This window comes from Pelodiscus sinensis, chromosome 8 (assembly GCF_052426305.1).
Source record: "Pelodiscus sinensis isolate ZL-2025 chromosome 8, ASM5242630v1, whole genome shotgun sequence".
Lineage (NCBI taxonomy): Eukaryota > Metazoa > Chordata > Testudines > Trionychidae > Pelodiscus > Pelodiscus sinensis.
In genome coordinates this window covers 5,099,566-5,227,535 of record NC_143059.1, presented here as the reverse complement: position 1 = coordinate 5,227,535, position 127,970 = coordinate 5,099,566, and the positions used below count along the sequence as shown (strand labels likewise).

General features: G+C 45.1%; 1 protein-coding gene across 2 annotated transcripts; it reads left to right on the top strand.

Annotated features, from left to right (window-relative positions):
• Nucleotides 1-53,023: 53,023 nt before the first annotated feature.
• Nucleotides 53,024-119,641, top strand: ERCC6 (ERCC excision repair 6, chromatin remodeling factor). 2 transcript variants are annotated; one of them, XM_075934669.2, is made up of 20 exons: nucleotides 53,025-53,395; nucleotides 57,098-57,218; nucleotides 58,389-58,494; nucleotides 62,974-63,709; nucleotides 76,299-76,427; nucleotides 81,652-81,810; nucleotides 90,728-90,863; nucleotides 97,583-97,753; nucleotides 98,291-98,467; nucleotides 99,984-100,100; nucleotides 102,261-102,356; nucleotides 105,391-105,609; nucleotides 109,201-109,311; nucleotides 111,265-111,384; nucleotides 112,982-113,076; nucleotides 115,137-115,282; nucleotides 115,376-116,101; nucleotides 116,741-116,942; nucleotides 118,033-118,111; nucleotides 118,587-119,641. In XM_075934669.2, the coding sequence occupies exons 1-20, from the start codon at nucleotides 53,106-53,108 to the stop codon at nucleotides 119,013-119,015; spliced, it is 4,365 nt and encodes a 1,454-aa protein (XP_075790784.2). In that variant the 5' UTR covers nucleotides 53,025-53,105; the 3' UTR covers nucleotides 119,016-119,641. The 2 variants fall into 2 exon arrangements, with proteins under 2 accessions (XP_089636165.1, XP_075790784.2); XM_089780039.1 differs by lacking the exon at nucleotides 81,652-81,810 and having other exon boundaries at nucleotides 53,024-53,395.
• The last annotated feature ends 8,329 nt before the right edge of the window (nucleotides 119,642-127,970 follow it).

Sequence of the window (127,970 nt, the reverse complement as noted above, 5' to 3'; positions counted from 1 at the left end):
AAGCGGCATATATTTGTTAAAAAAAATCATTATATTTACTCACAGCATTTAAGAAAAGAATTTTCCAAATTCCGGAAGCAGAATTTCCTCCAACAAGGGAAGGAAATCATTACTTTTTAACCTTAAAAAACCAATGCATGTAATGTTTTAATACCAAGGGGAGAAAAACAATGAAGGAGTTTCTTTTTAAATGCATAAAGTAAGTGTTTATATTAAGAACGTGTGTATGTAGTTCTGAATCTTTGGGGCCAACAGCAAGTAAAAAAATATGGCGCCTAGCTATTCTATAATGCCCTTTATTAATAGATCTCAAAGCACTTTACAAAGGAGATAATTTTATAAGTGGGGAAACTGAGGCACAATGAAGGCAGTGACTTGCCTAATGTCACCCAGCATATCACAGGCAGAGGGAGGAAGAAATACCAGAATTCCTGTGCCCCAAATCCGATCAATCTCACACATCCCCTTGTTTTTCTTGTCTTTTTTCCTCTACTCGGCTCATCTGAGGACGTGGGTTTTGCCCGCGAAAGCTCATGATACTATCTATGTATTTTTGTTCATCCCTAAGGTGCCACGGAACTCCGCATTGTTTTTAAAGTCCCAGACTCACATGGCTCCCCCGCTGAGACTTTTTAAACATCTCTTGTGCCGTTCAAAGATCGTTCATTCAGATCCATTCGGGAGAACTGCGAGAAGATGGGTCACAAAGCAGAGTTTGAGTGAAACGGGCAAAATGTTGACCAACTCCATCTTCTATTTGTCTCTTTGGAGTTAAATAAACTCACCATCTCGCCACAGTCTTACCACCCTGCTTTGAGTCTCTGGGCATGTCTTCACTACGGGCTGAAGTGACGGACTGTGATTGACCCAGCGGGGGTCGATTTATTGCCTCTAGCCACGCACTCTCCTGTCGAGGACAGTACTCCACCAAAATGAGAAGAGTAGGTGGAGTCATAAGAACATAAGAACGGCCGTACTGGGTCAGACCAAAGGTCCATCTAGCCCAGTATCCTGTCTACCAACAGTGGCCAGCACCAGATGCCCCAGAGAGGGTGGACCGAAGACAATGATCAAGCGATTTGTCTCCTGCCATCCCTCTCCAGCCTCTGACAGACAGAGGCCAGGGACACCATTTTATCCCCTGGCTAACAGCCTTTTATGGACCTAACCTCCATCAAATTATCTAGCTTCTCTTTAAACTCTATTATAGTCCTAGCCTTCACAGCCTCCTCTGGCAAGGAGTTCCACAGGTTGACTACACGCTGTGTGAAGAAGAACTTCCTTTTATTCGTTTTAAACCTGCTCCCTGCGGAGTCGAGGGGAGCAATGCTGTTGTGCCCATCTTGGCGTTACAGAAGAGCTAGGTCTCAGGATCAGATGTAAACAAGGGACCTGCGCACCGGTCCTCCCCATGGCACATTTACAAGAAGGTTATTAACCGAGGAAACGTGGCCAAATTTCAACTTGGAAAGAAACTAGTCTGGCCTCCTAAACGCCAGCACAGTTTCAGTTCTTCGGGGCTTGCTCTGCATGATTGCGGCATTGCTCATAAACAGCTGCCCTGTTCCACCTCAGAGGTGGCTGCCTTTCAGTGATTCACGTGTGTGTTTCCATAACGCTTTGTTTAGTCTGCAAAACACTTTGGAATCCTGTGGAAGTGCATAATCATAAATAATAATGTAATTATGCATCACTAAAAGATTTACCCAGCATTGCCTGGGTCCTTCAGGGCAGGGACCTGGCAGTGGGGAGGGGGGAGTGCAGGAGTCAGGAAAGGGCCTTGAGGATGTGGGGGACTCCAGGCAGGGGGCTGGGAATGTGGGAGGGGGCGGGAGTCAGGGTTGGGGGGAGGAAGGGCGCAGGGAAGGGGATGGGGTGCAGGAGTTAGGGCAGGGGGTTGTTAGGAGGGGAATCTCAGGATAGGGGGTGGAGATGGCAACCAGCGTCTCCCTGAGGGTGGTGCACCCTGCTTACTGGCTTGTCCCCAAGCTGGAGGGGAGCTGTGCACCTCACCCTCTGGCTTCTCCCAGGGCTTGTTTTGGGGGGGCATGCATCCTTGCCGCTGGCTTTTCCCCAGGGCTGGCCAGGAGGTGAGGGTCATGCAGGCCTCTCGCCGGTGCTCCCCTAGTCCAAGGACTGGGGGATGGGTCTGTGTGACAGCCGGCAGCTGTTCTCCATGGCAGACCATGATGATGGGTGCTGTCAGTCAATGGCTTCTTGCTGGGGCAGCTGCTGCCCCCCTGTGGTTGTTCTATAGCATAACTGTTCCTCTAACCGGACCCCTCCCTTTCCATTGTATGAGAACCAATCCCATTCCGGGCACATCCCATTGTCCTGGCACAACCAACCCCTGACCTTGCTTTAAGTTAGGAGAAGAGGAAGCTGCCTACCGAATGTGGTGGTCCTTGCTCTTGCCATTTAGGAGGAGTTCTTGAACAAACGGACTCACAGACAGACAGATGCACCTTTCTAAAATATATCATTAGAGATGTTGAGCACCAGCCGGCAATGGGGCCGCATTGCTCCAGACATTAGAGCCAGGCGGAATACTAGATGGCCCCTGCCCCAAGGAAGCTACAATCTAAATAGCCAAGACAGAGGTAGGGAGGGGCAGGGTGTAACAGGCCAGCAGAGCAAATGATGGGATGGCAGCAAAAGGCATGTCAGGGCCAGATGCTCCGGAAGCAAAGGGAAGCGAAGGGGCCAGTGCAGGATGGGAGGGGCAGGTATGAAAGGCAGCTGCGGTGAGGAGGCAGCAGGGGCAGAGCGTTGGCTCCGGGCAGACACCGTCCAATCACAACTGCAGAAAGTTCTCTGCGGCCCCCGAGCTCCCGGCTTCTCCTGTTACTGGGTGGGGAGGGAGGCACTGCCTGGGTCCTAGTGCCTCCTGGCTCAGAGTGGTTTCCATTCAAGATGGCCGACGGAAGTGGGCGGGGCAAAAGGGGCAGTTGTCCCGGCAGCAGCCGCGACTGGAGCCCTGAGCCCTTTAAATGATTACTGGAGCCTAGCGTGGCGCAGTCCGGGTGGCCCTGAGGGCTGGGTGGGGGAGGCTAGCCTCCAGCCCCGCCCCTTTCACCTGAGGCTCCGCCCCTTCTGAGGGCCCAGAGCTGAGTCGCTGAGTCTCCCCTTGACACACACATTGCCCAAGGCCCAGCAAGGATTGTCACCAGCCCAGTTTCCAGTTTGGCTCAATGGCTCTCAGGCCACCCCCTCCCCCACTATAAAACTTGTTCTAGCTCCTCTGGAGGCAGGCAGGGCCCTGGCGAGGCTCCATGTTACTTCATGCATGTCCTCCAGAGCAGCAAGCCTCACATCGCTTGGTTCCACCCCTCCCCGCCACAGTATCTGGTTGCCCATTTGGCCAATGGCCAAACCTAGGGGTATCAAATTCACCGCTCGTTTGGAGTTTATTTTTCAACCATAAAAACTATTTGTCTGGAAGATTTCGCTCTGCTCTCCGGGCGACTCTTTCGCAACGGACGCCTGCCTGCAGCCTCCTTCCCTGCGAGCGTTACGGCCCGAGATCCCCGGCGGGGACTGGAGGCTGACTCAGCGCATGCCTCCGACCTCTTGGCCAGCACTGAATTCAAAAGAAATGTTGCCTGAAATCCACCTCATTCACAGCTTTCTGAGGTGAGAGGGAGTCCGGGGAGCAGATGCAGGAGAGGTCAAACGTCCATTCACACCGTGGTCATCAGGATGGCGGGGGCTGCTGAGCTATGTGGAGTTGTGAAAGATCGAGAATTCATGTCGACGCAGAAGGAAGTTGTTGGGGAGAGATTAATTCTGACCTACAATTTGTGCTGGGGAGGGAACAGGAGGGAGCTGCCAAATACTGTAGGGCAGTGATCACCCACCAGTCGATCGGGATCTACTGGTCGATCTTGGAGCCTTTGACAGGAGATACCAAGAGGCTATCAAGTGCCACCACTTCAGCTGCCTCTCCCTGCACTGCTGCGCATCTCCTGCCTTGGAGCTGTCCCCTCAGGAGCCTCCTGCTTGCTGGGCAGGGGAGGGAGAGGTGGGTGCTGATGTCAGGGTGCCCCCCCCCCGTATCCCATCTCCACAGCGCAGAGAGGGGAAACAACAGGGCTTGGGATGGAGGGAGTTTGCTGGCTGCTTTTGGGAGTGGGGCAGGGCCAGGGTAGGGGTGAGCCTGCCTTAGCCCCACTGCACCCTGAGGTCAGCAGGGCCCAGCCGGAGCCCACATCCTGAAACCCTACCCCAGTCATGAACCCCTCCTGTACCCCAAGTCCCTGCCGTAGCTCCGAGCACCTCTGCATCCCAACACCTTCCCAGAGCCTGCACCTAGAATTCCTCCTGCACCCCAAGTGCCTGCCCCAAGCTCAGAGCCCCTCTCACACTCCAAGACCAGGGTCTGCACCCCAACCCTCAACCCCAGCCTGGTGAAAGGGAGGGAGGCTGGATTGAGCATGGACGGGGCCTCGGAGAAGGGGCACATAGAAGGCAGGGCATGGGTATTTGGGAGGGAGGTAGATCTTCGATTGCACTTCAATTCAAAACATGCTCTCGTGCTTAAAAAGGTTGGAGACCCGCGCCGTAGTGGGATGTTGGGGAAGAGTTGCTATGCGGGCCGTGAGCGTTTTGTGCGTGTGCCATCGAAAGTGAAGCAGAGGGAGACAGACTCTCAGGGCAGCCTTCCTCCTGGCTGAGCCGATACACCGCACCCTGCTTTCTTGTGGGGGAGGGACCCGAGTTCGGGGTTCCTCCCGGAGGCGTGTGGAGGCCCCGTGTTTAGCAGAATATTCCCTTCCATACCAACAGCCTGGTCCAAGGCCCAGCAAAGCCACCGGACAGAGCCCCATTTGCTTCCATCAGAGTCAGATTGGGCCCTAAATCCCAAGAACGGATTTGGATTTTAAGACGTCAAGTAGGAAAGTGTGTGACACGGTTGTTAGGGCAAGAAAATTCAGGCTCCTGGGTTCTGGTGCTACCTCCCCACTAACTATGGGCAAGTTACTTCACCCCCCAGCACGCTGCACCCTGAAGAGAAAGTTTCCCTCCCTCCCAGGCGTTGCTAATGTCAGTAAAACGCTTCGAGAGTCTTGGCTAGAAGTGTGGTTGCGCGCTCAAGTCCAGATGACACCCACTCGGCCTCCCCGGAGCAGGCGATAGCCGCACATCTGTTTTGAATCCGGTATGAAGAAAAGATGCGAAGAGAGGGACAAGTCGGTAAGCAGAGCGGGCCTCAGGCACCCTGTCATGACGTCAGAGACGGCCTGGATGTCACCGAGGAAGAGTTAGGCCCACAACTAACACCTAAGGTATCTACAGGCTCCATCGCCGTGGTGCCTCACACGCTCTGTGAGATAGGCCAGTGCTACTCGCATGGACTGGGAACTGAGGCCTGGAGACGCTCCACAATTCCCCACAGGAAGGTCAGACAGGAAGTCCATGGCAGAGCAGAGAACGGAATCCATTTCTCTCAGGGCCCAGTCCTGCACACTGCAGCCTGTCACCCCCTGAAGGCAGCACGGCTGAGGTTTAGCAGCGTAATTCCCACAGCTACGCGTGGCATTCCAGCCATGTGTACAGCTCGTGATAGCAACTGCTGTCCCCGTCCCCAAGCAGGATCCAAAATGGATGCTGGCGGCTGGATTTCATACCTCAGGACAGCCGGGGAGTGAGCCCTGCGGCAGCAGAACAGAAGAGAGGGATGCACCACTCTTAGAGCTTCGCCAGCCTCCAGCTCTCGGCCTTGAACAAGGGGCAGCCAGTAAGGGAAAGTGGAAAAGGGACAAGGGGAGAATGAGAAACGGCAGCGTTTGCAAAAAAAGATCCTGTTTACATTAAAGATGGAAAAAGCTGCTCAGATCCAGTGGACCGTGACATTTCCCTCTAGATTTGGGATATTAAAAATAAGCCCCGCTGACCTTTGCCCACCTCTCTCACAGCATCGCGTGGCTGCTTAAAAAAGAAAGCAGCTTCTCTGAGGAGATAGAGCCGTGCTCTGTCACGTTGTATGGGCCGCCGGAGCAGGGGCGGGCCTAGACTCGCTGCCAGCAGCTGGCGCCCTAAGCAAACCATGCAATCGGCACCCCCGCCTCCAAAGCCCTCAGTGATATTGCGCCGCCATTTGGCGCCCCGTTTAACTTGGCGCCCTAAGCGACCGCCTAGTTCGCCTATATGGACGGGCCGCCCCTGCGCTGGAGATGACTCGGCCCTGAGAAGGAAAGAAACCGGGTCCTCAACGGGAGTATGCCCAGCGTCGCTCCGTTGTCTTCCACGCACCGGATCACACCAGCCGGGGACCTGAGGTAACGGATGGAACCTGGGGATGTACAAAAGGTGTAGCTAAGAGTGAAAAAAAACCCAGTTCTGGCCAGGTATTTCCCCCCTCCCGCCAGATCCCAACATGTCCCCCAGACACAACCGCCTCCCCCTCGCGTCTCTCTTAGGGGGTGCCTTTTATTTGAGGGAAAGCGGGGTGTTTTCCCCAACCTTCTTTGACCTAGACACCAGGGCGCCCACTATGGCTCAGAGCTTTCCACACAGTTCAGCCCGGCGAAGAGGCCCGTGGGACCGAAATGCAGCAGCGCTGGAGGAGGAGTGTGGAACACAGTTGGGGTTCATGCCGATAACCCGCTTTCCCTCCCTGCTCGCCCCTTCTGCTTTACTTCAGTGTCCCACATTTCTGTACTGAACCCTTCCTCCGGCTGCCTTTCCCTTTTGCTTTGCCTCACGTCCCATAACAAACCCAACCAAGCACACCCACTAGTGCTGCTAAGCAATGCATCCAGAGGTAGAACCCTGTTTGCTAACCATCCCTTCCAGCCCTCTTTCAGATGATGGATCCTGTTCTCCTCCGCTCCTTGCCTACTTCGTATACTTGGCTCTGTCATAGGGTTCCATGCTCCTACCCGTCACTATGGTAGACGGGCGCCTTCCATGTAAAATGGATAGCAGCGGCAAAATCCCCAGCGTTCTCCCTCGACTCTCCATCCTTCTCCCTTTTGGGGGATCAAAACTCAGCTCTGAGTAAGGATACGGGAGGGGGGCAGTTGAGAGGAGGGTGGGTGAATAGGAGGGGATGTCACATGTCTGCTGCGGTGGGGAAGGCCTGTAAGAAGAGGAGGCTTTTGTGGCATTTCCCCAAGACAGACAGACAGACAGTCTAGGCTGACCTACTCTCCTCTGGAACTTAGCTCTTCAGGGACAGTCTTTGACAAGGGGAGCGTGCAGTCCTACTCCTGATGCCGTAATGCCAATAGCGCTAATGAGCTGCCCTAACGGGCTGTTTCAGAGAGCAGTGAGGAGTTAGAAGGGCAGCCGTTCTGCAGTGGAGAGGGCAGGTCTGCTGGAGAGAGATAGCCCAGAGCTGCACAGTGGAGACCCAGGGCTGACTGTCCGCAGAGAGAGGGCCAGATCCGTAGGGGGAACGTGGAGGATTCGGTGGCTGGTCTTGCAAAGCCTTCCTCCTCTATGCAGTCCCTGTTCACTCAGGAAGTACCGTTACATTCAGTGGGATTACTCGCGTGAGTAAGATTTGTGGCAACAGGCCGGGATTAGAAACTCTGCCTGGCTCTGAAATGAAACCTTTCTCCCCTGAGTCACTAGGTCCCCCAGAGACAACAACTGACGGATAATAAATCACCCCATGCTGTGGTGGATTCCTGTTCTCCATCAGTTGTCCTCTTACCACCCCCCTCCCTTAGTCTAATGACCAGGATCACTTCCCCCCTTGAACTCTGCCAGTTCCTAACACTGGGCAGAAAAACCCAGGGGAGGCAAATTTGAGTGTCTCCAGCAGACTTGAAGGCTCTAGGAAGTGCGAATTTTTCAAGGTGTGAGCCTGGTTTTTGTGTTGTTGTTGGTTGTGGGTGGAAGCAAGTCCTAGGGCTATTCTACAGCAGGACTAAAGAGGCTGGGTGGGATTGTCAGCTACTTTTGGCTGGCCTGCACAATCCAAGGCACTTAGTAACAAATCCTTTGTTAATCTCTCACATATTTCCTGTTGTAACGTACAACGCTGGGTATTTCTCATGTAGAGGCAGCTACATGAGAAATAGGAATTCTATTGTAACGGAGCAATAGCCGGTGTCCCGGCATTGTAAGCCAACAATCCCTTTAGGGAAGGTTTCTTTGAAAAGACCTGGGCCAAAGTATTGTTTCTTTTTCTTCTAACTCAGCCCCACCGCCCATTAGCCAAACCGTCACTCCTCAGGCGAAACCTGAGACTCACCCTGAGCCCTTACCTCAATTTTTTATTCTGGCAAATTTGCATTAGGCAAATCTTGGCACTCTGTTCTCAGATCTGATTCAGGCAAGCCCTCGTTAGCCTGTAGCCTCTACTGTATTGTCTGTAAGGGTATGTCTACATTACCCCGCTAGTTCGAACTAGCGGGGTAGTGTAGTCATACCCTAACCTATTTAAAGCTGTCTGAATTTCTGTCCCAGTCCTAGCAAATAGTAGACTAGCCCAGGTTAGAAACATCCACCAGCTGGTGATAAAAGAACGCCAATGTACACCCAGTGGATGGAAAGAGGGAAACACACACACAGCGGGGCAAAATTTTTCAGGCAAAATTTCTCCATGCATCTGAGGAAGTGTATTTTTCCCCCCCGAAAGCTTATGCCCAGATAAATCTCTAAGGTGCCACAGGACTCTGCGATGTTCATGCACATCGGTTTTTTTCAGGGCACCAAAACTATTAGCAAGTTCAATTCAGAAACAATGTTCTGGCTGAAATCAGCTGGCCACAAAGAAATGTGGAAACACCAAAACAGGCAGCTTTAGCGTTTCGGTTCAAATCGACGTTTCTGCTTGGAAAGTATTTGAATCGACACTTTCTTTCAAAAGGCCGTTTCAAAGCGATGTTCAGAATGCTGCCTTTTGACCGGAACAAAGTGTTTGTGTGTGTTTTTGTGCCAATGAGAAAATGAAAAACCAAAAAACCAACAATGCATCAGTTTCCGTTTGAAACAAACCTATTTCCCCACCTCGACTTTTTCTCTTTAGATGTTCAGTGAAATTAATTATTTGCTGAGCTCAACATAGGACACAGCAGGGTATGAATAGGACACGTAGTCTCCTGGTGCCAGGAGGGGTGGTGCCAACGAAATGGAACAGGACAGAGAATCCACGAACGTGGGTGGGAGTTTCCCTGAGTAAGGATGGAGTTAAAAATTGGGAAAGGATAGCAGGGTTTGGCCCATTCAGAACTTGGCTCTCATGGTTGCTCCTTCACTGTCCACAGCAAAGTCTTTTGGGGGTGTGTGGAAGGGGTGGAATGGCCCCATGGGGGGAGACACACAGGACTGGGAAGAACCAGAGGAGGAGGGTCAGTTTGGCCCATACGGACAGGGCTTGGCAAGAGGTTCCCAAGACTTGGGAGAGGATGGAAGCCCACCTCCGAATATACTGGTGCTGTGTGAGGGGCTGGCAAGGGGCCACATGTCCCCTAAATGCTGTGGGCAAGAAAGACGGGGCCCAAACCTCTGGCAGCCTGGGGGTCTTGTGGGGGATCAGGCCCCCTGCTCTCACTGGCAGCGGTGGGGGGAAGTGGGGCAATGTGGCGCCCCTCCCCCCAGCCACATCGCCTGAGGGAGGGGTGGGGGCAGGGACAGGACTCCCCCCCCCCCATGTTCACTTGTGGGAAACAGAGTGCTGCTTCCCCCTGCTGCCACCGGAAAATACAGAGGGGCTGACCCCTGCTGCCAGCTTCAAGCCCCCCTCCAGTGCCCAGGCTTCATCACTGGGGGAAGAGGCGGGGCAGGGTGGGGCTAGGTGGAAGGGGTGTTGTCCTGGTGGCATGGGGAGCAGTCATGTGGGGCGGGGGTTGTGGTCAGGTGGCTGGTGCTGCCCCCTGCATCCTTCCTGAGCGGTCACCCCTGTCAGGCGAAGAATCATCACTAAAAATGGTTCCCTCAGCGCCCAAGCTGCACACACGTTTCCGAGCCTGGAGGCCCTGCCAGCTGTATTTTGATTTGACAAACTGTCAGGCTTTTCCACTATTACAGGCTTTTTTTTTTTTTTTTCTTCAAGGGTCGCTCGTTGTTTTCTTAGTCCTCGCTCGCAGGCCGTTGCTCCTTGCGCTGCGTGTTCGGGAGATGTTAAATAGCTGCAGGTTTCCTGCACGGGCCCAGTAGACGTCCTGAACCTAAACCAAACATACGCTGTACAGCAAGCCATGCCGCACGGGTGAAAAACGATTTTCACAGGAGCCGGCCTGGCAACCAGCGCTCCTCCAGAGAGCTCAATCACAGCGTTCCCAGTGAACTTGGAATTCCAACACTGATCATCCGGGCAGAATCTATTACATTTACCCTCATGCCCCATTCGCTTTTCCCAGCAGGTGGGCTGAAGAATGAAGCTATTTCCGCCAGCAGCAACGGAGGCTACTTTGCAATAATTAAATTACCAGACGTCTTCTCAGGGGGCAATTTTTTCATTGCATGTACCTATGGAAACATTGTTTTCACTCGCTCGGTACAGCGCCTTTCCCCGAAAACTAGTCTCTTCCAAACAGATTGTATATATTCCCTGGGTTTTAGTTACAGTTCTCCTAATCTGGATAAAACAAGAGTCCCTCATAATGTGCATCCAAGCAGGAAAATACTGTAGAAGAGTAAGATTAGGGTACGTCTAGACTACATGCCTCTGTCGCCAGAGGCATGTAGATTAGGTTACCAGGCATAGGAAAATGAAGCGGCGATTAAAATAATCGCCGCTTCATTTAAATTTACGTGGCTGCCGCACTGAGCCGACAAACAGTCTGGACGCACGGGGGTCGACATCAAAGGTATTTGTCGACCACCCAGGTAAACCTCATCTCAGGAGGCATACCTGGGTGATCGACAAATGCCTTTGATGTCGACCCCCGCGCGTCCAGACTACCGCGCTGAGCCGACAAACAGCTGATCAGCTGTTTGTCGGCTCAGCGCGGCAGCCATGTAAATTTAAATGAAGCGGCGATTATTTAAATCGCCGCTTCATTTTCCTATGCCTGGTAGCCTAATCTACATGCCTCTGGCGACAGAGGCATGTAGTCTAGACGTACCCTTAGATTGAGAAACTCCATCTGGGGATAGATAGATAGATAGATAGATAGATAGATAGATAGATAGATAGATTTTGAGGGGTTACAGAGAACCCACAACTGTCTTTGAGGTCAGTGGGTGTTACGGGTGCTCTTCCACAGCAAGATTAGGCCTATGGTCATTAAGTTATTTACTCACTTCTCACTGATGTCAAAACATGTGTGTGCTACCTACCCTTTAATATTCTCTAGACACTTTTGAGGAACTACACAGTTCATGGACCTGGGATGACTTCATTGCTCAGATAACATCGCCCTCAGTTGGTGAGGCAAAGGCACTGCAAGCTTCCCAATGTCTTCGCAAGCCTTCGAACGCACGACTGAATGCACTGTACAGATACATTATGGATGAGCGTGTTGAGTGTTCAGAAATTCCATGGGCACGACAGAATTTATTCCTGCCAGTAGCTCTTACAGATCAGAGCGATACCATTCTAGCTGATGCGGTCTGGATTTGGAAGCCACCATCTATTTATTCCTTCTGCCACTTGCTTCAAACGATGTTGATGTATCCAAGGCCCTAAATTATGCATTTGGTGTATTTTTTGGGCTCTCTTTCAAGGACTGGTCTTCATCTCAGTGACTTCAGAGAGCTCCAGGATTGCAGTAGTGCAAAGTGTGAGGAAAGCCAGTTTTTCTGCCAGCTCTACAAGCCTAAAAGGAGGGTTTTACAGATCCATAAAGGAAGCGTCTAGGACATAGTTGCCAAAAATCAAGCATGGACACTCATTTCACCTAATTTTGAACCCACTTTTAAATTGTAGGGATGAAAGTTCATCCCGAATTTAAGCGCTGTTGGGCTCGCATTCTGCTCTGAAGAGGTTGTGAGAGAGAAAAACCAATGATGAAAACTTAGAGCTGGTCAAAGAGATTCATTTAAAAATGTCAACAAAAAATCGGGGTTTTAACTAAGTGAAATGCTTCACCAAAAACACTTTTTTCCCCAGAAAAAGTTGCAAGTTTGTTAAAAAAAAAACTTTTGGTCAAAACTGAAAGCCAAAACCTTTTTGAGATGGCCAAATAATTTTCCTTTTTCTGAACATTCAAGTGTATCTATGGAAAAAAACAACATGCTTCAACCAGCGCTAAGAATGCAGATGTAAAATTAAACAGAAAGAGGGCAGCAAAACAAGTGCAGAGAAAGAGACAATAAAAAAGGGTCATAGAAGGAAGATAGTGTAGAATTAATGAAAGACTAGAGAGGTGGGTGTATATTTCATTTTAAAATGACATGAAAAGAACACTAAAGTTGCAAAGTTAGGCACCCTAAGGTTGCTATGTGACCTTAACTCTGCCCACTTATGCATCTGCATTCTAGTCTTTAATGACATGATCACATGCCATTGTCCTCATTAAGCATGGAAGCAACATGAGCTCATTGAATAACAGTTAGGCTTTATGATACTGAACAGTACCCGGCACATTTCTCGATTGCTCCCTGTGTGTTTTACAAAAAGACTCTTCTGTGATCAACTCTGACGGGTGTTACCAACTAGGCTGGGGGAAAGGGAGAGGACGTGTCTCTTTTTAAAGCAGCCTGAAGTGTTTAAGTATTTTAATATTCCAAATGACACATGGGAAATCCTAGTAGCTTATCACATTGTGTGGAAACATTCAGGCTGACGTTCTGGGTCCAATAGAGCAGGTCTGTTAAGTCAATGACGTTACACAGGTTTATACCACTGAAGATCTGACTTAAATGTGTTGCTTTCTTCCCTACAGTGTATCCATCATAATGCCAGTCATCACTCACAGACCTTGATAAAAGCTCTTTACTGGCTTTCCCATCACACCCACAGAGAGCAGTGAGGCTCCAAATCCAGAAATTGCTTTCTTTACCACTCCAAATCCCTCTCCAGCTGACCCTCTGCCCCTAACAGTTTTTAAAGCATCCCAAACCCAACAACCAACAACTATATTTAGGCAAGTGAAGAAGTGGAACATCTGGGAATAATAACAGCGCTCCTGCTTGAAAATGGCGATTATATGCCAACATCAAGCTTGCCTCACCGGGTGGAACACGTTGGAAAACACATTTTGTATCTTTCAGACTGGGAAATCAGCTGAGAGACAATTTGTGTATCACTAGGTGACACACAGGTCGATCGCATAGAGGAATAACAGGAGTATTCCAAGATCTTAGTCTGGGATTTTGATGGAATGCGGGTACAAAAGGGTTTGTAGAAAAAATAATAAAGGGGTGCCCAAAGCCCCATCCGATTATTTTCATGCTCCCCCCCAGATCTGTTCAACCCCCCGCCTGAGGCACGGGAAACCCAAAGCCAAGAACAACTGGCTAGTGCCTGAGAAACAGGAAGTGAAATGGACGAGGGTATCTTCACAGTCGGAGTGGAGTGACGTGAACAAAGCAGATCCAGAGCACTGATGGTCATCTGGAGCGGTATTGGGTTGTTTCCTCTTCGAGCTGGATTGCAAAGCTAAACGGAGCCCTGGCTCTATATTTGCAAGCTGTGCCGTCCGCCCACCCAGCGCCCATTGCGCCCGGTCTGGAACGAGGTGTTTTTGACACCGAGGCCTGCCGATGCAGTAGGCTAAAGGGGCAACTGCCCCGGGGCCCGGTGATTCAAAAAGCCCAGGGCTCCTGGACAGCAGTAGCAGCAGCACCAGCAGCCAGAGCCCTGCCTGGCCCACTGCAGAGACCTCGGCAGCGTGCTCCGGGGAGCGCTGAGGGCCAGCTGCCCCAGCCACACCCCTTCTGCCCAAGGTCCCGCCCCTTCCAGGAGCGCGGAGGGCTTGGGGGGTTCAGGGCAGGGGTTTGGGTGTGGGAGAGCTGGTGCCAAGGCAGGGGGTGGGGGGCTCAGGGCAGGGAGCTGGGAAACCAAAGGGGGGATTTACCGGGGCTGCCCGTAGCAACGAGGGTGGTGCTGCGCCCATGGCAAGAGGCCGGGACTGCTCCCCAGCTGGCGGCTCCTCCCAGGAATCAGCTCGGAGCTCCAGCTTGTCTAGGGATGGTGGGTTCCAGGGGCCATTCCAGGCTTCCAGCTGCCCCTTCCCACCTTGTAGCTGGTCCAGTGGGAGTGGGACTCTGGGGCATGGTCCCAGCCTGCAAGCACCCCCCTGGCCTGCAGCTGGCCCAGGGCTAAGCTGCGGTTTCCAGCCCTGGCATCTCCCAGAAGGGGGCCTCTCCTTGCGGATGGCCAGGCCATGGTTCCGGGCCCTGGCCTCTCTGAGTGGAGCCTCTCCTGGGTGGGGGCCAGACTGAGCTGCCCAGCCCTGGGGATGGACTCGGGGGCCCCATCAGGGTGGCCAGGGAGAGTGAGGGCTCCCTCCCCCACCCCACCATTCAGCACTGTTTGGGGAAGGGGGTCTGCTTTCTCGGTCCAGTGGACGTCAAAGTGAATCCCTGGACCCCGATGGACAGTCTCCTTCTGGTGCAGCTGCCCCCAGTGGTCACTCTGCAGTACAGCTCCCCCTCCAATCAGCCCTCCCTTTCCATGGTCTGGAAATCAGTCCCACTGCAGGCACTTCCCATTTTCCTGGCACAACCAAACCCTGACCTCACTTTTAGTTAGAATTAGAGGAAGCTGCCTACCAAACTCGGTGGTCCTGGCTCCTACCATTTAGGAAGACAGACTCACACACAGACGGAAGGCCTCAGACCCCACTGTATTAGTAGATACTATACAGATAATACTGAGATAGTCTCTGCCCCTGACAGCTCACGATCTAAAATTGAACTATTTTGCATCTCTAAAAAAAAGGCCTAAAAGCAGCTTGTGTCCCTTCCGAAAATAGAACATATGAGTCCTGCCTTTCAGATCCCTTTGCTGGGACCATGCAGCAACTCACCTGGATGGTTTCTTTGCTCGTTACCTTCCATGGGACGCTTGAAGGGCACGCTCCGATGTCCCATTACTTCTCCAATTTCAACTCCCTGACTCGCTTAAAAAACCTAACGCCGTATTGCTCGCAGGCATTTTTAATTTGGGAATTAATACTTTTTTGCGGGACAAAAGGTGAAACAAAGCAGGGAAACGGGACAGGGAAAGGCAAAAGGAAATTACTTTACTGCAACATGTTTTATTAATTTTGATACCGTCTCTTTTTCAGCTGGCCAAATTGCGGTCAGGGCTGATTGAAACCTTGCAAAGGGAGACAGGGGGGCTCCAGCTCTTCGCACTTGTCAAGGCAACGCCAATCAACTCAGGTTTCCCAGCTTCTGGCGCCTGAGCCTACAAGACACTTCAGGACTCTGTCCAACAAAATGAATAGTTTGAAACACACTGAGCGGTGTCCATAAAAAATAAACAGCCACGTGTATTAAAGGCACCGAAGATTCAAACAAAATGGGAGCCAAAAGGAGACGGACTCCATCTCACAAGACCACTTAGCGCTCCCCTGCGGCCCTAGGGCAATTACATTTAATTTAGCCTTTTCCTCCCACAAATCATTTTCAAATTAAAAGAAAAAAACCCACACGCCCTTGCAGATGGAAAGCCTTGAAAGCCAAAGAGCGATTCCTGGGTCGCTGAGCTCTTCTCCTTTTACAGGTGTTTCTTCCTCAACGTCATCCCTGTGGTGTCGCCAGAAGGGGAGGGACCCAACTGGGGGCGGGGGGTGGACATTGGTGTGGAAGCTCAGCCCTTGAACCCGGCCCTGCTCTGTAACTGGAGCACTGTGCTAAGAGGGGTCAGCCCCCACAGCCCAGCCCCACTCGCCAGCCACCGATAAAACTACAAGTGTCTGCAGCTTTTGTTGCCAATCTCTCAAGATGGGGGTTGTAGCAGACCCTGCTCCTCTTTTGGCCTTGCACTCACATTGTAGGCCCCCACCCGCTTCAAAATTTTCAGCAAGATGCTATAGGTCTGTTCTGGGAAGACAGTCGATAGGGTTGCCAGGTGTCCGGTGTTTGCCCGGACAGTTCGGTATTTTGGCCTTCCATCCAGTTAAAAAAATCAGAGATTACCGGACATCTAAAATATCCAGTATTTTCTGTTTTCCTCAGATGGATGGGCTGGTGGTATTTGTGAGGGTGGGGAAAGTGAGGAGCGTGGCTATTTAAAGACCCAGTGACCTCTTTTTTTTTTTTTTTTTTTGCTCAACCAATTTTTCCCTGCCTGTTTGAATTTTTTGTGAAGGCATCTGACAACCCTAGCAGTCCAGAGTCCCAGAGGCAAGTCCCTTTGGCTCCTCCTTGGCTCGACATTACAGACATCTTGGGGACTCTTGCTTCTGAGGCAGTTTCTAGGAGAACTTCCGTTCACTTCCCTGGGAGCTGGACCAAACCCTAGAACAGTTGAAGTTCCCTGAGCAGAGTTTTGACAGAGAGCAAAAGGATTACTGTCACATTGAGGAGGACAGGGATGGCTTATGCCCTTCAGCATGGGCTTAGAAAGAACCCATGCTCAGCGCTGCATCCTGTACTGAGGAGGGGCCGCTCTGCGAACCCAGGTGGGCCGAGCCACCCCGTGCTGGCCCGCCTGCCGGAAGCTGGGAGGCAGGACAGGAAGTATAGAAGATGGATCTTGGAACGCAACGGGGCTACAACCACTGAAGGAGACAGAAGCCTCCTGCCCCGCTCCTGAGCTGGGAGACCACAGTGCACTCCCACCAAGCTGAGGACTGGCCAGAGCTGTTGAAGCTACCACTGACCAAGTGGAATCGCTGGGAGTGTCGCTAGAGCCTATCCCAAAGAGCTGGAGGACACCCTACGGATCCAGGTACCCCCGGCGCGGAGGGGAGGACGTGTCCCATGGACAGCAGACCCCAGCCAGGTTGTGTTGCTGCGGGAGACCCAGTTAGTGGGTTGTGGCTGGATTCCCCGCTGACAGAACACTCTACCTCGGTCAGGGCCCTGAGCTGGGACCTGGGGGAGTCGGGTGGGCTGGGTCTCCCTCCCCCTGCCATCTCCCCCATGAGGTGGCCGCTGGCCCTCCCTGGACTAAAAGGCCAGCTTTGGTCAGCCATCCACAGAGCTAGTGTGCCCAATCCCTTCGTGGCTCTCTCCGGAGTACAGTCTGTTAGCTGTCCCACTAACTGAGGGCCTGGGCCCACAAACCTTTCCTCCAGTTATGGACTGGTTGGTACCTAGCCCTGTTTGAGGGCCTGGGGCCCAGAGACTCCTTTGACGCTCTGCTTGGACTGCAGGCCAGACCCACCGACTGTGCAGAGCTCTGCTAATTCCCTGACGGGGGCGATCCCCGTGATGTGATGAGGCGAAGTGTCTCCCCCCCGACCCACCGCTAACCCATTACACCCCCTCCCCCCCCCGACTCGTTCCTTTGGATTTTCAGACCTCCAGCAAACACATTGTTCCCAGCTAAATGAGGCTACCCAGGGACCGGCAATCCCTTGTCTATGTTAATACAAGGATGCCGAGAGTGCTTTACTGACAGCCAAGCAGTAGGGAATTACAGCGCGATGAATTTGAGGAGAAAAATGTAAGTGATGAAAAAATCTGGTTGATTCATTACTTCCTGAATAAGAATTTTCTCGATGTGATTTTTCTAGCCTGTATAAATATTCTTATTTTAAGCGCACTTCTTCTGGTACTTCTTCCATCTCCCTTATTGCTAACATCAATGAATATTTGCAGTTGTACAGTAGCACCTTAGGCTGTGTCTAGACTACATGCCTCTGTCGTCAGAGGCATGTAGATTAGACACATAGGCAAAGGCAAATGAAGCCGTGATTTAAATGATCGCGGCTTCATTTACATTTACATGGCTGCCGCGCTGAGCCAACAAACAGCTGATCAGCTGTTTGTCCACTCAGCGCGCTAGTCTGGACGCTCCCCTGCCGACATCAAAGCCCTTTGTCAGCAGCCCCGTTATTCCTCGTGTGATGAGGTTTACCGGGGCTGCCGACAAGGGGCTTTGATGTCGGCAGGGGAGCGTCCAGACCAGCGCGCTGAGCGGACAAACAGCTGATCAGCTGTTTGTCGGCTCAGCGCAGCAGCCATGTAAATGTAAATGAAGCCGCGATCATTTAAATCGCGGCTTCATTTGCCTTTGCCAAAACAACAAATCTACATGCCTCTGACGACAGAGGCATGTAGTTTAGACGTACCTTTAGAGACTTTCCTCCAGAGAAAGATTCTTGGGCCAACACTGCTGAGTATTTCTATCAATGATCAAGTTGAGGCTATCAAATCAGAAAACTGCTGGGAGAGTAAATAATATGGGGAACCGGCTACTGTTACAGAATTCTCTAAACCTCCTCGTTCAATGGTCACCATTCAACACAACATGTTTTAACACAGCCACATGCCAGGTAATTCACCTGGGGAGAACAGACTGCACGATATACCTCCAGGAGGGGAGACGGTCTTGAACAGTAAAGACTCAGAAAAGGATTTGGGGCCATCTTAGCTAATCACCTCAAGTCCACATAAAATAAGAGATTTATGCAGGCGAGAAAAAATCACATGGAGAAAATTCATATTGAAGAAGCGGTGCCTCAACACAGTTTTTTCATCACTTCCATTTGTCTTCTCAAATTCATCACACTGGAATCCCCTACTGCTTGGCTGTCAGTAAAAAGCTCCTTGTATTAACATAGACAAGGGATTTCTGGTCCTCATTTAGCAGGACAACAGGGAATACCAAGCAGAAATAGGGAGGGGATCTTGCCTCTGAACAAGGCATTGGTAAGACGGCTACTAGAACAGTGTGTTCTGTGTGGTCCTCTGGACCGGCTCCGGGGGTGCTCCGGGGATGGAGGACCAAGGAAAAAAATGAGAAGGTGCTGGCACCTAGCTCCTCTTCTCCCTCCCACCACTTCCCATGAGCCCCCCCGATCAATTATGCTCCCGCCCTCCCCGCACTTCTCACCCACTGCAATCAGTTATTTTGAAGCATGCAGGAGGCTCTGGGATGGAAGGGGAGTGTTGGGGATGGGACATGCATAAGGGAGAGAGGCAGGAAGAGGTGGGGTGGGAAGAGGCAGGATGGGGGTGGAACAGGAGGGGAAGGAGTCAGGTGGGGGTGGGGCCTGGGGCAGAAAGGCTGTTGAGAACCCCTTGGGCCCAAAGGAATCCTGCACCTACGTTGTGTTCCATTCTGGTGTCCACACTTCAAGAAGAATATGGAAATACTGGAGAGAGTTTGAAGGACGGGCTGTAAAAACAATGGAGGTGCGGTCCCCCCAACGGAGGGACACAGAGTCCGTGTCTAGACTGCATCCTTCTTCCATAAAAGGGATGCAAATTAGACACCTCGCAATTGCAAGTGAAGCGGGGATTTAAATCCCCCCCCCGCTTCATTTGCATAAACATGGCTGCCACTTTTTTCCAGCTCGGAGCTTTGCCGGAAAAAAGCGCCAGTCTAGACGGGGATCTTTCGGAAAATACAACCTTTTCCGAAATCCCTTATTCCTCTTCAGTTTCCAGCAGCCTTCTTCTCCAGCCCCGTGGAAAGGCCTTGCATTAAGTGATAGCGTCAGTGGCTTTCCTGAGTCATTTCCTGCCTTCGCACAGCAGAATGACTCTGCGAGGCGTCCGCGTTAACGTTCTCGCAGCGTAATCAGCATCAGATGTGAAGCACGAGCAAGGTCCTGGGCTTGAAACGAAGACGGCGTCATTCGGAAGAGGCAGCTAATTAGCACCACGCAAGTGGCGGTATCCGATTGAACAGGCAGGACCGGGGCATCCCTCCCAGACTTGCAAAGTCTGGCGTCAGAATGCAACCCCCCCCTCTCCCCCGAGCGGCGGGACTGTTTAACAAAGACTTTGCTGGGTTCCCTTCTACTAGCTTTGTCTTCCTCCCAGATGCTGGCCATTCCCCTCAGCCATCTGTTCCCAGGAAATACGTTTTCCGTCCACTTCCAAAGCAGTTCCCCTTCCCCACTGTCAAAGTGGCCTGCCGTCCTAGCAGGAGGCTTAGGTGCAGCAAGGGGCTTAGGTGCATTTCTGAGCAGACCCCGTGAAGAAGAGGCAGGATCACTGTGGCTGTTTTAAGAAGCGGTGTGCAGCAGTGAAGCATCTCTTCTGCGGCAGGTGAAAATTCTGTTCCTCCGGCTAACGGAACGGACACGATCCCGCGTCAGTCTTATTGGCCTCCTCCCCAGAGCAAGCATCATTTTCCGGTGCCTTTTTGTTCCTTCCCCTTTGGATGTCTCACGCCCACAGTTATTTTTCAGAGCAGAAGGAGAAATCAAAGTCCGTCTGGCTGGCTGCCCTTTCGTTTTTGTCCCTGGCAAGAGAAAATGAGCTACCACGTCTCTGCCACTGGGGTCAAAGAAGGACCCACTTTGGAACTGCAAGAGCGTGCAAGTTCCCAGGGTTCCACTTTTCTGGGCCCCCGTCTTCCGTGTAGGCCAGCCCCGTGATCATTAAGTGCTGCTTGGAGGATTGGGGTAATTAGCCTCAGTGCCAATTGGGAGCTCCCACATGAAAATCGCTTGCATGCGGGGAAGGTGCGGACAGCTGCAGGGTGTGACATCGCCTCTGATCAGAGCGACCTGCAAACAGTCACTATAATTCCAGCCCGGGAGCTCCAGGTCCCATCTGAGAGCCAGCTGCCGACTGGATCTGGTTCCTTGGCTCCATACGATCCAGGCGCTCTGGCCAACCAGGGATCTGGCTGGAGCTAAGAGGCTGGCTGGGCGGGCCTACTTAGAAAGCTTGGAAGAGGAGATTCCGTGAATGGGCAGGACAATGGAATCTTTGTCTGGAGGGGGAATGTGGCAAGAGGAGGGCCCCAAAATTCTGAATCACGCTCGACGCCAACCGGGGATCATCCCCCTCATGCTAGTCAAACAGGTTTTTTTCTGGTGAAACGACACTGAAAGCAGTGGAGTTGCATGGGTGTAAAATGGGTGCATGGCAGCAAAAAATGAGCGCTTCTTTAGCAGAGAGAACCGGTATGAAACGTGCACCCCCTGTGATGGGTTGGAGGGATGCTAGCCAGCACCCGGTGACTAAGGGGTTAAACTCAGGTAGCTAGCAAGGGTGTTGGCAGGGAGCCAGAAGAACCAATGGGAGCACAGTGCTGAAATTTGAAGTGTATAAGATACCTTGCCTGCTTTCTTTGTGTGGGAAGTTAAGCCAGGAGTTGAGAAGATACAGAATGATGTAAACCCAGGCAGGACGACCATGCCTCCAAGGAATTCAGGGCATGGAAGTGGACTGAACCAGGAAGGATCGTGAGTTAATAAAGGGGAAAAGTGTATCTAGTCACGATCAGGGTATTTTTCCTTATTTTTGTGGTTTGTTTCGAACTGCTCTGTGTGCATCTATGCCTCTCCTCCCCCATTCACCATCTAAGGCTACGTCTGCACGGCCGGCTTCTTGTGCAAGAACTGTTCTGCGCAAGAGTTCTTGTGCAAAAGGCCTTCCACAAGAGCACGTCCACACTGCCATGTGCTTTTGCACAAGAGATGTGCTTTTGCGCAAGAGCATCCATGGCAGTATGGACGCTCGCTTGCACAAGAAAGCTCTGAGGGCCATTTTAGCAATAGGGCTTTCTTGCGCAAGAAATTCATGTTGCCTGTCTACACTGCCTTCTTGTGGAAGAGCTCTTGCACAAGAGGGCTTATTCCTCGTGGGGAGAGGAATAACTCTTCTGGAAGAAGCCCTGTTTTCCCACGCTGTACTGTAAATTTTCTTGTGCAAGAACGCATGTGCAATGTAGACACTCTGCACGTTTTTGCACAAGAACAACCGTTCTTGTGCAAAAAGCCTGCAATGTAGATGTAGCCTAAGAGTTTTCTCTGTGTTTTAATTTGTTTTCCTTCGTTGCTCTGTAACACCTAGCAATCAAGTATGCTTTATCGAGTCTATCTTTGTTTTGTTAATAAAAATCACCTTGTTAAGGTGATGAGTTGATTCTTGTGTCCTGGAAGGAACAGGGGTCTTTGTGTGCATGTCTGCCTGCCTAAACTGAGCGGTCAGTTACTAGAGACTGCAGTTTGTTTTTCTCTTCTCTTGTTTTTCAAGCTGTCTTGTGGTAAAAGAGTTTGGGGTACCCCCACGGGGGGGTTGAAGTGCTTCCTCTGGTTTTTTAGGGTAAATCACTTGATGGTGGCAGCTACCTCCTTAAGTCAGTAAATCTGTCACTATGGGGAGTTTTTGAAAGCAGAGCCTATAGAGGCAAGGTATTTTTAAGGTCTCTAGTGGGTGCCCACTTTCTGCACACAGCGTGCCACATTGGAGATCAACCCTGACAACCCCCAGCTTCAAAGAGAGTCCCACCTTGGGTTTCAATTTTTCACAGATTCTAGGGCCAGAAGGAAACGTTTCAGTGGTCTGGTGGGTCCGATCTCCTGTATTACACAGGCCAAAAAACTTCCCTGGATTAATTCCTGTTTCAACTAGAGGTTTGCCCCATGTTTTTGTGGTCTGGCGGAGGGGGCTTATTTTAACAGACTTTTTTTTGCCCCGCCCTAATCAAATGCACTTGGCACCTGCCTGGTCCAAAGTGCTGTTCCATCACACTATGAAGACTCCCATTTACTACAACAGGCTTTGGATGAGACCTGGGATGAGCACACATTGCTGGTTTGACTGCAGCAGCACAACTAGTTTGGGGACTGTTATTTCCAGAAATGTTTTCCTTCCTCGGAAAGTTTCCCAAGAGAACCTCATAACGGTTTTCTGTGCCTCTTGCTTTGATACAGAGCTTACCTAATAGAGTCACTTGCCTTGAATAAATGCAACAAACTGCTCTTCCGGGAAGACAGGAGGAGAGTTCGCTGAAAAATCAGCTTGATGAGGAGAACAACTTTAAAAAAATAACAAATAGCCCTGTGGCACCTTAGAGACTGACAGATTATATATATATATATATATAGTATCATAAGCATTCATGGGCAAAACCCACTTCCTCAGATGAGATGACTTTGATGAAGAGAGTAAGTCAAGGTTTTTCACTGACGTGATCGTCCCACCAGCCATTGATTTATCATGTCTGTTTAGACATAATAAATCAATCTCCGAACAGTTTCCTGTCGACATACTCCACTGGGACGAACAGAGTAGCCAAAGTTGATGGGAGAGCTGCCCCTGCCGATCTTTACTTTGCACCAGATGCCACTGCGAGTTCGTCAACTTCAGCTCTGCTATTTGCGTTGATTAGATCAACGGCGGGGATTAGTACAAGTTGAACGTTTCTAGTCCGGAACTCTCTGGTTCAGCAACATCTGTGGTCTGACACGATTTGAGTTAACCAGATGTCCACTTATCGTGGGTGTGGCCAAGTTTCCTGCTGTCCCATAAAGTTTATTTACAGGCACCAGTCCTGGCTGCTGTTTTGTTGTGCTAATTTACCCCAACTGTCTTCTAAGAGCCCAGTGAGTAGTGTTGGTCATGCTGCTAGATAATTTTGACTTCCCATGGTCTGGGAAATTCTCGGGTTCGGCACAGGTCAGGTCCCGAGGGTGCCAGACTAGAGAGTTTCAACCTGTATAGACAAGACCTTTGTGTTCCATTTCCTCCTGAGCATGACAGAATATGGAAGTGCATGCTGGGATTGGTTTGGTGGGGGATGCCAACCCCATGCACAGAGTCCAGGTGCTTTCTAAGCATCCGAGGACACTGAATGATCAACTCCGAACCTTACAGGATCCCAACCTTAGCATGCGCAGATAAATGGAAGTTTCCCCTTCACACACCACACGTAATGAAATGGTCAGGGCCAAGTCAAGCTCGGGCAAGAGAAATCATGGCCAGGGAAGTTTCCACACAAATGTATTTTGCCTCCCTCCAAAGTCACTGCCTGTACTTGGATGCCAATTTGTTTTGCATTCAAAAAAAAAAATATTTTCAACAAAGCCCTTTCCTTCCTCCCCTCTGGGGTTGTATTTGTGCACGCTCCTTTGGGATAAATTGTAACGAGCCGCTGTGTGTGCACGTATGTGAGTTCGCATGCCGCTGCCCGCTTTTCGGTGGAATCAGGACTGTTCCCCTGCAAACAGCTGCTGGAAATTCTCCCCGAGCCCACATAGCAAGGGCTGGGTGTTCAAAGCAGGAGAACCGGTGCTCTGTCCCCGGCTGTGACTGCAAAGTATCAAGTGGCCGTGCTGCAGAGGAGAATGACAGCTGTGAGGTCCCTCGCTTGCCACAGCTGTGGCTGAATATATTCCAATGGTAATAAAGGGAATTGCTCATTAAGCAGAGCGGGGCCTAAAACTTCACTCACCCTCTCAATCAAAAGTATGATCAGTTAAAAATGCAGCAGAAACATTATATGAAATATCACGTGAGACCAAAGAAAGGGGAACCAGGCAGGGCACGTACTCCTGATGATTAAAGCAGGAGGCCGCAGGGTTGTCCTTTCACTCCCTGGACAGGTCTCCTCGTTGTTTACGCCAGTACCGATGTTCAGCACGGTGTGCCCCCTGGTGGTCAAGCAATGCGCAGCGAAGGAAATCAACGACGTGCAAGAACGGCAGAGGTGGGAACAGCTCCAAGGGGCTCTAGCCACAAGACAATGCTGCCTTTCATGCTATAGGAAAAGCTTTTAGCACTGCCTACTACTATGACTGCCTGACGCTTCCCATTATAAGACCCTGGTTTCAGTTGCTTACAACTTGGCCAAACTTTAATAATTACATAAGAACTTAAGAATGCCGGACTGGGTCCGACCAAAGGTCCATCTAGCCTAGTGTCCTGTCTGCCCACACGGGCCAATGCCAGGTGCCCCAGAGGGAATGAACAGAACAGGGAATCATCCAGTGACCCCTCCCCTGTCATCCTTTCCCAGCTTCTGGCAAGCAGAGACTAGGGACACCGTTCCTACCTATCCTGGCTCATAGCCATGGATGGACTTATCCTCCATGAATTTATCTAGCTCTTTTTTGAACCCTGTTATAGTCTTGGCCTTCACCGCATCCTCTGGCAAGGAGTTCCACAGGTTAACTGCACATTTTGTGAAGAAAAACTTCCTTGTGTTTGTTTTAAACTGGTTACCTATTAATTGTATTTGGTGACCCTTCATTCTTGTGTTAAAATCTTGTGTTCCTGGCCCTGAAATATTCCATGCAGAAAATGGTTGAAATTGTTTCAAACATGAGGCTGGTTGGGGGACACTTTGTTTTATCCATGTTAAAAAATTCTGGCATCTGGATCTCACAACCCCTTGCTTTGCTGCAGAAACTGACAAAGCCCCTCGACTCCCCAGTCAAATTGTATTCGTAATGTGCCCCATCCTGGTGAAAATCTGCCCCGATTTGGTTAAGTTACAGGGGTTTGGAAAAGAGCAGTTGGCACATGTTCAGCAGAGAGGTCTTGATTGTAGCAGATACGATCTTTGAAGATTCCATCCTCACTGAGCATGCTCTAACGCCTCACAGCTCCGCCTGCTGGCCGGATTGTGCATGTGCCATCCCCGCAGTGTGACAGCCTGCGCTAGCTCTGGACTGATGCTGTGTGCTTCCGGTAATAGTCCCAGCACACAAAGGACCTGGATTCAAGTTGAACGGGCAACCTTCATGCTGGCCTTTCATAACTTTTGGGAGCTGGAGTTTGTAATCTTAATAATGTTCTTTTAATGTACTGGTGTGTGTCTGAGAGAGGTGTCCATCCCCCAAACAGGCACCAAACACACTCTCGGTTCACCCAGAGCATCTCAAAGCACCGTTCAGGCCAGGACTTCTGGACTGAGCGGAGTGTTTATTTTAATGTGGACGTCAGTCGAGTGGGTATAAGACGAAGACCGCCAGAGAGCCGGCAGCTACCATGCAGTCAATGCTGACCTGGCCTGAGCCAAGCTGCCGCCTTAGAAGTCAAAGTCTAAACAGCAACATCCAGGGCCCAAGCGCCGTGTGCAACAGAAACGCTGGGGCATTTTCCACGTCCCCGTGCTTTGCTTTCCAAAAGGCTGTTTACACACGTGGTGCCAGAGCTGGTGATCCCGTGCAGAATCAGACACGCTGGCTGGGGGAGGGGTGGGCTGTGCGGTGGGGCTAGGGATGGGATGGGCCATGAACCAAACATGGCATGAACCGGAGCGGCAGATTGGGACCACAGGGTGGTTTGGAATGTGAATAATGACTCAGGGAGTAGATGCAAAGTGCACTAATTAATCTTACTTAAAAAGGGCCTTGCTCCCTTGCCCCTAATGGTTTGCCTGCAATATTTATTTCAGTTACACCCGGAACAATAGCAGTGTCAAGCGCCTGGGGCGTCAGACACGGGCCGCCATTCCATTCTCCTCTCCCCTGACGTTGCTTTTCTTCCAAGCACAACTGAGAGCTGGCATGTTAGGGCAGATCGGACAATGGTTTGCATAAGTGTTGGGCTGAGTGAGAAAAATCAGTGCTGGTTTCATTTGTCCTGGCTTAGGAGGAAATGGTTATTTCAGGCTGCTTCAAATTGCTCTAGTCCTCTGTGTATTGTAGGGGGGAAAATAAACACTGTGAGCATGAATCTGATCTAACGCTGGTTTTACGACCATCTGACTATGCTGACCTAGAACCGGGCCCTTTCAAAGCCAAAGAACAGGGTGAGTGGGGCTAGTTAAAAGTCAGAAGGAAACATTTTCTGGTTGGAAAATGGGGTATTATTGAAACTGACATTTTCATGATTAATTTCAGCAGTGGTTTCCAGCGGGAAAATCCAAATGGAAATTTTTCATTTTGGCTCGGGTCCGCATTCATCTCTGTGTCCAATTGGGCGGCTGCAGCATCTCATAAGATTGTCGATTCATGTCCTTCATGATCCCATTCTCTCCTGTGGGTCCTGCACCCTGATCAAACTACGTCTTGCCCGGTCGTTTTTCCCCGGGGCAAGCGTGTGTCGCTTGCGACAAAAAACAAAATGTCCAAATACCGAATTTCCTATGGGGGGGAAGGGTTATTCCTTTCTTCGGCCTGCTGTGTCAGCCTGTTTGCATCTTGTTCCCTAACTTCCCGATGGGTCAGATTAAGGTGGGACGCCATGGTGAATAACTCCTTAAGGTTTCCAAAGGTCGGACTGAAACAAAACAAAAACTTATGGCTTCCGCAGCTCGGTGTTCTAAAGGCAGAACCCAGGGGAGAAAAATGAAACACCAGCATCAAATGGGGCATTAAAACTGATGAATGTGAGTCTTAAAAAGGGTCATTTCTGGGCAAAATTTGCCACACTGACCCTTCTTGGTGCTGGGTTGGGTAGCCACAGACCCCATAAATAAAGCTCTATGCAAGCCAGTGGAGACAGTGAGGCTACTGCCTATGGTAATGGGGCGCCGCCAGGCTGTGTCTCCCCTACCATTCCAGGGACGGCCTTGGTCCAGGGTACCATTTTCTAATGGGTATGCCCTGGCCCCATGTGTGCAGTCTCCCCCATTATCTCTGCCCCCCACACGTCCCACCCCCAGACCACCCTTCTCTAAAATACACGTTTTAATTGTTATGACTATAGTTTAAAAACTTGCTCCCAAAGTCTTCCTGTCCTTTCTCTCGCCCCGACTCTCCTTTCGACACCCCTGTTGAAGAGAGCCCTTGAGAGAAAACTGTCCTTTTCTTCCCGATCGCTGAGCAGATGGGTTTGCCTTTTACTTCTGACTGTTTGGTGAACTAGTTTTTAAGAGACCCCTCCACTAGAATCAGTTCCTTACTAAGATATAAAATCCTTTATTCTGCCTAACATTTTTGGAAACATATTTTTAACATAAACAGAGTGAAATTTCATAAACATGTCCTGGTAGGAAAATCGCACAACATAAATGAGTGTTCCCGTTTTCTAAACGCAACGAAACTGTTCGGAACGTGCTCAAGCACCCTGATTATTTTCAATCCTATCTTTGTTGTGGTGCATTTAAATAGGTCGTAATCTGGGGCGATTTCTTTCTGAAGGCTTCGGAGGATATTTAAAATACAAAACCAGTTTAGAGATAGTGATGAAGAAAACATGAAGAGAAGGGCTGCATCATGTAATCCATAATATTTAATGTTGTGTTCAGCAGGACAGCTGACTTGCCCTTACGACAAGGATTTTGCAAATAAATCCGTGACAAATTATGTCCAAAAATCTGCGACTGACATTTTTAAATTCCCAAATGTTGTGCTTTAAATTAGGTACTACTGGCATGCAATAGAAAAATGCTCCATTTTCTTTAGAAAGAATTTCTAGCAGTGTGGGGTTCCCCTCCCCCCCAATGTAATTTGCTACATTTGAGTTCTGGGATTTGGCTGGAAGGGGTGAGCAGAGCGAAGAGGGAGATAGGAGAGAGGGGGCGGGGCCTGTGCGGAGCAGGGGTGGAGTCTGGGCGGGGCCACAGGCGTTATCTGTGGCATTGCTTGAGCCCACCAAGCCCCTGACGGGTGCGTAGAAAGGTCGGGGAGGGGAGCAGTTTCAGTGCCGCCCAGCACCCTGGACCATGGCGCCCCCTGCTGGAATCGTAGCCACAGAGGTTGGCACCGCAGCCCAAGCATACACCCCTCTGTCGGGTCAGTCCTACCCTCTCCCTGGGTGTGATCTGTACCCATGTCTTGTACCCATTTCCTGTAGGAAATGATACAGTGACTGTGCACGTCTGTGCAGCTTCACAGCCCCCTGGGGGGCAGGTCACTAGGTCACAGTGAGGGGGGTTGGGCCAGAGAGTAGGTGCCCCACCTCCCCTACCCTGCTGTACTGACGACCCATTCCAGGTGCTGTAGCCACAGCCCTGTGCGTAGAGAAGGTTCCTCGTGCAGCTGCTTCTCCACCCCCCACCCCACTTGGGTGTGCAGGGCGCACTCCCAGAGCGTGAAAAATGCTACCGTTTTGTGACCCAAAAAGGGCTTTCCCCACCCACCCACACACACACACACACACACACTAAGAAAATTGCACCCACGCACACCCAGGTTTGGAGCAGTTCTCAATGAGAACAAGCAGCTTTGCTTTTCATGTCCTCCTGTCCCCTTTTCAGCAGCAAAATAGAAACCGGCGGGAGATGATCAACATGAACAACAATTCAAAACCCCTCAAAACCCACAACTTTCTTTTTTTTTTAACAGGGATTCCCCTCCCCCCCTCCAGAAATTGGTGACGTGTGAATTTTATTGTTGTCTTCCCCAACACACACACACACACACACACACACACACACACACACACACACACACACACACACTTCACAGAAGGCAGCATATTCTTAACATGCAGCCTGACCTCTGCTTTCTTCCTGCCTCTCTCTGTCCACTTTGGCTCCACCATGTCCTAGGGTGTTGTAGCCACAGCCCTTTGCTCATCTCCTCCCTACTACCATCACCCACTGGTGCCACTCACCTCCCTGGAATACTGGGACCAATGGCAGCTCACATGTAACTCAGTCAAGACATGAACAAAGGGTTAAATATCGGGCCTCAGTTGTCAGGACACCTGGTCACCCTCCTATGTTCCACACAGGGCCCCACTGCTCTCTCCCCTGTAGCGTGGCAACACTGGTTCTTATCCAGGTTGTGTAGGGGCAGGGGAACTCCCGACTCCCTTTTCCATAAACTCTGAGTCTGCCACTGGCTTCGACGGAGCCCTCGCCACGCACCCGGGTGTGGGCTCAGCCGAACCTAACCTTGTGCTACTCGGAACAGTTCCTGTCACTCCTCCAGCCCCTCTTGCCGGGGGAGGGGGGTGTTTCCTTTGTGAAGTGATTAGCACTCACTCCCCTAACGAAGAGAGAGCCGTGGCTGGCTTTGTTTTGAATGAGGATTTCGTTCTGGCTAAAACAAGCCACGTGGCCACGGTGCGATTCCCCTGGGTTGGTCGGGTTTGGTCTGGACCGTAATCTGGCACTAAATGGCTTAGCGCGCAGGAGGGAAGGAAGCCCTGTTCTGCCACTAGTATTTTCATAAAGCTGCTATGATCTATAACTCATCCAAGAAACTGGCGGATAAATCCCCCGACCTTTGCCAAGAAACTCAAGCCAGTCCCACCTGGATGCTAAAATCATGACGCTACAACAATGTTTGGAGCCTGCTTGTGGTAATATATCGCTGCTGTGTGTTGTTACAGTCTCAGCCCTAGCAAAGCCCATGGCGACCAAAACACCGCTGGCACAAACAGCTGCCCAGTCGGCTGGAGGTACACAGCAGGTAGCGACAGCCTCGCCCTCCATGAAAAGAGGAATCCGCAGCGCCTGTGAGGTCCTCCAAGTGCCTGTGTCTAGAGACAGTGAGAACAGAATCAGGCCGACTCGTGATGTGTAGGGTGTAACATGCCTGCAAGCAGAGCTGATGCCCGTATACAATGGGGCCCAAGGTCAGATTCAGAAAGAGGCTGTAAATCAGTGTTTCTTAAACTTTTTAAGACTGAGGAACACCAAACAATCATTTTTTTTAATGAGGAACACCAAGGATTTTTTGTTGTAAAAAAGAGGGGTCGGAGGAAAATTATTGAGCCAAAAAAAAAAAAAGTTGCCTGCCCCTTTAAGGGTGGCCATTTTGAACTCTGTTGTTCTCCGTGGCGCACTTCCGACTGCCTCATGACACACCAGTGTGCCATGGAACACAGTTTAAGAAATGCTGCTGTAAATGGTTGCTCTTACCACAAGGGTGGGAATTTGAACAGGCTTCCCCTCGAATGCTGCACGTTGGTTGCTTCTTTGGCCCTGTGGCCATGTCTCTGCTGTCCAGCTAAGTCCTGTCCAGTCCACACCCCTTCCAGTGACAACATTGTCCCAACTCAAACGATGCCGCTGTTTGGGCTATTCCTCAGCCCCTCCTCTAGGGGCCAGCTCTGGCCCCATCCGGGGCTCACTATTCCTTACGCTGGGCTTATATGTCCCTTCCTCAGAGTTGGTAGGAGAACCCAGGCTCACTCTCTGTCAGGCCTAGGTTGGCTCCTTCAGACATGACACTATTCAGCAATCGTCTTTGCGTTTGGCCCCTCCTGCTCTTCCAAATCAGGCTTATCTTGCGAGCCCGCTGCATTCGCTGGCTGCCTTTGCTCTCCGTGGAAGCGGATTTGATAGACTCTCCCTCTCTCACACATTCTCTACTACAAATGGCATTGAGAAAAAAGGCAGAAAACCACTCTGGGGCCCTGATGGCTTCCTTGTCAGGCAACACCTCCGGCCTCTGTACAGCTGGCTCGTACTTGCTTTCACTTGGACTCACTTCATGGTTAGCCTGCTGGTTAGTAACTGGAACAAACTATGCTCGCGTTCCTTGCAACTCCGTCACTGGGGGGAAGATTGCATCCCCTCAAAGACACATTAGATGGGCAGGATGACATTTGAGGGGGTGAGGAAGTCATGAGAGACTTTACCAGCTTTCACACTTTGGATACTGACACGGTGGGTGGAGTGTTTCCCCTGAGCTAACGGGGGTCGATGTTCCGTGGGTTTGTGATATGGCTCAGAGACGACCCCTGTCCTTAGCAAACAGCGAACAGTATAGGGAGTTTCTCTCACCGCTCCCTTGCTCTGCATTGCACGACTCCCTTTGACAGCCAAAAGCAAAGGACAGCTGTGAAAACACACAGTGCTCTTGTTTAACACTAAACCAATCAACAGCGGAGGGTTGGACTCTACCTCCTGAGGTCTTGTCCCGCCTAGCATTCTATGGTTTTAGGTGGGACATCACAGTGGGTACGTCTAGACTACAGACTTTTGTCAACAGAAGTTTTGTTGACAGTATGGGTACGTCTAGACTACATGCCTCTGTCGCCAGAGGCATGTAGATTAGGCTACCAGGCATAGTAAAATGAAGCAGCGATTTAAATAATCGCCGCTTCATTTAAATTTACATGGCTGCCGCGCTGAGCCGACAAACAGCTGATCAGCTGTTTGTTGGCTCAGCGCGATAGTCTGGTCGCGCGGGTGTCGACATCAAAGGTATTTGTCGACCACCCAGGTAAACCTCCTGGGATGAGGTTTACCTGGGTGGTCGACAAATACCTTTGATGTCGGTAGGGGAGCGTCCAGACTATCGCGCTGAACCGACAAACAGCTGATGAGCTGTTTGTCAGCTCAGCGCGGCAGCCATGTAAATTTAAATGAAGCGGCGATTATTTAAATCGCCGCTTCATTTTACTATGTCGGGTAGCCTAATCTACATGCCTCTGGCGACAGAGGCATGTAGTCTAGACGTACCCATACTGTCAACAAAGCTTCTGTCGACAAAGAGCGTCTAGACGACAGCCAGTTCTGTCGACAAAGCAAGCCGCTTTGTTGACATGAGAGTGTAGACGCAAAGGACAGTGTAGATGCAATAACGCCTTCTGGCGACAGAACTCTGTCGACAAAAGACGTTATTCCTTGTAGAATGAGGTTTACGGCCGTCGACAAAACTACTGAGTTCTGTCTACGTTATGTTGACAGAACTCAGCGGCAGTGTAGATGCAGGTATAGTTTGTCCAGACCAGGGCCGGACTGAGGGGTGGGTGAGCCGGGCAGCTGCCTGGGGTGCCAACCGATAGGGGGGTGCTTGATGGCAGCTGTAAGGGACGCACGGCATCCCTTATAGCTGCCATCAGGCGCCGTGCGTCCGGCTCCTGCAGTGCTGGCCCCGCGGTGCCAGCCAGCAGCGCCCTTTCCCCCACGGCCGCGGGGCCCTGTACAACCCGGCGTGCGCACCAGCTGCAATAGCCAGACCAAGCTAGGCAGCGCATGCGCCGTGGGCCCCAGGCTGCGTGCCAGTAGCCATGGCCGGCCCGCGCATGTGCTGTGCACTGTGGGGGGGGGGCCCATGCATGCACTGTGTGCCCTGGGGGCGGACCCGCACACTCTAGAGGGGCAGGCCCGTGCCCCACAGGTGGGCCCGCGCATGTGCCGTGCGCCCAGAGGCAGTGCCGCGTGCATGGGCCCGGGGTGCCAAAATGGCTCAGGCCGACCCTCATCTAGACACACCCAGTGAGGGGATATTAGTGGATTTTCCCTGCAAATGTAACACTTCCAGACTCACTTCCCTGCTGTTTCGAATTTCTTCAGATGAAGGCTAAGCACAAGGTTTCGACGAATTGTAACTCTAGGAAAAGTCCTGAGGAGTCCGACGTTGCAGGACAGGGCAAAAAGACACACGTCTGCGGAGATACGCTGGGTTCGTCTCACGTGAAACGGGCTCGGCCATTCTGATAAATGCTCAATGAAACTCTGCTTCCCATATGGAAGGACAGCCAGCGCCTCCGTAATAAAACGGCAGGTCAATGCACCATCAGGAGAGCCGTGAGACAAAGTGACCTCGGATACAAACCCATGATGGTGATTTTGTTGTTGTTGTTGCTTTGATTTATTGGCTGGCCAGGTTGATTTGGTTCCGTTGGATCGTTTAATGCTGGCGCTGAGCTAAGTTCCGTGTGTTATTCATACATTGGTGCCGCTGCGTTGTTGCAGGGCAGATCTTGTAGGTTTGTTTATTTAAAGTACCCTATTGTTTCCATTTAAAAACATAAGATAAAATCTGAACTGCCCAGCCCTTTACGTTAGCCCTTCTTTGAAGAACATCAAGCTCCTGCATCAAGTCTCAATAGAGCAGTCAGAAAACTAGTCCCAAGGGCCGTGACTTGCTTGAAGGGGATCAAAGAAATTCGAGTTAAGCTACTTCGATTTCAGCTACGCAATTAACATGGCCGAAGTTGCGTAGCTTATTTCGACCTGATCCCATAGAGTAGGCATACTCTAAGGCTATGTGAAGACAAACTTCCTTTGGTTTGTTTTAAACCTGCTACCTATTAATTTCATTTGATGACCCCTAGTTCTTAGCTTATGGGAACAAGTAAATAACTTTTCCTTGTTCACTTTTTCCATACCGCTTATGAGTTTAGAAAAAAAGAGACTAAGGGAGGATATGATAGAGGTCTATAAACTGAAAAGTCCCCATCTTTTTAATCTCTCCTCATATGGGACCCGTTCTAAACCCCTCATCATTTTTGTTGCCCTTCTCTGAACCTTTTCCAATGCCAATATATCTTTTTTGAGATGATGCAACTACATCTGTATGCAGTATTCCAGATGTGGACGTACTATGGTTTTATATAACTTTGGCTACATCTAGACTGCAAGCCTCTATCGAAAGAGGCTTTTTCGAAAGATACTTTTGAAAAAGCCTCTTTCGAAAAAGAGCGTCTAGTCTACAAGCAGTACTTTCGAAAAAGCCAGATGCTCTCTTTTGAAAAAGCACAGTTTGCATTACATAGTGCCTTTTCTTGAAAGAGCACTTTCGAAAAAAGGCATTCTTCCTCGTAAAATGAGGTTTTCCGTGGTCGAAAAAACTGCCTTGTTATTTCAATTTACTTTCGAAAGTATATGGCAGCAGTCTAGACGCAGGGGAAGTTTTTTCAAAAAAAGGCCACTTTAAAAAACAAACAAACCTGTAGTCTAGACACACCCATTATGTCCTATTGACGGTAGAATGGCCAGCGAGCATCTTTGGAGTCATAGGACCAAAAGTAGGAATTCCTGGGTTACTGAGAGTTGTCGTGCGCCATAAATCCAGTGTCCACCTGGTATTTTGGTGCAATGCTGGGAGTTCCCTTCCGGACCTGGAGGAGAGTTCAGGGTAGCTTTGAAGATTTTCTCTCTTGTCGACAGAAGTTGATGCCGTAAAAGAATCCTCGTCCACCTGGTCTCTCTCTAGGCTGGGACCATCCCCTCATTTTGTATGTACAATGGCAGATCTCTAACTCAGCCTGCCACCAGTGTATTCTCACTCCTGGTCCCATTGCTTCATTCTGCCTCTTGCCATCTGACCCTGCTGCTTCTGAATCTGTACTCAGCCGGCCAGGGGCTCCCTGGCTCCTAAATTAGACCAACGTCCAGCAGTTAAGGTTGGGACGCACATGGCCCAAGTTCAGCCCTGGACTCTGCCACAGACTCTCTTCGTGACCTAGGGTGAGTCTCTTAGCAGCTTGGTGCCTCCATTTCCCCATGTGTAAAACTGGGATGATAATATCTCAGGGATGTTGTGAGGAGCTCAGACATTATGGTGATGGAGGCCAGAGAAGTACCTAAGACAGATGAACTTGACCAGTACAGGGAGTTCTGGAGGGGAAAATTTTAGAGCCAAACATTTCCAAACTTGTATACCTAAAGTTATTCCCCCCTCCCCCCCACACACACCTACCTATATTCAGGTGACAAATTTGTGGCCTCTGTCTCCTATTTCTAACTAAGCAGCACCCAAATCCCTCATGGGTTCTTGAACTAAAGCTGGCGGAAAACTTTCCAAATGGAAAATGCTGACAATTTCAAATTGTGGGGGTGACTTAGAATCATAGGACTGGAAGGGACCTCGAGAGGTCATCGAGTCCAGTCCCCTGCCCTCATGGCAGGACCAAGTACTGACTAGTTCCCTTGATTGCTCCCTTGATTGCCTCTGATCAGCCTTCCCCCGTGTGACTTTTCAAAATAAATTTGACTCTCCCTTCTATCCTCAGCTGTACCTTTTGTTTCACAGACCCTCCGTGGAGGAAACAGCTGCAATTGACTCTGCAGTTTGAGAGGCTGGCCCAGGGTGCACCTGATGGAACCGGGAGTCTCAAAGGACGTGCACAGGAACACCATCTTGCTCCCTGCAATAATTCCTAGGGATTATGATTACGGCGGAAGGGTGACTCTTCTGTTTTCTCAGGAAACAAGGCCATGAGGAACTGAAATGCAGATTGGGGTGGGTTGTAAGAGAGGCAAGTTGGTCTGGGAGCAAAGGCGGGGTGTAGGATGCAGGAGAGAACGCCTTTAAAAGCTCTGAGGTGAGGTCCTGATTAACCTTTGTCAACTCACTTAATCGATGTAATTCAGTTTCCCAACTGCAAAGGAGAATAACAATTCCCTTCTCAGAGGAGCACTGCCTTGTGGGTACCCTATGGGGCCAGGGTAGTGAGTCATCTTCAACGAGTCTTCTCCCTGTATAAGACACTGGCCTAGTGCCTGAGATCACCGCCAAGCAGACCCTACAGAGCCCACTCCTTAAACCAGGCACAGAGTTAGCTCCACGGGTCCAAGCCTGCACTGACTGCCTGGGAACTGGAACATCAGCATTTCCTCTGGACGAGAAATTCTTGAGGAAAAAAGTCAATCCAGATGGGCACTGGCAAGTTGAAACGTTCCCACGAGCGGAAAGTTCCAGACCATTGCAATTTGGCACCATCAACCTGCTTCATTGTGTTTAGACTCTGAAATGTAATATACCGAGCCTGAAGTCCAAAGCAAGTGAATCAACGGGATGTTGCAACCGGGCCGGGCCCAGGTCCATAGAGAAATAAGGCGGGTGAGGTAATCTCTTATTGGACCACCTCCTGTTGATGAGAGAGACGTGCTTTTGAGCTCCCCACAGCTCTTCTCTAGGTCCGGGGAACATACTCAGAGGGTGAAGAAGAGCTCTGCATAGCGTGACTGCTTGTCTGTCTCTGGTGAGGGGCATAGGAGTAGAACCCTGGGCCCTTTAAATCGCCGCCGGAGTACCACACGGAATGTTCCATGTGGCTCTGAGGGCTGTGGGGCGTGCCATGTTCTGGGCAGCGCGGGGGGGTGTGTGAAGGAGAGTGCATGGTGTGTTATATGGGGCATGCCACAATCCAGGCAACACAGAGGGCTGGCTGCCCCTGGCCTCACCCCTCTGCTTGAGGCTCCGCCCCTTCCAGGAATACAGATCCGGGCCACTTCCCTCCTCACCCAGAGGTCCACAGAGGCTATCGACTCCCCTGTCTGCCTCTCACCAACCAAAGTTGGGCCAATCAAAGCCATTACCTCACCCACCTTGTCTCTCACAACGTTACGACGCTGTTGCAACCCAACGCGGGTTTTTGCCTGTCATAAGCTGGGGTTGAAGGGGCCCCACAAACCCTTGCAACTGTAGTGCAGCTGTGTTTTTCCACAGAAAATCAGTCTTTCGAAAACTGTTTTGTTCAAACCAGCCCCCTTCAGTCCTCGCTGACAACCTGTGGCGGGGGCTGACAGAAATCTGAATCCGGGAATCTGACCGCCTAATGGTTTGGATGAACACCCTCATGCAGGGAGCGGGTGTTGTTATTCCCCCGTCTGCTGGTTGCTCACCATCGAGGATAACAGCCTCCTACTGCAGGTGGCTATTGGAATTGTTCTGCTAACTCCCACGGAGAAGATGGGATGTATTGATGGTGGAGATCCTGGATTCTATCCCAACTAATTACCAATGGCAAGGAGAAATTATAGATTATACATCACTAATGCAGGGTAGTGTGTCAGTGGCTTTGGGGATTGCTTGTTGATCAGTGAGGATACATATTCCTCTCCCCGCATGCATGTGATCATGTCACCAGCCTACACTAGAATATGTAGCTGGAGTCAGTTTACCGTAAGCTGGGCATTATCCCCACAGAAGCCAACAGAAGCAAATGCTCCCACTGGCTTCTCTTACTCCTGGCAAGAGCAGGAGAACCGGATGCTGACAGGGGAACCTTCTGAGTTCGATTTAGTGAGTCTTAACTAGACTCACTAAATCAAACTCTGGAAGATTGATCGTGGAATAGCGCTCTTCCTTGGAGGGAAGATGTGCCCTCCCTCTGTAGCTGCTCACAGCAACAGCTACTCAGAGGATCTGCCCTTTCATTCAGGAAGAAGAGGCCTGCACTGAAGGTCCAGGGTCGGATCCATGCTGAGCACTGGAAATGTCATTACACATATGTGCAAATCCAAGAGAAACATCTGGCCCAGTGTTAAGTCTCTCTGTGACACAGCATGGCATTTGATACAGGCAGCAACTGAGTAGAGCACAGAGGAAAGAGACTGCTCGAAAGCTGGGTGCGCCCAGCGAGAAACATACAACAATCAGCTCGAACATCACAGGGGGCTGGATAAACTTTTTCAGCTCAAATGAACCCAAAACTTACAACACAATTCAGTGAAAACGCCCAGATTTCGCCTTGGCTTCTGCTAAAACAGAGTCAGACTGTCCTGCAAATCCCCATAGTCGGGAATAAAACTGGGCCAGAACCCGGATGCAAAACCCCCCAGAACTTTTGGAGCTTGGGTCAAGCCACAGACCTGAGCTGTGCATTGCGACTGGCCCCTCCGTCTCGAGCGGGGGCCAAACTCAATCCGCAGCAGAGCTAAACGTGGCAGAACTTTGGAGAAACCAGCCCTGATCTGTGACAGAAGGTGAAACCAAGCGGATTCCCCCCAGATTTCCTCCTGATCTCTGCTCAGGCTGCCTCCGGATGCACCAAGAAATGCGGCAGGACGAGGATTGAAAGGAGTGTGTGTTAAAGCGCTGCTGGGGCTCCATAAATCATTGTCAGGCAGGTCTCTGCCGCGGAGAAGGAACGGCGAGAGAAAATTAAATCAAAGGAGCGGGGAGCTGACAAATAATCCAGTGCAATTAGGGGAAAGATAAATCAGCCTGTTAATCCAGAAGAAGTGGAGGCAGGAATCTCAGGCAAACTGAGGCCCCAGGCAGGCCCCTGGTGGGATGTAACTGGCAGAAAGATCCCTGGGTTATGGACGCCTAAGCACCAATTGGAACACAAGAGAGCAGGGGCCCTGAGAAGGACAGCCAGGTGATGGCGTGGAGAACCAAGGGAGCCTGGATGGGAAGGAAGAGCCCAGGTCAAGGCAGCAGGAGGGACTAGCCTGTACACTTGGCAAGAGGCTGGGAAAAGCGGCTGGTTTCCAAGCATTAGGACAGCCGCACCGAGGAGGATGTCGGTGCTGCACTAGACAGCTGTGTGGGAAAGGGAACAAGAAGAGCAAATCCCAAACCTCACTGGTGCAGAGGCAGAGGGCATGGGTGGTGGATGAAGATAGGGCTGGGAGAGGCAAGCCTTCAGCCCTGCCCTCAGCCCCGCCCCTTCTACTCAGACTCCGCCCCCTCACACAGGAGCCAAGTCGCTCCCTCCTACCGTACAGGGAGGGCGGGCGCTCAGGGACAGCAACTCTCCGCCCCCAGAATGCCTACAGCAGGCGTTCTAGAGGCGGATTGTGGGCGGGGCGGGGCTGGCGGTTTGAGAAGGCAATGCCTCCCCCTGCCTAGTGTATCAGCTGCCCATGGCAGAGGGGAGACACTGTGGTAGCATGACGCTTTATCTGCTTCTTGGGCCCCAGTGAAGAGGGACAATGCCCTTCCCCCCTCCCACACACCCCCACTAAAGGAGGAGACCATAGTGGATGTTCTCAACCTGGGCTGGATGAAGAGGGGGATGCGGGTACATGGGGGTTCAGTCAGTAGGTGACTGGCATTTCCATGCTTGTCGGCCCAGTTGACAGAATATTAATTTTAATTTTGAAAGCCATGTTAGTTTTTTTCTTTTCATTTGTCTTCATGGCGTCACGGGTGGGCAGAGTTAAGGTGATTTGGGTACTTTGTGCATTTCCTTCCCACAGCATGTTGGGATGCTTTAAGTGCACCCATAGCTCTGAGATTACCAGACGGCAGCCGTAGACAGGGGCATCAGGTATGCAGAAATTTTGGTGGTGCCCAGAATGCCCAGAGCCCTCGTCCCTACCCCATTCAAACTCCTCCACACACATACACCTGCGTACGGTGCTAGGAGGGACTTTATTTAGCCGACTTCCTGTTCCTGGTGTACTTAAAAAACAGCTATTATGTTTTGAATTTTTGGCTAGCTGCTCTTCAGATAGTTTTTTGGCCTTACTAATTATATCTTTACACTTCATTTGGGCTCCTTTCTATTTTCCTCACTAGGGCTGTGTCCAGACTCCATGCCTCCTTCGACGGAGGCATGTAGATTAGCCACATCGGAAGAGGGAAATGAAGCCGCGATTAAAATAATCGCGGCTTCATTTAAATTTAAATGGCTGCCCCGATCTGCCGATCAGCTGTTTGTCGGCAGATCGGGAGAGTCTGGACGCGATGCCCCGACAAAGAAGCCTTTCTTCATCGACACAGGTAAACCTGGTTTCACGAGGCTTACCTGTGTCGATGAAGAAAGGCTTCTTTGTCGGCGCGGCGCGTCCAGACTCTCCCGATCTGCCGACAAACAGCTGATCGGCAGATCGGGGCAGCCATTTAAATTTAAATGAAGCCGCGATTATTTTAATCGCGGCTTCATTTCCCTCTTCCGATGTGGCTAATCTACATGCCTCCGTCGAAGGAGGCATGGAGTCTGGACACAGCCTAGGATTGAACTTCCACTTTTTAAACAATGCCTTTTTCTCTCACGCTGCTTCTTTGACTCGGTTGTTAAGCCACGGTGGCACTTTTTTGGTTCTCTATTTTATTTTATTTTTTTAAATTTAGGGTATGCAATGTTGAGCCTCTGTTATGGTATCTTTGAAAAATGTCCTTGCAGCTTGTAGGGATTTCACTTGTGACACTGTGCCTTTTAATTTCTGTTTAATTAATCTCCGCCTTTGCATAGTTCAACTTTCTGACAGTAAATGCCACAGTATTGGGCTGCTGTGGTGTGTCGTCCCCGCTGCCCCCAGTGATTTTAAGTTTAATTAATTCACTATTTCTAGTGGCCCAACTATATTCACCGCCTGGACCAGATCCTGCACTCCACTTAGGAGTAAATCAAGAATTGCCTCACCTCTTGCGGGTTCCAGTCGCTCCAAGAACCAGTCACTTTTCATGACAAGCATTTGGTTATGGTACTCGCCCTGCCTCTATTTATAAACAAACTCCCTGCCAGAAAGGCTGTGCATCTCCTAGCTTCCCAGTTCATCACCATCACACTCAGGTTGTTAACATTGCTGGAGCCGAGACTCATGTAACGCGCTGCCTATGGCCGTAGATGGAGGATGGGGGCTTTTGATGGGGATTTGCAGTGTAGAAAAAAGCAGTTTTTTTCCATTCTGTGTTCTTCTGCTTCATGCTTAGTCACATTCTGTCTGGCTTTGTCTACACTGGCACCTTTGGTCACCAAAATCTGCCCCCTACAAAAACTACCTCGACTTTTCCAACAAATCATGTTCGTCTACGTGTCTGCTCATTCTGTTCTTTTCTATGGTTTCCACCAGTTTGCCTGGTACTGGAGTTAGGCTTACAAGCCTATAATTGCCAGGATGGCTTCCGGGATGTTTAAAAAGTGGTCTCTCCTCCACTCATTTGGTACAGAAGCTGTTTACATGACAGGCCACAGTTAGTAGTCCTGCAAGTTCATATCTCACTTTCTTCAGAACTCCTGGGTGAATGCCATCCGGGCCTGGGGACTTATTACTGTTTAATTGATAAATTGGTTCCAAAACCTCTTCAATCCAGAATTGTCCCTCAGATTTGTCACCTAAGAAGAGTGGTTCAGGTGTGAGAACTTTCCTCCTTTTCTCTGCGGTGAAGAAGGCTGCAACGAATTGATGCCATGACTCCACAATTGTCTTCTTGTGGTGCTCCTGTAGCACCTCCGTCGTCCAGTGGCCCCAGTGATTATTTGGTGGGATTCCTGCTTCGGAGGGGCAGCAGAACCCCCATCTAATCTGGACTGGGGCCAGATCAGAGCATCAAAACCCCAGCTCCATTGAGGGATGAGAACATGCAGTGCTGCGACACCATCTAGTGGCCGTAAGTGAGAGCTACTGGAGCCCAGGTTGTGTCAATCATAGAAGATAGGACACCCTTCCAGTTCTAGGGTTCTGACAGTGGCCAATGCCAGGTTCCCCATAGGGAATGAACAGAACAGGTCATCATCAAGTGATCCCTCTTCTGTCACCCATTCCCAGCCTCTGACAAACAGAGGCTACGGACACCATCCTGGCCATTAACACACACCTCTGTCTGGAAGGCATACCCCTTTAAAGCAGGATAATAGCCAAGAAAGAGAGAGACACAGCCATATTTCACACACACACACACACACACACACACACACACACACACACACACACACACACACACACACACACTCTGCAGTTATAGAAATCCTCCACCCCCAGGATCCAGTGATGGTGAGATACACACACACACACACACACACACACACGGTGCAGTTATAGAAATCCTCCACCCCCAGGATCCAGTGATGGTGAGATACACACACACACACACACACACACGGTGCAGTTATAGAAATCCTCCACCCCCAGGATCCAGTGATGGTGAGATACACACACACACACACACACACACACACACACACACACGGTGCAGTTATAGAAATCCTCCACCCCCAGGATCCAGTGATGGTGAGATACACACACACACACACACACACACGGTGCAGTTACAGAAATCCTCCACCCCGCAGGATCCAGTGATGGTGCGGTATAACTTAGTGGCAGTGCTACAATGGGAGAGGGTGTGTCTATTTGTAGAGGGGGAAGACACAAAAGACGTAAGATGCTGGAGAAGGAGGTGATGCATTACAGCATGGAGACCAAGCAAAGCTAAAACTGGGTTGGACGGCCATTTGCCCTGCTTAGGCTCCAGACTAAGGATTCCTGCAGGTTGCGAGTTTTTTAACAGAACGTATCTTTCCATGGAAAAAGCTGGTTTGTTTCTCCCCACAAAAGGTGCGTTTCCCAAGTTCAGCAGGGTTTCAGCTGAATGTTTCCCAGTAGAAAACCCCGAAACTAAACAAAGTATGTTCCGTTTTGAGTTGCCATTGGGTTTGGAAAAGCAATTACATTTTGGTCAGCTTCTGCCTCTTCTCCATCTGCTCCTCCCCCAACATTTTTCCAGTGGGGCAGAAGGAGGAGGAGGCCTATGAGGAAAATCCACCACATCCTCCAAGGTGTGTGGCGGGGGATCGCAAAGGAAGGTAAAGTCTCCACCTCCAGAGGAGCTCTCTCAGAAAGGATAGGTGGCTCCTCCCACCATGGGGCCAGGTGGCTCCTCCCACCATGGGGCCAGGTGGCTCCTCCCACCATGGGGCCAGGTGGCTCCTCCCACCGAGAAGCACTAAGAAGGAAAGTGACACCTCTTCCTTGTATCAACACTGCTATCTTGGGAGTTCCCGATGGGGCTGCAGGTCTACAGAGCCTTTTCCCCATGCAGCTCCTACAGAGCCCCTCTGGCATGGTCTGTAATGGACAGCAGCACTCCTTCCTTCCTTCCTGCCTGTCTGCCTTGCTTTCCTTCCTGCCTTCTTTCCATCCGTCAGCATGGAAGGGGGAAACGTTGTGTACATACACAAACCCATCCTCCCTCAGACCTGCAGGAGACAACCCAGGCCACCCCACCGTTTCAGTCCATCTGTGTGCTTTAAGGCATTTCAGCGTCTGGAGTACAGAGCAATTTGTTTCACAAGTTGTCAGGCCAAAGCAAAAGGCCCTGCACGTTTTTAATTTTTATTTTGCTCCTACTAAGTTGTGGGGATGAGAGGAATCTCACAATTTGATCCTTCCACAATCAGGTGTTTGCACAGCTAGTGAAATAGTGATAGCATTGAAGTTGGGTGGGGTTCCATTGTTGATTTTAGTGCAAGCAAGCAAGCAAGCAAGCAAGCAAAGGGACTCTCCCACCATACACCCTCTCTCTTTCTGTGGCAGTTTCAAAGACTGCTGTGTGCTTTGCATGGAGGTGTGGGCAGGCAGAACTTCTCCTTTTCCTAAAGTAGCTCAAATTTGACATGCAACATCTTTGTCTATTTCAGGCTTTATGATGTCAAAGATGACTCATGAGATAGACTCTGGCGTTACTGATTAATCTTACTTGTGCACATGTCATTATTTCTCCCTTACCACTTGCCAAGAGCACTTTATTTTTTGCTACACTATGAACAAAATCTCAGGCAGCTCTCCTGAGCATTTACAAATTGCAGACTCTGTCTCTTTGGCCCCCCTGCATTAATTTTCTTCAAATGACACCAAGGGGCCAATATGCTAAGATTCCGCCGCGGCTTTGACAAAATTTGAGCTTTTGTTTATAACCATTTGTGTAAAAAGCAGCCGTCTGGGCTTGCGTAGACCTGTTGTGCAGGAAATTTGCTCTGCCACGCGCGCTCTAAAATTGCTTCCACTTTCTGTACTTGCTGAGGTTTGTGGTTTTGCCGTGGTGTGATTGCCTGCCTGCCCTATTTCTGGCTTGTTGGGCTGGGGGAAAACTATATTGTTCCATTTCTGCTAATGCCGTTCTCTTTCCTCGCCCTCTTTCTGACACAATCAGGCCACATCTATACTTACCGCGCCAGAGATCCATCTTCTGGCATTTGATTTAGCAGGTCTAGTAAGGACCCACTAAATTGAACACTGAGGGCACTCCCAGTCAGCGTCCCTCGATTCATGAGGAGTAAGGGGAGTTGATGGGAATGTTTGCTCCCATCAACCTCCCGCTGTGGAGAGAGCGCCAAACTCGGCTTATGGTACGTCGACTCCAGCTATATGATTTACACAGCTGGAGTCACGTACCTTAAGCCGACCTTCCAGGTCTGGTATAGACCTGGCCTTAGCTACTGGTCCTATTTGTGAGCAGGCTTGGTTCACTCATGCGTTGTGCCAATCTTTAATTGGTGCAAACGGCATAGAACTGGAGTAACACAGGTGACTTGGGGCCACGAACAAAGTCTGCAGAGTTCACGTGGTACATAAGTATCTCCATTGTGTCACATGGGCGCAGCCTTTTGTCATCTTAAGTGACTGTCCATCATGGGTCTGGGCTTTATAGCTTCACAGTGTCTAGGGGACCACTGAGATGAAGTGTGGACCATTCAGAGCCAGGGCACGGAGGGGCTGTGCTCTGTCCTTGGGGATGGGAGGACATGGCACCTCCACAGTCTGCTTCTGAGGAAAGCGCCACAGCCCCTTCTGTTAGGCTATACAGGGCCTCGTACAGTTACCAGCTAATGCTGCACTTCTGGGTCGATCATTGGTGGCAGGGGCAGGTCTTATTCGGGGCTTGTCCCTCAGAAGTCCACACCTCAGTCAGTTCCCCTGTGTCTAGTTGTCCTTTCTAGCCAGCGGCTTGTCTGACTGACAAGCCAGCTCCGTCTCTCGGCTGCGGCCTGGTCTCTCTCACTCACCTCAATGTACCTATTACTTGGCCAAGCTCCAAGCCACCTCAACGCCTTCTCCTTGCAGTCCAGACCCCAGTTCACTCCAGAATGGAAAATCGGCTTTCTCTCTCCATAGTTAGGTGGCTCCTAGAATTTGGGATACTTTTATCAGCCTGTGAAGTGTTACCTCAGCTTAGCTACGTGCCCAGAGATGCTTAATCTTTCCAGCCATAATTCTCTATCGCTGTTTGCCGCACTAAGAACCTCTGTGAAAATGGGCCCATTTTTAAACAAATATAGGGCCTAGTCTTGCTCAAGTGAAGCCCAGGGAAGCTCATGGACTTCAATGCGAATGGACCAAGACGGATTCAAAGGTGCACTAGTAAAGCTTTGGACGCTTTGCCCAGACTGAACAGGAAATCAAGGGATCTGTTATCACATGGGATTCACTCTGAAGAGAAAGGGCCAATTTTGCTCCTGTGTAAACATGTCCATTGTAACGAATTCGAGTGACAACACGAGAGTCACTCCCCATTTTCACTGATGTAACTGGGAGCAGGGTGAGTTTATTGGAACTGAGTTCTGAACTCTTTAATTGAAAGCAAACACAAAGCCGTGAATCAGAATAGACTTTCCCATTTGTACTCGGTTTTTAATTAGTTAATTATGAGTGTATCAATTAAAGTCCAAGAAGTCACATACATTGGCATAATTTATGTGAGAAATTACCCTAACTAATTAGCTCTAATTGATTGGGTTTTTTCCTGGATAACTAAAGTCTCTCTGTTTGAGGGCGAGCCAGAAATTCTTGGCCACCTTGGGAAATTCTTGATGGGTGCTAATCAAGGGCATTTGATGAAACAGCCCACAGCTTCCTATACGCACAATCACAGCCCATCAAATAGGCTCAAAATTGGCACTGGAAGGGAAATTTCAATTTTAAAAAATGGTTTTTTTCCTTCAACATTGGAGGGGGTTGCCCCCCCCCAAAAATGTTAACAAGAAGTGGAAACAGGAAGTGGAACTTTCTTCAAAAAGTTCATTTTCCATTGGAGACATCGTGCTAGAAATTTTTCAGGCAGCTCTACCCCAAATACCCAAGCATCAGGCATTGGACGAATGTTTTAGGTCCATTTCGTATTTTTAACTATTATTTTGCATAGCACTAACAGATGGAAATAGTCACAAAAGAAGGACAATTTTATTCCAGCACACTAGAATCCCTTGAGACGAGTGCTGTTCTTAGCAACGGCCACTTATATTTCCATATCGATTTTTCTAAGACCGTTTAAAGGACAGCAAGCACAGGGAGAAAAATGACCACAGGGGGGCAGCAAGCCCCCCGGCAAGCAGCCACGGGCGGGCAGCACCCACCTCACTTCCCACACTGCCAACCCTGCTGAAGTGCCCAGGGGGAGGGAAGGGATGTTTTAAATCACCCAGGAGTGGTAGAAGAGGTTGGGAGAGAGACCCAGCCTTGAACTTTGCTGGAGTCAGGTCCCTGGGCCAAAAACATTCTTGGAGTCTAGGCACCATAGGCTCATATAACTCGCCGCCACTGCATCTATCCCAGTGTCCTGTCTTCTGACAGTGGTCAATGTCAGCTGCCCCAGAGAGAATGAACAGAACAGGGAAGCAAGTGATCCCTCTCCTGTCATCCATTTCTAGCTTCTGGCAAACAGAGGCTAGGGACAGCATTCCTGCCCATCCTGGGTATTAGCCATTGGTGGACCTATCCTCCATGAACTTATCTAGCTCTTTTTAAAATTATCTTATAATTCACAATATCCTCTGGCAAGGAGTTCCACAGGTTGACTGTGCACTGCGTGAAGAAAAACTTCCTTTTGCTTGTTTTAAACATGCTGCCTATTCATTTCATGTGGTGACCTCTATCTCCGGCGGTATGAAAAGAGTAAATAATACTTCCTTATGTGCTTTCTCGATACCAACCAGGAGTTTATAGACCTCTATCCTGTCATGCTGAGGAGTGGTGTCTTCTTTTGTTTTAGAATCAAGGTTTTTTTTTTTTGTGAACCAAACTGCAGAAGTTCAGGGGCCTCTGCTTTTGCAGCTCTGGCACTTCTGCTAAGATGTCTCCTACTTTGTGACATTTTAATTATTCACAGCACCAGGGCTCTGCACATGGCACAGGCTGTGTATTCTCCATTCACTCATTCATTAGTTTTAATTAAACCCTTTAATTTTATTTATGCTGTCACGGACTGATTAACAATTTGCCAGCCCGAACCAGAAAGTCTTAAACAGCACCTTGAGAAATCTTCCTTGCTCTAAACAGAGAGAGATGGGCTGTAATAACCACAGATCTGCAGGAATACAGCCCAAAATGCTAAAGGAACTGCATCAGCAGCTTCCCCAATGCAATTTTCTTTCCACAAAGCACATTTCAAATGCCTTAGATGAGAGTCAGGCATGATGAGGCATCCCAGGGACGCAACAGAATTAAACTGAAGACTGACACCGTGGAAGTTCCTTCATTAGGAGTATGTGATTGAATGGGAACAGTTGGATGCATACAGGACAGCAGGGAAAGTCCCATGTTAGCCAGGGCATCTCAGGATCCAGTAGGGGGTCTTCCTATAACATACTAGGAGCTAATGTCAAACAGGAGTGCCAATGACACTGGATAGTAACTTACGGCATGTCTTCACTACTCACCAGATCCACAGGCAGCAATCGATCCAGCAGGGGTCGTTTTATCATGTCTAGTATAGACACGATAAATCGATCGCCAAGCACTCTCCTGTGGATCCCAGTACTCCCACCAGACCAAGAACGGTAGGCGAAGTCAATGGAAGGCTGTTAGTTGTCGACTTACTGCAGGAAAGACACTGAGGCCACATCTATACTCCATGGAAGATTGCCGCTCCCACGACTGATCTTCAGGAGTTCAATTTAGTGAGTCTAGTTAAGATTCGCTAAATCGAACTCAGAGGGTACCAGGTACTCCTGCTCTTGCCAGCCTCCTATCAGCTCCTGTCAGCCTCCCGCAGTGGGGACGCCACCAAACTTGGCTTACAGTAAGCTGACTCCAGCTATGTATTCTGTGTAGCTGGAGTTGTGTACGTTAACCTGAGCTGCCTGGTCCAGTGTAGACTTGGCCTTAGAGAAGTAGATCTAAATACGTTGACTTCAGCTACATTATTCCCGCAACTGAAGTTGTGTGACTTAGATTGATGGCCCACTATATTTTAGACGAAATCTCAGACTTTAAATCTTTCTTATAAATTTCTTGTAACTTTCTTATACAACCAGGCGTGACCATCCCAGGTCAGCCAATCTTCGCCGTGACACCAGGACACTCGTCCAGCCAGTCACTAGCATGCAGGATTCAGTTCAAATGTGGAACTTTCCACAAAACCTGGGACACGTCAAGCTCAGTAACGTGGCCTAGAAGCTCATTCTAGGATTCAAGATACTGGGGTTCTGTTCTTGACTCTGCCAAGGGACCCCGAGTAAGTTGCTTCACCTCTGTGCCTCGGTTTCCCCCACCTGAAAAGTGGGGAGAACGATGCTTACCTCCTTTGCAATGTGCTTTGATACCTATTGATGGAGTGTCAAAAGACCCAGGATGTTGGCTGTTAGCATTATGACAGATTTAACTCCATTCAGGATATTGTCAGTCAATAAAAGTTAAACCTGATTGAATTACGGCTATACCTTTGGGGCACGTTGTACTAGAAATGCAAATATCATTATCCCGCGATTGAAGGGAACTTCTTTAGCAGGATGATTAGATTCATGCAACCCCTAGAGGGCAGGAGGAACTTTTAAGGTCTTTTGGGAAGAAGTGGATTTCCGAGGAAATACCTTGAGGTGAAAGGAATGCAAGTTCTCCTCTCCCAAACTAACCTTTGGAAGGTGTGACCCATTGGCTACGTCTACATTGGCACCCTTTTCCGGAAAAGGGATGCTAATGAGACACTTCGGAATTGCAAATGCTGCGGGGGGTTTAAATATCCCCCGCGGCATTTGCATGAACATGGCTGCCGCTTTTTTCCGGCTCGGGTTTTTTTTGCTCAACAAGTTTTCCTGCTATTTGGAAGGGGGGCGTGAGGGTTTTTCAAAAATCAAAAAGGGGGGCATGATGCCCAAAAGTTTGGGAACCACTGGTATAGAGAGAATGGGCAACATTTGTCATAGGGGTGCTTGTTCTGAGCTGAAGCTGGGATGAAATGGAATGGCCCGGGTAGTGTTTACTCCTGTCTGTGGACTAGTCGAGGTGACCGACTGGGGTTCCCCCCAGTCCTCTCTTTTATAATTCTAGGAACTTGTAACCATAGGGAAACACCTCGCGGGGTGGGCGGGTTGAAAGACTGCTCCTGCGAGAGCCTATGTAGCGTGGGGAGGAACTCTGGTAAGCTTTTTAGCATGCAGGTCGGCTTTTTAAAATTTGTTTATAACAACCTGGTGTGTTTGGCTGTAGCCCCCGTTTCCCCCATGAAATAGCGCCCTTGCCCCGCAGCCCTAAGCCACACACCCTTCAGCCCTGACTCCTGAACTCCTCCCACCTCCTCCTACCCCAGGCCCCCTATTAGGGCCGGTCCTAACCAATTGGTGGCCCCAGGCGACTACCCAGCTTGCCTGTAGGGTTGCCAGATGGTTTAAAAAAAACAGACAAAAATTTGTCAGGAAAAAACAAACAACAAAGGGGTCAGGGAGTAACCAGGGAAACCTGGGAGGAGGATTCAGTCAGGCTGAAACACAGTTGCGGCCCGCCCCTAAAACCGGCTCTGTTGGCATCCCTGGGCAACCACCCGGTTTGCCTGCCCCTAAGACCGGCTCTGCCGCCTATGCACTAAATGCAACTCTTTCCTATTCCTGAGGTACCTTGATGGTCCCCCAATGCTGTAGGTGGGACCCGCAGAATAGGAAATGCCTCTCCTTTGTCTCTCCCACCTGATCCCAGGGCACGGTTTTAAGGGCAGCATTTTATAGGAGGAAACAGACTGGCGAGGCGGCTGTCTCTTTAAGTCTGGTCACTGATAGCAAAGTCTCGTCCCAGCCTTTTCACTAAGGATTTCGAAGGCAAAGCCTCAAGTTGTTTCCTTTCCAACTTCCTACCCTATTTGAGCTTCACAGCCCAGACCTCCGGTTGTGCGGTGCCTCCGCCGCCCTCCGAAATGCAAAGCTGAGCTCTGAGCAGTTGCTCTCGATGCTCTGCCAGGCTCTCTGCCAGTAATCCCACATGGAAGAGGGAATGGGGAGGAGGGGGAGAATTTAATTTCCCGGTATCATTAGTTCAGATCAAACAGCATAATTACTCCAGCTCGAAAGCTGCCTGGGCCGTCTTCAGCCAGGATGAAGTGTCATCTTTAAAGCTCACAGATTAAGGCAAGCCATGGGGAGAGCATTGAAAAGGCAAAAACAAAAGACACAAGCAAAATCCACCCTCTTCAGAAAATGAATCTTTTTCTGATTTAATCACGGGTAGCGGGTGAAGGCCCAGCTAGGGCAGGCAAGTTTCAGCCCCGCCCTTTCTGTCGGAGGCCCCACCCCTTCCGCCCAAGACCCCACCCCTGAAGCTATTCCCTCCCCCTGGGAGACAAGTCCTGCCCTACCCCAGCCCTGACGCCCAATCCTTCCTGGCCAACTGGAGACACGGGGCTACTGTGCCACAGCCACAGCCTGCCTGGGAGGGCAGGGAGCCAAGCTGCCGTACCATGATCCCAGCCCTCCTGGGCTGCCGGGAGCATGGGTAGTTTTGGGAAGGCAATGCCTTCCCTTGCCTTCATTACCTGCCGCCCATGGATTTAATAAACTAAACCCATATCAGGCAGCCTCGCCAACTAGCCTTAAATGTACCAACAGCCGAGATGGAAACACTGTATTTACCTTCATTTTCTCTCCCCCAGCAATAGAAAACCAATACTTACACCCACGTAGCATCGCCATTGGCTCCAAAGAAACTGCATGAATGCCACGGTCACAGGGTCAGCTCCCGCCTAAGCATGCCCTCGCAGCCTGGGGAATGGCTGCAGATCCTGCCTCAGTTTCCCCTTCTGCTCAGAGCCCCTTAAAAGCAGCCTTCAGAGGCCACATACTTAAAGGCTACGTCTAGACTGCCCCCTCTTGTGCAAGAGACTATGCAAATGAGGCAAAGCGGTGAATATCGCCATGCCTCATTTGCATACTTAATGAGCCGCCATTTTTCTGCAAAACCCCCCTCTTGCGCAAGAGCCACTTTGCCGCTTTTTTTTAGGCAGAACGGCTCTTGCACAAGAGGGGGTTTTGCGCATAAAGGAGCCATGTAGACAGCTTCTTTTGGCACAAAAGCCCCTTGCGCAAAAATGGCAGCTCATTAAGTATGCAAATGAGGCGTGGCGATATTCACTGCTTTGTCTCATTTACATATTCTCTTGCACAAGAGGGGCAGTCTAGACGTAGCCATAATGTTCCCCTGGCTGGGGTCCACTTAACCAAAACATCCCCAGAATCTTCCAGAAACAGAACCTAAGCAATAGCATTTCCACCCCACTGCCAAGCTGGGCACAGCTGCTCCTCCTTGAGGATTTCTCTTCCCTTTGGAGTTCACCAACTGTCCTCTCTTCTTGGTTCCCCCCCCCACCACTGGCTTCTGTCCCATGTGGCACTTCCAGCCCTGCTGAGGTGAAGTTCAGCTCCCTTTCCCAAAGGGGTGTCCTTTCCTCCCTTATCAATCCCCTCCCAGCCTGGTGTGAATGAATCACATGGTCTCATTGCTTCATTGTTACCACTTGGGAAATTGGCAGATCTTGTCACAAGCAGGCTTAGGCTCATGTGGTCACCAAGAGCAGAATTTGACGCTCCTGCCTCTTCATCTTTCGATGGCTGAGGGTGGAGTGTGTGGGAAGAGTACCAGTCCACACTGGGGGTGCAACATCAAACTCATTCTGTTGTATACCACAGACCAGCAGTTTTCAAACTTTTTTTCTCATGACCCAGTTGAGGAAAATTGTTGATGCCGCGACCTGCCATAATTTGACTGGAGTGTGGGCTCCAGAGTGGGGTGAAGAAGAGCTGTGGGGCGTACAAGGGGGCTCTGGCTTTGGGGGTCAGGCTGGGGCAGGAGGGGCTTCCCTGGAGTGGCTCCTGCTCAGTGGTGCAGGAGAGGTGGGGGGCGCTAAGGCAGTTTCCCGCCTCTCCTGGCCCTCCAGACCATGCTACGCCCCAGAAGCAGCCGGCAGCAGGTTCCCAACGACATGGGAGTGTGGCGCTAGTGCTCAGGACAGGGGCGGTGCACGGTGCCCTGTGCACTCTTCCTCCCACCCCCTCTGCCGTGGGCAACAGAGCAGGCTTGGGCCAGTCCCACACATGGGGAGGAGAGGGGATCTGGGGCCAGCCCCATGTGGGCCAGCAGCAGGGGGGCTCAGACCGGTTCTATGCAGGTGGATGGCATAGGGCCTTGGTATCAGGGTGGCTCCGGCAGGCCTTGCAAGGGGGGAGAGGGAGGCGGGGGGGGGAGGACTCAGATCAGCTCGTGGATGGGATAAAGTGGAGAAGGGCTGAACGCCTTGTTAGAATGTCCTTTGGGGAGCCATTGGGAAGCATGTGCCATGTTCCCCTTGGCTAGTATCAAGCGGGAAGGCAGAGGGTCAGTAGCCACGCGCAGGCAAGTTAATTGCTTGTTCTCTGCTATCCGTCTCCCACGCCTCTGTGCAGCTGTGAGCCAGATGTTCTGCAGCCCGTCCCACCAGCGGCTTGGAGTAAGGGGTGCACCATAACTGTGTCCTGCTTATTAAAGATCATTTCTTCCTGTGTGTTCCCCCCCCCCCCACCATCTCCGATTGCATTTGAGTTGAAAATCTCCGCATTTCCCCGGGGAGGGAAAATCCGCCCCGCGCTAGATGCGCGGTACCCGAGCAAACCCACAGCGCAAGGCCGTGGGCAAAGAGAACGCGCGGAGAGCCAAGAGAAGACAGCGCATGCGCGCTCTGATCCTGGTCTCCCGACTCAGTAGGGAGGCGTGCCAGGTAAGGGCGCATGCGCGCATTCTTTCCACCCGGTGGCGGCGTGGGGAGCGCTCGTTTCTGCGCCTGCGCGCCCTCCGCGAGCCGGGTGCGCGCAGGGAGGCGGGGGAAGGCCGCTCGTTTCTGCGCACGCGCGCCCTCCACGAGCCGGGTGCGCTCAGGGAGCCGGGGAAGGCGGCTCGTTTCTGCGCATGCGCGCCCTCTGCGAGCCGGGTGCGCTCAGGGAGCCGGGGAAGGCGGCTCGTTTCTGCGCATGCGCGCCCTCTGCGAGCCGGGTGCGCGCCAGGAGGCGGGCCGCTCGTTTCTGCGCACGCGCGCGAGAAGTGGGCGTTTCTACGCCTGCGCGCGGGGCCGTCCCGGGAGTGGCGCGCGACCCTCGCGCTGAGGGGACCGCCCGGGCCCGCCGCGCTCGCGCCCAGGATGCCCACCGAGGCCCCCGAGCGGGGCCCTGAGGCGAGCGAGCCGGGCCCGAGCCCGGCCGGGGAAGCGGGGCCCGGCGCTGCGGGCCCCTGCTGGGGGGAGCCGGGCCCGCCGCGCTTCCGCGTCGACCGGCGGCAGATCCCGGCGGCGGGGGGCGCGCACAGCGCCGCGCTGCGGGGCCTGGGGGTGGCCGTGTACGACCAGGAGGCGCTGGAGCGAGGCGTCCTGCAGCAGGTGGACAGCGCCCTCGGCGCCCCGGCCGAGTACCGGGCCGTGCTGGCCGACGTACGGTACGTGCCGCCCGCCGCCCCGCCGGCCCCTCGCCCCCCAGCAGAGGCGCTTGGGAGCGGGCTTGACCCGGGCACGCTGGTGCCCACCCGCATCTGGCCAGCGCGCCGCGTTCTGCAGCTGCGAACTCACCCGGCTCCCCTCCGAGCCCCGGTCTGTCCGCGCCAGAGAGGGAGCGGTTGGCTCTGTCTAGACTGGCAAGGTTTCCCCCAAAAGCAGCTGCTTTCGCACAAAAACTTGCCCGCTGTCTACACTGGCTGCTTGAATCTCTGCAAGAACGCTGACTTCCTGCTGTCTGGAATCAGCGCTTCTTGCGGAAATACGATGCTGCTCCCGTTCGGGCAAAAGTCCCTTTTGCGCAAAGCTTTTGTGCCAAAGGGCCAGGGTAGACAGCTCAGATTTGTTTTGCGCAAAAAAGGCCCAATCGCGAAAATGGCGATCGGGGATTTTTTGCGGAAAAGCACGTCTAGATTGGCACGGATGCTTTTCCGTAAAAAGTGCTTTTGCGGAAAAGCGTCCGTGCCAATCTAGACGCTCTTTTCCGCAAATGCTTTTAATGGAAAACTTTTCCGTTAAAAGCATTTGCGGAAAATCATGCCAGTGTAGATGTAGCCGTTATGTATTGCTTCCTTTGCCCTCAGGTCTGAGGACAGCTGACTAGTTGAATCCTGATTTATTTTTACAGGTGGGGAACGTGAAGCACATGTCTATATTAAACCATATGACGTACCTGAAGTCATTCAACTAGTCAGTAGCAGCAAAAGAGACTAGAATCCAGGGTGCCTGACTTCAAGATTAAAGATTGGTTACACGGTTACTATTTGTATACATTTTTTACATCCCCAGATCAGATGGGGTTGCACAAAGTAAACGGTGTAGCAGGAGAAGTGTCTAAGGTTGTAGTTCTGTAGCAGCCTACAGAAAAGGGAGGGAGAAGTGAAAAGATCTGTAAAGAGACACGTAAGGAATAACCAAAAACGTAGGAGAACTAGGAAAGGACAGTCACAAAATCAGTAGAAGAACAAAAGAGCGTGACGGAAAGTCATAGTGAAAAGTATTTAGCAACAGTGAAGAGGTCAAGGATAATGAGGACAGACTACAGGCCCCAAGATTCCACAAGGAGAAGTCCTATTTCAGTGGAACAGCTGAGGGTGGAATCTAGATTTAGATTAATGCATTCCAAGGTCAGAAAGGATCATTGTGGTCATCTGATCTGACCTCTGTTACTAACACAGGTGCACATACCCTTGTATGACACACAGCTTCCCTAAAATCTACTGTAGTGTTTGAGAGTGACTGTTTCTGTTCAAGACCTTCTGCTATATGATAAGAGCTAGGACCACCAAATTCTGTATACAGTTTCTTCTTATCCTAACTTAAAGCAACATAAAGGCTTGATTGTACCAGGAAAATTGGATGTGCCTGGAATGGGATTGCTTCTCATAAAACCATAATGAAAAGAGACCAGAAGCACCGGGAAAGGGGATGGGCCCCCACATCCAGGACTGCCTCAACCCCGAGCCTCCCACCCCCCAGGTACCATTTAGGGAGTGCAGTAGGAACTGAAACATCCCCCACCCAGTTTATTACAGTGACATTGCTGGCTGTTTCCCTTCTTCAGGAAGTTAGGAGAAAGTGCAGTTTGCTGCTTTCCTTGCTCTTACTGGGGAGTACAGGGGCAGATGAACTGTGCCCTTTGCTCTCACTCCCTGCTACGGACAGGAAAGGGAAGAGCAGAGTCCTGGTATGAATCTAGGAGAGAGGGGTGTGTTGTCCCCGCCCACTGCCCTTCACACAGACAAAACACATACACATGTCCTCTACCCACATCTCCTCACCCCCCAACCCTGACTCCTGTGGTTAACCATTATCCTCATTTTATAGATGGACATCTGACAGGTCACAAGTGTTGGCGGGGCTTAACTGTTTCACGTTTACATAGTGCTTTTTGACATACAAAGCTGTGCATTAGGATGTAGTTAGAACTTGCAAATGTGACAGAGGCCAATAAAGAGCCCCACATAAAGGTGGATATGGGAGGGCCATGTTTAGTGGGAGGAGACATCCATGAAGATGTTTTCACTAGTATATTCTGCCCCAAACTTAAGTAATAGCAGAAAACGTGATGGGAAAAGCATGGCTTTTCACAATGCGTTTGTCACGCATACTGTGGATGGCAACAGTAATAGGATTCTCCTTTAAAAAACACATATTCTAGCACCTATTTTCACTCAACAGAGGCCATTTAGCAGGAGTAAATGTGAATTTATCAACAATTGTGCGTGTCCTCGAAGATCTTCTGGTCCTTTGCTATTTAGTAGGACCTTGAACAGTGTAAGTCTTGTTCTTCATTTCTTCTCCAATTTGTTCATGTAATTTCTGGTTGCATTCCAAAGAGACCTCTCTTTGTTGCATCATTATCTGATGGTTTGATTTATGTTTGGCCCAATATCAGCATCTAAAAATATTACATATATTATCACATAAATGACCTAGCTGGCAAACTACTCATGCAGCAAGTTTCTCACAACTGTTAATAGGGATAGGCAGAGAGAAAAGCCTGCTTTAAGGCATATTTGAAAATCCACTCTCTCTCAACCACTGTTTATGTTTTGTGCTGGAATGCTTTCCTTTGCATTTCTGTTAATTTGAATGGTAATGTATTATCCCATGCTTCAGTTGGACTGAAGGTATCGGTGTCATCATGTATTGATGCTGTACACAATGAAGAAAAAATCAGTATCTTTTATTAAAAAACGTTAGTGTTATCTGTAGTAGATCAGTAGAGTAGGCTCTTTGGGTGCCATTTTTAGTGATGAGACTTCTCCACCCTGATTAATTTAACAGATTATGCAACAATCATTAGATGGCGACATCTTTTAGTTAATATCAGTTTGGGCTTACATAAGTTGGTGGCAGATTTTATATACATATATACACACAGTGCTTTTTTTATAAGAAAAAAGATCCGGTACAAACAAAAAAGCTGCGGGGAGGAAAGTTGTTGAGCAAAAAAAACCACGTTGAAACCAGGGGGGAGGAAACTTGTTAAGCTTCTTTAAGCTTAATTGTGTAGAGCCTGCAGCGCATGTAACCATGTAATCACTAAGATTTTTAGTGACCTTTTCAAATGACTTTTTACATCTCTAGTCTATAATTTTTTACTACAGATTACTAAAATAGATTTTATTAAAATCTATTTATTAAATCTGTTTATTAAAAACTCAACTCTTTCACCATTTGTACTTATTTCTTGTGCTTCTCTTAACTTGGATAATAAAAGTAGATGGGCCAATTTCACCTCTTGTGCATGACTGAACTTTAATCATGATCTTGCTATTATGGCAGTGGATCTTCACCCATGGGTTCTCAATCCCGCTGCAGGGCTCTACTTCCTGAGAGTTGTTCATTAGTAAAGTTGTAATTATTGAGTTCCAAATACATCAGTGGGTTGTTTGTTTTTAACATTTTAAAAAATCACAAAAATGTTTCTAACAATACTCAATTCATTTTAAACACTAGCTTCTGTAAAATTGAAAGGCCAAGAAAATCATCATGCTTATTTAGAAATCCATCTTTAGACTTTTGTTTGTTAAAATCTTGGCTATAATTTTTACATTTAAATTATCTGAGTTGAAAATACCATGTAATGATTCTTTCATTATTACAACTGAATACTAAATCAACTTCTTTTTATTTTTCAGGTCATGTACAACATCTCTGAAACAAATCAATACAATTATAGAGCAACTTACTCCTCAAGCTGCCAACAGCAAAGATATAAACAGAAAATTAGATTCTGTAAAACGACAAAAATATAACAAGGTGACTGGAAAAAATTAACTTGTGCTTTGGATTGCTTAAGGCTGTGATCCTGTGTCAGGCATCACACTTGAGTATCCTGCTAACGGGTCAGAATCTAAACTTGGAGTTCCTTCACCATTTCAGCAGTTTGTGTTATTACAGTTTGAACCTCTCTAGTCTAGCATCCTTGGGACCTGACTAGTGCTGAACCAAAGAATTTGCTGAACCACTGGACATCAATACTGTCTAGCAGCATTTCTGGGCTCTTAGAAGACATTTGGGGGTATATTAGAGCTAAATAACAGCACAGAATGCTAAGAACCAGGCCTGGTGGCTGTAAACAAACTTTACGGGACTGTGGGGAAACTTGGCCATACCCATAAGTGGACATCTGGCTAACTAAAATCATGCCAGACCACAGATGTTGTCAGGCCAGAGAGTGCCAGATTAGAGATATTCAGCTTGTACTAAAATTTTTCAATTCCTTCTTGTATGTTTACAGGAGCTGTGATGTTGTTTTCAAATGAATTAATCGTCTTCTCTTGAGCTGACTTGGTGTAATAATAACTTTTAATGCACAAGGAATAACATTGATTTTTGAATTTTTGTAGTCTCTTTGTGACAACACATCTCAAAACAAATCTGTTGGGGAAGGATTTTTACTTAATTTTATTATTGAACTTAGCACATAAGAAAGTAAAGGATTAGCACTGACTGAGTTCAAATATATTCTTAGTGCATTTTCTTTCATATGCTAGATATAGGGCTTTTCTTCACTGGATCCAAGACCCAAGTTTAAAAAATGCATGCCCAAGTTGTATGTGAAAATATCTGATGCATGTGAGATTTGTTTGTGTATAAAACTTTAACTTGTGCATGCACATCTGGTCTTATATATGTATATGTTGTGCACCTGAATTAGTGCACTTTTAAATATTTGGACATTAGTTATGAGCAGCTGTACTAAATTGTAAATGTTGGATGTATGTGTTAAGTAGATTGGTATTCTGGCATGGTACCTTCCACATGCATTTTTATCACATGGAGACATATCACAATGTTAACTTCTTTCAGATGCAGAATACTACCCTTTTACTTAACATATTAATAGCAGTTTGAACCTTGATATTTGTAAGAAAAGCAAGTCTGGTAACAAGATTTTTAAAATTTTGTACACTCTTGTCATTCAAGGAGCAACAGTTAAAAAAGATCAAAGCAAAGCAAAAGCGCCTCGAAGCAGTTCTTGGTGGAGCAGAGACTCTTGGAACAAATGATGTTGAATTTCAGGATGATGAAGGTGAGGGAAAATGCCATTGCAAATCTTTTTCCACATTTGTCATTTGTTTTTAAAGCCTTTTATTGTTTGAAACACATTGCCAAGATCTTTGCCAGTGAACATGAGTACATAAATTTCAATGTTTTGTTTTCAAAGAGTGATTTTAGCAACACTTAATTCTCTGCACCTTATGGGTATTTTTAAAGCGTGAAAGTAGATCTGTGTTTAGTTCAGTAGGGAAGGCTGATGCACATTAGAGTATTGGGCTTAATAAATTGGAAATCCTAACATTTTTCACAGCTAATGTGATAAAGCTAACATAATGATTGAATTACATTTTATAATCAGCTGCCAATCAGCATTCACAAAATTGTCTTTTTTTCTTTTTCTTTGTATCTTGGTAGGAAACACTTGTTAGAAATGAAAAAAAATGTTTGTGTTGTATGAATCATAGACTCATCGAACTGGAAGGGAATTCCAGAGGTGGCCTAGTCCAGTGCTTCTCAACCTTTGGTAGCCCCAGTACCTACAGTTTTCAGATGCACAATTTTTTTTCTACCATTGCAACACATTTGTTTAAACAACTTAATCGTAGCCGGGTGGGCAATAAAATTTTTGGGTGTAAAAAGTACAAAAATAATAAAACATTGTAAAACTTAAAACAAAAATTCAGTTTTCTCCAAATTTCAGTTGTGTTGGTATACCCCGCAGACTTCTCTTGAATACCCCTACGGATACTCGTACCACTGGTTGAGAAACACTGGTCTAATCCAGTCCCCTGCACTCATGGCAGGACTAAGAATTATCTAGCTGTACAGTGTGAAAACAACAGTTTCTTATGAATACTGTGATAATTGTCTCAAATATAACTGAGCATTTGTGTTAGGGATATAAAATCCTGTTTAATTGGTTAACCAGTTAAACATGGTAACTAACCGGTTAACCAATTAAAGTAGGGGAGCTGGGACGTCTGGAACAGCCCCTGTCTGGCACGGGCTGCTTCAGGTGTGCTTACCGTTTAACCTTTCAGATCCCTAATTTGTGTGTGTATTTTTTCACTGCCCTCTGACAACCCAGCATTAGGTTTTAGGTAGGGATGTAAGCCACTAGAATTACATAATCCTAGGTTTATCAGGTAGTCTAGTCGCTCCTCGACTAATCACTTCTCCCCCGCTGCCTCTGTATCAGAGGCAACAAGTGGAGGGAGCAGGAGCCAGTGCCGGGGGGAGTTGGCTTAAAAGCTGGTTCTCCTCATCACCGTTGCAGTGGAGGACAGGGAAGGCAGAGGCTCAGCAGGGGAAACGGCATGAACTGGGGCTGAAGCAGTCCCCGCTCGTGCTGCATCCGATTGCTGCGCCTTTGCCTTTTAAATGGCAGAGGCACAGCAGAGATAGCGAGCACCACTCCATCCCTATCAACTAATTGAGTAGTCGATGGAAAATCCATCAACTACTCGATTAGCTGATTAGTTGAAATTGAACATCCCTAGTCTTAGAGACAAGCAGTTACCTTTCTCTCGTGTGCATTATCATTAGTACTCAAAATTATGAAATCTGTAATAGGCATTCATTGATATTTGAGCAATCATATTAGATATTGAAATTGATAGTATTATTCTGATACATGAGATGAATTGCTTCCAGCTATCTCACTCATATCTGTGTTGGATGTGCAGGTCTTATAGGAGTAAAAAGCAACGAAGACTTATTTTTGACAGTAAAAGTGGTAGAACTGAGCTGGAATAGATTTGTGGGATAAGAAAGTGCCATTTTAACAGTCACTTTTGTGAGTAGAAATACACCCATAAGGTCTTTCCTTGTACACTATGCACTAAAACTCAGACATTTGGTATGAGGAAGTATAGCTTAGTCATGAAATCTGTGTGTCCGATTTGTGTTACGAAAGCTTACAGTTACCTAATCTGGTAAAGTAATGGGTTTATGGCAATAGCTACGTATGTGATTACTGAATCCATGTCTTTTGTAAAGTAATATTTAGAAGCTAATAGTATTCTGATGCTATGATTATTAGTTTATACCTAAATATAACATATGCAGGCGTATAAAAACTTAATATAAAGCTGTAACAAGTTATAGTTGATCTTGAAGAGCAATCGTATCTGTTCAAAGAACATTAAACTCAAGTTACTTTGCACACCTGCTCATCACACTCAGGATATGTAGCAGAACCATAGTAATTTAAATAAACATCACTCTTTAAAATTATGCATTCATTTTAAATTAGTTTCCCCTTGAGTAAGATAAGTAAAGTGTGTAATTGAATCATTTTGGAATGTGGTACAGCTGTAAAAAAATTGACTCTACAAATCAACTAAATTCTGTATTTGTCATTTACTAACATTGGTCCTGAGACAGGAATGTAGTTAGGTATACAGGCAGTCCCCGGGTTACGTACAAGATAGGGACTGTAGGTTTGTTCTTAAGTTGAATCTGTATGTAAGTCGGAACTGGCGTCCAGATTCAGCCGCTGCTGAAACTGATCAGTTTCAACAGCGGCTGAATCTGGACGCCAGTTCTGACTTACATACAGATTCAACTTAAGAACCCCAGGCATCCCCAAGTCAGCTGCTGCTGAAACTGATCAGCGGCTGATTCCAGGAAGCCCGGGGCAGGGGCTTCCTGTAGTCAGCCACTGGTCAGTTTCAGCAGCAGCTGACTTGGGGACGCCTGGGGCAGAGCAGCTGGGGTGCTGCTGGGTTGGTCCAGTAGCGCCGCCGCTCCTCGGCGCTACTGGACCAACCCAGCAGCACCCCAGCTGCTCTGTCCCAGGCGTCCTGATTCAGCCGCTGCTGAAACTGACCAGCAGTGGCTGAATCAGGACGCCTGGGGCAGAGCAGCTGGGGTGCTGCCGGGTTGGGCCAGTAGCGCCCAGAGTGGCGCTACAGGACCAACTGGCAGCGCCCCAGCTGCTGTACCACAGGCGTCCGGAGCAAAGCCACGGAGCACGGGGGCAGCAGGACAGCCCAGACACGCCGTGGCTGTCCTGCTGCCCTCGGGCTCCGCGGCTTTGCTCTGCTTTGCTCCCCGTCTCCCTGGTCCGCAGACCAGGGGGACGGGGAGCAAAGCCGCGGAACACGCAGGCAGCGGACAGTCTGGGCTGTCCGCTGCCCGCGTGTTCCACCGCTTTGCTCCCCGTCCCCCTGGTCTGCAGACCAGGGAGACGGGGAGCAAAGCAGAGCAAAGCCACGGAGCACGCGGGCAGCGGACAGCCCAGACACGTCTGGGCTGTCCACTGCCCGCGTGCTCTGCTGCTTTGCTTCCTCTCCCTGGTCTGCTAGAGACCAGGGAGACAGCCCCGTTCGTAACTGCGGAGCTGACGTAAGTCGGATCCGCGTAACTCGGGGGCTGCCTGTATCTATAATCTAATTTAATTTAGTGGGACTACTCATACTTAAAATTAAGCACACACTGGTTCAAGTGCCAGAGGCCTCCGTCCTATAATCTAATCCAGGTGAACCCTTAAGTACCTTTATAGGATTGGAACAGTAATTTCTGTCCATCTTACTGGGAAAGCTGTAGAAGCAAGAGAGTTGTATTGTGGAGATATTAATTGTAGTTTCATAAAGAAATGTTACTAAAGAGCAAGCTGACGGAAATGCAGTGTGAGTATCTGGGAAATTCTGGTAAGGACATGAATTGGGCACTAAATTGAGGAAATGGACTTAGAGATACCAGCATCTTGATAAATATTGAGTTTTAAAAATAGGACTTAAACATGGCTTCAGATATTGCATCAGTACCTAAATGTACCTGCCATATTTTTGTTATGTATCATGTTGCAAATGAATAAGAATGTATGAGGTTCATGAACATTTCAGGATTTTTGTGCTCTGTTTTATATGCTGTGTAGTTGCTATTTTTTAAAGTCATACATGCCAGTGATCCATAATGGATATTTGGTAGAGTGTTTGATAAAGTGAGAAACTTTAAATGGATGATCAGTCTTGTGTCCCTTCTTTGAAGTATGGTGTGAGGAAATAAGACTACAAGTTTAAGAGTATAATACTCATAAAGGGTTAATGCCTGGAGAGTGATGATGTAGATAGTCACTTAATTTATTATCTTTGCAGATAAACTTCATGTCAGAAATAGCTGCACTATTAACTGTGTTTATAGTTTGAAAAACACTTTGAGATAAAAGGTGCTATTTACTGTATGTGTAAAATGTTATCTGACCATTTTGGCTCTCTATTTCATTTTCTTCCTTGTTGGAGCATTTTTTTCTCTGTCTTCTCCCCTGTTTAGTTTGTCTGATTTCTCTAACCATTGAATTGGATGGATGTAGTTTTGGTTTTTTCTTGTACAATATCTGAGGTAGGGTGCTGGTTTTGGGATTGATGCTCTAATTATAATTAAAATGAATAAATTAAAGGGTTAAAACAAACCTGCATATCTGTTTAAACTGTGGGATATTACTTAGAGCATGACTTAGACTGATGAGTATGCAGATAAGAAATGAATGTTCTGAGTCTCTTTGCAGAGCCTGGTCCATCGTCTCTTGGCAGTATGCTCATGCCAGTGCAGGAAACAGAATGGGAGGAACTCATTCGTACTGGTCAGATGACCCCTTTTGGAACTAAGGTCCCTCAGAAGATAGAAAAAAAGCCACGTAGATTAATGCTAAATGAAACATCTGATTTTGAGAAGTATTTGGCGGATCAAGCTAAACTGTCGTCTGAAAGGAAGAGGTCAGCCCTTAAAAAAAGAGCAAAGAATAGAGCAGAGCTCAAGAAAGCTCAGTGTGCTCTTCCCACATTAGTCAAAAAGGAAAAGAGGGGCAAAACCAGAATCCTGTCAAAAACAGATAAGCGCCTGAAAAAGCACATGAAGAAACTTCAGACCCATGCTCTTCAGATCCAATTTAAGATAGGAATTCCAAAGGAAAAGAGACTTCCTGAGCTCCAGGAAAGGCTGAAAGGTGAGCAAGGGGATGAAAGTGGAGAGTCCGAATATGTGCCTGATGAGGAGCTTTTTAATCCAGAAGATGAGGAGGAGGAACCATTTTCTCTTGCCGATGATAGTTCCGATTATGAACTGAAGACTTTGCCAGGAGCAAGAAAACATTCAGGGAAGAGGATCCTTAAGGAAGAAGCTGAGGAGGATGAAGACTTTTTCCCAAGTTCTGAGGAGGAAGAGGAGGAGAGTACCATAGGAAATCGTAGAGTGAAGAGATGCAGAGATGATGGAGATGAGGATTACTATAAGCAAAGGCTAAGGTTAGTCCAAGAAGGCTTTATATTAGTAACTTTTATAGGTGGTATCACACACACAGACAATGGGTGAAATACACTTCCAAGAATGCAGCTGAAGGGAGGGGGCTCTAAAATTAAACATAGACTGAGCTGATAAAAATATCCACATGTAGACTTCTCAAAGGCTGTTATGGTGTTGGGAATGCTCCATAATTATAAGGATCCAATAATTATAATTATAAAGTCTCATGTCCTGCTGGTAAAGAGCCTGTTTTTTTAAACAAACCGTTTCTACTTCATTGCTTTTCTTTGTGGCCAAAGATCAATACATGAAAAATAAGGCAGCGTGGTGGGTTATGTGGTTATTACGTAGTAATAATGCTATGTATTTCTATAACACTTTTAAAGGATTTTGTATGCTTTACAAAGATGTGTAAGTATCATTTCTCCTATTTTACAGATAAGAATACTCAAATACAGAGCGATTGTAATTTGTTCATATCTCGCACATGCAATCGCTGATAGATCTGAGAATAAAAGCTAGGAATTCTGTGCCCTAGTCTTCTGCTCTAGCCACTTTGATGTACTGCCCACGAGGAAATAACTCTTGAATTGGTGGTAGTTTTCAAGTATTTTTATTTAGCCTGTTGAGTAATTGGAGACCGGTCGATAGGAATTTCTGTTGTCTGTAGCAGACTTCCCATTTGCACTAAATGACAGTTTAGTTTTAGACCCTGTTTTTCTATGAGTGGCCTTTGCATGTTCATGGTGCATCCTCTGTATGTATTTTGACTTTAATAAAGCTTTTGATACTGTTTCACAAGACCTTCTCATAGGGAAAACACAAACTAGATGGAGCTACCATAAGGTGGGTGTACTGTATAACTAGGTGAAAAACTGGTCCCAGAGAGTAGTTATCAGTAGTTATCTGGATGGGCATATTAAGCACGGTTCCACAGGGACTGATCTTAGGTATGGTTATGCTCAATATTTTCATCCATGATTTTGATAATGGCATAGAAAGTACATTATGGGGAGGAAGGGTCTATCTTGAATAAACTCCAGTTACAGGTAAATAACTTGAATTATTTGTGTGTGGGTATTCCTTTGCCTGGACAACACGGCATTAAGCAATTAGTTGCAAATATCTAAATGATGATAGCTATTTCCTCCATTATCTTTCCAGGTACTAAAATTAAGTTGGCTGGTATAAAGTTCCTTTATTCCCTTTCTCATAGATTGGCACTATATTTACCCTTTTCCAGTCCTCTGGGATCTCTTCAATTTTCCACAACTTTTCCAAGATAGCGACAATTGGCTCAGATATCTCTTCAGTCCGCTCCTTCAGTATTTTAGGGTGTATTTCATCAGGCCTTGGTGTTTTGAAGATATCTAACTTGTCTACATTTTAAATTTGTTCTTTTAGCCTCATGTCCGTCCTCATTTTGACTGATGGTCAATGTTAGATATGCAATCACTACTAACATTTTTGGTGAAAAAATCATTTGGCATTTCTGCCATTTCCACATTTTTTGTTACTGTCTTCCCCGTGCCCCCGCTGCCTCATTATGTTACAGGCCCACCTTGTCCTTCATCTACCTCAAATGTATTTCTTGTTATTGTTTATGGCTCTAGCTAGTTTAATCTTTTTGTTTGTCTTGGGCTTTCTAATTTTATCCCTGTATGCTTATGTTTGTTTATATGTATCCTTTGTAATTTGACCTACTTCCCGCTTTTTGTAAGGACTCCTTTGTATTTCAGATCAGTGAAGATCTCCTGGTTAAGTCACAGTGTTCTCTTACCATACTTCCTATCTGTCCTGTGCAGTGGGGGTATTTGCTCTTGTGCCCTTAATAATGTCTCCTTGAAAAATTGTCCACTCTTGAACTGTTTTTTTCCTGAGACTTGCTTCCCATGGGACCTTATTTACCAACACTCTGAGTTTACTAAAGTCTGCCTTCTGGGAATCCATTGGCTTTATTGTGATGCGTTCATTCTTACTATTCCTCAGAATCATGAACTCTGTCCATTCATGATCACTTTCAGCCAAGCTGCCTTCCATTTTCAAATTTTTCATCAGTTCCTTATTTATCAAAATCAAATCTAGAACAGCCTCTTCCATAGTAGCTTTCTCCACTTTCTGAAATTTAAAAAAAAGTGTTTCATACATTCCAAGGATTATTCTCGTTATCCTCTGAGGATAGGACAAGAAGCAATGGGCTTAAACTGCAGCAAGGGAGGTTTAAGTTGAACATTAGGAAAAACTTCCTAACTGTCAGGGTGGTTAAACACCGGAATAAATTTCCTGGGGAGATTGTGGAATCTCCATTGTTGGAGATTTTAAGAACAGGTTATACAGATACCTGCCAGGAATGGTCTTAATGGTGCTTAGTTCTCCTAAGAGTGCAGGGGACTGACCTTGATGATCTTTCGAGGTTCCTTCTAATTCTATGGTTTTATTAATCTTTGTTATTGGTTGTAATGCCTTGGCTAGAAAGAATTCAGTTCTACTTTCAGATCCCAGATTGAGGATGCAAAACTGGAATTGATAAGATAATAAGCATGGAATCCCCAATGTCACTTTTCACAGAAAAACAACATGCTAGTTGTATAATGCATCTGTATGGGGATTTCAGTGGGGGATTAATCTGAGCAATGTCCATAGGACCAAGGAAAGGTTTTTTGGTAGGCTGCACTAAAGTATTAACAAATGTATTAATCGGTAAAATATTTACTACTTGGTTGAATGAAGCTGTAGTCTTTTTGTTAAATTAGATCAATATTAAATCATTTTTAATTCAGTGTTTTCATCAAGAGTAATTTATTTTGATTGAAAGTTTTAATATGATTCACAGTTTAAATTCATTCAAACAGATTTTTTAATAATGTTAAGATTGTGACAATTTATCCTTAGCAAAGTCATATCATAGACTACATTTCTTTTCATTGCTAAAGTTACAATAAAAGCTTAAATGAATTTTAGAAATATCAATAACTGTAATTGCCAGCAAAACACTACATCTCTTAAAAATTTCATAGCTACAGTTATTGTGGCTGTTAAACTGCAGCTGTCCACATTGACGTTTTTACATTGATGTCCCCAGGTAATCTTCATTATGGGAAATGCTACTAGAAAATAAAATGCAGTGAATTAAGCACATTAAGAATGTCTCAGAAATGTTATTTGCTCTCATTTATGTCTAGTTCTATGTCAATTTTTAGTTTTGGATACAAACGACTGGATGAGATTTGAGTAAGTTTTATCCCTGAGAGAGGAGGGAAACATCCCTTAGGATTACTAAATAGAACAAAATATGAGGGCTAGATGCAGACTAAAGTCTTTGTAAGGCAGAAAGCAAGTCTTAAAACTAAAATTTTTTGAGGAATGGTAGCTGAAGGGATGTTAGGGTGAAAATATTGTGGTATTCAAATCTGATAATTAAGTGAGGTTTGGTACTACTAGATTGACAGACCTTTGCTAAGTGAAAGTTTGTGTTCTCACAATAAACGGAACAAGTATGTGACAATTCTAGGCTTTTCTTTTCTTCAAAAGGTTACTTTGAGGAAGCAGGAGGCCTAATTTTCTGAAGCAAGATGTAATCACTAGCAGAAAGAGAGGGAAAATAGGTACAGAATTGAGCGACTTGAATTGTATTATCTTGTGTAAAAAGAACAGCTTGCAACTTATATCTCTTCCAACTTATTTTACAATAGCACCCAAAATCCCCAGTCAGGATTTGGGGCCTGTGCTATAGACACATAGGGAAATATTATCCTAGCTGTAAGCAGTTAAATTAGGGCTGTCGATTAATTACTGATAAATCAAGCGACTAGCTCAAAAATACCTCATACAAGTACCTCATTACTGTAATGCAATGTCTTTATCATGAAAGTGCAACTTACAGTGTAAATTGTTTTGTTTTTTATTGTAGTTATGTAACAGTATAAAACTTTTTAGAGCCTACAAGTCCACAAAGTCCTACTTCTTGTTCAGCCAATAGCTAAGAGAATTAAGTTTGTTTACATTTATGGGAGATAATGTTGTCCACGTCTTATTTGCCATGTCATCTGAAAGTGAGAACGTGGTAGTTTTTTGTAGCTGCTTTTGCAAGGTATTTATGTGCCAGGTATGCTAAACTTTTGTGTGCCCCTTTGTGCTTTGGTCACTGTTTCAGATGATGTACTGCCATGCTGATGATGCTCATTATTAAAAAATAATACATTAATGAAGTTTGTGACTCAGCTTCTTGTGGGAAAATGATATGCCTCCTGTTCGCTGTGTTATATGCATTCTGCCACATCTTTTGTGTTAGAGTAGTCTCTGATGATGATCAAGCACATCTTATTCTTAAGATCTAGGGATGTAAAATTTCAATTAATTGGCTAATCGAATAGTTGATGCTTCTGGGCTGTTGGCTACACTTCAAAGGCAAAAGCGCGGTGGGGAGTACAGGGCCAGTGGGGGTCTTGAGCAGTCCCCCACTGGCCCTGTGCTCCCCGCGGCATTTCAAAGTAGCAGCGCTGCATGGAGCCCGGGTTCAGCAGGGGAGTCCCCAGCTGACCCATGGGCTCCATGCGGCGCTGCCATTTGGAAACACTGCGTGCAGCCTGGGCAAGCTGAGGACTTCCCGTTGGCTCTGGGCTGTATGCAGCATTTCAAAGCAGCAGTACTGCGTGGAGCCGGGATCTGGCCCCGGGCTCCACACAGCACTGCTGCTTTGAAGCACCGCCTTCACTTCCTCCCCTCCCCCCACTGCCTCTTTCTGATAGAGGCAGCAAGGAGGGGCAAAGCGAGTAATCGACTAGTGTGTCAATGCTTATTGGATAGTCGACTAGTCATTCACATCCCTATTAAGAATGCTCTCACTGCATAGCTGACAAAATGCAAAAAGGGTAGCATTATGAGATTCCTAAAGATATATACAGCACTTTACCTTAATTTAAGAATCTAAAGTGCCTTCCAAAATCTGAGCCGGACAAGCTCTTGCGGAGCTTACTTTTGGACATTTCAGTGTGGAAAAGAGTAACATTTCAATGTGGAAACTACTGAACTGGAACCACCAAGAAAGAAAATCAGCCTTCTGCTGGTGACATCTAAATCCGATCATGAACATGCATTGGCCTGCACTGCTTTGGATCATTATCGAACAGAACCCGTCATCAACATGGATGCCATGTGCTCTAGAATGATGATAGAAGCATGAATGGACATACAAGTCTTTAGTGTATCTGGTACGCAAATCTTTTGTGATGCTGGCTACAATGATGTCATGCGAAGAATTGTTTTCACTTTCAGGTGACATTGTAAACAAGAAGTGGGCAAATGTCTGAGTGGACAAGAAGTAGGATTGAGTGGACTTGTAGGCTCTAAAGTTTTACATTGGTTAATTTTTGAATGCAGTATTTTTGTTCATATTTCTACATTTATAAGTTCAACTTTCATAATAAAAAGATTGCCCTGCAATACTTCAATTGGTGAATTGAAAAATACTGTTTCTTTTGGGGGGTTTTACAGTGCAAATACTGGTAATCAAGATATAGCTATAGATCTTGATATAGATATGGATATTGAAGTGAGCACAGTACACTTTGTATTCTGTGCTTTAATTGAAATCAATATATTTGAAAAAGTAGAAAATATCCAAAATATTTAAATTAATGGTATTTTATTATTGTTCAACAATGCGATTAATCATGATTAATTTTTTAATTGTGCGATTAATCACATCACTTGACAGCCCTACTTAAAATCTAATTTAAGACAAAGCACAACAAGTAAGAAGTGAATTAATAAGAGGACAAGATGATGCTAGTATAATCTCCCACTTCTGGCTCAGCAAAGAGATAGATTTGGTTTTTTAAAGTAAAAATATAAATTTGTGTCATCGTTGCCCATTCACCCTCATCTAAATGATTATGGGTAAAGAGTTGATCACTCCAGTAGTTGTGAAGGACGAGGTTTGATTCCTACTTTATGGTATCACAGTGCATTATACTCAAACTACAGGTCTCTTCAGACTGAAATGCCCTAAGTTAGGCTTATGGAGCCCTAAAATTCTGCCACCTTTCCTTGTAACAATAGGGCAAAGAAAAACCTGGTTAACTTCAAGATTGTATTGCTCATGATTGCGTGTTTTGCTGATTTCCCCTACATATGTTCAGAAGATAAAAAGACAAATAAATATTAGTACCATGCATGTTTATTTGTAAAGCTTACATATATTTATACATGTTGGATCTCCCTGATCCAGCAGTCTCAGGACCTGACTGGTCTTGAATGAGGGAATTTGCTGGAGCAGGGGAGATCTCTTGCCACTGGCCTCCCAGCTTGCCACCCCTTCCGGCTGCCGGTTCCTTCTGGCCAGGGCTCTGGCCCTGACCTTGCTGCTGCCAGCCTAGCAAGGGCTCCCTGGGACCAATGCTCCCTTGCCCCTGCCAGGCTCGCTGCCACGGGCTCTGCATGACTCCCAACTGTGCTGCAGGGCTCCCAACTGTGCCGCCAGAAAACCCTACCCCTGGGCTCTCTGGTCCAGGAACATCTGTGGTCCTGCTGGACCACAGATGTTGCTGAACCAGAGAGTCCCAGTTTAGGGAGGTACAGCCTGTATAAAAAACTTGTGGCATCTGTCAAACTCTTGGCAAGTAAACATCTGTCTTTTTCAGGGAAATTCATAGAGTTTGGGATCATCTGTACAGAGATCTTTTGCTTCTACCTCCGTGTCTCCATGGCAGCCACAAGTGCTTTTTTCCAGGTGCTTCAGGGTGTAGATTTCCTTCCTATAGTGTGGTAGTAGGCATTGCATTTCCCATAGGTTTCCAGAGGACAGCCTGGGGGAGAGCTCCTTGTCTCAGAGTTCAATCCTTAGCCATCAAACATAGGATATGTCTACACAGGTATACAAATCCCACGGTTGGCCTGGGTCAGCTGCCTCAGGCTCTGGGTCTGAAAAATTGCTGCGTGGATTTGCAGGCTCAGGCTGGAGCCCGAGCCCTAGGATCCTGCAGTGAGGGGGGAGGCAATGTTCCCTCTACTCTCTTCCATCTATGTGCACATTTTTCCCATACGTGAGCGGCATCAATTTTGTTTTATGCACCAAGGCAAATGTGCATGTGCACCACCAGGAGGAACACAAACCTAGCTGTGAGCGCTCTGCTAATCTGCTGGGCAGCATTGGGAATCTCTCCTGAGCAGCTACACAAGTGCACAACTTACACGGGATGCTGGTGGCAGGATCTGCACAGCAGTGTTTACCCCTGCAAGCCCACACACTGTGAATTGGAGTGATCTGACGTGGGCCTGTGGTGACTATGCCATGGGGCTTTTATTTTCACATAGATGTGGACGTAGGCAGATAGTCAGCTTTGGAAAGGTTTCCCATTTCTACACCTCTCAACCTGTGTGTGTCTCAGAGTCCCCTGAGTTCGTGGGAGTGCAAATGATTGTTGGCCCCAAAGAATTCTGCCAAAAATAAGATGACATGAAGATTGAATTGCCTTTTTTTCCCTGACCAGGTCAGCATTTGATACTCTCTCTCTCCCCCCGGGAGAGTTCGTGACTCAAACACTCCATAATTTCAGAGATGTAAATTTAAAAAATAAAAAATACTGAAATATTACTTTGCCTTGAAGACCTTGTCTTTGACAGAGCATCGTGCCTGCTCTTTAAAATGACAGTGCCAAGCTGCAAATGAAGATGTATTCTGGTGCACTCTCTGAATACACCTTTCATTCCTAGCTCAAGTGCATAATTGTCTGCATCAGTCTTAATTTACTCTCTGAGGCTTGTGCTATTAAGTGCATGTATATCATCTGCTAGGACGTACCAATTAAATCTACTCATATACACACAAAAAATCCAATCAGAAAAGTAACTCCAAACATCTCAATTTAGCAGATTAGAATAATCGGTGAAGGATTCTTAGCTGTCTAAAATAGAAAACATACTGTGTTACAGAAGTATAAACTATATTAAACACTCAGCTTGGTTCCTGAATATATTTAAAAACCCATATTGTGTTCATTACTGTGCTTCTGTTGTGGAATTTCTTTCTTGGGTATTGAAATTAATGGAATATGAGCTTGCTATCTGAATTCACTCCTATATTAAGAATGATTTCATTGCATGATGTATGGCTGCTTCACTACTCTTGCAGACTGAGGCTGCTCCTGGATCAGTGATTGTTGACAACATGAAAAATAAAGAGATTTCTCGGTTAGGTTGCCAAGAATTTCAAGCAGCATGTTACATGATACAGGATCATTTGGGGTTTTTTAATTGCTCGGTTATCCTAATAAGGCTTTACCTAGGGTTGGTATGGAATTTTCACACCCTATATACTGCATTATATAGTTGATTACTGAAATGCTTAAACCATCAGACATTTGTCACTGCTGGGGCAAGGATACTGAACTGTATGACCCATCTGAACTACTCTGGCAAACATTATGTTTCTGTCCTTTCCTTACAGCTAAAACAAGTGACTGCAAAACTTGATTCTTTATTCTTAAAGTATCATGGACTATAGCAGGGGTGGGAAACCTTTTTTGGGTCAGGGGCCATGGACCTACAGAAAAATCAGTCCAGGGCCACGCACAAAAATCTCTCTGACTGAGAAGGAGCAAGACCCTTCCCACATTCCTGTCACTCACCAGAGTCCCGTCTAGTATATTTTGTGTGCTCCAGCCCCAGGATGTGGGGCAGTGGGAGGGCTGGAGTACCAACATAGGCTCCCCAGTGTGTGTGGGGGGGAACCCTGAGCCTCGAGGGCCAGATACAGGCAAGCTGGGGGCCGCATCCAGCATTATGTTCACAGAGTTTCTTAATACATATGGTAACCTAATACCAAGCTTTGATAATATTGGAGGTAGTCACAAATTGCAGCCATTTCAGATCAGCTTGTTACTAATGAAAGCTACAATGACCTGTGTAGGAGGTGTGGCACCAAATTATTTTAATACTAATTGTTTCTTGTAATGTAACACTTCAGTAAAGTAGCAGATACAAACTTTGCAAAAGAGAAACATTCCCAAAGAAAAATAAACTTCACAATACACCAACTTGACTGTGGGGACGCAATTATTTGGAACCTGCAGCTTTCAGTGATTTCTGTTGGATGTAGTGTCCTTATGGCTGCTGCATGATCACTTTCCCTGATATGCAGGAGAGGGTACTATATTTCTTCTTAGGGGAGAAGAAACTTTCATTACTACTTAGTGGTGATTCATATTGAAACGATAAAATTGAGATTGGGTCCTTCCTTATACAGATTACTGCCCAGTTTGCCACAAGTGCGTTATGTTGTCTCAGTACTGACTGCAGGGGCACAAATAGAAGGGAAATGCATCTCAGTGACATTAAAATCAATTTATCATGTAGTTGGCAATTTATGTTTTAGTATGTTTCTGATAGTGCTTCCTTCTGTGTTTGACTTTTCTTAGTGATATTTTTCTCAGCAGACTAATTTAATCAACAAATTCTGACCCATGTCTCCATCATAAGAGGTCCCTTCCAACTCCACATTCTGTGATTTGTCAGCATTTATCAATTTTTGCCATCAATTAACCGTTATTTTGGGATAATTGCATAAACTGTGACTGGTAGGAACAAAAAACCTTCAAACCTACTCAGTGTGTGTAAATGAAATGCAGCATTTTCTCAACTTTTTTATACAGGGTGGGGTAAAGTACATGTGTTTGTGGCTGTAGAAAATACCTCAACGAGCCAGAATGCATCTCTCAGATGTGTATGACTGTCTTAACGGTGTGCAAGAAAAGAATGTTTATTTTTGAAGTAACTTCTGTGTCTTGCTTTTTAAACTAATCACAGGAAAACACTATTTCCTGGACTTTGGCTACGAGACAATTTAGGAACTTGCTTATACATATTTGAAACCCACTTAATTTTGGATAGGAAACTGTTTTTAATGTGAAGACCTCGGCTATCCCTTCCCCCACCTCCTCTCACTCATTTTTCTGCATCTTCCTTTCTCCTCTTCATCAGTTTTGTTCTGACAGGCTTATAGCACCTATACAATGGAGCCAAATGCTTAATTAATGGAAATGTCTTCAGTGCAACTGACCAGCATCGTGATCTGGTTAGTTTCACAATTCGGCCATTTCCTCGGGTAATTAATTGATGAATAGATAGCAGTAGTCAACTTTGATGTTGCTCTGCAGAGTCAAAGTTGCAGGTATATTGCTGAGATCCCAAACATAGGCTGCAAGTGATTTGTGGGGAGATGACAGTTTTCAAGTTGGAAAACTACCACTAAGGAATGTCTTAGTCCTTTAATTCAGACTGTTTAAAGTTAATTTTAGTGTAGTGATTGTCTGGTTTCACCCACATAGTTGCTATTAGGACTCTTGAATTAACTCTTGCAGAAAAATAAGACAAAAACACCATATTGCTTGTGGGTGAGCACTTCCCACAAAGTGATCAGTCTGTAGATGACTTAAGTCCTTATCCTCAAAGGACAGGAGAAGCTCTCATGTTGGCGTAGTAGTGTCTTCACTAAAGTGCTACAGTGGTGTGGCTAAACAGCTGTACATGTTAACAAATCCCTAAGTTTCCCAGACCTGAAAAAGAATTCTAGAAATTTGAAAGTTTGTGTGTTTCCAAAAGTTGATCCAATAAAAGATACTACCTTACCCACTATTTCACATGTAAACACTTGAGATGTAATACACTTTGTATCTAATCCCTCATAATACTGTATAAGAAGATGTTTAAGAGAAAATTAAGTAATATAGCAAAGGAAGAAAGGATGACTTTCAGAAAATGTATGTAAGTATCCTTCAGATATCAATATCTCTGTAATCTTTCACCCTGTTGTGATGAAATTGAAAATAAACCCTATTAATCCATTATCTCGCAGTAATTTTTTTCTGCTGTTACAGCTGTCTTGCCAATAGAGGGAGCTGGAGCTAACTAAAAATTCACGTGTGTTAACATTCCCACTGGAGCTCAAATGTTAGTAGGAGAAATTGCCCTATTTGTTCAGCTGTAATGTGTATGCATCATATAAAGCAGAGCCGTAAAGATCTATTGGATCCCATCTTGTCCATCCTCTAGGATTCCATTGTAGAATTGTTCTAGAGAGTATATTAGCCAGTGCTTTCTCTAATCTAGATTCAAGAGCTGCAGCATCCAGCGCTTCACTGGGAAGATTGTTCCACAGCATAGCAGATCTTACTGTTAAGAAGCTTATCCTAGTATCCAGCCTAAATTTTCCTTAGCTCGTTTTCATTCTTTTGCTACTATTTGCAACTATTTTGGACTCTCCTCCTAAACAAATCGTCTCTCTCCTTGTTCACTTACACGCCTCAAATGGAGACTGCTTATTATACCCACCATCTCCCCTGAAGTCCTCATTTAGCCTTACATATTTGGTTATTTAAATTCATCCCTTCACCTCATGATGGTTTTTGCAGTGAGGTATTAGTCTCCTGTGTGATATGTACTTAAGAGTCAGTAATTTGCATGTTTCAGAGGGAAAAACTACAGTTTCATTGGGGATGGAAGTCGCAGAATTTCAGCAGGCACAGGCTTTCCTGCTAACCAGTTTTTTTTAAAGGCTATAAGGAATACTCATCTCATTATCTGGTTCTTACTGTATGTGGTAACCTTTTATTAACTGAAATATTGATGACTCTTCTTATGCCATGCCTCCAGAGCAGCAGCATGATAGCACATTTTCCATCTGTCCCATAGCTATATAACCTTATGTGAAAATTCTCTGAGTGCGCAAGCTTAGCTGGAGTGGGAGACATCTGAGGACAACCTACATGCTGTGTGAAGTGGTGTTAGTCATTCAGTGCTCTTCCTACTCAATCAATACTGAATCAGTTTCTCCCGGCCTGGGGATTGGGGAATACTGTGCTTATTGGAAGTACATATTTTGTATAAGAGAAAAGTCCAGGATGCTAACTACTTTAGCTATTAAATATATTTTCTCTTTTCGTAAGAGAAGTGACAACTCCAGTGACTTCTCCAAGTTCTAGCTTGGGAAATTATACTGCATACCTGAAATATCTCTCTGATTTCAAAACTATGATCCTTTTCTGCCTTAAACTGAAAGCGTTGAACAGCTAAAGGGTGGGTTTGTCCCCCAAAGATAGCTGTGTTCCATTGATTCCTGTGAATAGCATGTAAGGTGACATGGGCTTTTTCCTGGATAAAGGGAGCTATTTAAGCTCCTAAATTGTTTGGGCTCTTCAGAAAATTTCCCCCCTTAGATCTATAGATACAATGAAATCAAAGTTCATAGAAAAATGTAGTTAAACACTGCAGTAACACTGAAGACCATATTGAAATGCATCTACGCAAGGAGACAATTAAGATGTGCACATGCAAATTTTGGTATTTCCCAACATTTGTGTGATTAACCATGTAATCTGGATGGTTTACTATTTACGAGGTTTTACGATGTAGCTTTTGTATAGTATTTTTTCTCACAGACTATACTGTGGGGGGAGGAGGGAAGAGGCAGAAACACTTAACTTTTTCCATTTCCTATTTTATCTTGAGTTTTTCACTTGCAGCATAGATCAGTTTAATTTCATATTGTATGTTGTAACCACAGTAGTTGAATGGTGAATCTTAATGTCATGACAGGAGATGGCATAAACAACGGTTGAAAGACAAAGAGCGGCGTCGGATGGCAGAAGAGGATTCTGATGAAAGTGATGCTGAATTTGATGAGGGTTTCAGAGTACCAGGATTTCTCTTCAGAAAGCTTTTTAAGTAGGTATCATAAACTATTAAAAAACTGTACAGACTGTTTATGCAAATAAATAGTTATTAGCTGTCATTTCCAAGTATACTATCCTGTATTCAGATGCGTAATCCCTGTGGTTCCTGTTAAAAAATAGATGGATAATAAATGATTAAGTGACTTTTGGGAGTATCTATATATCAGTTTATCTACTGGCAGAAGAAAGATTTAAGAATTGCTTTTCATTGTAAAGAACACTTTCTGTTCTTGATAATGCAGAATTTTAACTGGGGTATGGAGTGGAAGGATTGTTTTTTTAACTGAGAAGATTAGCATACTGTGATTGTAGGTGCTTCAGTTGTGATACATAAAAATTAGGAAAATATGCTTTTGTGTGGTGGAAAAAGCGAGAGTTAGATTCTTGGCAAAAACTGTGGGCAAGACTGATTTTGAGAACTATTTTATAATCCGTATTATATTTAAGCCTTGCTATTTAAACTAGGGATTAAATACCCATTTTTAAAATTACCTGGTTAAATAATATGTTTAACCAATTAACGTGGAGGGCTGGTTAAACATTATTTTAGCCCACAGTAAGGGCTTCTCCTGGCATAAAAGTAAAGTGCAGAATGTGCAGTTGCATAATTCCTGCACAGTGAATTAATCCTGGTTACTAGTTTGAGGATTTGTAAGGACAGATGGCAGAAATGCCCATTAATCGAACTTTCTGGTATCTAAAAGTGCTGGATAATGCCACTTTTACTGTAATTAGCTCTGTAGGTGACTATGGTTTGTAATAAGTGTTGCCTGGTATTCATTTAATCAGGAACATATAGTTTTATAACCTCAAAGAAATGACTACCTTTGACCCAGTTCTTCAGAAATAAAATGCCAGTTCTGAAAGAGAAATTGAACAAATATTTGGGTGACAAGACCCTGATCAACATCTCTAATTGTTTATACAAAGGTAATGCAGAAATCTTCCTATAACAGATTCAACTGAGACAGACAACAAAAAATTAATCATAGCGATATAAGCCTCCCTAATGAAGGGTATCCCTGCAAGCATGAGTCAGTGAGCAAAACTTCCTAAGTGGTTAAAAAGATCAATTCAATTGAATGATTTGTCTGACTTGTAAGTTAAATGTACAAGTCTCCAATGTATGAAGGCTTTCAGTCAATACACATTAAACTTTGAGTTCTAACCAAATTTGAGTACAAAGATGGCTAAATATTGACCTAAGGAAGCTTACAGCAGTAAATTCTACATGGTGCTTTCTGTCACCATTTAATCGAATACAAAACACATTTGCTCTCATTGCTAGAAACATCAGCTCTTTTAACTTCTTCAGTAAACCGTATAAACAATATGTTTCCTCCCATCTATTCCTGTCTGCTCTCAGGAAAGTGTAGTTAGATGAACTGTGTTCTTGCTGCCTCATACAATGATGAAACCAGGTTTTAGAAATGCTGGTAGAAGAATGATCTCAAGTTACAGTGGGGGAGGTCTAGGTTGATATTAAGAAAAATGGTTTCCCTAGGAGGGTGGGGAAGCACTGGGCTGGGTTCACTAGGAGGGGGTAGAATCTCCATCCCTAGTGGTTTTTAAGTCTCAGCTTGACAAGGCCCTGGCTGGGGTGATTGAGTTGGGATTGGTCCTGCCTTGGGCAGGGGGCTGGACTCGATGACCTCCTGAGGCCTCTGCCAGTCCTAGGGTTCTGTGAGTCTAAGAGTAAAACACAAAGTGGGAAGCAGGGTTAGTTTTAATGAAGGCTAAGATTTTTGGCATGGATATTTTCATTAAAAGTCACAGACAGGATACGGGCAATACATGAAATTATGGAAATGTACACAAGGCCAGCATTAGGGAATAGCAAGAAAGGCAATTACCTGTGGCCCTATGCCACAGGGGATCCTGTGAAGCTATACGTCGGGTCGTGCGGCTCTGGCTGAAGCCCTGTGCTTCAGACTTTGGCTGAAACTCGAACCCTGCATCTGAGGCTGACCTAGAACTTTGAGGAATTTGTGGCATTTTTGTAAAATCACAGAATCCATGATTGACTCTTAGCTTTCATTGTAAGTTGTGTGATGCAGCGTTCTGGCCCTTTGTGGCCCCCTCTGGGAGGCCTTATGGTCCTTCCATACCCTGCCCCTGAAAAGGAGACATAAAGGTGGATCCTCAAGGTCATGCCTAAAAAGGCTGCAAGGAAGCAGCCAATCGGAGCGCAGCAGGCTCAGTTAAAAGGAGCAGCTGGGCCTGCTTCCTGAACAGATCAGATCTTCCTGGGACCAGAAGTTAGAGAAAGTCCTGGGAAATGGAGAGAGTCTTGTGGGGAGGACCTGCCCAAGTAGGGATAGGCTGTAAAAACTCTCCAGGCAAGCAAGGCTTGGAGAGACCTTGTGCAAATAGGGAACAAGACAAATAGAACCTAAGGGGTGTCACATAAGGCACCGGCTGAAAGTGACCGAACTGGGTGGGATGCAGCAGCAAGCAAGTAAATGAAAGCAGTATGTGGCAGCTGTCTATAAGATCCCTCAGGAGGGACCCAGAGTAATGGGGGCCTGGGTCCCTCCACTAGCCACTGTGGAAGTAGCCTAAACCCCAAGAAGGAGTTAAGCCTCTGGACTAAAAGCCTGAGAAAAGGGCTCAGATTTAAATAGGCCTAGAGATGGGGCTAAAGATCTGAGAGGGACACTGATTCATTGAACTTTGTTATCCTGGAAGCCAGTAACCTGACTGGAGAGCTCGGACACCAGAGAACTGCTAACGGCAAAGGGTCTGCGGGGAGAAAGCCCTTGGGACACTGCTCCATAGCAGGACAGGGACTGACTTAAAGCTAGCCCAGAAGGGACTGAGAACTGAGCCCACAGATACGAATAAGGATACAGTGATCGTCCTTCCCGAAGGATTCATTTTAGGTTATGTGCAGCTTAGCTGGAGGGCTGAGCCACTGAAAACCCTTCTGACGAGGGCAGCAGCGAACAGGGAGCACTGTGAGAGTGAATGAGTGTGCAGGTTCATGAGAAGTAAGTGCGCCATAACTGTACATTTACTCCGTTGTCTATGCGTCTACCTGAAAGAAGTCCTGTCTATACTAGGAGAAGTATTATATTGTGATACCCAGTTGCAGCACAGTTCCCTCCGAATGCTATTAGAGCATACCTCTGTCCCACCACTAAACATAAAAGTAAAATGTATAACTGAATCCATTCTGTAGCTGTGAAATTTCATGGCTTTGAATTGTATTTTAGCCACATAAAGCAATCATGCTGGAAAGACCACAAAGTATTTTAACTGGGTTCCCAACATGTTTTCATAGTGAAGGCCAGAACGTAGCGAAATAGTGCATTGAAAGGTGTCAGGATATGCAGAATTAGAATTAGTTTAGGATGAGAGTATCTCACTAGTAATAATATTACTAGTGAAAAAACGAGCATTTGGAAATATTTTTAACATTTGTGTGGTCATAATCTTGAATGCAGACAGAGTCAATATAAAAAACCACCATAATGTGCATGAAACTGACAAACTAAGGTGGAAAATTTCAGTGGGTACATATTTACAAAAAAACCATGATTTTTACATCCCTAATTCACTCTACAAATTTTATGTTTAGGGGAATCCTTGTTGTAGTGCTATGTTGTGATCCCTCAAGTGATTACATTTGTGGTGTTAGATAGTTCTTTGATTTTCTCCCATCTTCTCAAATCTTTATTTTTTTTTCATTCTTATCTCATTTTGCTTTCCATCTAAATACCTAAGGAAAGAACCCCATCCTAAGTTTGTGCAATGATCAATAAAACCATAGCAGTCATTTATAGGGAGTTTGTATACATCAGAGTTCCTAAACATTCTGCATTCAAAGAAGTAAAACAGAATTACAAAAGAAAGCCAAGAGTGCACTCTGTGAACTTTCCCCATTCTATTAGTATCTACATTTCTGTACTCAGCCTCTGCTCTACTCAACATGCATGTTACATGGGGGAGAATCAATAATGTTTGTCCTCCCTAATATTACTAGTATAGAAATGCTTCAAGCACCTTTTTCCTTTTAAATTACAGATGTTTTTAAGTTTATCTCACTTCATTTTTTATTCTCGTCTTCAGTTTAAACAGTATCTGTTGGAACCTCTCTAGTCTGGCACACTCTGGTTTGGCAACATCTGTGGTCTGGCATGATTTTAGTTAGCCAGGTGTCCACTTATGGGTGTGGCCAAGTTTCCCATGGTGCCATAAATTTTGTTTACAGCCACCAGTCTTGGCTCTCAGTGTTCTGTACTATTATTCCACTCTAATGTACCCCTACCTGTCTTCTAAGAGCTTGGAAAGCAGTGGAAATGTTAGTAATGCTGCTAGATGATATTGACCTCTCATGTTTTGACACATTCTCTGGTTTGGCACTGGTCAGACCCCAAGGGTGCCGGATTAGAGAGGTTCAATCTGTAATTCCTGTTTGCACTATGACATATCGTTATAAAAAGTATGGCCTAAAATCAGTCTCTGTCTAGCCTCCCAACTCTGACTTTTCATTTTACATTGTCTTTCGTTAATCTTTATTTAAATTAGATTGTATTCTACATCACTGTTCATTCTTTCCAAGTTTCGCTTTGAATTGTAACTGCAATGGTATCCTCTTCTAGTAACACACTGCTACATCCCACCCTCAGACAGATCTTGGTTCTTTGCCTTCCACAATATTTTTTATTTCTGTCAGCTTTTTCTTTATTGAAAAGAGGCTTAAGTCTCTGAAATGAATTTCTGGTTGTATATAAAGTAACCAACTTTTAACAGACCTAACTGTTCACCTCTTGCAGTGGAGTATAAATCCCACCCACCACCAATTACAAGCCTAACCTTCCAATTCAATCCAAATGGTATCCCTAATTATACCCCCTACCTATTAAAGTTCCCCATTTCCAAAGGGATAATAAAGCGTTGGATGTTAGAGCAGCTTCCCTAGTTACTTCTAACAATATTTTTAAAAATACATGAAATAAGATACCCTCTAATTACCATGTCTATCAGTTTAATTAGAAATGTTTTAGCATTGCATAAAGAATGAATTTGTCACATATAATGTCTAAGTGCATCAAAAATGCATGACCTTGTAAATACAGCACTCATGTAAAACACACATGCAGCATGTTACTGTAACTAGTATTAGGACCTTGCCAAATGATTAATTCATGAGTACTTTCTGTTCTGATCCGTATTATCAAACATTTGCCATGTTTTTTTCCTTGTTGTTGTAGGTACCAGCAGACAGGTGTTAGGTGGCTCTGGGAATTGCACTGCCAGCAGGCAGGAGGAATTCTGGGAGATGAGATGGGATTGGGCAAGACCATCCAGATAATTGCCTTCTTGGCAGGTCTGAGCTACAGCAAGATCAGGACTCGTGGTTCAAATTACAGGCAAGTGCTCCTCTGCAGACTGTCAGTCTGTGGAGCTCAATTAATATTTCATCAGATGTATTGCTGGTGGAGGAGGGTCCTGTGAATTATTAATGACATTTCAATTACATTATTCCTTTAATTCTTTTAGTGGGGGACATCAAAGGAAATTTTTTACGAGACAATGGAGCTGTAGGGCAGGAAAAATTAAACATGTAACACTTTTAATGAATTCCAGGCATTGATGCTTCATTTTGCAGACGAGCCACACTAGATATTTTGGGTCAATACAATGTCTAAGGTTAGCTTACACAAATGGATTGTTTACAAACTCAATTACGTTAATATCAATAGTTTACACAATATGGAATTTTAAATTAGATGTTATACCTTTAGTTCCATTTATTACATTTTACATTAAAATATTTGTTCTGGCAAGACACCAGGTGAATGCTTTACAGGAAGTAACAAGCAGATTCAGGGTCAAAGTCAGGGCTTCTGATAGGTAACGGAACATCCTGGCAGGATCTTTTTTAAGACCAGAACAGATAGATCTACATCTGTCTTTTCTTCTGAAATCCATTCTTTAGGATGGCCAGTCTTTCATCACACCCCTTTCTACTTCTTCCATGTATCAGTCAGTACTGCCTAAAGAAGGAATTTACTCTTATTTGTGGATCAGACAGATCTCTGGAAGAAATATCTTCTGGAATAAATCCTGGAACATCAAGTGCACGCATAATAGTACTAATCATTCGTGGTTATGTCACACCTTCTATCTTAGGATCTCAAAGTATTAGATAGGATTTACTAAGAGTAGAAAATAACTAATGTAATTCAGTTTGAAAATCACTTTTCATTTTTTCTGTATACAAAGAATGTTTAGCATGGACATAGAAGATATATTTTGTAAGTCATTTTAACAGTTTTTTTTCTAGAAAGATCTTACCCTCCAATTGCTCTACTAGCTGAGAAGAGGACACAAGTATAGAAAACATTGCTCCCTCCCTCGCCCAGAGCTAGAAGTCTAGATTCCCAAAACAGGAGGAAGGGGATGGTGGTGCCCATTCCTTCCTTTATAACTTCTAGCCCTGTGTTTAGGGCACTCACTTTGGATATGGGAGACTCCAGTTCCAATTCCCAATGTGAAGGAAAGGATGTGATCTTGAGTCTCTCACCTCACAGCAGAGAGCCCTAATCTCTGGACTGTGAAGTAATCTGGGGCAGGTGTCTGCTCAGTCTCTCCGATTGAAGCTATTCTACTAGGCGAGTGTTCTACCACCAGGCTATAGTTATTTTTTCCTCTCCCTTCCTCCTTGCCTCCCACACCTTGGTGACCCTTTTAAGTGTTTTATGCAGAAAGAAACAGCTTCAACAGGAGAGATTGAAAGACCTGCTTGCAGAGAGAGGAACTTTGTTGTCAAGTTACACAATTGGCAAAACCTTGTCGTTGTTTATTCCTGTGTGCTAAGCCCTGGCAGACGACGTCAGTGGACATGGTAAATTCTGTTGAGATAGGAGTGCTGCTGTTTCAGTATATGTGACAAAATAGTTAAGTTTCCCAATATATCAACAAAAATATGTTTATTCAGTTGCCTTCAGTGCTATTGAGTTCGTGCCCCAGTTTCTTTTTGAAGATAATTTGCCTTTGGTGAGCAGTAAATACTGATAATTTACTGATATCATCAGCTCAAGGTGCTATCACATTTCAGATGCCATAGAGATGATCTGTCCAGACTTTTCTCTTTGGCCTTGGCAATTGACAGCAGTGGTAGATTTGCTAGTACCAGAGTAACATAATTGCTGAAGCATCTGCATGGGTTTATTGGAAAAGCATGCAGCTAGGAGTCAGGAACATGCGCGCGCACACACACGCACACACACCCATGTTTCAGTCTAATCCCAGCCTTGCCATTTGCTCGCTCACTCTCTCTCTCCTTGAGTTATTGCTTGAACTTTGTAGTCCAGGGTAATTTTGCAAAATGTTTTGAACAGGTGCTCATAGTAGTTTGGCTGCAGGAAGGTTCACAACTAAGGGGGTGCTAGTGTAGATAAACACCACTCTTGCTTCTCCTGCCTTCTTATTTGTTCTTATGTGTTGCAGCCGTTAGTAGCATAGTGCTCTATATGAAGATAAAAAGACAAAATACTTAATTGGCGTTATTAGTTGGCTGAAGTTTAATTGGCGTTATTAGTTGGCTGAAGCTATAGAGAGTATGGGGATGATGACAGAAGTCTGGGGGAGATACTGCCTTAAGAAGAACAAGGTATAAAAGGTGCTTTGACATTGTGGGCTACTTGTTAGTGGTGTCCTTTTATTAAAAAGGTAATTAAGTGTGTTTCATTTCATTGGTGGAACTGGCATTGAAAGGCTTTGCAAAAGTAAGTTTTGAGGAGAACTCTAAATGAGGGCACAGTGATCATTAGATCTGGGAAACATAACAAGGCCTTTCTTCCCCCTCGTTAGAATAATAGATTCCAAGGCCAGGCGGGACCAGTAATCATTTAGTCTGATTTCCTCTGTTACACGGCCTAAAGCCCTGAAATAATTCCTAGAGCAGGTCTTTAGAAAAAGATCCAGTTTTGGTTTAAAAAATGCCTAATGATGGAAAATCCACCATGGCACTTGATAAAATGACCGATGGTTAATTACTGTCCCTGTTACAAAATTACATTTAATTTCTAATCTTAATATCTGGCTTCAAATTCAATCCTATCTGGCTTCAAATTCCAGCTATTGAATGGTGTTTGGTCTGTCTCTGCTCTGTTGGAGAGCCCATTATCAAATTTTGTTCCTGAGGGTAGGTACTTGCAGACTCTGTTAAGCTACCTAGTTAGAGCTCCTTGGGTCTGCCACTTTCATTCTTGTGGCTTTTCTTTGAATCCCCTCCAATGGATCAACATCCTTCTTGAATTGTGGACAACAGAACTGGAGACTGTATCCTAGCAGCAGTCACACTAGTACTAAATACAGAGGTAAAATTGTCTCTCCTCCTCTTCAGGATACCCCCATTTATTCATCCAATGATTTTGTTAGCACTTCTGGCCACAGCATCTTACTCGAAGGCCACGTTTAGCTGATTATCCACCCTGACCCATAGCTCTTTTTCAGAATCACTGTGTCCCAGGGTAGAGTCCCCTACCCTGGCAGTATGAAGTACGTATTTGACAGAGAGATCGGGTTTCAGTAAAAACAATGTTCCTTATAAATGTGGCCTCTGCATGAGGCACCTCTATAAGCTCTGGCGGCCCCATGGCTACAGTCAAGATAAATTTGCCCATGTCCATGTGACAGGTTCCCCCTGAGATTCCCTGCTAGGGGGAAGTCTGTGGAGAATTTACAGTGCAAAAAGGACTTCCAGCTATCTGACTGTAATTATGGGAGGGACATTGCAGTGAGGCACTCAAAGCAACATTTTCCAAAATGGGCATCTCAGGTTATGTCCTAATTAGAAATTGCTTCATTTTCAGAGGTGCTGAGCAACCCCAGCTTGCACTGATGTCAGGACTCAGGAGCCTAACGATAGACACTGAGGGTTAACAATGCTGGTGCAGGTCTTGTCAGGAATCCATGCCTCTCTCAAATGGTGAGGAGATGAGTGCAGCTTTATGTGGTGTTTGAGGTTTTGAAGATCCACAGTGAACTCTTGGCCCCACTGAAATCTGTGGGAGTTGTGCCATTGACATCAGTGTGACCAGGATTTCACCCTTAAGTAGCACAAGAGGTGCCCCTCAGAATGCTGGTGAGAGCATGCTAGGGGAGAATGGTGTGTGTCATCCTGTGTTGGGAAGCCCTGCAAGGTGGAATTGGGAACTGTCCCTAAATGACACCCCATGTGTCACTTATTTTATAAGGATAGGTACCACTATTGCAGACAGACTGAGCCTACGGTAACGCACCTTCCAGGATAAAAGGCTGCGGAAGTATCTCAGGCACATCTCTGAATACAAAGTTACTCGTTTATTACATAAGAAACTAGTCGCAGAGACTTATATCATAGTGGCCATAAATGTCTTCCTTTGTCTGTCATCCGGCATACCCTCCCTCTACCTCTCTACTTCCGCTGGCCTGTTAGTGACTGACTCACACATAATTACTTCTTAGTTGGCCGTTGCTGATCCAATCCGAATGAGGACCTCAGCATTCACCAACAGACAAACATATTCCTTCTTTATGATACCGTGGACCTTACAAGCATGGCTCCTGGGACAGGGTAGACATTGCAAAGGTTACTGTTTCTGAACAGGTGTCCAAGTGATTCTAGCTGCCCAGAGGCATCTATTGGACGGGCAGCTAGAACTGGAAAAGATTTGTGAACTGGTGTGAAAAGACCTAGGTGTGGATCATTTCATTGATCTGCCAAAAAACTGCTTGCTAACCTTCTTTGCCCTTCTCGGTCTTGGTTACGGATCCCACCCATCGGAGTATATTTGGCTGCTTTTTCATTTGCTGAAGGCAGATACATTTCTGCTCTGTTTTCTGTGCAGATTCTGGCAAGACTTCACAAACTCTTTCTTAAAAGAACCCTTGTCTTTCATCTGGAGTGTACTGAGGTCCTTAGAACATCCTCCAGGTTTTTCTTTCATTTCAGTCAGGTGCATTAACTCAACCTATCTCCAAAAAAACATGTCTAATGGTCAGCTGACAGGCTGCATTTTTTGGTGCTTTTCCTCGGCAGGCCTGCTAAGGCGTACTTCTATTAATCACATGGATATTGAATACTTTAACATCTGTAGCCGACCTCCACTCTGTTCCCATCATGGAGACTTGCAGAACTCCTACACAGAGTTCTCTGCTTATTTTTTCAAGGCTGTACTACTCTGAGTAAGCCTTTTTGCATGAATCTAGGTGTGGCTTCCATAGTTGCAGAGTTTATTTCTCTACTCTCTTAGGCATCCTGGTGATTTCAGGATGTCTCCCCTGCTTAATAATTTCTGTTTCTGTTGGAAGTATCCTAATTCTTATTTAGAAAACTAAACAAATCTTTTGCTTTCACCTCAGCAGTACATGGGCATCATTTTGCATACTTGAAAACTGTGCAGTGACTATGGTTACTCCTTGGTACCAACATACTGCTACTAAGTTAATCTTTAATAGACCCATCACTGGGTGTTCTTTTTCTCCACCAGGGAGAGCAACTGGTGGCGTGTGCCTTTGGGGAGAGAAAAATAAATCACTAGTAATTCTAATCTTCAGAAGGTATCCGATTACACCAGAGCCCTCCCTCACTTGCCTGCCTACCTAGAGTTGGGGTTCATTTTAGTATTGTGATACATTTCACTTTTGCTCTGATGCTGTGTCTACGCTTTGAGGAAGTGGTGTAATTCCCGGCTTGAGACGATATACTCTCACTCACTTCTGTTGAGCCAGTATGCTAAATAGAGTATAGCTGAGGGGGCAAGAGGGGCTAGCCATCTGAGTATGTATTCAAGGAGGCTAGGTTTTACTGTGCTACTATTGTAGTCCCTTGACATGGGAATCACACCTCTTGCTCAGAGCCTAGACAACCTTAGTGGCAGTAGTTAGCACACACTGCAGAGAAGAAAGTGAGTAACTTTGCAAGTTTAGAAATTCAGTGGGAGATGAATTCTGGGGGGGCGACGACACCTGAAAAGGGTATACGTAGCCACGCCCCCCCCCCCAAAATGCTAAGGGGGGCCAAGAGGCCAGCGTCAGAGCTGGAAGGGAAGAGGCAGGGCTAGAGCCTTTCCCCTTCTCGTTCTGGCCACACTGCCTGCCTGGGAAGCTGCCCAGTGCAGTGTAGTGGCTGCTGTTTCCCAGGCAGTTGCTGTGCTGCTCTGGACAGCATCCCAGGCAGGCAGCGTAGCCAGAGGCTGCCTGGGAGAGTGCCCAGGGGAGGACAGAGTGCCCCTCCCCAGCCCTGCCAAGTAGCATGCCATGGGGAGGGAACAGGGAGAGCACGGGGGACCCCCAGCTGGGGCAGGAACAAGTTATATGGGGGGGCACATATGAGGGATAAACTCTCCTTCCCCACCTGGTCCGTCTTTTACGTCCTTCCCACTAGTCGCCCCTGGATTCAGGAGTTAGGAATCTGTTATAATTACAGCCCTCTGAATACAAGATTTACAGATAAATTATTTTCCTTTTTTCCTCCCTCTCCAACCTCCTCAGGTAGCTAGAATGGATTTTCTCTAAATGCCCAAAACAATCCATCTCGATTGAAACCAGGCATGAGAAACTAGCTGCTGTGGTAATTTTGAGAGAGCGCTAATCCTCTAAACATGAATGCTTTCAGGCAAAGTACCTTCTCAGTGCTGTCGGTAGCATCCTAACAGCACTGAAGATTTTCAGCAGTTATCTGTTTTATATTAACTAGGCATCTGATGGCTACTTTGGCTTGTAGAATAAAGCTTACTTATTTGACGGCTGAGCAAATCAGAAAATGGTAGGATTTCATTAGATCACTGATGAGCCGTCTGTAAACTTCAAATAGAAATGAAGAGGGCAAACCACCCTGCGCCTAAGGAAACAGAAAGCCAGCCCTGAAATTTGGGGCTAGAAATGGAAACCTACCTGCCTCAGTAAGAGTTCTTTGAATGCTGCAGCCAGTGCTAATAATAAGCAGCACATTCAAATCAATTAACCATCAATATTCATATCCTGCGATCCATAATGAAAGAGTATGGTATATTGGATTATAGCTCAGCTCTCTCATTAATATCGTATTGTGGGGGAAAGGCTTCAATAAAAGAATGTGGGTATATTAACCCAAGAACCAAATCAGTTGTGAATGAAAATGCCCACAAGAACATAGTATCTCTTGACATTAAAACAGTCACCTTTTGAGCAAACCGGGTTGCACATCTCTCATACTCTTAGTTCTTTTTGTTTTTAATACATTTAAAAAGCAGAAGCGCAGCATCTGAGACTGGACGCAAGATGGGAATCAGCTGTCCTGGCTCGGGCCAGGTCCCCTCTGCCTCCTCTGCCCCCTGGTTGAAATGGTCCTGGGGAACCAGCTTTTAAGCCAGCTCCCCCCAACACCAGCTCCTGCTCCCCCTTCCCTCCCCCACACACACTTGCTGCCTCTGATAAAGGCAGCAATGGGGGGTGGGAGAAGCAATTAGTCACTTACGTCCCTAATTCACACTGGCTGGCAAAACACCATGTGGTTTTAAAGAACTGCTGAAGTACAAGGTAAAAGGTTAGACGTGGCTGACGGGGATTTCCTGGTGACAGAGCGGTAGAAATGTCAGAGAATTACACTACGGCTATGTCTGCATTGGCAAAGTTCTGTGTATTAGTTACATCACCACTCAGAGCACTGAAGAGAAATCACTGTTGTGTGTTCACATCAGATGCTTGTGCAATAGTATGTTCACACATGTGGTACCTGCATCAGCATTTGGCATAGTGCACTTTGAGCAGCTCTCTGACAGAGCATCTCTCCCTCCTCTGCTATTAAGTGTTTAGGGAGGCAGAGGGGGTTGTGGTCGCAGTGCAGCCGGGGTCTTGCGCCAGTGCCCTCTGATGCATTGCTTCTCATCCCAGCAATCCCTGTGTTTCCATCCGCATTTGACACCATCTTTCAGCAGTTTGCTTCCTAAGTGCTTTGCCTCCTTGTTCTGCAGTAATGGATCCCACATTGCTGACCAATATACCGCATACTCTCACTGATACATTACGAGTGGCAGTGGAGTTCTCCGTAAACTGGAAAGGCAAGAGGTGTCTGGCATTGATCTCGCTACGTACAATATCTATACCATGCAGTAATTGCCCTGGCAGGCACGGAGGTGCCGACCACAGAGGAATGCCGCTTTTGGGCTCAGGAAACAAGCCCTGAGGGGTGGGATCACATGGTCATGCATGTGTGGGATGACAAGCAGTAGCAGACCTTTTGCTGGAAGAAAATGGGAGAAGGAGAGAAGTATTTTCCTTCTGGAGAGCAGGGTAGTTCTGAGTACAATTATATTTTCTTGGAATTTGTTCTCAGCGGTATATACTGCTTCCTCATTTTGAGAGAGAAAGAGAAGGGGGTCAAACGTGAACAAAAGAGCTGGGAGCCAGAGAAGTTCTAATCCCAGCTCTTAGTCTGACTTCCTCTGTAAATTTCAAAACCCGTATGAGTTCTTTCGAAAAAGGGTTGGTTTTTTTGAAAGAACCACGTCTAGACTGCGGTTTCACTTTCGAAAAAGCCTTTTTCAAAACAGCGATTGGACGCGAATATGCAAATGAAACGCAGGATAGCTAAATCCGCGCTTCATTTGCACTTTTGATTGGGCTCATTTACATTTCTCTTTCGACAGAGGAATATAGTCTAGACAAGCCCTAAGGGTGCATCTACATTGCAATCGGAGCTCAAAATAAGCTACACAATTTGAGGTATGCAAATTGCGTAGCTTATTTCAAGTTAATTTGGTGCTGTCTACACAGCACTTATTTCAGAATAAAACGCTATTCTGAAACTCCCCTTATTCCTCGTGGAATGAGGTTTACAGGGGCATTGGAATGAGCCCATTATATTTTGAAATAACAGGCATGCCCAAAAGACACAGAATAGCTATTTTGGGATACCGAAGGCATCCCGAAATAGTGCTGCAGTGTAGATGTAGCTTAAGGTGCCACAGGGCTACTTGTTTTTAAAGTTGTTGGCAGTTAGTAATTTCAGTTCTTTTAAAGATACATTGTGCATCCTAAATCTGATTTGCATTATCACAGTACCCTTTTACCATTTTGTTTGCAGTTTTTCTATTAATGGATTCGTTCATCAATATAAATACATAAACTGTTCAGCTGTTGTAGCTGTACCCGGAAACCCTTTTATCATGTGTTTGAAAAGAAAAGAAAATGCCAATCAATTGCCTTAGATGACATATTCTATTTGAATTTTTAGTGTCTGTTGGTTATTTTAATGGACCACATCAAATAGCATATTTATTTCACATTAATGTTTTCTTCCTGAATGCTTTCTTTTAGGTTTAAAGGTTTGGGCCCAACGGTGATTGTGTGTCCAGCTACAGTGATGCATCAGTGGGTGAAAGAATTCCACACTTGGTGGCCTCCTTTTAGAGTTGCAGTTCTTCATGAAACTGGCTCTTACACCAACAAAAAGGTAACATTTGAAAAGTGTTTGTGCACTTGTTACCTTAATACATAGAGTTGTGTATCCATTTTTCTTGAAGACTTGTGTGTGTGTGTGTGTTTAATCCTTTAAAACATTCTCAGAGATTTGCCTAGTTTCTCTGGGAAACTCATGCAAAAAGTGATGGCTAAACTGTAATGTAACCAAAAAGCGTGGATTGGTCTTAACATTAATGCATTGTTCCCTTAGAAGCCGTGCTATTCTGCTGCTCTCGCTCGGAATTTATTGTTCATCATGCCATAGTTCACAGTACTCCAAAATACTAAAAACCGTCCCAGACCCTTGCCAGTGTGCCCTGAGAACACTTCTTGACCCCATATCTGAGGACTGATTTAACCATGTGCATATGAACAAGAATTCCTTAGCATGCCATCTAATCCTGTTTACAGCCTAATATATTAGTGAGGTCCATGTAATATTCAACACGTCTGTCTTGAATCTTGTCACGTTGGAATCTTCTACCTCCAGAGGCAAAAAATTTCTGAACACATGGAGGAAGAGTTGTCCTTGCATCAGTTTAACCTAAACTTTTGTGATCTTAGTTTAATTTCCAGGAATCCACATGTTCCTTTTGCTCTCTTCTAGCAACCTTATCCAAATCAAGGCAGTCCTCTCTATGTACCCTTGCAGTGTAACATGAGCCCACATGCTGAGCATAAATAAAAATTCTACTTCAAACTTTAGAGTCTGAAGGTTCAACTCAGGAAGGTGCTGAGAATCATCAACTGCCACTGAGTTCCATGTAGGCTTGATCATTAAAGCACTTTTCTCTATTTTCCCACAGACGTAAGGCACTCCCAAGTAAATCCTCACCATTGTGCAAGGCCATAGTGTAATTCTTTCCTTCCTTGTGTATAATTAGGAAACCGTATATGAAATTATTAGCCTTCTTTTCTGCAGCTGATCACTGTATTTAAGAACCTGTTTGTGCACAGACATTGATACTGATGAATTCTTCCATTGTGATAGCCTGTCCTAAAAGAGCCTTGATCCAATCTAATCGGTTCCATCAGCACACACAGAGTTCGACTTTTTAAAAAAAATTTATTTGGTCAACTTTTCAGTATTTGGTACCTGTTGGAAGGGAAATGAGAGGAAAATTTAGACTTGTTTCTGGCTGCTGTTTCAGGTTCTTAATTGAGTTTGCAGAATTCGGTAAACCATTTTCAGATTTCTGTTTAAATATTTATTGAATTTCTTGTAATATTATGGTGGTAGGGAGCTTAATTGCATTTGATTAAATGTATTGTGAAATAATCAATATAATTACAGTACACAGCAGTAAATGAACAGCGCACTGAGAAATCTGCTAGTAGCTTCCTGATGCTCAATTAACTCAGTGTGTCTTCATTCAAGCCCTAAACATCTACTGCCCGCAATAATGTGCTTGCATATATTCCTAAATTAAATCATGCATACTTATTTTGGTGTTACTATTAATTAATGAACCTATCTAACTTACCCAGAATTTGCACAAGAAGGGAGAGAGGAGGTGCACTGACAACTTCAGAACTTCCCATCCCACCAGCTAAATAACAGTTCAAATACCCTCTGCTGATATCTCTTTAAATATTATTATTTGTGTTACTGTTGCCTTCGTTATGGATCAGCACCCCATTCAGGTAGGTGCTATACAAATTCAATAGAAAAAAGATGCTCCCTGCTCTCCAAATAGCTTACTAAGACTGTGGACACCCCTGCTACATACAGCAAGTTACAGTGCTGTAAAGCGCCAGTGTGAACAGGCTCCCAGTGCTGTTAGCTGCTCTCCTCATGGAGGTGGTTTGCCTAGAGCACTGGCAGAGCTCTCTCCCAGCACTCTTGCATGACCACACAGTTGGGTTAAAGCACTGCTGCTGCAGCAATTTGAACGTGGACGTGTAGACAAAGCCTTTGTCCAAGACCAGAGACAACAGATGGATATAGACAGAGGAATTACAAGTAAACAATGAGGCAGTGGTGATCAGCACATTTCCTACTGTGAAACTGACAAGACAGCCAACTGCATTCTCCTAACTACAACAACTTAAGCCCTATGTCTCTGTGGAGGTGGAGTTATGTTGGTGTAGTAGGGCGCTTACCTTGGTAGAAGCAAGTCTGTGGTGCAGACACTGATGTAATTAGGTTGATGTAAACTGCCTTATGTCGTTTATGAAGCAAAGCTGTAGTGTAGACCAGTTCAGAATAACTAGAGCACCCACGCACAGGTTGAAGCCCAAGCTATTGTTAAAGTTGCAGAGTCATCTTTGTATGTCTAGTTAGATTGAGGCAGCTGAAGAGCAAAATAGCCCACATATAAGTGTACATCAGGCAGATTCTGACATGACAATTTACCATGCAGTACCAGGCTTTGAAATCAGCACTGCTAATGTCTCTTTTTAATGTATCTATAGGCAGTTTTTTCTCTATTGATAAATAAACATTCCTTCAGAAAACAAGCCAAAGGCACTAGTGCAAAGGAAAAGGACCCAATACATAGAAATGGTTAACTGCGATATGGTTTCACTCTCAAAAGATTCACTTCAAAAAATAATGACCTTTCCCCCTCATGCTCAGTATTTACTGGGATTAGTCACTTACATCCCTGCCAGCAACTAGTGTCCCATTAAATATATAATAAGCTCTCTCTGTGAATTGCAATAGTGACACAGCTTGATCATGGTCTGCTTTGTGAAGATATGTTCAGACTTCTTTTCATTCACGTACCTAGCAGGAAGAGAACATGCTTAGTGAGAGGCATTTTTCTTGTGTTCATCATCAGAAAGAAGATCTGGCTAAAAAACCACTGATTGCTGTTTGTCGAAACGTGGTCCTATTTTGGACACGAGACTCCTCTTAATTGGGCGGTCCTAGACAATCTGTCAGTCACCCTGATGTAGGAGAAAAGATTCTTGTTTCGAGACTGAAGGCAGCAAATGCTGTTTTAAATAAAAATGCAAGCCCTTAAAAAAAAGTTCTAATTTTGTCATTATTTCTTGTAATCTGTGACACCATCTCTTTTAATACCAGAACTCAGAATTTCAAACCTAATTAACCACCACTTAACCCTTAGGCAATAGATGAATTTGTCCCCATTAAGCAAAACTTATTCTAATGCTGTCCCAGTTAAGTAGCAGTCATTGCCTTGCACTATCATTAGGCTAAATTGGTTCCCTGAGACATCCCAGTAAAGCAAACATTGCTATTAAGTACATCTTAATTTAAGCAAAATAAAGAGTATTGTGAGCAGATTGCAATCTGAAGATTACAGATATGCCATCTGATAAAGTAACATGAATTCTGAAATGCTACAGCACCAGAACAGGATACATGAATGTTTAACACTGAAATCTATGAAAACCCTCTTTCTTTTAATTTATTTTAATAGCTGTAACTTACTCCATACACCCTTAAGTATCCACTAGATACATTGAAATGATAGGTAATAAATGTTGTAGTATGCATTGTTAAAATTGTATTTGTTGTGTTTTTCCTTTGTCAGCACAAATCCTTGTTTATTAAAGGTTTAGCTTGAAGGAAATTTTAATTAATTACAGGTTCAGTAAATCCTGACTAGGAATCTGCTGTGCTGTGTTTACAGTGAATGGCCTTCATGTGCCTGTGTTTCACTCCTGTTCTCTCTGCTATCTGACAGTGTGATTTATGGCTGTTGTTTTTCTACCAGTCCACTGTTTGCCCTCTAGGAGGGATTGGTCTCCTGAGCCTCCATAATAACAGCAGTCTTTCACAAAACATCTTTTAATGACAACAGTGTAGCATTCTGTAAGTCAGGCTAATTGCAGACATACCCTATTAATTGCAAAAACTAGGAGAGGTTACATATTTTACAAGCTTTTAATTTGAAATCGCCCGAGATTATTTGTCTTAAGTGTTTGGATAGAGATGTCTACAATATTCTGCGATAGGCCATTACTGAGAATCTGAAACACACAGTTAGAGAATACTAGGAATGAATCAGGTGAAGTTAAGTTTGTGTTCATTTCTACCTAAAAATACTGCTCTTTTTGTAGTACAGAATGTTATAAGAGTTCATATCATGGCAATATATAAGATAATTTCTACTTCTGGTTTAACAATTGCATATGCTACACTGGTTTTAGTAGGTAACATTCAAAGAGTGGAAAATCTAAGATAGGTTGAAGTGGAAGAGATTGTAGAGTTTTTTTAATGTCTTCAACCATACAACAATCAGTTATAAAATTATTTTTTCATAGAAAGTAATTGGTGGTTTATCAGATGTTCATCGGCATCATTAGGGAGGAATGCAGCAGGTCTTTTAAAAATAAAATATATCCAGAGATGCTAAAGGAGTACTGAAGGATGATAAGGTAATTGGGAAGAATTTAAATAAATTATTTGCCTCAGTCTTCACAGCTGAAGATGTGAGGGAGATTCTTAAACCTGAGCCATTCTTTTTAGGTGACAAATCTAAGGAACTGTCCTACATTGAGCTCTCGTTAGAGGAGGTTTTGGAACAAATTGACAAACAGTCACCAGGACCAGATGACATTCACCCAAGAGTTCTGAAAGAACTCTAATGTGAAATTGCGGAACTACTAACTGTGGTTTGTAACCTGTCCTTTAAATCATCTTCTGTACCTAACCAATTCTTTAAAAGAGCTCCGCAGGTGATCCTGGCAATTACAGGCTAGTATGTCAAACTTCAGCACCTGACAAACTGGGTGAAACTATAGTAAAAAACAGAATTGTCAAATAATCAACAAGCATGTGGACAAAAAGGATCTAGCAAATATAGTGTACTTAGATTTCCAGAAAGCCTTTGACAAGGTCCCTCACCAAAGGCTCTTAAGCAAAATAAGATGTTATGGGATAAATACTGTGTGCAGATGTGGTTGCCTCGTCTCAAAAAAGATATACAGTAAACTTCCGATAATCCGGCACCTTTAGGGCCCAGGGGGGTGCCGGATTATCAGATATGCCGGACTATCGGAAGGGGGGACTATGAGGAGTCTGGGGTGAGGGTGGGATGCCACCCCAGACCCCTCATACCCCCGCCTTCCGATAGTCTGGCTCTGCCCCAGGCGTCCCCGATTCAGCCACTGCTGATCAGTTTCAGCAGCAGCTGAATCGGGGACGCCTGCGGCAGAGCAGCTGGGGTGCTGCCAAGTTGGTCCTGCAGCCCCAAGGGGCAGCGCTACGGGACCAACCCGGCAGCACCTCAGCTGCTCTGCCCCCGGCTTCCCCGATTCAGCTGCTGGTCAGTTTCAGCAGCGGCTGATTCGGGGAAGGTGGGCACAGAGCAGCTCCAATTATCTGGCTGCCCGGAGCACTTCCGAGTTCCCGATGGTGCCGGACCATCAGGAGTGCTGGAGCATTGGATGCCGGACCAATGGAGTTTTACTGTATTAGAATTGGAAAAGATTCAGAAAAGGTCAACAAATAATTATTTGGGGGATGGAACAGTTGCCATAGAAGGACAGATTGATTACACTGGGACTTTTCAATTTAGAAAAGAAAGGACTAAGGAGGGGGAGATGATTGAGGGTTATAAAATCATGAATATAAGGAAAAGTTATTTGCTCCTTCTCATAACACAAGAACTTGGGTTCACCAAATGAAATCAACCTGTGGAACTCCTTGCCAGAGGATTCTGTGAAGCTGAAGGCTTTAATGGGGTTCAAAAAAGAACTAGATACATTCATGAAGGATAGGTCCGTCAGTGGCTATTAGCCAGGATGATGACCCTAACCTCTGTTTGTCAGGGCTGTTCTGTCCATTCCTTCTGAAGAATCTGGCATTGATCGCTGTAGGAAGACATGATACTGGGCTAGATTGACGTTTGGTCTGATCCAGTATGGCTGCTGTTGTGTTCTCGGTCAGGTTGGGCAAGCCAGTAATTTCCTTGCGCTTTAGATCTTTATCTGTAAAAAGGGAATAGTAGCACTACCTTACCTCATGGATATGATGTGAAGATAAATGCATTAAAATATGTAGGTTCTTAGATACTATAAACATGGAAGTTTATAGAAGTGGCCAAGAAAGATAAGCTAGATGGTCCCTGCTGCAAAGAGCTTATAATTTAAATAGATAAGATACACATGGTAGGGGAAAGGGATGTCACAAGGAAGCAGAATGTAGAGTGTGATTGTTTTCAAATGTCATGTTAGTCCCATGATTTCTTCAGAATTCTTTAGGGGTGGGAGGGGGGGGCTTTAGCCAAATGGAAAGACTTTGTTGACGTTCAAATGTAATTCTTCATTAGCTTGGTTTTCTTTTTTTGTATTATTGCATCTTACTTGCCATGCCAAAGTTAAGGTTGAGGAATAGAGAGGAGGGCTAGAAGAAATTAATTATGCGGGCAAAACTTAATGCCAGGTTCTAAATGGGTCTCAAATGTTCATTTAAGAGATAGTAGTATTTCTTCAGAAAGGACATAGCACCAAATTCTGATCAATTACACATGCTAATGCTGAGTAATTCAATTTCAAGTAATAGGAATTATTTGGGATTTGCATCATTGTATCTGAACAGAATTTGTTCCTTTTTATGTATTTGTTAGCCCTTTTGTGATGAGAGAGCACTGGTCTTGGCCATACTTATTTTATTAACATACAAAACTTTTTTCAAATACTTTTTTAACGCAACCAGGATCACAAATAAGCAGTTCAGTTGGTCTTCATTTGACATTTTAATGTTAAATAATTGGCAACAAATCATTCTGTTTACAGGTGAAACTAATTCGTGAAATTGCAACGTGCCATGGCATTCTAATCACCTCCTATTCATACATTCGATTGATGCAGGACCATATCAACAACTATGACTGGCATTATGTGATTTTAGATGAAGGTCATAAAATCCGGAATCCTAATGCTGCAATTACACTTGCATGCAAACAGGTATGGTACCATAAAACAAACCAAATACCTTCATTCGTAAATGTTTTTGAAGAATTAAATAAACCATTTGAAAAAATAAGCTCAGAATCTGATAGGAACTATGGATTGCTGAATCATAACATCATAGATTTAAATCCTAGCAAAGAATAAATGCATTCGTCATGAAACTTTTTTTAAAAATCTTGCTTAGATGCCTAATTTATTTGGTGTTTTAAAAACTGTTTATGACAGTTACTAAAAACCAATAATGTTATGGTAGGATAAATTCAAGGTTTTATTAGAATTGGCTATAAATTAGTGTTAAATATAGATTTAAAACATGCATCTGAAACAGATTAATTTTATTTTATGGAATATGAATGCTAAGTCCTGTTTGAGCTATCAGTTTTGTAGATAGCATTTCACAAGAAGCTTATATTTATTTCAGGGGAAATGTGCTATATATTTTAAAATGTGACAACTCATTGATGTGATATTGGGTTAAAGCCAACTCATGAAAATGTCTTCCTTCTAAGTTGTTTTGTTTTATATTAATAGTTCCGCACTCCCCATCGAATCATCTTGTCTGGCTCCCCTATGCAAAATAACCTAAAGGAGCTCTGGTCCCTGTTTGACTTTGTATTCCCAGGGAAACTGGGAACCCTGCCTGTTTTCATGGAGCAATTCTCTGTGCCAATAACCATGGGAGGATATTCCAATGCCTCTCCCGTGCAGGTAAAGATAACAGCAACCTATTTATCTAAATGATGGTCATTAATTTGTAGGAAAAGTTTACTGTATCGTTTCAAAACTCACTGAAAATGTTTATTACATGCACATTTAGAAACCTTTTATTTTTATTTACACACACGCACACACAATTTTCACTTTGATTTTGTTTCACTGTGTGGATTTCAAACATCAGCAAAATGCTGTAATATTTGTAGAAACAGAAGGAAAAACTGTAGCACTTTAAAGACTATCAAGATGGTTTAATAGGTGATGAGCTTGTTGATAACCATCTTGTTAGTCTTTAAAGTGCTACATAGTTTTTCCTCTTGTTTTAGCAAGATCAGACTAACACGACTACCTCTCTAGTAATATTTGTAGAGAAATGTTTAAATCACTAGTGAAAACAGTTTTCATTTAAAAGCATACTATTCCCATGCTATTAAGAGCAGGTTCTATGAAAGTATTTTAAAACCAAATCTAATTTTGAAGCCCAAATTGCCTAAGACTATTCTTTTAAAAAAGCATATCTGTTAATCTTCACAATTGTTGCAGTTCTAAATATTGCAAGTATTTTATTTAGGTGACTTTGTAAACATTTACCTGCATTGCATTTATTAAATTAGTTTTTAGATTAATTGGTTTGTAAAGTAATCTGAAGATTAAAAGTTCTATATAAATGGTTAGAATATAAATTATTTCCACTGTAACATTTCTCTTAATATTTTATGCACACATTTTTCTACAATTTTATCTTCGTTCCGAGTTTAAGTGCTTCCCTTGTCTGAGGCTTGGTAATTTACTAAATTGAATGGCCATTTTGATTTTTACATATCAATAATTTATTATATTCTTTGTTTTGCTTTAAGAGAATTGAGGGTATTTTTAGCCATTATGTACAGTTAATACCCATCTCACACATCCATTACCCATTACAGAACCATATGCTCCATTTAAGGCCAGAATGACCTTTAGTTTCTGTGATCATAGGGGTTTTCTTATGCCGATTTTTTTTTAATAGTCTCAAGTGGGCACTAATCTTCACTTATTGTCCGGCACCCCATTGCTGCAGGCTTCGTTTTGATCTTCAGTCTGTATATGAGCAGTTCTGTGTGTGGCTTTTGGTTGTATGCAAAATTGCACACACGGATTCATTGATAAAAGTGACTTGCCTGCGGGGAAGTGCTTCTTTCTAGACAATACATCTATAATTTCTGGTCTCCTTTCAGTTGAATAAATTCCACCAATTTAAGCCAAAATAAATGAGGGTACCTGATATGGGAGAATCCATTTATTACATATTATTGTTGGATAACATGAATTCATTACAAATTAATATTGGATAATAAAAAAATTATTGTAACTTCAGCTATCCATTAAGAGTAGGAAAATTTTTAAAAACTAGATGGCATAGACATATTATTATTTTCTACCTTTTATTTAATGAATCTTATTTAAATAAAAACAACTCTTCTACATTGAATGATCTTAAATGCTGTCCCCTTTCCCTTCTCTTCTAAAGGTAAAAACTGCCTACAAGTGTGCATGTGTTTTACGGGATACCATAAACCCCTACTTGCTGCGTAGAATGAAAGCTGATGTGAAAATGAGCTTGTCACTGCCAGATAAAAATGAACAGGTTTGTTTAATATATATATATATATGTGTGTGTGTGTGTGTGTAGTGTTTGATCCTTTGCCTCGTGAAGTTCATAGCAAAACTTGTTGAGAGTCCATGTGGAAAAAGAGTATAGAGAAGGTAAATCAACACATTTTAAGTTCTCAGTAATGGCATAAGGCTTAGGAGCTGGGGAAGTCAGTGTGTTTAAATGCTTGAATAGCTACTGAGGTATTTTATTTTGTAGGTATTTATAAATCATCTGATTCCCATATCATCTGGGCACAAAAGTCTGATGGAATTCTGTAATGAGGAAAGAATCTGTTTTCATCTTAAATAAGGAATTGTAGCCCCACAAATCCTACAGATTGCAGCCTCCTCTATGATCCAGCATGCAATCCTTCATCTTGAACTTCTATTCTCCACACAGCTATGCATCCATGTTAAAGCAAAGGGCATGTAAGGTGCATTCTATTTTCTAGTCTATTCTATGTATATTGGTTTCAGCCCTTGGGCTCCTGGTGAGTGATCAGTGGTAGCCCCAATTGGCCAAACGTATGCATCCTAAGAACAGTGCCCGTAGGATACCTCTTGTGGTATGTTCATTTTCAAAGAGGTCATAAAAAATGTTGTTCCTATTGTTATGAGGTTCATTTGGCTGACAAATTCTTACCAGGGAACTATGTAGTGTGACCGTAGTATTTCAGATTGCCAAGTGCCAATAATCTTCCAAAGTGTTCCCTTTTGGGGCTGAAATTTTCCATGCTTGTTCAGTGACTGAAGGTGAATGGTTTTGGAAAGGTTTAAAACAAACAGAAGGAAGTTTTTCTTCACTCAGCGCACAGTCAATCTTGCCAGAGGATGTGGTGAAGGCTAGGACTTTAACAGCATTCAAAAAGGAGCTAGATAGATTCATGGAGGTTAGGTCCATCAATGGCTATTAGCCAAGATGGGTAGAAATGGTGTCCTTAGCCTCTGTTTCTCCGAAGGTTGGTGACAGGAAAGGGATCTCGTGAGGATTTCCTGTTGTGTCCCCTCCTTCTGGGGCATCTGGTATTGGCCACTGTCGGAAGACAGGATACTAGGCTGGATGGACCATTGGTCTGACCCAGTCTGGCCACTCTTATGTTCTTATGTCCTTGAGCTAAATTCCTTCTGCCATTCTTGAGTTAATGTAAGAATTGTTTTTGTTTTTTGCTTTGTTTTTAAAGAAAGCAACAAACATCTGTGACTCTCAGGAGCCACTGTTTCTAGTATGGGTTAGTATAGGTAATCCCTACCTTTGTTTCTCTACCACACCCCTTTTTCTTTCTTCTTCCCTTGCTTCCCTTGCAACTGCTCTTTGGTCTTCCCTTCTGTTTCTCTCACCATTAGGCATCTCAGATATGTAATAATGATAGTGATAACTCACTGTCCACTCTGTTGGGAAACTGGGAAGATCATCCGGTCTGCTGTGAAGTCTCACGCTCTCTGTTCAGTCACTCTCTGGAGCAGGGGTTCAATATACTTTTAAAAAGTAGGCTATTTCCTCCTGAAGAACACATTGCAAAGTGAATTAAAATCAAATGATTTTTCTTGTCAGTTACAGAGCTGTACATGAGTTTGACTTATGGCATAATGTTTGTTCCCTTGCAGGATGTGAGTGAGTGATTTGGTCCATTTTAGCCCATCAGAGTATTTGAAAAATCATTATATGGTCACGTTTGAAGATTAATGACAGAACAGATTACATGTGCTAAACTATTGTTTACCCATGAGGTCATAGGGGGATTGCAGGTTTTAAGGGATATATCAGATACATTGTACAAAGTGCTTCCAATACTTAGTATTCTATAAATTCCACTTTAAAAAGCTCTTGCATTAAGGGAATGTTAAAATTGCACAGTTAAGCAATGAAGTCAGGAAATAGGAAAGTGAAGCTTGCATAAATAAATGCAGATGGAGAAAATAAAGGGCACAGAATGGATGCTGAAACTCATCCCTAACTATAGCATTTGCCTCCGACAACTACTGTACCATTTGCTAAATTTTTTGACTTCTGATGGGCTCTTTTTCTTAATTTTGCACTTTTGATGGATTAAGAGTTCTTCCGTGAAGCTTTATTCTTCTTTTGTTTTATGTACATTTCATATCTCAGGAAGTTGAATGGTAACTGGTTAAGTGCACAATATTTCTTTTGTAGGTTCTGTTTTGCCGTTTGACAGATGAACAACGTCAGGTCTACCAAAACTTCATTGACTCCAAAGAAGTTTACCAGATTCTCAATGGAGAAATGCAGGTTGGCATTAATTAAGGTAGATGATGACGTGTAAGAGTTTAAAGGTAGCTATCTGGAAAAAAGTGCTGACTGCCTTTCAGCATTTTTCTAGCTGGAATCTAAGCAGGGTCTTAGAGAGAAATATGTAATTTTCTTAGTTCCATTTGTGTGGTCATTCACTCATTTTTCTTAAAATTACTGAGGCAGTGAGAGAATAGAATGGAATTTTGGTTTTCCATAGCATCTCGATACTCAAAATATCCCAGAACCCTTTACATAGGCTAGTAATGGAGTGACTGAGAGAGACATTATGAGTATTTCTAGACTGCATCCCTCCTTGGAGGCATCAGGGATCTGTCGAAAAAGGCTTTCTTTCTTGACAGATCCCCCTCTAGACTGCTTCTTTTTGTCAACAAAGTGCTGAGTCGGCAAAAACGGTGGCCATTTTTATGTAAATTAAGCACGGGCTATTTAAATCCCCGCTTCATTCTGAATGTCGACCTGCCTAATCTGCATCCCTCTGCCGACAGAGGGATGCAGTCTAGACGTACCCTATGTGTTGAACAATAGTATGCGCACGCAATTGGATATTAGAACTAGTTTTACTGAAAGAGGGCATGCTGGCCAGGGCTGTGGGTTATGGTTTCTAAAAATCACTAGGCGCTTCATTCTCCACCCAACAAGCAGTCATAAGCGAAAGGACTTCTTCACTTGGAAGTTTTTGCCTTAGTGCATGCCCTGAAGTCTTGATTTTGGCTTTCAGCTTCTGACCAGATTTTCCTGTAAGCTGGGTGCTTGTGTGGCCACTCAGGAGAGATTCAGATGCAGCCCAGTTGATCAGCAGAACACCTACAGCTAGGTGTTTGTTTCTGCTGAGGGTGCACCTTGGCACGTAGATTATACTTCATCATCATACGTCATTTTTGTAATGTATGACTATCCACCATGAATGACAATGGACTGATATTGGGCCAGTGAATGAGAGTGTGTGTGTCACCCTCTACAGCCTGGGAGTTTGTGCATTTACTTAGGATGTTGACAATCCAGGTTCAGATCTCTGGTGTAGTAAGACTTGAATTATTTTATAAAATGTGAAACAGTTTAAGAGGAGAGATTTGAGAACCTCACACCGGAATATACTATAGTCTAGTAGCTAGGGCTTTCTCCTCTACTGAGGAAGATCTGAGTCCAAATCCCTTCTCTACATCTGGCAGATGGCAAAGTTGAATCCGCATCTCCATCATCCAAGGTGAATGCACTAACCTGTAGGCTAAAGCGCATAGGTGTAGGGCTTTTGTTTGGTTTTTTTTTGGGGGGGGGGGGGGTAAATTTGTACAGGTTTATTTTTAACAGTTTTTGCATTTTCTGTAGCTGTCCAAAAAATGGGGAATTGGAGATTTCTACTTGGACTAATTAAAGCATAACATGTTAATGCACTTTAGAAATCACACCCCCACGGTCTGCCTTACTGCTTAGTGTAGACAAGCCTGTAGGAACAATTAACTAATCCTGATTTTTTTTGGTGTATTATTTAACCAAACACCTTTTTGTTTGTTTTTGGTTGTAGCAGAGATGTGTTCTATCCATGTTTGTCAATTAAAACCAAAAATCAAAAGCCTTTTTTTATAAGAGAGGAAACCCACCATCTCTACCTCTTCTGGCTTTTTTGTGAATCTTTTTACTACTTTTGTCAAAATGCATGAAATGAAAATGACATTTTTTTAGGTAGAAACAACATTTTGATTTGACATTACTGAGACATTTAGACTTTTTTAACTTAGCTGAAAGCATTTGACAAGTGTGACACACATTCATTAATAGTTTGTTAACCTGAAACTGTATTTTTCCACAAATAAACTATTTATTCTGAAAAATTTCTCCTAGCTATAATTAGACCTTGTGCTCCTTCTGACTTATTGCCTTCTTTCGGAGGGAGCTATTTCAAATTTCAGCTTTTGTTATTCTGAGTAGTAGACAGAAGAATGCATATAACTGAAATGTTCATAAGTGGGTTTTTATCTGCATCATATCTTAATATTTATCTAGAACCTAAATCTCTAAAGGTTTGCACATATTGTTTGACACTTCTTTAGGCCTCTAAAAGATTGATTTGGTGTTCTGACTCACTCAACAGTACCGTGCTGGGGCACTTGTTTTTTTGCAACTACAGTTTTTTCAGCATGGAGAGAAGGGATTATACATATGGTATTTAAAATGTCTAATGAATAATTGAAAAGAATCCGTCTAATGCAGTGATGTAAACAGCGGTCATTAACAGCACTTCACCCATGTTTTCTTCAAACATCTTGAGTCAACCCAACTCTGAGTTCTAGTAGTTGTAGTTGCCAACATGAAAAACTTTCTCCACATCTTCATATTATCTCTTAGCATTTGTGCATTTTTACCTCAAACAGATTTTCAATATTCTGTCTACTTTTTCTCCTGAAGCTAGGAAAATTGTGAGGTTTTTTTTTTTTTTAATGAAAACATTACTTAGGACTTTGCACCAACTTTCAGGGGAGAGAAATTCATTGTATGATTAAATAAAAATGAACCAATTCAATAATAAGTTTAACTTTTCTCCCTGAGGTTTGTTTTTTTTCATTCTTAGGTCAATTAGTATAAACAAATCAGTTAGGATTCAGCCTGTGCACAGAAGCACGGAAATAATCTGTATTTGATTTACAAGCCCAGCTGCATGTATAGCAGCCTTTAGCAGGTGACATATTTTTAATTTCTTTATTGGAATACTGTGTAATGTGCAGCTACAGCTAATTATGAATTACATGAATGCAGAAATTGTTTTAGAATTTTTGTAACATTATCACCAAAATGGGTTCTCAAATAACACAGTATGTCATTGGCCACTGTATTAAATAAGATGTGTAATGCCATTTACTGAAATGGGATTAAAAGTCTGTCGGTGTAAAAATGCAAAGCAACAGTATTCATCTGCTCAGTGATTATTAGTTTGGTCCAGTAGTCTCTCTTAAATGTAACCCATGGTAGAGTGAAAAATGTGCAAGAAAAAGACACTCTCTCTTTTATTCTGTAGATTTTCTCTGGACTTGTAGCCTTGAGAAAAATATGCAACCACCCTGACCTCTTTTCTGGTGGTCCCAAGCTTTTGAAAGGTGTGCCAGATGATGAGTTAGAAGAAGCAGATAATTTTGGATACTGGAAACGTTCTGGAAAAATGATAGTGGTAGAGTCCTTGCTGAAAATATGGCACAAGCAAGGTCACAGAGTGCTGCTATTTACCCAGTCGAGACAGGTAAGAACATCTAACCAACATTTTACAGTTCTGTATTAACTGCAGTTCAGAAAACCAAACCTCCATCAGATTAGGGGTGTGTGGGTGTGATCTAAAAAGACATCTCTAGAAACTAAGTTATTTGGATGATTAGAATAACAAAATTCCAGTTATCCTGAAAAGTGGGAAATTCCTTTGTTTCTTAGATGTTCAGTAAAGGGAAGACAAATTTCAATACATTTCAACTCCATAAGTTTTATTAGCATGCTATGGTATTCTCGTATTGCCCAAGTGAAATATATGGACCCAAATATTGCTATCAGTTAAGACATATAAAGAGGCCCTTTGGAAACCAGTGGAGTAATTCTAGATTTACATTGGGGTGTAACTGGGAGTGGAATTTGGCACAGTAGCACAGTACAGATAACTGTTTATGATAGGGCTTCACGGTGCCCTGTACACTAGGGCTACGTCTACACTGGCCCCTTTTCCGAAAGGGGCATGGTAATTTCAGAGATCGTAATAGGGAAATCCGCGGGGGATTTAAATATCCCCCGCGGCATTTAAATAAAAATGTCCGCCGCTTTTTTCCGGCTTTTAGAAAAGCCGGAAAAAAGCGTCTACACTGGCCCCGATCCTCCGGAAAAAGCGCCCTTTGAAGTAGGAATAAGATCCTCCGGAAAAGGGCGCTTTTTCCAGAGGATCGGGGCCAGTGTAGATGCTCTTTTCCGGCTTTTCTAAAAGCCGGAAAAAAGCGGCGGACATTTTTATTTAAATGCCGCGGGGGATATTTAAATCCCCCGCGGATTTCCCTATTACGATCTCTGAAATTACCATGCCCCTTTCGGAAAAGGGGCCAGTGTAGACGAGCCCAATGAGTCTATTTCTGATTCAGTGACTGATTCCTGGCCATGACTTTAATTCTCTCAGAATTGTCTTGAGTTTTTTGGCTGTTCGAGGGGCATTCTTACTGTTTGAAAGTTTGACGCGGTATCTTTCTTGTACTTCATATTTTAGTCAAACGAGTAAATGAAAATTTCAGCTTCCAATTCTCCTACCACTTTTTTAAAGGTTTTTCTTTGCATACAGTGCCAAGCTATTTTTATGAGATCACAACTTTGATAAAGGTAATTGTATTGACCTAATATACTTTGACTTCTGTAAGGGGTTTGACTTGCTACCGCATGACAGTTTGATAAAAAGCTAGAACGGTATACAATTACCATGGAACTCATACAATGGAGTAAAAACTGACCGATCGGTCTCAAAATGTAACTGTAAATGAGGGATTCTCATTGAACAGTGTTTCCAGGGGAGAGACCTTTAGGGCAGTGTGTCTCAACTGCTCCATGGCCACATGTAGCCAGCCGCCAGGGGCTCTTCTTGCAACCACAGCCTCCTGGCAGTGATTGGGGAGAGGAGGGCAAAGCAGTTGCTTCTCCCCTAAAGCCATCAGCTGTGGCTGGGCCTTGACTCTTTCTGGAAACACAGAAGCTGGAGGGAGCAGGCAGTCAGTAAGTTCATCGTCTTGCCGGGGTTGGGCTGTAGCCGTGAGGTGTTGGGTGGCAGACTCCAACCATGGTGCCCAAGCTACGTTCCCTGGCCCTGAGGTAGAGGGCTCTGGCTTCAAGCTCACCAACCAGGCTACCACCATCCATCACCCCGGCCTTGAGCTGCCTCTGCACGCACTTCCCTATATAGACTTAATTGCTTAATTTGTCTCTGGGCTTATTGCAGCTGAGTAAGTCTGCTGTGAAAAGTGATATTTGTCTGTTTGTTAATACCACTTTTCACAGCAAACTCAGTACCAGCATGTCTTTAATAAAAATTTTTAAAAAAGCAACCCCAAAAGAAACACAAAGGAAAAAAAAGACAACATGCCAAGCACCTTATTTGTGTTTCTGTTTTGTTTAGGTCCAGTAAGGAATGGAGATAGCTGAACATTATTTTTATTATTGAATCTGGGGGAAAAACCTACATAAATAAATTACGGTGATTCAGATGTGTGTATGCGCATATTTTAAAAAATTGGAGAGTGTTAAATAATGGAGAGGACAGGTGATTCTGTGGCCAAAAAAGCTATTGTGATCGTGGTGTGTACAAATGGGAATCTTGAGAAGGAGCAGAGAGGTTATTCTTCCTCTAATACTGTCTCCTGCTCTGGTATCCACCGTTCAAGAAGGATGTTGATAAATTGGAGAACATACTTAATAATGGACTCTTCAGTCTATTAGGGAAAGGTCTAATATGGCTGGAAGTTGAAGATGGACAAATTGAGACTGGAAATAAGGCACACATTTATAACAGAGTAATTACCCATTGGAACAATTTACCAAGGGTCACAGTGGATTCTCCATCACTACCAGTTTTTAAATCAAAATCAGATGTGTATTTTCTAAAAGAGCTGCCCTAGGTATTTTGGAGAATTTCTGGGGCCTGTGCTCAGGACAGAGAGGTCAAAGAAAATGTTAATAGTCCCTTCTGATCTTGGAATCTATGAATCTTATGAATCCTCAGGAACAAAGAATGATTATAAATTGCCTTGTCTAGATGCATTGTTCTGACCTGCATGTTTTTCTGATTTTTCTTGTCCTGTTCTCCATACGGAATGTTCCAAAGCAACAAGCTACTGTCCTGCTTCTTTCTGGGGTGGTGTGATGTTAGCTTCTCTCCTCCAGTGTCTCTGTAAATGTAATGGTGTGTCCATTTGGGGTGTACGTTACTGTGGATGTGAAAGTATAGCTGAAAATAAAATAAAAATTCTAGCCTTGACTTTTGATGATAATGGTTACTCTGCTACTCTTGTACTTTCCAAAAACTGGGTTCCTTAAGAGCAAGGAGTAATGTTTGAATTGTAAAAGGTATTAAAGCACGTACAACAGGACTGTTTCTGTGGCATGTGTAACTGGTTCAGCCATGTACCATATATTTCACTGCCTTCTGGAGTATGGAGGTGACAAAGGAAGTGTTCAGAGCACCCAGATGACCAGCAGTTTGTCCAAGGGAGGTGGGGCGTTGAGCATCTCCTCTCCTGGACCAAAAAATCCCTTGTAATCCTCTCAATATGATATGGCCAGCTAGGGGAGAACCATTCTCTGGCTTGCTTCCCCTACAGAAGAGCAGAAATAGGCTAAAATTGGGGAATAATGATAATAAGTCAATATTGATGTTTTCTGTCCTTCATTACATGGCTGCCTGGCATCTTTCGTAACCAATGTGGAGCGTCTACTGCCAGCACATGTGCACGCAGCGCCCACACAAAGCTGTTCCACCTTGTAGGCTCAAAGGGCCTACATGGAACCCCTTCCCTTTCCTGGTCACAAGTTCATGACTTCGCTTTGCCTCTGTGGGATCTTAGGAGAGTTCCACATCCCAGCCTGATTATCTGTCTTTTGAGGTCCTGCTCCTCGGTCTGCTCTATCAGGGAAAATACCTCATGTGTTTCATTATTTTTCTGGTCTTTAGCCTTCATAAGTTCACCCACCTATTCACCCAGGAGAGCATGATCTATCCCTTTCATTGCAAATTAATATCAGAAATAGCTTTACCTTGATCAGATAGTCAGTTGATCTTCATACCTGGGTTTCATTCACATCTTTTCTATCATAATAGATGCTGAGGATCCTTGAAGTATTTCTGAGAGACCGAAACTATTCCTACCTTAAGATGGATGGTACCACAACAATTGCATCCAGACAGCCACTCATAATGAGTTACAATCAGGTGAGAATTTCAACATCTCCATATGTTCCTGTCGATGATTGATACTTGATCTCATTTCAGAGTTGAGGAGTTTAAGCATTCACTCTGGTCTATTTAAAAATTGGTCCCAGAAAGGATTGATTCAGAACTGCTTGTCTTAGTGTGAAGATGGAAAAAATCACCATTTTCCCCAAATTGAACTTCGGCACTCTCTTAAAACAAAGCTCCAGCCAGAACAAGAAAGAGAGCTTCATTGTAAAAGAAAGCACAAATCAAGTTTAGACCGTTTAAAGTGTGATTATGGTCAGAAAAGTGATTGAGGAAACAGTGCTGTGTACTCCAAGTATCCGCTTCCTCTGCAGTACATCTTTGTCATTTCTGCTGACTTACCTAACAAAATCAAGCTTTTATACTTGTTAGCCTAGCAGGGTCCATACAGCTATAGAAGGTCAAGCTGGATTTTAGTCTCATTCATTGCCAGCAGAAAGGGCAGTGATAGTCTGACTGTAGAACCACTGTTTCTTGGGAAGACGAGGCAGAGAATACACAGCTCAATCTTAAGATCCCAGGAGTTTGTAACACCAACATATGTCATTCTCCGCTGAGGCAACTGCTGCTGTTATTAAGAAGGAGAATGCTTGCAAGAGATCAGCTTCTAGATGAAGAACAGCTGGCTCAAAGTCAGCTCAGGCGATAATGAAGTGATACTGGTTGGAAGTAGGGATGTTAAAATGCATGTAATTAACTGTGTAAACGCTGAAAATTGTAAGCTAGTTCCCCGGGCACAATGGCTCCCACCTACCACCCGGCTCCTGGGGGCTGGCTGCTGCCCCGTGCTACTGCCTCTGATATAGAGACAGCAGCGTGAGGTGGCAGATGGCTCCTCGGGTGCCAGACCAGGAGCTGTCTGTAGCTGGTTGGGTAACTGATTAGCTCATGCTTATTGGATACCCATTTAAATACTACACTCTTAAATCCCTAGTTGGAGGGAGGAAATGTTTCAAGAGCTAACCGTAGCACTGCTCCTCTGCATTCCACTAAAGGTGTATAGCCCCATTTGGCAAGTGAAAGGAAACCTCCGTGTTTAGTTTGACTCTTGACAAGGGCACGTCTACACTTTTGGGGGTGTGATTCCCCGCTTGAGTTATACTTCCCCTGGCTCGGTGAGAGCTAGCACACTAAAAATAGAATATAGCCACAGCAGCACAAGCAGTAGGAGGGACTAGCCGCCCTGAGTATGTATGTAGTGGACAACGGGTATATACTCGCTCTGACTGTGACCATCTGTAGTAAACATTTGCAAAACCCTCCTTTCCTTAAAAATAGCCTGCCATAGCAAGAATGGCACTTTTAACACTGAAACCCCCTTCCCCCGCAAAAAATGAATTAGAAGACCTGAAACCAACCAACAACAAAGCCAAGCAGAGACTGAGATTTTTAACCTTAAAAAGGGAAAAGTCCACCAAAGGCTTCATTTTACGTAGAAGATACTCAGAGACAATGGTGATGCATGATGTTATAACACCCCCAGACTGATAGGTAACCATCTGAAAAAATAATTTGATTGTAAACTGGATCCAGAAGAGATGAAGAGGGAATACATTCTGCGTCCATAGCACCTGTCATTTAGGAACACAGCAGTTGCCAGACTGGATCAGTTTCATGAGCAGTCTCATCCAATATCCTGTCTCCAGTAGCGACCAGCACCAGCCACTTCCGAGGAAGGTGCAAAAAACCCTGTGGTGGGAAATTATGGAAACCCTTGTCTGTTGTGATTGCCTTCTGGGTCTCTGGTTTATTAATGGTGATTTGCACCTCTACGGTGTGTATTAAAACTAAATTAACCCCCTTTTCTTTACACAAAAAAGTGCATACTGCATGCAAGAAAACTAATGTGACAAGAACATGGCTGTACTTCAGACATTCTAGTTTGGGGTGTTTGTTAAATTTTCTCTTGTGTTGCATGTATTACAGGATACCTCCATCTTTGTTTTTCTTCTTACAACCCGAGTAGGTGGTATTGGTGTCAACCTGACAGGTGCTGACAGAGTTATTATCTATGATCCTGACTGGAATCCCAGTACAGACACACAGGTAGGTTTGGCTCAGCTAGGTTTAAAATAAAAATAAGTATTGAAAGAGGTAATCTGTTTGTTACTTTAAATAATTAGTGAGAGATCAGTTGCTTCTATTTCTGTGTTGCAGGTGTTTGAGAGTGTTTGGTGCTCTTTTCTGTAGCTTTCACACTCTCATATGGCAGGAGAAACTGTCCCTTTTTCCCCTCAAGAGGTAAACTGCGGTTCCTAAGTAGAACACCTTAGCAGTGTCTTTAATAAGCAAAATGGATGAATGATAAATGTTCAAAACACTATCAACTGCTATCTGAATCTCTAGCTGGGATTCGTCTCTCAAGACATGTCTTCACTCCGTGGAAGATCAAGGCTACTGCCATCGATCTTCCGGAGTTCGATTTAGCAAGTCAAGATAAGACTCGCTAAATTGAACTTAGAGGGTGCTTCTGCCAGCAGCCAGTACTCCCACTCTTTCAAGGTGTAAGGAAAGCCGATGAGAGCATTTGCTTTCGTCAGTCTCCTACTGTGGGGACGCTGCCCTGCTCGGCTTACAGTAAACTGACTCCAGCTACGTTTTCTACGTAGCTGACATTGTGTACCTTAAGCCAAACTGCTGGGTCTGCTGTAGACTTGGCATTAGTGCAAGTTTTTGTTATACCATATACATCTGACAAAGTTCTCTTATCTAATGTTATGCAATAGGACTTTGGAAAGTTCAGGGACGATAGCATTGTTTTAAAGGTAAACTCTATATGTTTAATTAATTTGAACATGTTTTTTGGCCAAATATTAAAGTAGCCTACACATCCAAAAACTACTTTGAAATTCTTCTGCTTTCTCGTGTGTTCAGATGGGAGCTGAATTCCCTAAACTCATAATTAAAAACATCCATGTCAATATGGTTGTTTTCTATTTGATTGTAAATTAAGCCATGTATAAAGCCATTAGATGCTGAGATTGTACTATTTTATGCACTACAGCTTTCTTTTTTTTCCAAAATAGCTACTTTTCTAAATAAAATTACTCTGCAGTATTTTTAATCTCAAAATGCACGCATGTTCATATGATTTACGAGCACTACATTCAGCCTCTCCATGGATATCTTTAAATGCAAGTTAGGGTTATGCCCATCTGAAAATGACGGGAAAATGTAGCTCCACTACACCATCGGCACAGCCCTATGAAACACCCTGCACCCTGGGTGGCCTGTTGTTCTGAGTAAAAAATATTGTAAAAACTTCCAGCTTCAAGGTAAATCAAGGAGGAGTTAAAAACTGTTGTGATGCATGTATATACAGTATAGTTGATTTCTGAAATGTATCTTTCTTGGGGATAAGTTTACCCAAGGGAAAACATGGTTAAGTAATATATTGGTGCCTTTCTTGTTGAAATTATTCATAAATTTGTAGATATGGTTACTAAAGTCTTGTCTTTCTAGAAAGCTGGCCCATATGGATTTGTTCCTGTCAGCATAGATGCGTGATCATTATAGTCACTTGAGCTATTTGTTAAATTTCCAAAGTAGATGTAAAATACATAGTGATACCAGTAGCTCCCTGCAAATAAGACCCTTTGCTTTTGGAGGCTGTGATCTGCTAAACACTTCTTTAATGCTCTAGGCTCGAGAGCGTGCTTGGAGAATAGGCCAGAAGAAACAGGTGACTGTTTACAGGCTCCTTACTGCAGGTACTATTGAAGAGAAGATTTACCACAGGTCAGTAGGACCAATGTTCATTGATAACTGAGCAGTGCTGGAGAAGGGAAGGTTGGAGAGCCTTCTCCATATCCCTCCCAAAATGTAATCATGTCTGCAACCTTTACTCAAGCAAGTAGCAGCAATAGTAAGAGTAATATCTAGCTCTTTCATAGCATTTTTGTCTATAGATCTCGTAGCACTGCAGAGGAGGCCAGTGTGGTTGTCTCCACTTTACATATAGGGGAGCTGAAGAACAGCGATGAATGATTTCCCCAAGGTCGCACAGTGGGCCAATGGCAGAGGAAATACTACAACGCGGACGTCCTGAGTCCCCAAATCTGATATTTACCTGGGAGTGCTGTTGCAGGAATATAGATTCAAATCAATAAGATTTCTAGTATTATGCATGCTATGTGATACATAGTATAAAAAACAGAATAGCCACTCACCAGACTTTATAGATTTGGTTCTTACTCCATATATGAAAATGAGTAAATCCCATGAAGAACTGGTTAACATTCAGATGGATGGTTAAAATGCATCCAAACCCCTTCAAACATATACACTTCTAAATCAAAACTATTTTTAGCTTGTTTTGCCATTCAGCTATTGGAATAGCTCCATTAATGTGAACTCCAAATGAATGTACTTAGATATTTTCACGTCAGTTGGAGGTACATTTCTCTTTACAATGGGAACATCCTCTTTCAAAAGGCAGCTAAATGAGACACTCTAAATAATCCAATACCAGCACTTATGGAGAGGAGTTGCTATTTGCTTCACCACACAGACACCAGGCTTCCGCTGCGAGTTGGCTTGTTTCCCATCTTCAAACACTGGTTCAGTTTGAATAACCCTGACCACACAGAGGAAGTGGGGTCTGCTCTAAGGATCAGACCAGCCATCAGAAATTCAGTTCTTTGTAGAATGCTGCGGTGGACTCACTCCAAGCCTTGAGCAAGCAACTTTATTTCCCTTTGCCTCAATTTCCCCATCTGTGAAATTGAAGTAATACTGACCAACCACGTGAGAGTTTCTGAAGCTTAATTGATTAATGTAAACTCCTTTGAGGTCCTCTGAGAGATGGGAGAATTATTTATTAGTAGTAACATTAGTATTATGTATGAGTAGTATTAGTATTATGCATTAATATAGTCGCAGAAGGATAGCCGTGTTAGTCGTGAGCTTTCGTGAGCACAACCCACTTCTTCAGATGACTTGTCATCTATATATTTATCTATATATTTTTTGGTTTATCTCTAAGGTGCTATAGACCATTGTTGTTTTTTAAGGGTTTTTTGCATTTATTATTAGTATTGTTAGCATTATGTTATAGTTCAAAACCATATTAATCAGACCTCATTTTAACACAGATTTTGTTAATACAGTTTCCCTTCATGATGTTGACAGGACCTAATTTCATGGAATACTGTAGCACAAAAAGGCCCTAACTACAGGGGTGGATGAATGCTAATTATAAGCCTAGATCTCCCACTGCTGAGTAGAGTTTTCTGGTTGCTTAGTTCCTCTGGATGGCTCCTGGCCTCCCCCCCCCCCCCCCCCCAGCCGCTGTGGGGGTAGTCCATCCCACACCAACAGACAGACTCTGTGCTGTGGCCCTGCTGATGTGATTTGTGGCCTCTCTAACCAACATCATACTATATAAACTTTATCACTTTGACAACTGCCCTCGTCTTTCACAGAGCTTCCTGATCGTTGTGTGGTAAACACACGCAGGGCGTTCAGTTTTAATGTAGAAAAAACCCTCTAGCTGTGAAGTTATTTACTACTTAGGATAAATGAAGTCTCATAGGACACTTCAAGATGGCGGGTACCTAGTGTGTTATGGGATTGCTGGAATGCAATAAATTCTTATGGTTAACAATTTAGTGGGTTGTTTAAAAGTTACTAACTCAGATTGTCTTTGTAAAACAAACATCTTTCTCCCACCACTTAATTGTTCTGTAGGGTAAAATTCATGATGATAAAGTTTTCTCCTTGAGGGCTGTATTCAGTGCTTAAGCATAGCTCGACATTGTTTCATGCAAGCAGTACAATTTTATTTAATGTTTTTCCAGACAAATCTTCAAACAGTTTTTAACAAACCGAGTGTTGAAAGACCCAAAACAAAGGCGCTTTTTCAAATCCAACGATCTTTATGAACTCTTCACTCTGACCAGCCCAGATGGGTGTCAAGGGACAGAAACGAGTGCTATTTTTGCAGGTACATAAAATCATTTTACCTACACTGAAATCTAAATTTTGTACAAGAGACTGTCAAAATGCTTATTTATATTTACGTTCATACCTATATTAGGTACTGGCTCAGATGTTCAAGCCCCGAAACGCCAGTTAAAACGGAAACCTGAAAAGCCACTGGATTGTGCTTCCAAACATGATCTGCATCTTAAGGAGCATGACTCACCTAAATACGATAAGCCATCAGATTCCTCCTCAGCAAGCCATTTAATGAATTCTTCTAAAGCAATAGAGCCGGTTGGAGAAATCAAAGGAAACTTGGAAACTTTCAACCAAAACAGTTCTGTGAAACATGGTACACAAGCTACTAATAATATAGATTCACTGATTGAAGAGGAGGAGAAAAGTATGAGACCGTCTGAGGGGTCTGTATTCCAAGCACTGCCAGGGAATGCACAGACTTCAGAGAATGTGCAGTGTTCAAACCCCACATTAACTGGTGAAATGCATAGGGCATCTAGTATACCTGTTGGGAGCAGACATAGTCTCATATGTGAGGCAGACAGCTCCCAGGGGAAACAGAATGGTAACTTGGAAGATGAACAGCTGGTAAATAATCCTCACAAATGCACCTCAAAAACAAAGCACGGTATAGCTATGCAAGCACTTGAGAGCCACAGGGGGACCTCTAAAAAGCCAAAACATCACAAAGGTGCCAGATTTGAAGGGGAACGCATCCCATATCTGATGAAACAAAAGCAATACCGAAAGGGCAACCAAGAAGAGGAGGAAGAACAAAAGAAGAATGATGATTATGTCTTGGAGAAACTTTTCAAAAAATCAGGTAATCTGTTTAGTCATTTACACAACAATGCCAGGTTAGGTTAAAATACAGAAAATGGATGCAGGTCGGTTTCTAGCGTTGTAATGGCTAGCAGGTACAGTGCAATAGATGACTTTTGAACATTTTCTTTAATGTAAATGATCTGATGGAAAATATTTCGGATTGACTCCTCGTACAGTGAAGAGTCACAGGTCTTTTTGTCCAAAGGGTTCTGAGACATGTTGAACCTTTGGTGAAAGGTGCACATTTGTGTTTGTGTTTTTTAAATAAGTGGGACAGCAGTATGGAGGTGCATGCTGGAGCTGAAGGAGTTAATGGAGTTTCGCTTAATTAGGAGTTGCACTGAAGAGGGAGTTGCCCAGGTGGAGTTAGCCAAGATCCAGCAATACAATGGAACCTTACTAACTGGGAGAGCCAATATGACTCAATGAATTTTGACCTCTCATGGCAATCGGAGTGGTTAGTTATACTTCGATTCACTTGATACAATAGGTATCTCTGTTATCAATGGATGTATTGAAATGCTGAATGTTTCCACTGTCAGTGTAAAAAGGAATTAAGTTTTTTTAATTAAAAGTTCACTGCTTAAATTCTTACACATTCTTTCCTCCTGCTTCCCCTTATAACACACTCTGCTAGGAATACACAGTGTGATGAAGCATGATGTTATTATGGAAGCTTCCAATCCAGATTATGTGCTAGTGGAAGCAGAAGCTACCCGAGTGGCCCAGGATGCCTTGAGAGCCTTAAAGATCTCCCGACAGCGATGTTTGGGAGCAGCTTCTGGTGTGCCAACCTGGACAGGCAACAGTGCTCTGACTGGTGCCCCATCTAGACTAAAGTAAGATTCGTATGCAGATGGATTCCTATTCTGCTTTTTGTGCCGGTTATTTGCTCTGGATTTACTTCAAAAACTATACAGGAGGTACAGGGCTGATTACAGGAATTGTAGTGAAATACCAGTTCTCAGATAAAATATTTGAAAGTGCATAAGTCCTATTTCCCAGTATTAGGTGTCTAGGACACTTTGGAAAATGGGAGCTAAGCCCCTAAATCTCTTAGGCACTTCTGAAAATGTTACCCCTTGTCTCATATAGTTGAGACCAGATGAAGATATAATTAGAATGAATGAGGGGTCCGTATAAATGAAGGTCCCATTTTGGGGTTGTGATCATTCGAGCTAAGCCAGCTTCAAGCTGGATCAGTACTTGGACGGGAAACCTGCAAGGAACACCTAATGCTACCGATGCTTTGCTGTCGGAGTTACTGGAGTATTGAGGCATTCCTGGGGGGCAGTGCTCTCTAGCTGTGCCCCAGCCCCCAGAACATTCATTGCATTGGGATAGGGGATGTCCGGTACAAGGAACCCAGGGGCTGACTTTGTAATGTAGTTTCCTAGAATGGCACAGGAAGGTGGCCTCGGTGCCAGGATCTGCCCCACCATCTTCCAGTCGGACATAAAACCAAAGTCCTGACTCATCGCCTGATGCGTCCCATGTCACATTCCACATTAGCTTGGGTGTCAAAGCCTAGTGTGAATATCGGATTATACGGTGCTATCTAAAATGCCCCTTGCAGTTTCAGTCTAACACAGCAAGACTTCACTTCCCATCTCAACCTCATGTGTGGTATTGGCATATTAAACTGCTGCTCCATTGTCTGCTAGAGGGTTGAAGTTTGTAGATGAAACATGTTTATAAATGTAAATTATCTTGTGTACTGGACAGATTCCTACTGCTTTTGGGCTCTGATAGTGACAATTTCATCCCATGCGTGTGAACCTCTCGGTCCGTACTTTCTGCAGTTATTGATCACTAAAGGGGCAATGAGGTCCACCATCCTTCGAGGGGGCTCTTAAAGTTCCTACAGAGTGTTACAATGCCTAGCTAGGAGAGATATTGTAATACATTACTTCTCTTGCATGTTTTTAGGAGTAGGTTTGGTCAGAAAAGGAACCCCACTTTGCTTATCCCTCATTCATCGACTACATCTCGTGGAAAGAAATGCAAGGTAAAGCACAAGCACCGGTACTGCTTTATTTTTTACATGAGTATTAGCTGATTTATTTGAAACATTCTGACTTATCTGCCATAAATATCAATAGTAGTCTCATAAATAATGACCATACTTTGTATGTAGAATTCCAACGTTTTTTAGTCCTTGAATGCCGTACAGATTTGATTTCTTTTTCAAGATGTATCATCAAACTCAGTTTAGTCAGTGGCACCAGTCTTTCATTTCATCTTTCTGTGCTCGCTCTGGTTCAAGAATAGAGTTTCTGTTTTAGCTTGCCAACCACTGGCATACTTACTCAAGTTGTGAGATTAGCACAAATTGACTCTGATATGTTTTAATTCACTTAGTTAACTCCTGCACTGTGTTGAGGTTGATTGATTTTCTTTTGTGCAATGCCAGGCAAATTCATGAAAAGTTCAATAGATCCCAAACTCCTGCTTTTTCCACAGTATCTATGTTTTATTTGCAGGATGCTGATATAACAAGAAAAGAGAAGGCAAAGAAAAATACTCCCAATGTACATTTTGACGGGAAAATAGAAACAGAATCATCCTCCAGTGCACTAGATTCATCATCTTTGTTAGCTAAGATGAGGGCTAGAAACCACCTTATTTTACCACAAACGATGGAGAATGAGAGTGATGAGACTCTTCAGGCTTCTGCTCCACTCCCTACGTCGACGGAACATGATGAATTGCTGGTGGATGTACGAAACTTTATAGCATTCCAGGCTCGTGTGGATGGAGAGGCTAGTACTCAGGAGATACTGCAGGAGTTTGAATCCAAGCTATCAATGGCACAGTCTTGTGTGTTCAGAGAACTTCTGAGAAATCTCTGTACTTTCCACCGAAGCCCGAATGGTGAAGGTGTCTGGAAACTGAAGCCAGAATTCCGTTGACCCTTTGATTGAAAGTGCATCTGTAGGTACTTAACCAAAACTCTCTTCCGCAAGACTTTCTATTCATCTTTTAAACTGGTGGATCCTGTTTCGTGTTATGTTAATGTCTTAATGACTGACTTATATTGTACCTGGTGCAGCACTTAAGTGTGTCCCACTGGAGACATAACTGACCAATTTCCTATTAATTCTATTTATATGAAAACTGCCACCTACCTCACAATTGAAACAATACAAAACCTTTTCTTTTAAAAACAACGTAATGTAAATGGGCAGAGGAAGAGGTATATTAACAGTTTATTGCAATAAGAGCTATGGATTTTGCTATGTGATGTCCGATTTTTATCCAGTTTCTGTGAAGTTCAGTCTTTTTGTCGATTACTTGACCGGTCATGGGGGAGGGTTGTGTGCGCCCATTACCCCACTGAACAGAAACGTTAATTATGAACAGTTTCAGTGGGAAAAGATAATTTGTACTGACACAGTATCAAGAATCATTGAGAGACTTTCATCAGTGTTGGAAATTTGCTTTATGGTATTGCTGCTTTCCTTTTTGCCTGGCATGTCACTAGGAAAAAATTCTGCTGCCATGAAGGTTTAATTGCAATAATAAAGAGCCAACAGCGCATCTGGATGAGTTGAGATTGGTAATGGGTTCTAGAATTCATCTGCCTATTAATCACCACTTCAAAGCCAGCCCAAGTCCCAAAGCACTTGCCTAGTATAATGCTTACTACCACAAACAGTCCCACTGAAACCAATGTGCTAGTAAGGAGTAAGTCTGGTAAGGGGTGATTGCTAGTTGCCATCCATGGCCTGTGTAATATCAAAAAATCTCACCACAGTCGGTGTTAACTGTGACTGGTTTTCAGTCTTGAGCGAGAACCGAATTGGCCGTGGAGAATGCACTGCCGGTGTGGTCCTTTCAGTTCAGGGCTGAGGCACGTTTGTGGTGTGTGAGGCACCACGTTGTACACTTTCTCTGGATAAAAACCTCAATCTCCAGGACTCCCAAACCAGCACTAAATGACCATGAATTTCTCTTGAAGCAAGGAAGAGCTGGATTATTCCCCACCGCTGGCACCTAGAGTCTCTCTGCAAGATGCCATGTGCCACACAGAGATTTGAATCAGAACGTGACACCCCTCGATGCCAGAAGGACAGTCTTGCATTTCTTTGCAGCACCACTAAAACATTGTATCATTTTAAACTAGGACTAACTAAATAGTCCCCGGATCCCCTTAGAGGGAGAAAGGCAAAGATGATCAACTGCAGGTTTTCCTTTGAATTCGTTAGTAAGGTGAATAATAAATTCTATTAACTAACTTATTAAACTGAAGATAGAAGCAAAACTTAAAGGTGAAGGGTGAAGCTAGAATAAAAAGTGTGTTTGCTTTCCTAGAAAGATGGCTCTTGAGGTTTTTCCCAAACAGCCTTTCTTTGTGTGTCAGCCTAGAAGTACTGGGTCCTTGCTTCCCTCTGTTTGCTGAAAGATCCTTAGTGGTACGCCATTATCTACCTGAAAAGCAATGCCATCCCAGACCCTAACTTGAATTACATCTGTGCCTGCCCACACAAAGGAAAGGCTGGCCAAGAACTGGCATTCCTTCCACACTGAGTCCTGCAACTCGGTTTGCAGCGTATTGTGATATCCACTCTTCAAGCTCGCTGAACTTGCTAAGGACTTCCAATGACCAAAGGGAACCAAAGAGCTGCTATTTCTAATGCAGAAATGTCTACAAAACATTGAGTCTGACTTCATGCACCAGCAAGGAGTGGTAAAGGGGCGAGACGTTTGTTTTTAGCCGTTTACTTTAAAGATGTTTGTACATTGATTTTGATTGAAAGACTTCAAGGATTAAGTATTTATCTCTGGTGCCTCGCAAAGAGTTTGGGTGTCTGGTTTGACATATATAGTATCATGAGCTTTCATGGGGAAAACCCACTTCCTCAGATGAGCAGAAGAAGTGGGTTTTGCCTATGAAAGCTCATGATTTTATTTATATATATATATATATATATATATAATTTGTTAGTTTCAAAGGTGCTACAGGATTACTTGGTGGTTTTGTTTTTAAGTTACAGACTAACACAGGTACCCCTCTGAGATGGTTTCACATCCGGCTTTCATTCTTAAAGGCATATCATATATTAGAGGGTGGAAGGTCTGTAGGTCTCTCCTCTGATGTGTTCATGACATAAAAGGAGCTGTACGTGCTTTTATAATTCCTCATTTTTTATGAGCTTAATAAAATGTCAATAGCAAAAACAAAAGCTTTTTCTAAGAGACTGCTTTATCTCCAGTTTTGGGGTTTAGTTATATAAGAAGCTTTTTGGCTGGGTAAAAGTGAGAAGACCCCCTGGAAACGTATGATCTCTCCGTCGATGATCATATATCGAGCGGTCCATCAGATCCTAGAATATCTTTGAGGATGCGTGACTACAATCTTCGCCATTGCATGAGGTTTTGCGGGGTTTCCTTTAGCATGGGTAAGGGTAACTTTACTTGCTGCTTTAATAAAACATGTAGTACAGATAAGACTTCATACTTACGACTGTGACTATCCTTGGACTTTGTGTGTTCCTAGAGTCTCCCAGTTTGACAGTGGCACCAAAAGTGGATTTTCACTTGGAGCTTGAAACTGTTGCAACCGGAGCTGAACATATGGTAGTTTAATACAAAATTATTAAAATCAATTGAAATAAGTAAGTCTTCAAGCACGCTGGAACTGGAGGATTGGAGGTATCAGACCTGGATGGTGCTTGGACCTTGCACACAGGGTTAAACACCCAACACAGGGGAGTCAGATCCCACCCTGTGGAATAAGAATTGATGCTGTAGGGTGACCTTTCAATGATTTTACCCTCTGCTCCTCTTCTGCAAAATTGACTAGAAATTTGCAAGACAAAATTATATCCTTACTGATAGGTCACCTTTGTCTGCTATAGTCCCTTGATAACTTGACCTTGGCTGGTCTACCATGTTGATTATTGGCATTCACTCTTTCCAGAGTATGCAACTCTTTAAACAGGTGCTTACTCGATTCCTAGTCAAGTCCAGCAATTTCTCCGAGTTCCATGGCCATGTTTTGGATCTGAGAGACTGTAATTGTCCATTTCCCAACACAATGAATAATTAAACAGGTGTGTTAGGGACAGCTCTGTCTCGTTAAATATTTGGGAAATGTCATGTATGCCTGCTTCCAGTTGGGTTCTCCTGTGCCAATAAGATCCTCTGCTTTTTACAGAGGACGATCTCGTTGAGGATTTTTGGTCAGCTAGGCACTATATATAGCTTCTGTGATGTACCTCGAGGAGAGGAGATATTGACCACTGTCCTCATTCTACTGTCCAATTCATAACACATTTTTTGGCAACTTCTGATCTCTAGCGTCTTGTAATTGCAGTCTGTAGATAACTGAGTCAGAAACTGCTCTTAGTTACACTGGCGTAAGTCTGGATTAGCGCAACTATATCAGTTTTTCAATAGCTACCCACTAATTCAGCTTGATACTGTGAGTAAATCAGAAGAGGCACAATGCTGGGGAAAGTAAGGGAGCTTCTTTATGGAGAGAGATTTTTTCCGGCTTTTATTTGAGACTGAATATCGAGGAAATCCATTCCTTAAAGAAAGATGCTATCAAATGTCTGTGAGGAAAGGCCACAGAGGAATCCCTTTTGGCAGCACCATGGTGTGAACATTTTCCAATAGATTAAACATGCGGCGCCGGAAAGCTGCAAGAAACAAAGGCAAGACACGATGCCGTACAAAGAATATTGTGTATTTCTCAGTGAGATTCTCCAGAGAAATCTGCTGCCTCTCAAGGAAGCTTTCAGAGACGAAAACATCTTGGCAGCCATCGCCTATCTAGCAAATATGCACATTCCGGAGGGGAAGTTATGAAAGGGAGTGATAGATGGTCAGAATAAAACTGGTGAAACAGGATGGGCTTAAAAACAAGGGCACGGAAAACACAAGAACAACTGGGGACCTCAAAGCTCTTCTAAAGACAGGATAATACCTTACACTGCTAGAGGCAGCTGGCATTAGTGTTCAGGGGGAGAGTTGGGTATATGAATAAACAGCACTACAGGAAGTCTTGTGGTTCCCTTGTATACAGGGCTGATTCCTTGTGGAATCTACTTAATGTTCCACCTTGAGCTGTGGATCGGTCACATCCTCAGAGTGAAGAAGATTTAGGCTGGGAGGTATACCAGTGATTCAGTAGGAAGCACTTTTTCTTGAGTCAGTAGTGAGCCAACGCTGCTGTGTCGTGTTAGGGGGCGCCTGTACAGCCGGCTGTGTTGTCCGATAGTACAGGCAGTCCCCGACTTATCCGGATCCGACTTATGTCGGATCCGCACTTACGAACGGGGCTTTCTCGCCCCGGAGCTCGGAGGCAGCGGTCCCGCCACCTCGACCTCCGGGGCGAGAAAAGCTGCTCCTGGTGCCCCTGGTCTGCTGGGGACCGTCTCCAGCAGATCAGGGGCACCGGGAGCGAAGCCGCAGCAGCGGCGGGGTCCCGCGCTTCTGAGGCTTTGCCAGAGCAAAGCCTCAGAGGCGCAGCACCCCGCTGCCGCTGCGGCTTTGCTCCCCGTGTCCCTGGTCTGCTGGGGGGGGGGGGAGAGCGCAGCTAGTGTGCCCCCCCCCCCCCCCAGCATACCAGGATTTTGTTGTGGACCCTGGGGCAGAGCAGCTGGGGTGCTGCCGGTTGGTCCCGCAGCGCCGCTCTGGGCACTACTGGACCAACCCGGCAGCACCCCAGCTGCTCTGCCCCAGGTGTCCCCAAGTCAGCCGCTGCTGAAACTGACCAGCGCTGACTACAGGAAGCCCGAGGCAGAGTTGCTCTGCCCCAGGCTTCCTGGAATCAGCCGCTGATCAGTTTCAGCAGCAGCTGACTTGGGGACGCTTGGGGTTCTTAAGTTGAATCTGTATGTAAGTCAGAACTGGCGGTCAGTTTCAGCAGCGGCTGAATCTGGACGCCAGTTCCGACTTACATACAGATTCAACTTAAGAACAAACCTACAGTCCCTATCTTGTACGTAACCCGGGGACTGCCTGTATGTAAAAAGAGCTACTGACCACTAAAGATCCCGTGCCAGGTTTATCCCTAGAGTAGGAGTTGATTCCAAATTCCAACTCAAGTAATTACATTCTGCCTTTCTAAATTTCCCTGAAGTTTTCAATGCGCTACACTGGTGTTCACTGCCTCTCTTACCCGGTCACTGTGAGCTGCTAAAAAGCTGCAGCTTTCCCCTGCTGAGTTGGTGAGTTTGAAGAATGAATTTCTGGCCTCAGAAGACGCTGACCTGCTGGATGACCATGGTGAGTCATTTCACCTCCCCGTGCCTTTGTTTCCCCATCTCTGCAATGGGGATAACAATGCTGACTGCCATCGTAAAGCACTTGGAGACCTGCAACTCCATTACAAGGATGTTTGAAGACTTCACCGGTATTTCTGAAGTTCTTTTGGGATCCCAGAGCAGCAGGGGGTGGGGAGATGGAAGTGCTTTTGGATTCTTGGAAAGGGTTGTACTATGGAAGCGGTGGCAACATGCCCAGAACTGTACAAAATACAAAAACACGGACAATCCGTGCCCCACAGTTTCCAGGCTAAGCCACATCCTCAGGAGCCAGCGTGTGCTGGCAAATCTAGAGCTGGGAGCAAGTCTCCCCAGCAAACAGACACATGGTAAAAACCCTCACATAGGGCCCCTTAGTCTCTTGTCCACCACTTCTCTGCACTTGCCACCCACTAAGGGGTCACCGTTCTAGGGGCAAAAGTGATGCCTGCACTTCTGTCTTATTCTGGATTGCTGCTCTGGTGTGAGTCTTACTCCTTCAGCCAGGCCTTTGTGGATTTGTCCTCCAGGGTCGGAGCACGGTGCTTTTATTCAGCAGAGGGGAGGTCAATCCAATGGGTGAGCGGTTGGGCTGAAAAGAGGCTGACAGGCCAATTCGGACAGTCCCTCGTGCCAGTGCCCAGATCCCACTGGGGTGAGGAGTTAAGCCATGGTTGGAAGAGCGGACGGAGTTCACAATGTCCCAGCCACAGGGCTCTCCTTCCTGACCTAGCATCGTGGACTACCATAGAGTCAGGACTATGGAACGGAGACGGAGGGGGTTTGGAAAGGCTGCTGGAAGGCCCAGAGAGAGGCAAGCACGCAACTCTCTTCATTCCTAGGAAAACCACCATGCAAAAATGGCATTCAAGTTGAAGGTATGTAACAATAACGTATGGGTGAAAATCATTGCGGTAATGTTGTAATTACAACCGAGCACTACAGAGTCAGGACCTTCTGAGCCAACATTATCCTTCCAAGAAATCCGAACATGCTGGGGGGATGTCCTTCCCACCCTCCTCTTCCCACCTGCCAAATGTTCCTTCTAGATTGCGTCCGGTTCTTACATAGAGGTCATGAGGTGTCTGCAAAGATGCACACGCGTGGGGTGAAGAGAGCGAAGGCATTCAAATAACCTTAACTCTGCCCTGTATGAACTTCTTGGCTCTCACCTCTTATGGTGGTGTGACTGTGCCGTTATAGCCAACCCTAGGGGCTGAGTAATCTTCATGAATCACTACAGGTTGAGCTAAATAGCCAACTTCTATCATTGGAACTATAACAGATGCTCATTCTCTGTAGAACGTTGACCAGTAGGTTACACCTACACTGGAATTTCGTACTCAGTGTAGCGGGGTCTCTATCTCACGTGCATTGAGGGTTTCCCCAGAAGCCGCTCTTGTCAGTGACAGGAAATGTCTAACAGCACCTGATGCTTAAGGTGCCTAAACCAGGACCTCATGAAAGGTGGAAAAAACGGTGGCCTTTCCTCACCCTGTTGCCCATGCTGAGCTCCCACAATGCCCCTGGAAATCAGTAGCCAGTGCTCAAGCAAAATTGAGCCTAATGCTAATTTTAGTCAAAAAGGCCTTCTCAATAACTTAGCTGTTACCAGGCAGGGAAATAAAGCTTTCCTCCGACCACTGGAAAGCATCTAAGGTCCCGTGTTTCAACCAGGTCATCCAATGTACAATCCCGAATGGCTCTGGGAAATTCCACGGTCTGGTAGAACATTAACTAATCCAGAGTTCACCACTCAGTGTGCAGCGTGAGCTGGTCTAAGAGTTGACACCAGTTTTCACCACCTGAGACTGTCCCTCAGTGTAGACAAAAATTGTTTCTAATCCAGCTGCTGACTGTGGTTAACGTGAGGGCCCACCAGCAGAGGGCAGAATGCTGCGCATGGCAGACCTTGGTTACCTCAGCTGCTGTGTTGTGTTTAACAAGTAATCCCCCAGTGAAGGCAAGTCCCTAGAGAACAGTGCATCCCTGAATGGAGAGGTTGACAGTATCCATCTCTCTATAGGGTGTGTCTACACAGAAAATCTATTTCGGAAAAACTGCCGTTATTCTGAAATAAATATGCGAGCGTCTACACAGCCATTCCGTTATTTCAAAATAATTTCAAAATAACGGACGGCTTATTCCAACTTCTGTAAACATTCTACAAAGAATAATGTCCATTCCAAAATAGCTGTTTTGAAATAAGGCCTGTGTAGACGCTCCACTTCTGCGATTTCGAAATAGCCCCTCACCAGGGCCATTCTAAGTTATTCCTCCTGGGGCTCTAAATCGAGAGAGCGCGTCTACATTAGGGGAGTCTGCCTCGGACTCATTTTGAGGCTTTCCTGCAGTGTAGGCGTGCTATTTAGAAATAAGCTATTTCGGAATAACTATTCCAGAATAGCTTATTCCAAAATAACGGTGTAGTGTAGATGTAGCCAGTGGGAGCAGGGAAGAAAGACCAGAAGAACGGCCAGACTGGGTCAGATCAGTATCCATCTAGCCCACAGTCCTGTCTTCTGACAATGGCCAATGCCAGGTACCCCAGAAGGAGTGAACAGAACAGGAAAACAAGTAATCCCTCCCCTGTCGTCCTTTCCCAGCTTCTGACAAACAGAGGCCAAGGACACCGTTTCGACCCATCCAGTCTAATAGCCATTGATGGACCGATCTTCCATGAACTTATCTAGCTTTCTTTTGAGCCCTGTTATAATTGTGGCCATCCTCTGGCAAGGAGTTCCACAGGTTAATTGTGCGTTTTGTGTGAGGAAGTACTTCCTTTTGTCTATTTTTAAATCTGCTGCCTATTCTATTCATTTGATGTGGTGGCCCCTAGTTCTTGCCTTATGGGAAGCAGTGCTCGGAAACAGGTACTTGAGGAGGGGGAGAAAGAGGAGAGACTAGCCAGCAATATTAGGTAAAATCACAAGGACAAAATATGCTTCTCGCCTCCTGTTTCCATTTTGAAGGCTAACTCCACCACAAAGAGGTCAGGCTGCAGGCCAGCCTGGGCTGTAGAAAGCAGCTTGATCTCTGCAGGAGAGGATTCCCCCTGGAGGAGGAGTCTGACACATGGTTGCAGAGGGGGCACAGATGTTCTCTGACACCAGCCCCCACTGCAAAATTTGGATCTGGTGCCAAATCCTGCAATATTCCATGATGCTCAGGGCTTGTGATTTGGTTCACACCAGAGCTGCATTTGTGTTCAGAAGTTTTCTGGTATTCTGATCCTAGGATTTGGTTTACACTCACCCCTAAGGGGTAGTTACTTATAGCCATGTTCATGGCCTCAAAATCCTCCAGTTACCAAAAAATAGCAGTAAGTCCCCATAAAGCTCCCTGCTCAGACTTCCCACTGCCACGCCTATGGAAAACCCCCCACCCACCCATAAGTCCATACACTTAAATGGCACCTTTCAGTTGGCTTTCAAAGTACTTGCCTTGCATCTGCTAACGAAACCGTAACCTCCTAATTGAGTGGATATGATTTTACAGAGGAGCTCAGCTGGCCTCCTCCATTCCTATGCAACTGCTCCTCCCCATTCACAAGAGGTCCATTACAAAAAGCAGCGTCTTAATGAAATTCAGAGGTAATTCTCCAAACAATAT

Excerpts from the sequence above, each read along its gene's own strand:
- ERCC6 (XM_075934669.2), top strand. The coding sequence starts at position 53,106 with ATGCCCACCGAGGCCCCCGAGCGGGGCCCTGAGGCGAGCGAGCCGGGC. Across the intron at positions 97,754-98,290 it reads TTACACTTGCATGCAAACAG|TTCCGCACTCCCCATCGAAT; the intron begins GTATGGTACCAT and ends TTATATTAATAG. Across the intron at positions 109,312-111,264 it reads TCATAATGAGTTACAATCAG|GATACCTCCATCTTTGTTTT; the intron begins GTGAGAATTTCA and ends CATGTATTACAG.